Source organism: Lepisosteus platostomus, chromosome 12, assembly GCF_059453375.1.
Source record: "Lepisosteus platostomus isolate fLepPlt1 chromosome 12, fLepPlt1.hap1, whole genome shotgun sequence".
Classification (NCBI taxonomy): Eukaryota; Metazoa; Chordata; class Actinopteri; order Semionotiformes; family Lepisosteidae; genus Lepisosteus; species Lepisosteus platostomus.
The window spans coordinates 7,226,782-7,370,960 of NC_142622.1; the positions used below are offsets into that span (position 1 = coordinate 7,226,782).

The 144,179-nt window shown below is 37.3% G+C and overlaps 1 protein-coding gene and 1 long non-coding RNA gene across 11 annotated transcripts; both read right to left on the reverse strand.

Annotated features, from left to right (window-relative positions):
* Positions 1-4,628: 4,628 nt before the first annotated feature.
* On the reverse strand, positions 4,629-14,593 carry LOC148650970 (uncharacterized). Of its 2 annotated transcripts, none has more exons than XR_015925622.1 (3): positions 13,852-14,593; positions 7,798-7,885; positions 4,629-7,377 (listed from the first exon to the last, which is right to left on the reverse strand). It is a non-coding gene; the product is annotated as an uncharacterized LOC148650970 (long non-coding RNA). The 2 variants fall into 2 exon arrangements; XR_015925621.1 differs by lacking the exon at positions 13,852-14,593 and adding an exon at positions 9,712-13,834.
* Positions 14,594-38,005: 23,412 nt separating this feature from the next.
* On the reverse strand, positions 38,006-105,519 carry runx1t1 (RUNX1 partner transcriptional co-repressor 1). 9 transcript variants are annotated; one of them, XM_088600676.1, is made up of 11 exons: positions 105,162-105,519; positions 65,942-66,079; positions 64,543-64,784; positions 62,970-63,059; positions 59,927-60,108; positions 56,248-56,498; positions 54,434-54,528; positions 50,475-50,673; positions 49,501-49,569; positions 45,011-45,201; positions 38,006-42,391 (listed from the first exon to the last, which is right to left on the reverse strand). In XM_088600676.1, the coding sequence occupies exons 2-11, from the start codon at positions 66,054-66,056 to the stop codon at positions 42,113-42,115; spliced, it is 1,713 nt and encodes a 570-aa protein (XP_088456802.1). In that variant the 5' UTR covers positions 66,057-66,079; positions 105,162-105,519; the 3' UTR covers positions 38,006-42,112. The 9 variants fall into 9 exon arrangements, with proteins under 9 accessions (XP_088456802.1, XP_088456794.1, XP_088456801.1 ...); XM_088600668.1 differs by having other exon boundaries at positions 104,791-105,518; XM_088600675.1 differs by lacking the exon at positions 105,162-105,519 and adding an exon at positions 86,237-86,258.
* Between the last annotated feature and the right edge of the window lie 38,660 nt (positions 105,520-144,179).

The window sequence follows — 144,179 nt, forward strand, 5'->3', positions numbered from 1 at the left end:
CCCAGGACTTCCCTTCACGATCTCTCTGGCTTCCCTCTGCCTCCCTATCTATACCCTTGCAGCAGCTCCCTAGCTCATTCCTCGCAATAGTGAAGGGGGCTTGGGAAGCCTATCCACAGATCTACACCCAGAAGCTGATTATTAGAGGTTCCAGTATGCCAGGGGAGTTTTGGACATGCTCTGCATTGATTTCTTTAAACTAACTCCATCCATCTGATCAATTTATTGACCTACCCAGACACATCCTTGATCCTTCTAAATATCCAGCAATACAAATATAATATTGTCAGCATCAGCCTTCATACAGTAAGTCTGCTCCTGGATAATTAATTGCATTTTGCAGTCTTACAGATTATCTGCTTATGCATTAGTGTAAACCCATATCAAAGAAAATCAGTACAACATGTGGTGATTCTTACAAGCAGTCAAAACATTCTGCAACTTAACAGGTTTTGCCCTAACTGGAACTTTTCTGTGTAGCGTGTCAATGTTTTGACCACATTCTTTGTGCTATTTTGTCCTTTATTTTAGCTTGCAGACATTGAAAAGGATGAAGTTACCCGCACTATTTTTACTGGTCATCACGTAAGAAAAATATTGAAATGTGTTCTCAGCCTTATCAGTAGAACGCACCCTAAACAGTCTCATCTGGTGATTTTAAACCAATTATGGCCTGCGGCTATATTCCATGTTTAGCATGAGTGTATTCTTTACGCATTTAAGAGTGAGGAAATACCTGATGAAAGCAAGCAGAGAAAACACCCCTTGCTCGGTGCAACATTATTTTCCACTAGAACTAAGGGTTAAAAATATCTCCTGAATTCCGAAGCTGAAAACCTTCCGTTCACACCTTGACAGGGCTCTTCCATCTTACTTTAATCCCAGATTTCTTTTCTTCCAAGTGGGCTTTGGTTAATGACCCCAGAGAAGACACAGAGCTGTTCTAACATATTTGATTTAGATTCAAAAGGCGGAAGTGAAATTAAACTTCTCTGGAAAAAATAAGATGTATTTAGTGGCAGATGCTTAAAGAATTTATTTCTGAACCGGTTTAATTTTTGCCAGATGGAGAGCCTTACTCACCAAGAAAACTAGCACTCCCTCTAGAGGCTGTCTCTCATTGTCTTTCATTAGCACAGCACATTTTGAGATCAGAGCTTTCTTTGTTATTGTTATTTGGAAATTGATGTTCAATCAAGAAGAATTAACTGCATCTAACTCTTCAGATAATATAGAAACATTTTTAACACTGGCTTATATGGCTTATATGATGGTATGGACGTGTTAAATGCTTTGTTTTCCATGTTTACTCATTGATGCAAATAAAGCTAGTTTTTTTTCATTTTGTTGATATTTAGTTGCTTGCTGATTTGTGTTGCTTCTACAACAAGCCTTAGTCATATTAAAATGTTATGAATTTAATGGAATCAGAAATAACAGATAGTGTTGGTTTATATTATTATAATACAGTATATATAGTGAGAGGTATTCTGTTATGGTACTTTTTAAATTATTTTTATCATTTACTGTATATATACCTGTAATACATTTATATAATACATATATAATACATACTATGTAATACATAGTCCTTGAAAATACTTTAAAATGGAAATGGCGTAGGAAAGTTCCATGTAAACATGAATCATGGTGGCTATGTATTTTATATTAAATTTATTTTTATAAATAAGTTTTGGTGAATTGAGTTTGCTAGGTGCAGTTAAACAACACATAAAAATATATTTTCTTGTGAGATCACTAAAAGTAACAATTTCTACACCTGAGAATGATTTACAGATTTATTATCTTTGCTTTTTTTGCATGTGAGATAAAACCATGATTCTCACAAGTACATCTTGTCAAAAAGCTATGAAAATATTTTGTTCACATTTACATTTAATGTGGCTCACATTTTGAAAATGGAATTATTTACATAAAAGGACGTTAGTCACCTTTAAATGCAAATTTATGGTGTTTTGTATCAAGGGGATGACTAATTACACCTTCATCTTCTGCCATATCTCATGCAGTGACTATAGGAAAACCAAAAACAACAGATAGCCACAAGTCAGACTGTTGGCAGTAATTCACTCTCTTATTGTGCTGACTGCTATAAAGCATTTCAGGATACATCTCATACTGTATTATGTCAGCAGATTCCCTCCAGTGAATTATCTGACTCACAGATATGTTATTCAGTATTAATTTATTCATTTTCAGCTCAGAGTCAGGCAGAGTTTGAGAGGAAAGAGTTCCTCCACCCTCTTTAAAACCAAGCAACAGCCGAATGTCAGGTTTTCCTCATTTCAAATCTTTATGCATCTCTTAAACTGTGTTGTATGCAGTCACATTAATATCTTTTCAGTAGGCACTGTCTTTGAATCTGAGACACCTTATATAGCTCCAGCGGAACTCACAGTCTTCTCCCACTTCTGCTTCTTCCAATCTGCTGAGAGATTCTTATTAAAAAAAGGTTTTGGAAGACATATAGTATGTGTTCAAGAAGCAATTATTCCCATTTCTGCTCTACACCATATAACACATGTATTAAAAAAAGCAACATCAATGGGCAAAAAAAAGCTTTTTTGGAATTAATTTGGCTGATACTCATTGCCAGACCAAATTAAATTCATACCCATTTATGCAGCTGGGAGTTTAATTCAGCAATCTACAGTAAGTGAAGTACTTTGCTCAAGGATACAATAGCAGTTTCCCCAGGCTGGGATTTGAACCCACAACCATCCAATTAGGAGTCCTAAAAAGTCCTCTACATTGCTACCTTCCTTGGTGTGCAGTTAACTCACTGATCCGGTGACCGTTAGAGGTTCATTCTCCCTTTGTGCAATGAGCTGAAGAGAGCAGAAGTAAAACACACAGGGCACTAGTTTACCTTACAGCAGCAGGGAAGTGTAGATTTTAACCACAACCACTAGCGTTAACAGAATTTTCTCTTGCTTTTTGTGACATACTCTACTACCTATAAAGGAACAAGTAATAGGTTTATTCCATGCTGAAAAGAGAAGAAAGGCAACACAATGTTTTGGCTGTGGAGCCTTCTTTGGGTGTGTGCTTATAAAATATACCTATAAAAATGCCTTCAGCATAGTGGAGCTCAGGAATGTTTTAGGGTGCAAACAGTGCATGAGAACACAGTGAAACACATCCACTTCGATTTGCACGTGAAGACTTTCTTCTTTTTCATTTCCTCTCTGCCTGGCACTAGAGGTGGAGACTCACCTCTTTACACTTTGCCTTCCTCTCCCAACGCCACCTGGCATCTGGCTGCACGCACCCCCAGCCCTTGAGAGATGGATAGCTGATCTCTCTCTCTCGGGCTGCCTTCCAGGTGCAGCACAGCTGGGGAAGACCAGGGGAGACTGCGCAAGGGGCTAGAAATTGTGCAGCAACTCTGGGTACTTGAAATCAGCGCATCCCTGAGCCATTATTAATCATGCCCGGCAAGCGAGCAGATCTCAGGTGTGTCCTGTCACTCCATGCTCCATCATCTCCACTTATTCACATCCTCTCACTTCACTCCCTGCCCTCGCTAAATAACACATGGGAAGGAGAAAAAGCACGGAGAAAAAAGGATTGATTTATACCTGAGCATCAACAATTTTTTTGTCAAGTGGAAAATGCATCACAATGGTTGAGTGCTGCTTTTCTTAACAGTTCCCTGTATTGGTGTATTATCTGTATTATCTCTTCCTTGGGATATTTAGTATAATCATGTCAATACTATTAATAGTCTTGCATTATTAGGGTCATAAGGAAAGAAATACTTAATAAAAAGGAATGGAAAGTCTGGCATATATATAACAATATACTGTAAAACATATGCTAAATTACATTGTTAAAATAGGATTTTAAAGCTTTCTGCGGCAAGATTGAATTCTTGTTTTAAAGCACGATCATTGTACCTTTTACCAAAGTAATAATGCATAAATACCACAAAACATTTCCCACCAAAGGTCAAAATTTCACACTCTGGATGTATGACTTCTGACAGCTGAAGCAAGTGTTGTTTCGTCAATAATTGTTTTCATGAAGGTGCACTGGCGGCTCATGGAATTTCTGAATAGACCCAGAATCAAAACAATTTTGAAAGATGTGCTATGTACACTACTTGACAGCCAGCTACTCAAGGGTGAGTTGGAGGAGGGGGGCAATTGAATGAATAGCACTCATGCTTTTTATTAAAATTTTATACTGGCTATAACACTGGGGGATATAATCATATTTCAAGGGCATCCTGTTGCTGAAGCAGGAAGCATAAAAGAAACATTGAATCATCTAAACAGAGATGTAAATGTTATGGCAGATATTTGATTTAAAATGTCCTAACTAATTCAAGTTTTTTTTTCGTCTAATTCACATTCATAGACTGTTGATTTTGTATGTAGGTTTAAACCAGGAATTAATTTGTTCTCATCTGATGTTTGCTATGCTTTACCAAGTGACTTTTGTGATTGCAAGCAGGCTGAGAGTTATAGTAATACATGGCCCTGTGTTCTGAAGCGAAAGCATACTTCAGCGCCTCTGTTGCAGGAAAAATGTAGTGACTGAAGTAAATGTGCGTGTGTATTCAATTGCTGTGGATATGCAGTATACAGTGCCTTGCAAAAGTATTTTGTAATCATGGCCCATTTTATTGAATTTCAAATGATGAATACAACTTTTTTAACAGCATATATTTTTCATCCAAAACCTGAATGCTCAAACAGAAAGGTGAGCAGCTGAATGTCAGCAAAATCTGCAATGAAGAATCCAAAACTGAAAAAAAAACAAAGAACCAGCCAGAGTATGGAGTTTCTGTAGCTGAGGCTAAAAATATTAAATTATTAAAAAATTATTGATACTCAATAGCTTTTGGTGCAACTGATAGGCCAAGCTTATGAACTGGAAAGCTATTTGAGGCACAAGGACGTTTGTTTAAAGGCAGTCTGTGTTTGTCTTATTTTTTGGGTCCTGTGCCATTTCTTTCTTTTAGTGTTATTCATTAGTGTTATTAAATAAGTGTCTCACATTTTACCAGAAGGTTTTTCTGCTAAATCTATTAGTTTTTTATTTCCAGTTCTGCATCACACCTATGAAGTGCCATCATAGCATCAGACATAACCTCATAACAAGGTCTAATCCAATGAAGAGACTTGTTAATTGTCGTTTTATGTCCTTATTTGAAATGAAGTGCATTTTAAAATAAAATAAACACTATATTTTACTTTTTAATTGAATTATCCTGTTTTTACTGCTATGATAAGTCTTGTATTTCATAATTGGATTACACAGTCATTAAATTAACCATTTAGTGGCTTTCACATCAGACATACCTCTACCTTTTCACACTTCATACAATGATGGTAATTTGCTGACACAAACAAGTTAAGTTCTAGTTCTATTATATGATTTACAAATAATGATCCACTCATTAAAGTGCGGAAAAATGTCAGATAAGTTCAAGGTGCTTAACTTTTGGTCAAAATGTAACCTTGATAACTTATCTCCAGTACAAGTGACTTTGAGTACTTTGGTAAAATTCCAATATCAATTAAATGAACCAATGAATATAAAGGGATAACATTCTTAATATTTTGGCATTTGCTGGTTTGGCTGGAAAAATGACAGCCATGACTGACGATAAATGCTGTCACAACCCCCCTAACTAATGCAGAATGAACCAGGGAGGCAGCTGAAAGGGTGAAGTTGGGGTGGAGTGACAGGAGCAAGAAAAATGCATGCAGAGTTGTGGGTAGCCAGGTGGGTGACCTGGCACCCAAACCAAAATAACACCACTTTATTGACCATTTCAGGATTTTGCACTGCTCAGATCGTTTCACTTAATAAGAATCTATGAACATTGAAACTCTACTGTATATGCTTGCATGAGTTGCTTGTTGGACTCTGCACACAAAACAAAAACAAGAAAAAAACAATATATATTGTTAATTCTGCCTCATTCTCTTTCAACTGCAGAGTTGCGCATTTTCAAGTTATAAAAAAACAGAAACAGATTCACTTTCACGAAAGGGAAATCTAAGGTAGTTTTTTTGCTTTGTATCAGTAACAATCTGAGAGACAGACGGTTCTTGCCTCGGCTCAATTCCCATGCAAGCCTGGATATCGTTTTCCTGAAGGTAAATTTTGAATGTGATCAATCATTCTTTAAACACACAGTGGGTAATGTACACTTCATTCTTTTATTAACGTTCATTAGCCATTAATCAACACTGCGGGAGATTCTCTAAAAGTTGAACAATCCATAAGGTGTATTTACCTAAGTGATTTCTCACTGAAAAGTTATCAAGGTACGTACCCTTCCAAGCCCATCCAGAACTGTGTGATATTTAGCAGACTGTTATCCTTCAGACCACTATCCTTGTATTCAACTGTATAATCTAGTATACTCTTTTACAGGAGGTCTCCATGGATGTGTAATGATAAAAAAGCATTCCTATCAACGTGCGACACATGCTTTTAGAAATTAGTATATAGGGTAGCCCCATCAACATGCCTTTAAGTCTGTATAAGTTATTTCTATGGTTGAACTGATTGGATCATTACGCAAATCTGGAATATTTTGTCGGTACATTATGAAGGCCCTCTACAAGGCTTCATCAAGAAGGCTTCCCAACGACACTTTTCTAAAGGCAAACAAAGTGTGACAAGAAAGCACAGAGTGATTTACAAATCAGTTAAAGTACACACAATTCCCTTTATTTTTTATCAGCTTAAGTAAGCACCGATACTGAAACAAATTCTAAAAAAGAACTATTATTTCACCAGGGACTAGGGTCGACAACATTTAATGCTTTGTGAATTATTGGAATACTTGTTGAGAACAGTCTGGCTTAACCTGCTGGCCACAGGACACAGGAGGCCTGAACCCCATTCAGACTGAGTGAACCAAGGGGCAGCTGCAATGTGGAGATGGGGTGAAGGAGGGAGTCTTGAGATGAATGCGAGGGAAGGCATTCAGTTTATGTAGCTAGCTTGGTGATGATAGTGATTAGATATGGCTGTCTGGGATTGATTTGTTGCTGCTATCCCTCCTGAGCTTCAGGTAATGACTTCCATTTTTTTCGCATAAGTATTTTTAAATCAGGTATTTGGGATAGAGGTGGCAAAGTTTCATAACAGTTTACTAACTTCCGAAAGGTCTTGAAATACATGACCTATTTGTCTTTATATTAGAGCAGACAGCTGAAGGACAGGCATTTACCTGTAATTTCACAATATTTCTTAATGTGCCTCTACACAAAAAAAATCAGTCAGCGAGCTTTTTCAGTGATCAGATTCTGTTCTTCTACTATTTTCATTCTCAACGGTCGCTTAATAGGAACTTACAATTCATTGACGCCCCACTCTTCCAGTAGTTGTCTACAATAAAAAGAACATTTGAAAATAGCACAGCATGTAAAGCATTATGATGAATGATTAAGAATAAAGGGATTTTTCTTTTGGCATACTTTGCAGAAGATTCCAGAGGGAAAGCTTTACAGTAATCCCTCAACTATTTATATGCTTATAGTTGTCACAACACTAACAACAAAAAGAAAAACAATTAACAGGGTCATGAAATGCAGACAATCAAATATAAATACCTCTAGCATTATTACAGTAAAAGACTTTTACAATAATTTTGATTTCTACAATGGCACGCACAATCAGAGAGCACACTGTGCATCAGAGGGCTTTTCAGATGAATCCTCTATATTGGCTTTTAATTTTTTTTTTAAATGAGTATTAGTTGAGTTAGAAAGAAATTGAGAGTGAGATGTAATGTCCTGAAGGATTTACCTGAGCGTTATCTCTGCTGAGGTCTATCACACTTATCACTTTGCTCGAAGTCAGAAGTGTGGTAAACAGTAGGGAATACGAGTAGAGGCTGTGAAATAGGAAAAGACTAAATTCATGCTGAGAAGAATTGTTGCTCAGAAAAAGGAAACAGACACAGGTATCTACTGTTAGTGTGTCTTAATACACTTAAGGTATGGAGTAGTTTTTTCACTCAAGAAAAAAAAAAACACTTCAAAGCAATAAAGCCCCTTCCCCTTTTCTCTTTTGTAAGTTACAAATACATTATATTTTATTAAGGATTCATGATAATAGAGACATTCGAAGAAACGAAAAGGACTACATCCATTGTAAGAGCCCCTGTTCATTTTTACCGTTATTTCAGTCTGAGTGCAATATTCAAAATTCGTAGTTTACTGAAAGGTCTGTGTGTCTCACAGGCTATACATTAGCAATGCTGTATTTGCAACACAATGGTAAGATAACATTTCAGAATGGCAGATGAATCCTTCCTGTAATACGTTCTTTAGGATATGCAATACAAAGTTCCACAAGATCTAAGCTGTACTACTTAAGACTACAGGTTTCGATAATCTAGTTTTATAAAAATAAATGCAACTAGTTTTATTACATTTTCATTTGTGGTTTAAATCCAATGAGTGGAAGTGCACGGCATTCTATTATGTTACAGTGTAAAAAGGCACTCTTTAACATGTTCGCACACTTCTCTCTCTATGGCAGGGAATACCCCCAGCAATGCTGGTTCCCACACTGCTGGGTGTACTGGAGAAACAGGGCTAAAGTACCTCACTCAAATGTACAACAGCTTTGTCTGCAGCAGGGACTTGAACCCACAGTCTGACAATCATTAGTTTATATACTCCGTCGCACCCCAGTGTGTTTAGGGGTCCCGTACATAAAATAAAATTGCATATTCTTTGGACACTTGGAACCAATTGTATTGGACCTACAATTGGATTGGAGCTACCTATGGTGCAATGCCATTCCATAATATGCACAATGAAGTGTCTTTAACAATGTTAAGGTGAGTTAACTCTAATTTATTCTTCACAAAATACCTCTTATGAAGTAATCGTTTTCTCTTTTTTTACAGAACACAGATAGTTATTCTGTAATTTACCATGATTGGAACTGACTTTTAATTAGACACTTAGAAATAAGTAAAATGACTGGAATACAGAATTACTGGAACTATATTCTGTATGAGTGGAACACCTTTCTTATTTGAATCCTTCAACAGCTGCCACTAACACAGCAGGTCTAGTCCATCACAATTATTTGACCGCGTCTGTTCGTAAGATAGTGACAGCTTCTCAAGTCATGGTATACAAATGCTGTAATATATATTAGAAAGACATTAAAGTAAATACAGTATATGGCAGGTGAAGTGTGGTCTGTGCGTCACTCAAGAGAGTGGATAATATCATCTTTAAGTATACATAGTTAATTTAAGATTTATTATATCTATATCTCTGTAAGGAAGGGCCATAAGGAAGCATGGATCATCTGCTGGTCAAGAAAAATATCTGTAATATCAGGAAGGATTTGTGGACATACTAAACAGAAAAAAATGGTATCATAATGATAGACTTGAGAGGTGAACTGTTAGTCCTACAGTATATTTTTGTGGAGTCTATTATTATGCACTGTGGAAGCTTAATAACAAATATTCTGCTTTACAACTGAAGCAATTGTTCCATCGGATCAGTTATATTTTGTGTAAGGCTGGGTAACGCTTCTGTCTCTTTTTTTCCATAATCCACACCAGTATTTGTTTTGCTAACAACTGTGCTGGATTACGTGTTTTTGAAGCCGAGCCCGAGGGAGACATGAATTTGAGAAAATAACAGTAGAATTTCCGCAGCCCCTGAAGATAAAAGTACATTCTTTTTTTACCTTGACCATAGAGCTCTTCGAAGACCATTAGTCCACATTTAAGCAGTGCTTTTGTCCTTGACTGGCAGACTTTTTCTTTGAGCCTTGTAACTAGTCCTTCCTCACTTATGTCCTACATCACTTTCTAGCAGCATAGAAAATGTGCTGCACCCAGGATGATGGAAAACCAGCTTTATGCATCATTCAGCTTGCAAAAGATGTACAGCTTCAGTTCCTTAATAATGTCATTTTGGCTGAATGCTATTAACAGATTACCCCAGCCTAGGGCACTAGAGCATGTGCAAGGGAAAGATAACCTTGTGTTCGTAATTTAATATTAACTGTTTTCTTCATACTACCTCTTTCCACTACATTAACAACAAACCAATACAGCCCTGTCCCCTCCGGTCGTATTCTTCAGTGAAAAACGGATTACAAGATAGCAAGTTCTTCAAGATTTCCAACGAAGTATTACAAATCACTCAATGCCTGATCCAGAGAAGTGAAAAAAAAATAAACAGGCTTAGATTCAATCAAATTTAATTCCTCCAATTTGGCTTTACTGCACATCAAAGGGTGCGCTTATTAATGTCTCGGAGGACAAATTTAACAGCATTTTTTTTTTTGCTTCTTCTTTTTTTTTTTTTTTGAAAGCCCGCAGTTGCGCTTGACATAACTTGAGATCAAGCAAACATTCTGGCAGTGAAATTCTGTGACATAGTTTGATAAAAAAAAAGTGTAAGCCATTTAAAGAAAACTCTTTATGGAGTTTTATCCCGTTCCATCCCTTGGAGCTAAATTTATATCCTGCATTAGCTATCATAGCACTGGAGTATTAGTCTTCTCCCTTTGCAAGCGATTCAGGCAGACTGAGGCCCTATCACTCACTACCACTCACATATACAGGCATTATGAGTTTATCTCATCTCCTGCAGCAAGTGCTAGGCCCAATTCATTCCTTCAGGCTACTTTACTAATAACCTATTCCTTATCAGGGCCTCTCCACCTCAGCCTGTGATCAAAGACCCAATTAATGGAGTGGGGAAAGGTGAAGCATTCAAATAATGGAGACAGCTGTTTTTCTCTGTTTGAGAAAATCCATTTGTATTGTTATCGCAGTGCACAGTTCCCCAGCTCCTGTTTAATTCAGCATCCGTCTATTTCGACTGCTGATAAAAAAAGTCACAATGAACTTAGAAGAGAATGGCAGAAATATCTCAGCATTTCAACTCATCCTGGGTTTATCAACTAAAAAGTGGAAATACATGGAGATAAGGAGAGGAAGTGTACAACAAAAGGCTGCATAAAAACGTCTTTAGAGCAGACTTTTCTGGGTTGCCTTGTAATTTTTTTTTGAAGATGCTGATCCACGGTTTGAGTCAAGTGCCTGGGTAATTTGAGGTCAATTATAATTTAGTTCTGCAGCATCTAAATAACAAGTCTAAAGGCCTATTAAACATTTGAATATGATTGCATTACGGCTTGCTCTTGCTTTCCTGTCCCATCGCTGCATTTTACAGTAGATGTGGTGCTCTCTGACAAGAGGTTACAGGCTGCCCATGCTGAGACCATGACGCTAAGCACGGCAATTAAAGTAATAAAAAAAGAAATGGCAATGCAATGTGAGTGCTGTCATCAGTGCATTAACATTTTAAGTGTTAGGTAAGAATAAAATATAGAACACAAGGATTAAGTGGCACTTTAAATGTATGTCATCTGCTTTAATAGCTTTCTCAGAAGTAAGCATAGTGAAAGCTGAGTACTGTAGAGAAAATCTAAAGAAAATCTTTCAAGGTTCATTTAGAATGCTCTTGTATGAACAAGGTAAGTGAACCAATTTTGAATCTAGTAATGCCTTAAGTCAAAGCAGTTTTAAATGCTGTGCCTTAAAAGGGTCTTTTAAAAGAAGTTTTAGTGGGAGCCAGAAAGTGGCTCCCCAGACAGGAGAGAACACAATGAGGTGAGTACTGTATCTAATATTATCTGTAATCAACTCTGCTTGTTTGAAAATTGGTACTCTGTATTTATACATGGGGCTTTTCTCAAGGCTGTGACACGATAATATGAAATAAACATAAATAAAGGTGCAGCCTCATTTGTTTTAAAGCACTTCACAATCAGTTGTTGAACAGCAATTTCCACGCGATGTTATTAGAAATGTTTTTACAATAGTGTCCTAGTACCATTCTAGATATTTACTGTGTTTTGATTTTCTGTTTCAAAATAATTTGCGTTTGTACACTGGGTCACCACCTCCAAAAGCCAAATTTGACGGTGACAAATGCTCAATTCCATTACTCGTGAAAAACACTTTTTGCACTTTTAGTTCCTGAAATGTAAATAATTCTACATGTCTGAATGTTAAAAGGGCAAGGGTTAGGCCGAGACCTCAAATTTTGCTGTAAATCATATATAGTCTCTTTAAGAATATTGGAACATAAGACAGCTTACAAATGAGAAGAGGCCATCTGGCCAACATGTTAGTATTTGACTCACAGATCTGAGTATTGTGTGATCTGATTCAAATAAAAATCAATTTACTCTTTCATTCCTTATGAAGCTCAACATAACTCATCCCAACATACAGTAAGATAATCAATTTCACAAATTCTCTTTCATATCTTAATATATTACAATCTGGGGATATACTGTATGTATAGAGTCTGTTGAAAGACTAAGCTGCACCTCTAGTGCTACTGTATGTTTTTATACATTTGCAGAGTCTACCTTCAAAGATTCCACTTCTCCAGGAGTGCCTCTGTGGAGTTTGAGACCTTACCTCGTACTCGATTGATCCTTACTTCAAACCTGTGTCTCTGTGTTTGAAATGTTCTATTTAAATGCAAGTTTCTGCTATTCTTGCAAACTAGTCTTTAGACATAACTTTTAACCTCTGGGGTAATACTCAGAGGGAACCAGCCCTTGATAAAGTATGCAGTATCTACAGAACTACCAAAACAGACAAAGATTAAAAGATCTCTCAGTCTTTTCATTTTAATATTTAAAGGTTATGGAAATGTCATTTGTCTCCCTCACTCCTGCAAAATCAAGTTTTAAATAATAAATCTGTAAAACATTAAATATTTTGGTGGTACATTATTAATTAATGAAACTTAGTTGCCACATACTGAACATGACAAAAATGTCTCACACCTTGAGTACACACTTACACTTTACATTATTTACTTAGCAGTTACAATTGTACTTACATACAGTATAATTACATACAGTATGTAGTCAATGTGGAATATTTTACTGGTATATAAAAGCTCTCAATTGTCAGTTATTTTAAAGCAAATTCCAGAAAATAAAGCAGACATGAATTACTGTATATTGCAACTATGTTACTGCGATTACTACTGTATATACTGTATATACTCTGTAGTTAGATGACGTACATTTAAAGTGCCACTTAATGCAAAGTGTTGCCCCAAAGTGAATTAATGGAAATATAAATGTATAGTCCTGAACTGAGATCTTCATGACCTGGTCACAAATGTCAAATTAGGTAAATTATTTTTTGAAGTATTTGTGAATTTCATCTCCAATATGTGCTCTATTGCATGTTATATTTAACCAAAATAAGATAAATATGGCAACAAATTTTAGTATTTGTGCTACTTTTTGTAAACTGTATCACAAAATGAAAAGGTTCTGTCGCAAGTACTCTGAAAAGAAAAAAGCAGAATTATGTAAAGGAACCAAAGTGAAATAGCAATCTTTTATCTAGGCACAAAGGAGCCTGAAATGTTGGATTTACATTTTGGTAATAACTGAAATGGAGTCTGATTATCAAAAAAGTCGCCTGCTCTATTCTGAAGGAAAAATGAACACCCTAATTTATGTTTCAGTATTTTGTTTAAATTACAATAACGACAAAACGAGCTGATGAATATAAATGGATAGCATACAGTACATAATACTTTGGCATTAACTCCCATGGCTGAGAAGTTAATAGCGCAGGACAAAGATCTAAATAACAAGCAAGAGGAGAGCAAAAATGCAAGATCAGAATTGTCCCTCCTCCTGAACATCTATTAAGAAACACTAAAAATGAAATACCAGCAACGCGCAACACAGTAATTGTAACGGGAGCCGGTCCAGACTCCCGCGAAGCGTAGTTCAGAACCCTATAATCCGGAAGTAAGTGGACAAGGTCACCTGGGGGAGGAGACGGGGAGGATCGGGGGCGGGGCGACAGGCAGGGGGGCGTGACTACGGCGATCCTGTGCACGGGGGGCGTGGCGATGGCAAACAAGTTCAGGGAAGTCCGAAGTCCAGGAACCGCTGATCCATCCAAGACAAGACAGGGTTAAAAGCCGGAACGGGATCTGGAACAGGGACAGGGAACCAGGAGGATAAAAACAGTAAGGAGGCCAGGCGCTCCGAACACCAGACTCGGATGGTCAGGACGCCGTGATGAAGCCTATACCGCCGCGTCACATGACACATTTGCAGGTACTGCAGCACAACCATACTGCATGTAGAGGGCTATTTGTTATAATATATGTACAAAGGTTAAGTGTGATTTTCCGCATCAGATGGTCATAGAAATGAAAAACTAGACAAGAACTGTGGAGATGAATGAGGAACCTATAAGAAGTACCTTCTTTTTTGAGAAACGTCCTTGTATTTTGGCATGGGTATTTTGCATACACACAGTACTTCTGAGTCTTATTTTCACCTGATCACAGTATAATCTGCTAGATTTAGGCCTGATTGCAGCTCTTTAGGTGGACCTGTAGCAATGCGCTGCAGAATCTTAGGGTCTTTTAGAAATGGGAGCAGATATTTGATAAGGATTCCTGGAGGCAGCTGACATGGAATCTCTTTCTGTAGGGGTAAATAGTCAGTTCTAGGAGATTAAAAGATTGGCACATCTTAAATTTGGTCTCAGGTATTTCTAACTTTTAACCTTCGTTGCATGTTCAAAATTATCCTTTGCCCAATTAAACTTGAGTGTTCCAGGAGGGATTAGTTGATCCCATTTGGTCGATAACAGTTTGCCAAGGCTAGTTTGAACTGCCTATTTGGATTGCTGCTACCACTCAAGATCTCTTGCAAAGTAACATTTTAGAGAATCATGATGATGATATCTTGCCTTGGAAATATTTGTATGTTTCTTTTGAGAAAAAAATAATGATGCAGTGTTCCTTTAAAGTCTATTATACATTGTATAAGGATATTTCAATCTGTACACAACCAGAGGATACAGGATGAAAAGGAATTAAAGGAAAAAGAAAACAAACAATGGGAAAGAATAAAAATAAAAAGGAAAGGGAACTAATAATGAATGGATCCCTTTACACCTGCCGAAAGAATAATTCACACCTAGCAGACCAGCTGGTGGTAGAGCCATCCGTGGGGTGATCTAATCAGATAATTTGTCCCATATAAACAGCACGAAATAAAGAGATGATTGAGCTGCTGAAATTAATCTTGATCTCAGATTGTTTTCTCTGTAGAATTGTGGACAAAAGAAACCCTTGTCTCAAAAAAGAAATAAAGTTAAATAGGAATGAAGGGCTTTTCAAAAGAAAAGGCAGCCATAAAGGATGTGCTTATTACTGTATGTCATAATGAGAATTTTACAGGAAACTTCATTATTATCTGAAACGTAAGTGCTTTTTGAAAGATATTATTTCTAAAGAGGATCCAATACGAAAGAGGATGTTTGTTATTTACAAGAAGTAGCTAACATTATGTAAGAAAATGTAAATCATGAAAGGTGATTCCATTCTTTTTCAATTGCCTCATATCTGAACAAGTGCTCCAAGCATTTAGTAGCTAATTCTGATCTTATAAGGGCTCACTGATGCTGTGCACCTAATTTTTTACTGTGCAGTTGTTGCAATTTGCAATTTGTTGCAACTGATAGCTCCAGTCATTTTGGACTCAACACCTCCAAACTTAAAATGTGATGCCTCTGATTGTCTGGTAATGGACAGGTATCTAGGCACGTGTGTGTGCCTTTGAAAATGTGATGAATATACAGTATATTCATCAATTCAAAACATATAAATATTAGATATCAATATTGGCACATGTTATCTTGAATTGGATTTGTATGGATTGGATTAGAGAAGATGGATGGAAAACACAAACAGAAACTCATTATTTCTCCAAATATAGGACAACAAGTACCTTTCTTAAAGCCTTAAATTCCATTCTCATTGTGCTCAAATCACCAGGTTAGATCCTGATATCATGGTCTGTTAAAGGAGATATTCTCTCACAGCAGTTTCATCTCAAGATTCTCCTCTTCTCTCTTAATTCTTTGTGTCTGTTCTTTTTATCTTGTTTTCCCTTCATGATTTGACAGCAGGTGAAGCTAGTCTGAGGTGAAATTTACAACTGCAGTTTTGACCATCATTAATGCCCCAAGTGAGATGAGCAGATAAAAGAAAGCAAACACATTGAAGATGTCCATTGTTTCATCTTTTTAGAATGGAGCGCTTTTGATGGGATATTTAAACATTTGAGTATCCCCAACCTTCATTGAATACACCCCAATATATATAAATTAACCACCAATAGAAAGTCAGAACTTAAATATGACATTGTACAAATGTAAGAGTCTAATGAAAATAACCTGTTATGTCTTATGACAATCTGGTTTTGCAGTTTTAATATTAAAATAAGAGAGCTCTAGTACAGAAACAAAGTATGAGTCATACTTTGCAAAAATAAATAGTCTACAATATCTACAAAGAACTCTGCTAACAGTGAAACAGAAAGGAGAAACTCCAGGGTTAGCAACTGAAAGTCAATCAAAGTGAAACGTTTTTTAGACCATGCTTTAATGAAATGTAATGTTTGCTGATGCAAATGAACAGCAGTGTCCCTGCAGGCAAAAACTAATAGAAATAAATGTGGAATGGCTTCACCTGGTTGCATTATTTTCAGTAACTAACCTCGTGCAATTTATGCAGTCAATTCCTAGAGTATTATTGAGATACAGTAAGCGCATAATTTGACAAATATTTCCATGGTAACTGCGGAACAAAATTAAATTTCAGTGTTTAAGTGGCGCAGCTGGCCAGACATGAGGCACACCCAGGGAACCCCATTCAGAAGAGCAGATGTGAGAAGGTGCTGGTAGCTTTTATAATTAAAAAGCAGATCATTTACACAAGGAGAGACGGATTTGAATAGTGCATAGATGACTTCATGTTAAAGCAAGAAAAAAAGGTAAGCTTCAAAGGAGAGACGTCCTAATCTGACGGTGAATAATGAAACAGAAATTAATGAAAGACCGTTTTCTGAAAAAACAAACAAACGATAATATCAATAAAAATCTTTTGGTAAAACTGAAATGCTAGAAAAACTGTTGCTTTTGGGAGCTCACACAGAATTCTGTAACTAGTTTTCGCCTTGATTTGTTTTAAACCTGACATTTTTTACTGGTTTGCTGTAATGAATTGATAGATACTTCTCCTGTCCTTGGGTTCCTGAAGTGTTCCACTGCTTCTTCAGGGGTATTGCCAGGAGACATTATTAATTTCTACTAGACATTCTAAAACCTTAAACCGCTCAGTCCATGGGAATTGGGTGTCCTCAGTCTGGAAACTTCAAATCTTAGCAAATATCTTGCATTTTCTTTTCCAGGCAAGCTACAGAACTGTTAATCAGAGTCCAATGGCTCCTACAAGGTTAGTGGCTATTATAGTGTTTTTATATGGAGAACAGAATATAAAATTGTTTTTCCAAAAAAAATAATAATTTATTTTTCACACGTTTTGAGAATTGTTTTGATTTTAACAAAACACAATCCATAATATTTCACATGAAAGGACTATTCTGCATATCTGAATAAGATGTAATTGAATGTATCCAATTAATATGTGAACTCTCAAATATATCAAAATTCTAGTAAAAATGAATGTGTTTAAATGACACCTATTAGCATTATTATCCGATTCTAAATCAAAATCTGATTTCTTCCAGAGTTCTACAAAGGTATTGTTTGCCGAGTGACCTGGAACTGCTGGACTTTCCCTTGATGGAGTAGTAATGGACCATAATATATCTCAAGGGCAGCCCTGTGCTTTGTCAGTGATAAATGTGGTGATATTGTAATTCCCTAGAGTATTGGAACCCCTCTTCTATGGGATTTCTAAAGCTATTGATTGCGCCACATAATATGCTATATTTAAAGCTAATTAATGGAAGCTAATTGACACAAATTACTACCTGCTGAAGTTTTCACCTTCATCCTCTGATAATGTTCATTGAAATTAAATTTACTAAGCTTAGGCAGGTAGTTATTTTACTTTACCTATACTCTTGCTTTTCTCAGTGCTTGTAGTACTGCATGTGTCCCTCTTGCATCTGCTCTTGAAAGCTATCTGAAGCTGTAGTAAGGAGGGGATCATCACCAGAGCAGAATTTCTCCCCCAGAAATTACTTACAGTGCCTTGCGAAAGTATTCGGCCCCCTTGAACTTTTCAACCTTTTGCCACATTTCAGGCTTCAAACATAAAGATATAAATTTTTTATTTTATGTGAAGAATCACCAACAAGTGGGACACAATTGTGAAGTGGAACGAAATCTATTTGATTTTTGAAACTTTTTTAACTAATAAAAAAATGAAAAGTGGGGCGTGCAAAATTATTCGGCCCCCTTGCGTTAATACTTTGTAGAGCCACCTTTTGCTGCGATTACAGCTGCAAGTCGCTTGGGGTATGTCTCTATCAGTTCTGCACATCGAGAGACTGAAATTCTTGCCCATTCTTCCTTGCAAAACAGCTCGAGCTCAGTGAGGTTGGATGGAGAGCGTTTGTGAACAGCAGTTTTCAGCTCTTTCCACAGATTCTCGATTGGATTCAGGTCTGGACTTTGACTTGGCCATTCAAACACCTGGATACGTTTATTTGTGAACCATTCCTTTGTAGATTTTGCTGTATGTTTGGGATCATTGTCTTGTTGGAAGATAAATCTCCGTCCCAGTTTCAGGTCTTTTGCAGACTCCAACAGGTTTTCATCCAGAATGGTCCTGTATTTGGCTGCATCCATCTTCCCCTCAATTTTAACCATCTTCCCTGTCCCTGCTGAAGAAAAGCAGGCCCAAACCATGATGCTGCCACCACCATGTTTGACAGTGGGGATGGTGTGTTGAGGGTGATGAGCTGTGTTGCTTTTACGCCAAACATATCGTTTTGCATTGTGGGCAAAAAGTTCGATTTTGGTTTCATCTGACCAGAGCACCTTCTTCCACATGTTTGGGGTGTCTCCCAGGTGGCTTGTGGCAAACTTTAGACGAGACTTTTTATGGATATCTTTGAGAAATGGCTTTCTTCTTGCCACTCTTCCATAAAGGCCAGATTTGTGCAGTGTAAGACTGATTGTTGTCCTATGGACAGACTCTCCCACCTCAGCTGTAGTTCTCTGCAGTTCATCCAGAGTGATCATGGGCCTCTTGGCTGCATCTCTGATCAGTCTTCTCCTTGTCTGAGCTGAAAGTTTAGAGGGACGGCCAGGTCTTGGTAGATTTGCAGTGGTCTGATACTCCTTCCATTTCAAGATGATCGCTTGCACAGTGCTCCTTGGGATGTTTGAAGCTTGGGAAATCTTTTTGTATCCAAATCCGGCTTTAAACTTCTCCACAACAGTATTACGGACCTGCCTGGTGTGTTCCTTGGTCTTCATGATGCTCTCTGCGCTTTCAACAGAACCTTGAGACTATCACAGAGCAGGTGCATTTATACAGAGACTTGATTACACACAGGTGGATTCTATTTATCACCATCAGTCATTTAGGACAACATTGGATCATTCAGAGATCCTCGCTGAACTTCTGGAGTGAGTTTGCTGCACTGAAAGTAAAGGGGCCGAATAATTTTGCACGCCCCACTTTTCATTTTTTTATTAGTTAAAAAAGTTTCAAAAATCCAATAGATTTCGTTCCACTTCACAATTGTGTCCCACTTGTTGGTGATTCTTCACATAAAATAAAAAATTTATATCTTTATGTTTGAAGCCTGAAATGTGGCAAAAGGTTGAAAAGTTCAAGGGGGCCGAATACTTTCGCAAGGCACTGTATATCACAGCATCCGAATATCTAGATCTACCATCTTCCATGTCTCGTGGAGCTCATCAGTAATTTTGGTGTGTAGGCTTATTATTGTCCATAGATGCAGATTAGAACTGACTTCTCAAACGTAATGGCAAAACCAATCATTTTATCGTTATTATTTAACTGCATTAGATGTGCAAGATTGTTGGATTGCAATACTTACCTCAACTAATTACCCATTTAATTTTGGAATGTTTGTAACTGCAGGATTACTGACAGCTTTTAGAGGCTGCGGTCAATAAATCATTACAGGCCCCTTCTTTTTTTATCAGGTACAGCCGGTCTCATCCATTACACATTTTGTAGTATTTGGCCTCAAGCCTGAAAACTAAAAACCATGCTAATTGTTTAGCAGATGAGTTTCACTGAAAATATATGTATAGTACGATATCAGTGGCCAAACATAAAGAAAACAATATATTCCCCACAAAACAATTGTCTTTATAAAAGAAAATTAATGCATTTAAATAATATTGTACACAGAATGTGACATTTTGAAGAGCTGTTCAGGCTTCTAGTAGAATTAAAACCTTTTGATGAGTACATGACTTTAATGTTTGTTATAAACAGAGGTTTAAAAAACAGAATATGGCATCAGGTGAGACACCAGAGACTTTTTGAAACCGTTTAATTTAACCCGCAAACTAAAGACATTATAACTTTACCCTTTTCTGTATGCTGTTTGACTAGAACTAAATGTATCAACCTTTTATCTTGTGTGAAACGGTTCTACTATTTTCTTATTCTAGTGCAGCATGTTCACAAAGCTTTTTCATGTTCAGACGTGCTTTTTTGAAGACAATTTCTAGACTTCAAGCACCCATTGAAGTTATGAAAGATTGTGTACATTAAAAACATGACAGTCTTAATTTCCTGTGATACACTAATGAACCAGTCATAACATATGTTCAAGACCTACTGAAGAACATTTCCTGAATCACATTATGAAGCTACTAATGTCTCTTGGGCATTGTCACAGACCTTTCAAATTTCAGAAAACAAATGACACACCTTCAAAACCCAAAGATAGTCCACCCTTGATCTCACTTCTCTTTGGAATGCTTGTCCTGTCTCTCTTCCTTTACTTTCTAAAAAAACTCAAGTGGCCTGCACATCACCAACTCTCCACTGGCCTTTCATTTTTTGCTGCTTGACATCTTCTAGTCTGGCTTTCAATCAACAGACTCTTCTAAAACTGCTCTTCTCTTAATTACCATTGCCCTTCAATCAGCTTGTGAAGCTTCCGATTCCCCTTCAGCAGCTAATCCTCTGCTTTCCTCCCTGTGGTTAATCCTTTCTGACTTTGCTGCCTCTGGCCGTGTGGACACACTATCCTTCAGTCAGCACTGGCTGACCTGGGAATCTCTTACACCTGGTTCTCCTCCTACTTTCCTGATCACATTTAGAGGGTATCCTGGAACAGCTCACTTTCTGTTCCTCACTTACTTTCCACTGGTGTACCCCAAGGGTCTGTGCTAGGTTCCCTATAATCTCTTTACATCTGATCCCTTTTAACTACCAATCTCATATACATTTTCTTTATTTAGTCTTCACCTCTCCTTTGCCTCATACGTCTGCTCTACCTTCTATCATCAAGACTTTGCTTTTTTCTTTGTACTTTCCTGTGTGGAATTAGCATCTACATCTTTCCTTGCATCCTGCACACTGATGCAAATCCTGCTTCTAATATTAAAAATTTTATAAGCACACTATCACAACACAGTGATGTAATCTTCTTGTACTACAAAGGCTTTATTTTTACGTTCTGGCTTTTAAAAAACTAAACAATTTCTTTACATTTCCATAATACATATTTAAGAAATTTGTGATTATGAAACAAAGATTATATCTCATCAGGTCATACATTTCATAAGGTTTTTAACTTTAGAACAACCAACTGGAAAGAAACGAATAAAAAAACAAGATTCAAGTGCAGTATATTTCTGCTAATAACATTTTTGCTCTCTCAAGAATTCAGGAGTATCTTGTCCCTTTTTTTATAACATTAAATTTAAAAAAATTGAGTGGTACCAAAGACTAAAGCAAAGTTAAAAAGCACAGTCCATAACTTAAGAACAAAATCATTTGAGCATTTAGTATCCAGTCGTATATAGTTCTATTTTTCAAAATTGTGTCCCAGTTAAATTAAGTAATATTCAGCAGTGTCCCATACTTTACAGAAAAAATAAATTTGTGTGATTTGTAACCTGTTGCTGTGCAAACGCAGCTGAGCTCCACCTTTGCCTTGTCTTATTCCATAGCTCTGCATCATTTAAATTACTTTTCCACAGTACTTTCCTTAATCCTTTTCCTGAACAGCAGACCACATGAATGATGGTTTGCAAGTGCAAGTGGGACCTTTTCTCAAATATTTTATAACCGCTTATGGGGATAAAAGTATTTTCTTTTGACACAAAAGTTCATGGCTATTTGAGACGTAAGAGAATTTGCCTGAAAACTCTATTATTGCTCAAGCCCTCCAGAGCAATTCAAGGTCAAGAGCAATTCTTGAACTCCTCTTTGTAATAAGCAGAACACTCAGAAATGATAAAAATAATGGTTTCCATATGTATAATCTTGCTTCACTTTTGTCGAAAATTTATTACCATCTTTTGCCTTTTAATGTTGAATGACTTTATTTGCTTTCCTTATTTGGGATGGGACTCGCCATCAAATTGTCTGCATAGTTATGCAGAATTATATGATGCAGAAACAGCTACAAAAAGAAAAGTTTAAAGGGACACTAAGTACAGTGGGCATCTCAGTGACAACGTAGTGGCACATTGCTGCCTTGCTGCACTGAGGGGCCCTGGATTGAATACCTGGGGTGCTCTCTGTGTGGAATTTGTGTGTTCTCCCTGTGTTCATGTGGGTTTCTCCTGGGTACTCTGGTTTCCTCCCACAGTCCAAAGACATACTTAATTGGCTTCAAGGAAAACTGGCCCTAATGTGACTGTGTGCGTGTTTGGGTCTGTGTGTGCCCTGATATGGACTGGTCTCCCATCAAGGCTGTTTTCTTATCCTGCTTTGTGCCCATTGCATGCTGGGTTAGGCTCCGGCTGCCCTGTGACCCTCTGTTGGAGAAAGCGACTAGAAAATGGATGGATTAAGTACAGTGGGGTAAATGCTATCAATATTTTATTGGGGTGGAACAAGTAATAGGTTTATTCCATGCTGAAAAGAGAAGAAAGAAAACACAACATTTCGACCGTGGAGCCTTCTTCAGGTGTGAGCATGTATTTTTATGTTTTTCATTTTTTTATATAAAGTAACAGCAGCAACATTAAACATAATGGATTAAAAAACTGTATGTAAGTACAGTATATATGACAGTTTTCCGTGATCTTTAGGGCTGTGGAAGTATGGAACAAGCTACCCATCCATGTTGTTGATCCTGGTTTATTTAAAGAAACTGCTGGATGGAGATCAATTAACTACTAACTATCAAACAAGCTTAGATGGGCCGTTTTTTAGAATAGGTTCTTTGTAACCTCTCTAATGTTTGTTAGTAGCCCATTGTATTGAAAATCTGCCTTCAACATATCACCCACATTCTTAAAAATAGGTACTGTCATAATCTGTGACATTCAGTTTGAGTATAAGTGAATTAAATCACTTACTAATTTATACTAATTTAAAGTTAATTAAATTGAAACAGTTTAACCTCCAATATGCAATTCTGGACAGATCATTGGCCTAGTTATTGTATATTTTGTTTGATTGACTACAGATCAATAATACTGGAATCTACTTAGCATAGTGTTTACAGCGTGTTGTGGAGCTAGATGAGTTAGACGTTCTGTTGGTTTGTAAAATGTGAACCACATTTACAAAAGTAATCATTTTTAATACCTTGTGAACAACAGTGGCACGCAACTGTTGTATTTATACACAACCACTTTGCTTTAGATACACATACTATGCTGATGACCTGCAATTGAATATTGGTGTATGTCATGTTTCTGTACTGGAACATTAAGTAAGTAGGCAGGAATTGCATTGACACCAGTACTGAAGAAGAATGGACCATCGCAGATGACAAAATTAATCAGAGAAGGCCTAATGAGCAGTACGATCTTCAAATAAGAGTCTTTATCAGCCCTGTTCCTTATTCACACCAGTTTCTCTACAGTTCGGTTAGAAAAGCATGGCTGTAATCATATCATATTTCTATTGCAAAAGGATATGTTGTTAAAGGATTCTATCCCAATTGTAATGTTTTGTAGTGAATTATAAGAAATGCCCAAAAAATGTGTGTAGACAAAACACACCAAGCATAATACCGAGCTTGTAACATGGAAGTCTCCCTTTTGTTAAATTTTCACATATTTATGTTCGTTGGACAACATCAGGAAAAATAATTCTAATTATTGGCACTCCAAGTGAGTCATATGCAAAGGAAACGCTGACACAACTCAAACGATGACAATAAAATATATGGAAACAGTAAAGGCATTCTGCTTTCTGTGCTCGGAGATTTAATCGCTTGTACAGACACCATGTGAGATGATTCAATGCAATTACTCCTGTGAGTAAGGAGGGTTTGGTAAGCCCTATTTTTTTCCTCTCCTCTTTTGGTTTTAGTATGTGAATTAGAATATTCTTTTATATGTTATGGATTTGTGTTGTAAGATATCCTAAACTACTGGCCTGTTTAATTTTGTGTATAATGTAAGTTCCAAAATAAAGGTAAGTGTTGTCGATCTTTGGATCTGAACTTGAACTTTTAAGTGTGTTCACTGAAGCTGGAAAGCCCACACAACAGGTGACCTTATTATAATATTTGGCAGAATTTTCCACACCAGCTGCTCACCTACCATAAAAGGCCAGGAAATGGCAAGTCCTTAATAACAAACAATTTCCCCTGCTAGAAACCAGTGCTGCACTTATGAGACGGGCCTTCACACAACTGCAATGTAATTATTATTCAAAAAAGCAGAAAGCTTTGAGTTTCTTTGTGCATGTCAAATCATGCCATCCTTCTTCAGACATAGCTGTCAGAAGCATACATCACTCTGTACTAGAGGAGATATCAGACACCAGAACTGATGGGCTACATTTAACAGTTTTATTGGAATCATCATTCTGTCAGGATTAAAATGCAAATAGAAATTGGAGAGGAGCTGAATGAGGGCTCTGTGTCTGAATGCTTCAGATAAGATTTACCTATGCACATCAAAAATGAAAAACAATTGCAACTTTAAAAATGTAGAACACATTAAATTCTAAATGTAAAGGTACGGTTAAAACTAAAAGTAATAATAGCAGGGACTCCTGTGCACTATTATGAGTATTTGCATAAGAATAGGAAGGCTACAAACATATTAGGAAATGACGTACACAAGTTTAATTTAGTAAAGACTTTAGTCTAGCGTCTGTCCCTCTGTTTTCTTTTGAAGAGCCCTCTTGTTTATATCAGAATTGCATCTGCTCAGTTCATTGTGCACCTTTCAATTTCTTAAAACATTAAATTTAGGCTTCCTGGACAGTGCTGTCAGCCTATTACTCCACCATACCTTTGTAATTTAATATTATGTTTAGATCTGTATTATTCTTGGAAACCTTAAAGTGAAGGAGCATTAGGAAACTAACAAGTGTGCTTATCAAAAAAAGGGCAAGAAAAAAAAGTTCCCTGCATAGAAAGAGAAGTAAGCTGAATTGTGTTATTAGAAGAATACATTAGAATCTCATATGTTGAAATAAAACAAAAATAAAACACTATGCAGCCATGAGAGAAGCGGTCTCTCTGGTATAGCAGCAAAACAAAACACACTAGTACCATTTGTGCGATTTATTCTCCACTACAAGGCCTCAGAAGCATTCAAAGATCTCAGCGGGGCATCTTTACAGAACTCAAAAGCCTTTCCAGTGAAACCTCCATATCTTGTATGAAAGTAATACTTTATAAAATTGCACACAAGGACTCACCTGAGTCAAAACATCAGTCCTGTGCTGGATTGAGAGGGTATCTAGATTCTGCTCTATTACCAAAAATACACAGATGGCCACCAAAGCCTACATCTGCTAGTAAAAATAACATCAAGGCTTGTTTTGCTTAAGCGTTCAAATTCTCGTTCAGTTACTGTACATAACCAGCAGACACAACAACCTGAGACATGAGACTCATTTAAAGGGGTTCCCGGCTGTCAGCAGCAGTCTGTTTCCCAATTATAGGAATATAATAAAAAAAAATCACTCTTAAAATAACGGCAAATAGGGCCAAAGCAAAACGGCAAAGAATAAACTTAACTGCAAAAAAACAAAAAATAAAGAGATTCATACAGACATTCTGACAGACAGGACATGCCACATTCAAGGCTATCCAAATTAGAAAAAAAAGAAAGAGCAAGACAGAGCTGAATAAAGAAATGATACCGTGTCATGGAGCAAGGACGAGGGGAGAGACGGATACATTTTACCTAACATATTTGATCTGCTGTGTGAGTTCTACTTGATGAATAATATCAGTTTCCATGTTTCCAAAAAACAGCGTATTAACTTTTTAAACTGCTGTTTTAACTGCTGTTGGATTGTAAAATAAGAAGCATTTATACAGTACCTACAGTGTAATTCCCACTGTGCCAAAAATATATAAATGCTGGATTAAGGAGCTCACAAATATGAAAGCAATAAGACAGAAGGGAAATCGGTTAAGCAAAGACTGGCCATACCAAATGCCTGTACGTGTATATGTTCCAACCCACTTTACATAACTTTAAATTCATTCTGTTCCGGTTGAAATCAAAAGTATTTACACTATTTAGAAATGCTGTTTGCCAGGGATCAGCTCTGAACATAAAACACAGTCTCAGCAGGAAAAATGTGTTCTTCATAGCAAGCAATTCACTTTAAGCAAGAAACTCCAGAATTACATTGAGCACTGGCGCCACCATAAAGGACAGCTGTATTTTTGTTTTTTTGCAAGCGACATCACTCTTTAAAATGATGGAGCTCAACTCATTGAGCAAACAAGAAAACACATACAGATGAGTGCATACCGATAATGTGAAAAAAATAATCAAAGCAATTGCTTGTAACAGCAATCTCCAAAGGCCAACAATGCCTTCAATCCTTTATGTACATCATTTGTGTCCCCCATTAAAATATGTCTTTCCTCTGTCAATACAAGTTAGGCACTGGTGAATGGTGCCTTTTCAGGCTTGGTGTACTGTAGTTCAGTAAATTGTTTTACTGAATATATTAAAGGTGATTTGAAAGGGAGTTTTCCTTTCATTGTTTCCAGACTGTCAGAGCTTTGCCTTTCACTGGGAGAGCCAGGGGTGTCTGGGGTAAATGAACTTCCACAAGCGAAGCTTTCTAACGAGATGTTCTCCTCAGGCATCAGTCATGAGGTGTTGAGAATCCGTCATCAGAAGCATTCATTTTCAGAATCTTCCAGAAATGTCAAACATCTAACTTCATTACTGATTACTATCCCTTTTTTTCCCATTAGTTTTTGCTAAAGCTTAAGGAAGATGCAGAGCTCTTCCAAACAACATTGTAGTAATAAGGATCTCTAGCCACAGGCTCTAGCTGCAGTGCTTGCTTGATTGCCAGTCCCATTTGGCTCTGCTAGGTGCCAAATGTTTTGCCTTTGGCTACCACTCTCTTAGTACTGTTGCACTTCTTGAGGGTACAATGCCCAGAAAAAAAACCTCTTAGCAACCTTCCCGCATTCAGAATTAAAAATATTATTTTCTCATTAAGCTTAAGCAATTAGTCTTCAGAAATACACATTGTTTTTCTGTGTGTAATTTATCATTTGAAATGAAAAGGGTAATTGCATTTATTCATTTACTGATAACAAAAACTAGATTAAAAATTTGAAATGTGTGATGTTTTTCAATACTGTAATAAATGGAGAACCCAGAAGGAAAATGCAAAAATAACTAAGAACACCCAACATAAGAACCCCATTAGAGAAATCTTGACGACCCGTTAATCACAAAAGAGAGGTAGTGTAAAGGTTACAGCCTTTTATACATACTGTACAGAAGAGCACACTTGGCTCAGCTTGTCTTCTGTGACGGTAGATGATTTATCCCTGTGGCAGCTGCCCTTTGACCTGGCAGTGTGGTGATTGGAGGAGGATCAACACACATGAACCCCAGTTCTTAGGTACCTGCGCCCTGTTTTGCTGTAATCTGGGGAACTGTGTTAAAATGGGGCCAAGGCCGAACAAACCTCAGTCCCACCCCAATTAAAAAACCTTCCCGCCCTGATCGGGCAGTAGCCTACTTTGCCTCATGGACTTCCCTGTAAACCTAGTCTTTCATGTCAAGAGAGCAGTTCTGTGCTTCTGCCCTCACACCTTACCCATACAGGAAGGTGAACACTGCTTTCCCCTTTTAACCATTAAACGGAAATGAAAATATTTCCCCCTTTAACCTACAAGGGATTCAACCCACTTCTCCCTGCAAAGAAATGGACCATTTCCCTTCTCTGCCCGAAACCCTAAAACTAGTCTACCTTCACACCTCGCCGACCAGTGAACCTTTTGTTCAGTGGACTGGCATCCCATCCAGGGTGTATCCTGCCTTGCTCCTGTTGCTTGCTTGCTGAGATAGGCTCTGGCTCCTCCACAACCCTGAACTGGATAAGGTGGTTAGTAAATTGAAATAGGGATGGGAAATTGTTGGCATACTGTATGTACTACAAAGGGAATAGTAGATGTCAATTCCATGCTGTAAAGTAGAAGAAAATAACGCAACATTTCTGCTATGGAACATTTTTCTTGCGACGTTCTCCAGGATTGGCCTGTTGTCCACTTTCCTTGTACTTTTTAACCTTTGCTTTTCCCATACTAACTACAGCTTACATGTTATAAAGGAATGGTCGAGGAGGTCATGTTGTGCTTAACACCTGAGAAAATTAGATATATTTTACAAAGGGGTTCATCGGGGGGCTGTGTCAACTTGTGAGCAGGGAAGAAACAAGCAGAGGTTAGTCCCACACAGCCAAGTAGAAAGAAGAAAAATATGTTTCTGCCGTGGATCCTTCTTCAAATGTGAGTAAATGAAATCCAGAAATTCAGTTAATTTTGGCAGCTCTTCCTTATCTATTTTAACAGCCCTTCTCTCTATTTCCAAATTCAAATGCATCTTGTTTTTCACAACCAATGAATTACAGTGTTTCCAAAGAAATGATAATTGGCAAAAACATTTACAAACATTGAATACAATAACATAATACTTTCATTCAAGAAGCTCACTCTCAGAGCTGCTGGCTCTTTTGAGTTATTTCCCTCACACACCAGTAGGAATGATAGCTGTTCTGATTCCAATGGGTGTCATCTGACAGACTCCTTTTTTCTTTTTTTTTTCTGTTTGTTTCTGTTGATGCACATTGTCAACTGCACTGTTTCAGGTACTTTTTCAAAACCGTAATTGCAAATATCTTATACGTATGAACAATCCAAAAAATCAATTCAGAATCAGTTTAAGTCATGGGGATATTTAGAAATTCATTCGAGTTCTTTCAATGTGTAATTGTCTTTCTTTCATGCCTTTAGGCCTTGTTGTCAAAGTAATGGTGCTTTATAGCTTCATTCATTTCAGTTGACTCAAAGAGACATTTGTGTTCTTCTTGTTTCAAATACAGGTAAAAATAAAAAGCAGTTAGTTTGCTTCAATAATTTCAGAACTCAACCTGCATTGGATAACATACAGATTCACACCTGTAAGAGTTGTAGAAGAAATTAAAATACACCCATGAATGAAAGGTGTTAAAAACTAAATCCACAAACTAAACTAAGCATTTTGAAAGGCCGTTTTTTAAAATGCTACAGATCTTAAAAAGCAATGTGCACCTATATATTAAGAATGAATAATAATTCATTATATCATTATTAATTATTATTCATTATATATTTCCATTCAGGAGCCCTGAATGAAATTATTGTGTGCACCTAAAATGATTTAATGGCATTCCTCATGTTCTTTCTAATCTTCTTTGAATTGAGAAAATTTATGTGGGGTATTAGCAATAATAATATTTCAGGGAACTGCAAATAAGCAGCTGTTCACTTAACATATAATATATTTGTGAGACAATATGAAAATAATGTAAGGTTAAAAGCAGCTATATCACTAAATCATAATCTGTTATTCTTTGATGTCCTGTGCTCATAGTCCTATCTGTACATGTGTTTCTTTTAAATAAATCAGCATTATCCTTTAAAAGCCTCACATTAATAATAGTGTGGACCAATCATGATTTTGCTTGCAGCTGCGCTATCTAAAGCTGATCTTGACAGAAATACATTTTGGAATATTGATAAATGGATGTGCAAATAGTGAAAGCAAGCGTGCTTATGAACCTCATATATAACATCAAGCACTTGAGATGAGTGTTATTATCATTTCATTTATTTAAATTATGCTCAGTGTGATGGAAAATAATGGCTATCTGGTTACATTATTTCTCAAGAGGCTTTTGTTTAAACAAGTAGAAAAACGTACTTCAGCAGTCATGCCACTTTTGCTGTGTATGCAGAGCACAGTTCGACAAAGCTTCCTTTCAGCCCTCCAAAAGTGAAGAAGGCCAGATTCTGTTCTAGTGGAGTGGCTTGTTTCTGAAAAATAAAAGCACCCCTAAAAGAAAAGAAGAAAATGATTATATTTTAGGAACAGAATAAAATATTTACTTATACAAAACATGAGTACATGAATAACACTATACAGTACACAACTTGCTTCTGCAATATACTCCATAATACATTAATGATTAGAAAAAGTACTGGGGGCATGGTGGATAGCCTTATGGGTCTTGTGTCCTGAGTTTGTTTATGTACACCTTCTTTGTGCAGTTTGTGTATTCTCACCTTGTCCAAGTAACAAAGTAACAATTTCTAAAAACATATTTGTCCCTGGATAGACAACAAGATGGACCTTGAATATCAGTTACATGGAATGGAGTTTTAATGAAAGTTCAGAAAGAGGTCAAACCCTAACCTTACCCATTTCCACTGCTCTGCATATAAATGACTCATCTCCAGAGCCCCCCACTCACTCGATTCATCTCGCACCCCTCACTTCCACCTCCTCATCACCCTTGTGGCAGCTACCTGGCTCATTCCTTACAAAATGGGGGGGGGGTTGAGGTTATCAGCTACAGTACAACCATGTCAAGTTGCCATTCCCTCAGCCACAGTTATGCAAACTAAACAGCTAATCTTTATCACTCCTCTAGTTTGCATTAATTAGGGTTTACCTAAACTACTGAAATGTCAATTAAGTTTAATATATATAAACATATTAGATTAGATTAGATTAGATTAGAGTATTACTCAAAACACTGTAAGCACACACATGGTTAATTAGCAACCAAGGTCAATACTACACTGCCTGCCACAGTTATTCTGGTTAAGCACAAATACACTCAGCTCCAGTGGTGCTGAAAGCATGATCACTGTTAATAATATAAACCAGTAATAAACCAGTCAATACAGGCTCCCCTATTGATATAAGCAGTTCAGTCTGCTTAACTATTATTTTCTACAAGTCACTACTCTACTCCTTTAATCATTCTAGTAAAGCATGTTTTAGATCAAACATCTGTGTACTTTGAAATATATAAATTCTACAATCTCCCTTGAATACTCATCATTTGCACATAAATGCAGCTTACTTGGAAAGACTGCCGTAAATTCAAAAATGCAATTGTGCTCAAACATTTGGGATATGTGTTAATTTTATCTGTAGAGATGATCCTTTTTCCTGCATTTCATGTATTGTGCTCTGAAGTTGCATGAGGCAAAGCCGGTATTCTGACCAGAACTGAATGTGTTTGTTTACAGATAATAAAGCTTAGAGCAAGGATTAAGAAGGCAGAAGCAGAAGATACTCATATGAATTGCGATTAGAAATAGATGGGTTTGCACAATGAAAACGCTTATTCCTGTAAAGGAAAGAATGACATGAAGGCAAAGAAAGAAAACAATTTCACTCATCACTACTTAAAATAGTACTCTATTGAAAGGTCAACAGATGTAATCATGGGAAACTGCAGAACATATTGTGGCTAATATTTCAGCAATAATGTGCACCTGTTCATACATGGTGTTGGACTGAAGATAGCTAGAGGGGTGCTTGGAGCATGATTCTAAGGCAATTGCTTTAATCAACACCAGCTAAGCTGAAACACAACATAATGCTTGAACAGGTGCTCATTACTGCAAATCACTCATGCTTTTGAATGTTTTGACATTTGCTTTATATCATTATTACATTCTAATTATTATCATATATAGTTATATGTTTATTGTTTCTCTATATGTAAAATTATAATATATGCTATATAGTGTGTAGTGACTCCTGTAGGTTGTGTGTACAGCCTTCCAATCTGTGAACACTGTCCAAGGTTCTGTGATATCAGCTAGGACCTGAAATCTGTTTTATTTCTATAGTAAAAGAGTATTTATGAGATGTGCCTGATTATTATACTATATTATTGTATAGTGCATTTGTATCTCAAATGCAGTGAGAGATATTTTAAAATTAAAATTAAAATTAATTCTCCACTGGGAACTTTTAAAGTTCTCATACATTTACAGGTGCATGAAATGTATGTGATGATCATGCACAAAATAGGATCCTCTGGCTACATTTTGTCTGATGGAAAGGAATTGTGCTGTAAAAAGCAAGACCTGTGTTAATTTCATAGATGTGTCCAAGTGTGAATTCACCACTCTATAGCCAAAGCAAAAGATATATAAAATCATTTTTGTGTATCTAGTATCCACCAGAAGCATACCAATCAGAAGGCAAGTAATGTCACTAGGTGCTGCGCTAGTTTGGCAACAAGTTGAGCATCCACATCTGAGCACAGATGCGTAAACTGTGAAACTAAATCACTCACTAAATCTTACAGTGCTGTAAAACTGTGCTGTTATGGATCGTTTTCCTCTGATGTTTCTCCTGAGGTGGCCTGTCTTCTGTGTGGTATTTGCCAAAATATTTTGCATTTGCACATATCCTGCAGTACAATAACATGAAAGACTACAGTGTTCCTTGTCTTTTTAATTCATTTAGTACAAGATTTTCTCTAAAAAGGTTGCGGTTTTAAATCCCAGGTGAGACACTGCTGTTGTACCTTTCAGCCAAGTATCTGAATTGTTACAGTAAAACACTCAGCAGTATATTGTAAATGGGAGCAAATGTAAGGCACTTTGGATAAAAGCCTACAAAAACAATTATGGCTGTTTTAATACTGAAACTTACATAATCTGCATAGGAATACATAAAGATCATTAACAATATGTTCTGGGTGATATTCAGAGGAAATAATTTTACAGTAGTTCTCAGTTTATTTCAGTCTTTTTCCTTTCATGTCAGCTTCAAACATTAAAGTACTTAATACTGCAAAAGATGACTGCAGTGTATTACATCTACACACCTAGATGTGAACTTGTCCATTTTGATCAAAGCCCATTAACTACCTGGATTGTTTTATAGAACAGCAAGATTCACAACTAATCAAAACTACAGCATGACCCAAGTGTAGTACTCCATTCTTATATAGAGGATCCAGTGGCAGTTGTCTTTTATCCTTCTGACAGTAATAGCTAAAGCACTGCAAATGACGCTAATGCTTTTCTTCAAACACAAACATTAAAAATCACAAGACATAAAGGTCACTGATCAAAGGAGATCCATCACTAGATAGAACAAAATCGTGACTGAGAATTGAAAATGTTATGAGTAATACGATGCTCTCTAGAAGATTATACAGCAATTGAACAAAAACAAATAAACCACTAGCCAAAATACAACAAATGTTAACAGTATCTTTCTAAGAAATGTGTAGGACCAGGCATTTCATAGCTCGAATCGTAATTATAGGTCTCCATCCTTCACTAATTTAATGTTGTCTCATTCTACTGACAAAAGTATAGTATCTGGTCATTAAAATCTCACTTAAAACGTTGGTCTTGTAACAAACAGAAACAACCTGCTAGTTGCCTTAGAGCAGTGATCAGGAAACTGTTGTATAACAGATGTATAAATATAACCCCTTTTCTGCAAAAACAGAAAAAGTCAATGTTAAATTTAAGCAAAGCTATTTATCTTTAATGTAACACTTGCCATAACAACTCTGAGGAAATTATTTTATGTTTGCAGGATAACAGCCTCTCTCTGTAAAATTATTGATGTTGTACTGTATATTGTACACTGCAAATCTTTAATTTGGGGATTAAATTTTGGAGTTTTACTAAAACCCAATATATAAACCACAGGCTAGTGAAAAAAATATTATTTATATTAAGTTTTAGTCAATAAGTTTTACTGGCATAATTTTCTCCCCAAAAAGCCTAATCTCCATCCTTATCTGATGGAATACTCATTTATCTCTCGATCCAAAGGTTCCAGCCAGCTTTCAGGATCTGAACTACCTGAAGCAGAAGATTCATCAGAAATGGAGGACTGTCCAGTTTTATTCGCTGGTTAATCAGCTTCTTGACAGTTTTAAAGATGGAATGTCAGAACAGGGAAGAGACGGGATGTATGTTGTTGAGGATGGAAAATCTCCACCAGTTCCAAAAACACAATGAAATGGCATAGTGTGGTTTAATGTATTGGACAAACCACAGAAAACACTGAGTTGGTAAATATTCCACAGCTGGGGGTTATATTGCCACTTCATCACCCATGTTTATTCCTAATGGAAACCATGAAAATGAAATATTTGAAAAATGAGATAAAAGCATGCAGTTATGGTAAATAAGTACAACACAAAAAATACAATTTTCACTTAAACAATCACCTTAAAAATTCACCACTAGTTTTAGGAAACCTGTTGTCTTTCCAAGCTAATTTTCACAATTGTCTCTCCAGCTTAGTTACTGGCAAGTCAGGTACCTTAACCTAAATGAGGTTAAATAGTTCATAATGACCGTTATCTGCCATCTGTCTTTTTACCTGAGAGAACTTCTTTGAGGATACGTACAAAAAAAGCCAATGTGTCAAGGAGATCAAACTGTGATTAACAGAAAAATGGGTTGCTGTAAAAACATTTGTGGCTGAGAGTCAAGGAGAAGGTTCTAAGACAAGGCAGAATGATAGGACGCGAGTTTTAGAAATGATTGCAGCCTCTTCAAGTAGTCCATGAAGGTGGAGGTTTGGACTTTGCAAAAAAACACTGATTTCTTTGTTAGAAAATCAGGCAATACCCTTAGGAAGGCAACATATCTATAAAGGCTTAATCTTTCATTATGTTTACTGTATATTATATTTTTTTACTTTAAAAAAAGCATATGGATTCTTAAAAATACAGTATTTGTACACTGGCTTCCTCAGTGACCTGATCTTAAACCTAATGAAAATTATGAGAGACGCGTAACAGGACAAGAAAAGATATTTCTAATATGGAAAGAGAAAACTATAAAAAATACTCTGGAAGGAGATTACGATTATTCTAAGAAAAGTAGACGGTAAAATTAGATGGATGTGTGAAAAACATCCAGAATATGTGCACCTACAATTGACAGCATACTCTGCTCCATTTGCTGCAAATCACTCATTGCCAAATTCCTCCACTTTGTTCTATTTCAGTAACATTTAAACGTTTTTTTTAGAAAATTATTTTTTTGCAGAAAACTCTAACCAGTCTATTTCCTTCCTGACACTAAACCGGGAAATCACCTTTTCTGTTCACGAGCATGTTTACGAACTTCACATACCACAGAAAACATTTACAGCATTTGTTGTCTTAAAGCTAACTGATCAATCTCAACGCAACTTCTAACGCTATCATAAAATAAAACATATTTAGTTTGCAGTGCTATAATACAATAAAGATGGAAATGGTGCCCACCTCCTTGGCATCTACAGTAATTGAGAGTCTTTGGTCTACTAATCACTGGTAATATCTGAAAACCAAGTTACTTTTTTGTTTTAATTGAAAACAAATTTAGAACCTTAAGGGATTTGATGTGCCTGCAGATTAAACTTGTCTTGATGTGATGAAAGTTCCCAGTATATTAAACATTACACTGTAGAATACACCCATTTTCATGCACAGATTGTCTGGGACATTGGAATAAAATGATAAAAGGGGTGATTGCTGGAACTGTTGAGAAATGTTTGACTTTAATAAAAACATCAAATGAATTGTGAATGATCAAATGGGATACAGAATGCAGAACACTGTCTGTGTATCAATGTGATCACAGGCTTGTAGTTCATTATATTTCCTGGTCCTGTCATTATCTGTCCTAGCCTATCATAGCAAAGTTTTACCTTGAACATTTTTCTGTAATTTTTTGTTGCTGCCTTGAAAAAGTAAAAGTGTTGCTTTTTTTGTGGTGTGGTGACATTAACGTAATCAAGGATGTATGTGATGTAACTGTTATTCTTATTTCGTATGTGTTCCTTTACTTCTGTTGTAAGATCGACATGGAATGAAATATGCCTAGTCTTAAATGTCTTTAATCTGGTTGTTTTTTTCCAAGGGTAGCTCTAAAGATTTGTGGGCAGTTACATTATTAGTTTTCTGGGATTTGGGTTGTATGATTCTTGTTTCAATTGATTGATATCACTATTTCACAGGACTTTGTGTGTATAAATAATATGTGATATATATTACTTCTTTTTTAAACTGCACTCTTGGGTAATCAACACAGAAGGAAAAGACTTCACATCTGTGGTAAATAATCACATCTGGTATAATATTCAAGGACCACTGGTGCTGCACGCCTTTTTTTATAGATGGCAAACTGATAGCTGGAAGATTTTTTTTTAAAACTGCAGACAACTTTTGAAAAAAACAAAAAAATTAAATACCTGTTAAAAAAATGCTTTGCGGCACGTGTGATATGCACATATGATACATACAGGATTTTTTTTTACACTGCTGTGCTGTGTTAATATGTTATCTATCCAAGGCTGAAACAGAAATTTCAGTTTTAATGTAAAGAGGAAGGGGAATAAGCAGGCATAATAGATAAGCCTAGAGCAACAAAAGCTTCAAGCTTAATTAAACCTTTATTTATGAACAGTTAATATATGAGTGAAGATCTGGTGGCCCGATGAAGTCAGCCTCGTCATTCAGCTACCTCTGTGCTGAAATATTTTGCAAACGCTCTAATGTCTTTGCCCTTAGTGTTTTTGTTCAGTAAGACACAGTTAACATGGGAATTCTCTTATCACTCTCCAACAGGCTACACTGACGAACTCGGAGTAAAAAGGCCTTTATAGAAAATGTCGTCTTTTCAGCTTTTATGAAATGCCTTACATAGACCCTAATTTCATTTTATTTCTTTTTTCTTTGTGGTTCATTGAAATGATCAATTTTCTCAGTTTTCCAGGCTCCGTTTTCCTCTTTGCATTTTCCATCTCACCCATTTGATCACCTTGTGTTTTTTGGCGATTCTACTGTAGACATGTAGTTTTGGCTCACAAAAGGCCTTTTTTTTGTAGGTTTTATAAAGGAGGCTTGACCAGTGGAAATTTTTGTGATCCTCCAAACCCATGTCATACAGTATGAGAAATATAAAATGAAACCAATTTAGAAAATGTAAATATCAGTTTGACAGGGACAACATACTGGAAATTATTCCATTATCTTTATCAGAAGTCCTACATTCCCTGGCCAGAGCACAAAACTGAAGCACATATTGACTACATGTTACATGTTCCAGACTTGTTCATTATAGTTTTACTATCATTCTTTAACATTTTGTGTGCAAGGGGTACGCCGTATTAAAAACACAATACTCCAGTGGTACTTTCACTTGAAAACATCCCTGATATTCACAGAACACTGGAAGATTCTTTTTCTTCTCCACCATTAGTGCTCCAATTGACAGATATCAGGCTGATTTCTTTTGACTAATCAATGCAGAGATTTCAAATATAAGGGATCATAAAGCATTTTTCTGAAACAGTTGGGATAAAAAAAAAGCATTAGCCATAATTCTATCAATTAAAAAAAAGTAAGAAATAACTTTGGTGGAGAAGATGGGTACAACTATAAAGACTATTTAAAGTAGGTTCAGGGTCAACAGCAAGAGATGGTTTATCAAGGCAAAGAACTAATGTAAATCTAATGTTTTTGATCAAATGCACTAGCCAGCCAGCAGGTGATCATAAAAATATCAGCCATCGGTGTTTGAAAAAATAATGACTGGTGTTATTTTTCAATGTTATGATCGGCGTTGTATCACATGTAGTAGCCAGTAGAGCAGCTCTAGAAATGATGTCCACCAGGCAACATGGTAACAAAACACAGGTTTCAGTGGATACAGATATTAACATATTTATTACACAGTAAGGAGTACAACAATACCTGAATCATACTTTAAAGATTCACAGGTTGACAGACCATACATTACAGTCCAACTAAAGAAAAATCAAAGAATAAACAAGAAACCACAGTTCCGACATAGTAGACTTAAAAGCTCAAGAGTATGCTGACAAAAGCATGATGTGCTGACCCCCCAGTGTTAGTCTACCATTAACTTGTGGTACATGTCTGAATTAAGTATTGCACAACAACTTCAATTCCTTTTCGTTTTTCACAATAAAACTTTCAGAATCCGACTCGTTTTCTTCAGTCTGCATTTCGACAGTCTCCAGCTTGTATCCCTTCTAGATATGTCTATGTTTGTACTGTATATATATTTTTCTTTTCTCAAACTGGAAAATGCAGTCACTCTCCCCACCCCCCACCCCCTTTCAACGCATTTGAGACACAGGCATGCTTTAAACAACCAGCCTTTATGGTTTTCATTTTAAATAACGTCCTTTTTTTTTTACAAATTAATCCCCATGACATGCACCTAAACAACATAGACAGGCGGCCCTGTCACAAGCACGTCTCACGACAGATAAAGAGAGAGAAAGAGAGAGAGAGATGGAGAGATAGAGGACGCCCTATTTCTTATCAGCGACCGCTGTTTTGATTATATTAAATGGAGCTGATTTTCTTTTTTTAAATTACTGTTGTATTTCTTTGATGTGTTATACCTACAAATTATACTTTTCACATGATCTGTATATAAGTGACAGGCATAAAGGAAAGTAACAAAAGTTTTTTTTTTTTCATTAGGTTTATGAGGTCTGCATTGTTACCAAGTAGTGATATGGTTTTGCAGCTGTATGAGCTTTTACTTTTGGTATCCTGTTCTCTTGTGCCCATTTGGTTTGACTAGACCAGTATGTTTAACTACTGGTGCACTATACATGCTGTCAGAGGTAGAGTGAAACTTTTTGCCACTGAGGAGGTTGTAGCAAAACAGGAGGAGAAGATAGGAGGAGATAGAGCTCAGTAAGTCAGGTTTTAGTTTTATTTTTTTTTGTTTTACCCAGGGTGCCCTGAAATGAAGTAACATGATGCACTAATCTTTTTAAATACAATACACTAGTGTTAAAACAGCTTTGCTGTTTTACATAAAATCACAGCTTCTGAGACATAAATGGGTGTCAGACACCTTTTTGGATTACTTAACCCTTTACAGTCTAGAACATAGGCTCAGGAAGGAGGAAAGTGAGAGGATCCCGCAAATCAGACTGCCCAAAGCCAACGTCAGGCCACTTCAGTGAGGTTAAAGACTAGTCTGTTAGCACCATGGTTTTTAGGAGACCATAAGGAAAACCTTTCTGTGTGCTTCAAATTAAGTGCTCATTTCCCTCTTCTTAGGTACTGCGATCAAATTTTCAGTCTTTAAAAAAAGTCAATATTCACACGTCAGAGGATAAAAGCAGGAGATATTGCCTGAGTATTAGGCCATACTGTTTAAACGTTACATTTGGAAGATTACACACAATATACTGTACATACATTTTGAGTTGTGCTAAAAAAACTAGAGTTGATGATGAAAACAAAGCCAGCTTCTAATCACTATATTCATCTAGGAAAAAAAAAAGAGAGAAGCTTCTGTTGGCATTTAAAAATGAAAGTAGGAGATGCATGAAAATTCAAAATCTATCAAAAATTAATACTTCAGTGCAACTACAATACAGGAATTGTGGTTTGTCTCAAAGCATGGTGACACTAAACCAGTCAATATCACCATTGTTATTTGAAAGTAACCAATTAACTCCCATGAAGTACTGTACTCAAAATTTGTATTGATCAAAATTCATAATCCAAAATAAATTTTTGCTAAAAAAACTAATTTACATCAGGAAAATTTGACTATTTTAGAGGGTTTTGGTATTCCTTTAGTGTAGGGTTTTTACTGGTTGCTTATAACCAGTTAGAAGTTAGAAATTATTGCTCGTTTTTAGAATGCTTCCTATTTCTAAAAAGAGTGGAAAGGCTGCTGGAAATGTGCACAGCACTTTTGTCGGTACTGCTATCCAAGCTGTTGAGCAGTTCTGGTCTGGGTTCTGGACAGTAAAGGGTTAATTATTTTTTATGAAAACATTGCTGAAACGGCTTCACCTGATGATCATTTCGGAAACAAATCAAATAAAAAAATCTCGTGCTTTTGTGTGTATTTTTTTAAAACTTTAATAAAATCAGATTTTGGTCCTTCGGATCTGTCTTTGGCTGACTTCCATGTTATATTCTTTTGTAATACTGTCTAACCTGGCATTCAGCAGTGTTAAAGCTGTCAATCTACACCTCTGCATTTGGAACGTTAGTTTCTTCTTTTTTTTTCTTTTTTTCTTTTTTTTGTAAAAACAGCAATACTTAACCTTTCAGTGATAGGCATGCACTGTCCTTCATTTTTGAAATCATGAAGTCTTGTTACATGTTTATAAAACATCACTAACAATAGTGAGTTTTTATTTTCTTTTTGCTGAAAAAAATGAAATCCACAGCTACTCTACAACTACAGAGAAAATCGGTGAAAATGGCTCTAGAATACTTAATAAAGAGTTTGCCAAAAGAAGCATGCCCAGGGAGTCTTTGTTACAGTGCAAAATACATTTATGTACATCCCTTGTACAAAACATCTATGTTAGCATTCCGTGAAGCATGCTAGTTCTCAGAAAAGATCCAAACAGAGTGAAGTAGCAGCTCTGAGAGATAGCTTGTTTCTTTTCATGAGGACGACCAAAAAAAAAAGTTGGTTTTTCTTTTTTTTTTTTCCGGAACTACGAGAGAAATATCACTAGTACATACAAATATAAAAGCAGCTTAGAAAGTTACAGTTTTTTTTTTGTTTTGCACCAACAAGGGGTATAGAGCCTAAAGAGGTGGGGTAAGGTTAAACTACAATGCATCTTCACACTTGTCCAACACATATACAAGAAATCACCATTGAGAACTTCACAGGACAGGAGTGTTTTACACCAAGAGAAATACTTCAAAAGTAAAAAATAATCTTAAAAATAAAAAGGGCATGAAAGGCAGGGGAAACATGAAAGAGCCAGAACTGTAGCCAAGGTGGTTTTACTTTAACTTTGCCTTTGTTTTGCTCATATGTTGCTTTTTATTCAGATGCTGTCGAAATGACCAGGAACCAACCTGATAGTCTGGCCATGAGGGCCTCTGTGATCGTGACGCAGAGCTCTGGAGTGAAAAGGGGCAGCTGGCTGGCATGAAAGCTGGAGAAAATGCTAATCAACTGCAGGCTGTGTTCCTTATTTTATTATATATATATGGATATACAGTTGAAAAGAAAGCCTCTTTTACTTTAATTATGGCGTTTTTTTTCCCCCTGTGCTGCTTCTGCTCCTCTTAAAAATCCCGCCGCAAAACAGCTTTCATTTTTCAATCCGTTGACCTGGATATTATTATATTTCTTTCAGAAGTTAAAAAAAAGGACGAACATCTGTGTTTCCTTCCAATCTGCCGCACATCTGTGCATTTCGCAGAGGGTCTTCAAAGTTCAGTCAGTAACCCACGGACGCCATTCATCTTCCCAGTAAAATGTCTACACTCTATCCAACGTTCATGCCCTGGAGGGGTTTTTCCTTCTTTCTTCTTTTTTTTTTCCATATTGTTCAAAAGAACAATGTGTCCCTTTATTATATTTGAATATTAGCATTTTTGCTTTCAACAGCAATTAGCAATCCCTTGGTTTGCTGTTTGGTAAAGCATCTGTTAATGAGGTCATCTAGTTTAAAATCCCAGCTACTGGAAAAATAACAGAGGGGAGGAGGTCAAATCTAGTTGTCTGTAATTCTCTGCTGTCTTTTCAGTTCTTCTTTTTCTATGTACACGAAAATGAAACAAAACAAAAAAAGAAACAATAATTAAAATAATAAAAAATAAAAAAAACAAAGAATATCTTTGTGTCTTTAATAATGGTAAGTCAATATGACCCGTTATTGGCCTTCTGCTTATAAGTACTACTTCAAGACAAGTTCTTTCTTTCTGGTAGTATTAGAGTTTATCATCTTTGAGCAAATGAGGAAATGTTTTTGTTGCGAGTTTGTTGGCTGCCTGGTTGCCTAGCGAGGGGTGGCCTCTATGGCGGAGGGGGTGCCTGGGGTCGTCGACCGGGGCGTGGCTACTGGAGGGGTGTCCACGGGACTGCCTGCGCCGCTGCTCGGCGTGGCAGAGGAGCTGACGGTTGCCGGCGTTTCTCCCTGCTGTTGGGCCTGAAGCGTCTGTCCGCACACGTGGTGGTGCTTTTCCCAGTCTTTATGCTGACAGAAAGAGCCACAGTAACGAGCTGTGTTACAGCCGCTACACGTCTCGCTGGCTTTGCGCCCACAGTTCCAACAACTCTGCAGAGACACGGGGGGAAAAAAAAAGGAAAAGATAGAACTCAATTGCAGGGAACAATAATGATAAAATAGCCAACGATTTAAATTTCCATTCATCACCCAGAATAATTGTGGAGTAAAGGTCCTGCCATTAATAAAAACCTGATTTTACAGCAACATTTTTCTCATTTCTTTTTGTACACATTTCTGATTTCCCACAGAAAACCTTTTATTCCTTTCTCTTCTTACATGGCAGAATGGCAGCAATGGACGTGTATAACGCGCAGATGCTGATGCTAAGAATTTAAAAACGTGAACGTGTTTTTCTGTTTTTAAATGTAATTTACTCAAATAAAATATAATAAGACGAAGTCTAAAAAAGATTAAGGAGGCTATATGCATGCATTAAAATTCATCTCAGGGTCTGAAACAATGTCCACATTAACCTTTTTCAGGTATTAAAGACCTGCATAAAAGTGCACAAAACCAAACTTGTAAAATTTTTCAAATGAGTTCCCTGATACTTGTTTGATTTTAAGTCTGACCGTTTCTTTCCTTCTTACAATATGCCTAAGGGACAGAAAATGTAAAGCCTAAAAAGAAGTAGAGAAAATAGCACTTACAGCTACTGCAGCACTGTCTGAGGTTCTTGCATAATGTTAAAAAACTTAGCAAAATGGCAAGGCCAGAAACCAGTCAAATAAACAATGCCTCTGTGCGATTAAAGTCAGATGTAAGTAGAATTTGCTGCAAACTGATTAAACACACAGGCTTGTGGGAATGATTATGAGTGAATGCCTTTGTCCCAATTTTCCCATTTCCTTTAAATTGCTACCACCTTTACAAACTTAAATGAGCAATCTAGAAGGAAAAAACAGCGGATAAACTTTTAGTGGTAACGGATTTCATGTCTCATAACACATGCTATATACACATTACATATGATGTGGGGTTAAAAACGACTGGAGGCAATATATAAATAGCTGTGCGAGCAATCATGTTGTGCGACTGGATTTTCTATTATTATTTTATAAAGAGAAACTAAGTGAAGATGCTCGGTGTTTCACTGTTTTCATGAATGAAATTCATTAAACTTTAAAGACTTCAAGACTTCAACTTGGAGTGTACAACACTACAACATATTTAATCATTAAATTCATTGGTAAGAGAACACCATAAACAAATTGTATAACAAAATATACATTCTCAAATGTGTGGCAAATATAAGAGAAATTGCTTTCCAAAAGTTAATTTTTTCATGTTCACTTTTTTTTTAAGAAGATTTCTTCGTAGAATGTTTCCCTACTGCTGAATGTCTTGAGACACATAGGGTTTAACTTCTCATGCACTGTTTTAAAGTTATTTTCATGCAACAAAATTGGTCAAACTTGACATTTAAGGGATCTTAAGTTTTTTCTCTCTTTTTACCTTTTCTTTCCCAGCTTTGAAACTTACAAGACGTTTTCCACAGAGCTCTTAAATGGGCTAGGTGCCAATAATTTTAAGTGTTTTACATACATTGTAGTAGAACTCTTACACAAAATAAAAGTCAGATTTTCCAAATTGAGTCAAAACTACATGACTCATCTGTGCTTGTGTGAGTAATGCAAAATTACTTTTCAGAAATGACAGAATCTCGATTATATTATTCAGAAGCACAAGGTAACACACATATATACAGTATCTATATACACACACACATATTGGTGTTGAAGTTTGACTGCATAAAGATGATAAAATGCTAATTTACACAGCACACACGGATTAGATAATGTACTGCAGTCCTTTAAGGTATTAAATGAAGAATGTTTGTCTCTTAGCCAGCATGCAGCATATTACTTGGATTTCAGCTATAGCACAAGCAAAAATCCTAAGATAAAACAACTCTAATGCACAATTTATTTTAAACATAAGGATTGTACATAATAGTCCATTACCGAGTGATGGTAAATGCCTTGTCTCCCACTGATGCGTTTAGAAAATTAACATTGCATGAACAATTTTTAAATGAGTATGTATGATGGTGTTAAACGTTTAGGACCTTGTTCACTAAAAATAATTTTGCTTGGTGGCAACGAAAAGATTGATCTGACTAATTTTCTCATGACCAAATTCTAATTATTCACCAAAGCAATATGTATTATTTCCGGCATGCAAATTATTCTAATGGAAAGCAAGAGTGCTCTGTTTAAATGAGGTGAAATATGCATTTTTGTCACTGTTAAGTGAAAAGGCTGGAAACTGTCTCTTTAGCAGATGAAAAATATTCCAACTGGGGAAAGACTTTGTTACCAGCTTCACAATGGGAGAATCTGCAATCCAAACGGAGCCAAGCCATGTTAAAAATAATTAAATGAAAATAGTAAATATGTTTTAGAAGCACCACCATTGCTGACGTGTGATGAAAAGCCTAAGCAGCATCTTCTAGTGGTAACAGGCCTTCTAGGTAAAGCCTCTAAGAAGAGTCTTCGCCACCCAAGATCTAAGATCTTTTTAGAAGCGAGTCCTGCTGTAAACCTAAGCTAGGAAGCTCAAAGAGCCATCACTCCGAGTTCAAGCTCGGAGGAGCGTGACTCAAGAGGCCGAGGAAGAGCGATAAACGGAGAGCGGACGAAGTGCGGTGAGCGCTGGGACACCCACCTCGCTGGAGTCCTCCTGCTGGTTGATGACGGACAAGGCGTCCTCCGTGGCCTGCCGCTTGGCCTCCGCCACCGTGCGCTCCATCTTGGCTCTCTCCGAGCTGATCATCTCGTGGGCCTTCCTCTCCGCCTCCGACACGGCCTTCTGGAGCTCCGACATGGCCTGGCGCTTCACTTCGTTCACCGCCTCTTCTGCAAAAAACCGGCGGAAAAACAAAACCCTTAAGGGCCACTCCGAAGACCTCATCTCTTCACGCGGTTGCTTACAGCACTGGGAGGCGAGGAAGTGCCGCCAGGAGCACTCCCATTTCATTTAGCGCGTTTCAGCTTCCATTTTTTTAAATTCACATCGAGTCAATTTTGCATCATATCTAGTCCTTGAGAACCACATTTAACATCATGCACAGTAAGACCCTGCACTATTAAACACAAGCTCAAAACATCACCAGCAACAAAAAACAAAACTCAACTTTTATGATGCAAGTATGTTTTATGTTGTGATCCTACAAAATATCCATCTTTTGCCCATTACTGTTGTACCTTGCTGCACTTAAACTGAATTCCTTAACACAACTCTGTATTTTCTGCACTATGTGAACTTTTCAGCAATTTTGAATTAATGTTGCTCTAGGTTAAGGTATGGGTTAAGCTTGTATTTGAAGTGACTGGATGTCCTATTAATCATCATTACACAAGATGCAGAAGTAGATGCATATACAGTACATTCCTTCAGAGAAAACAATTTTATAAAGCTTTTGCAAATCTAGCATCTATTGAAATACAAACAAAACATCAGCACATGATCTTACATCGGCAGAACATAACAGGTTTGTGGACATCAGAAGCATCTGCAAGACTCAAAGTTCAACCATTGTTTATTCTGTATACTGACAAATAAAAACGACCGTTTCCAGAAGTCAAGCAGCTCATATACACGAGGAAAGCTTCTGCTCCTGAATTAGTTTATCCATCATCATTTCCTCTTTTATTCAGAGTAAAATGACAATGATTAATTGAAAACGAAATAAGCGGTAATTATTAACTTGGCAAATCCAGCACCAATTAACACCCTATTAAAACTAATTGCAGCATGTTTCATTGAAGTGTTTGAACTTAATTGTTTAATCCACTTAAAAAGTATCTTAATTAAATTTTCTGTTTAATTAAAAACATGCATTTGTAATTAAAAAAAATTAATGGAGATCAATAACTACCCTTGTTATAGCCATCCAAACAGGCAAATCAATGCATATGAAATATAGTGTCTTTCTTCCTTCTATCTGTTACATTGGCTCTACAAGCCCTGATGCTGGATATGGGTAAAACATTCATTAAACAGCGATTTGTATTTCAGTTTTCCTTTCTTCCATGAAAATGTCTCTGAAAGAAAAATGTATCAAAGCAACAATTCATCAATTTATTTCTGCCAAAGGAACTTTATATCGTGGAAATGTGCGACTGAGATTGAATTTACTTTGAATATTCAAGGTGAATTAAAATTCCATCTAAGTGGCAACACAGGACAATAATTTTTTGCTTACGATCAAAGCTGCAGCTTGACTAATTGTATATGTAAATCAGGCAATTTATATTTAAATTATGCATTTCTATTCTGGTCCCAAGGGCACATGCAGATCAGTAAAGAGAATTGGTAGGACATTTTGCAAGGGGCTTGAATATTTATTACCAACTGCAAACATTCTCCAATCTATAAATTTAATTACTATTTTTTTAATTAAAAAAAGCAAAGACAGATATGTTAAAACTTATTTTATCACTGCCTTTATGAAACTAAAACCAAGTCAAGGTTTTTCTCCATTTTGCATGAATAGGACATTCATTGGACCAGCACAACCATGTTATTGCCTGATCTCATTAGACCTCAGTACCTTGGCAGTACTGGTATGATAGACTTCTAAGGAAAACCTGTGTGGGTGGAACACTTTACTCTGAACTACAATTCACAAAACCAGTTCTCAGTGCAAACCAGTGTGTTAATCAGGGACATAACCATAAGAGCTGTCCCATTCTTTGGATGAGATACTAAACCTGACCACTTGATCATTTAAAATCCAGTGGCACTGTTTGTTAAGAGTAGGCATGCTAACCTTACTGTCCTGGCTAATTTCCTTCCTGGGCTTGCAAAGTGTAAAAATGCCCAAAATGTTTCCTTAAGTTGAAGTAGTTTTTCCTCTCTCTCGATATGCTAGTAATGAGTATGTTGGTACTGTACATGTTCTACAAGCTGCTTTGGGTCACCCGTGTGGGGGGAGTGCTTAAGTAATGCATGAGGTGGTTCCCCTCCTAAAGGTATATGCAAAGCATTTTGGAATACTTTGGAATGGAACAATGATAATGGTTAGTAATATTAAGATATGACCTGGCTAGTTGAGACAGCAGTAGGAACAGACTAGAGTTCTGAATGGAACACTGATTTATACAGGCAACAATAAGGAAAGCACAGCAAAAGAACAGTGTAAGTGACAAAAACAGACAAGGCAAGGTACAGAATTCTGGGTGTACTGAATAGTTTTAGCATGGAGGCTGGTCAAGAGGTATCTAAGTAGGACAGCACCAGCGCTTGGATTAAGAATCACATTAATGGAGTTTTTAATGAAATGAAAGGAATGAAGGGAGGAATGAAAGCAGCCGAGCTCATTCGACACAGCTGCCGCAATTCCCACTAATCCTGACGTAAGCAACCGGTCTCCATATATATCAAACGTCACCCTCTCCTCTTCCTCGTTCGTTTTCTGCATCCCTCCTCCACCCCCTCTCCACCTTTGCAGCTACCCCATTGGTCGCATGGGGGTCCTATCCTCCCCGTCCAACGGCCGGGAGGTCGGCCCTCGGCCAAGCGAGTTACGCCAAATCTCCACATCACAATAAACGATTCTAATTTCTCCCAAGCTTTCGGCTGCCGTCATTCCTCGTGAAAATACATAGTAGAGAAGAGGTAGATTCTATCACGGCTGCTAAAGAAGAAAGAGAAGGCAGAAATGTGTTGGAGACAGGCAAGGAAGTGATGCCAGGGATCTTGGCTGGGGAAGAGGGAAAGAGAGTGGAGGGATTAGGAGAACTGGAAAAGAGCTCCTCTCCCTTTCAGCAGTTGAATTTAAAATGGTGGGAATGGATCTAGGAGGAGATAGCTGTAAGAAGGCAGAAATGTGGGAAGAAATCTGAGGCAGAAGGGGGGAAAACAGAGGATTGGAGCGTAATCACCATGAACGTAATATGAAAAGCAGTGCGAAGAGATGGGAGGACCAGGGAGTGGGTGTAAAGACAGAACGCAGTAAGGCCCAGGATGGAGCCCTGAGGAAATGCAGCAGAGAGAAAGTGAGAGGCAGATAGCATATCCTTGCCAGAAGACCTGGTATGAGCATGCCTCACCTGCGAGTGATGAGAGGGGGAAAAAAAAACAGGTAAGAGCAGCACCAGGAATTTTGAGATTAGCAAGGAGACTAAAGTGATCCATTGTGTTGCACCCAGTGTCAGTGCAATCAGTTGAATGGTTTGTTTAAAAAGAGAGAGAGAACAGCACGAGAGCATAGTGGTGTTACTCAGGGTAGGGAGATGGTGAATGAGGAGATGAAGTGATGAACAGCCTTTATTACTATTATATTATTACAAATTTTAATATGTTTTTGTGAACCTGGCTTCTTATTTAGACATTGCATGCCTTTTGGACTGGAAAGAAGATGAAGAAAACCCAGCAGTTCCTTACAATATCCAGATGGCAATTTACCATGTCAGAGAAACAAAACAGCCATATATTACATGTGCTCTGTATGTACAATTGTATCACTGGCTTTCAGGAACTTTTTCAGAAATACAATGCTGCCATTATGTAGTACAATATATGATGTTTTAGAGTAAGGACGCTTTCTGTTGTTCTGAGCTAAGTAATTAAATACCTTTACCAAATTAAAGACAAAGGGATTTTGGATGCGGTATGACTAAATTCTGCTGTGCCAAGCACGGTGTTGGGGAAATGGCAAAGTGTTCCTGAGGATGTGCTTTTAATGTGAATTGATATGAGGAGGAAACACTGAATGGAACTGAAGTAAAACCTGTAGTACAAAGAGTAATGCTTGCGGTGTCCAATTTCATGTAATAACAGACAGTTTTCCTCAGCCATCGACCAGTTTTCAGTCACAGAAGGAGGTAAAAAGGGCAAGATTTCTCTAGCTATCTGTAGTGCATTTAAAAATGTGTTCTATTTTTCTGTAAAAGCATTATACCTGTAAAATAATATTTAGCATCTACGTACAGTACACCCAAATTACATTTTTTCTTTAACACCTCTTCCTAAAAGCTACCCTTTCATTTAGTCTGAACACGGATAATCTCCATCTCCATTATTCAATAAAATACTTTTAAGAAGCATGCAGAAATATGCTGCATATCTGTGATGTCAAAAACCTGATTTCTTTGTTGATAAAACACACTGTCTGACCAAATGCACACACAATTACCAAAGGCAGTTCTTACCAGCTTTTTTCCAGATCTCTTCAGGCACATATCCAGAAGCCGGTCGGTGAAGGAACTCCCGGTGAATTTCTAACAAAGGGAAGAGACAAATGTGCACCTTGATGAGTAAGCAAAATAGGGCCGGGCTCAAACAAGAAATATTAGCAAGAAACACTAAGTATAAGTCAGACACAGAGGACATTATGAGCTCAATGAGGACAGACCCATCCTCATTCACCCTTCAATTATGAAAAAGTCATTTTTTCTACAACAGGGTTGCAGCTACCTCTAACTTATTCTGAAATTATAAAGGCAATTCTGAAATTATAAAGACAGGAAACACTGTCTTTGGAAGGTGAGAGGAAACCAGAATATTCAGAGGAAACCTACAAAGCCTTAGGACGACCATGCAAACTCCAAACTTCAACTGAACCCAGGCCATGAACCGTGAGGCAAAACTAAGGTGATGCCTCTTCTAAATTCAAATCCACAAAATTAAAAAGTACAAAAAGTAAAACATGCTTTTAAAAATAAATGCTCCTTTAGTGAAGGCTCCAGGCATTCCTTTTTCTTTGCTAAAAAAACTCTATTTTTAGTCCTTTTTATCTCCAGTTCCCTAGAAAATTCGCAAGTGTGCCACAGTGCTCATTCTGAGGCAGTATCTGAGAGCACATATCTAGATGATGGAGAACTTGGGAAGGTAAAGCACTTGGGAGTTTTAGTTAAAGACCCGTGTGTTTGCAGGGACCAATAAAATTGATTCAGCGGTAGCTGGAGAATAAGTTTAAAAATATGTAAGCATTAAAAAGTGCAGGAAAGGATGCAAGAAACTAATACCTACACGTACTGCAGCAGGCTGTGGTTTGGAAATGTGGTGAAAGTCTCAAAAAGTGTTTTTTTTTGCTTATGTTTGCAAGTGGTAACTATTTATTAGCCTGACAGGAAACATTACACATTTTCTCCAGAAGCTGAGCTGCGGAGCCCCTGTGCTGTACCTGTGGTGGTGGAATCCTGGCTGACAGGGCTCTGCTGTCTGGACTGGCTGGTGCTGCTGCTTCCTTTCTTAAGGTCCTCAGCATCACTGTAGCGTCTAATCCAGTAGTTGAGCTCTTCACGGTCGGCCTCCTGACACCGCCTGAGCACAGTGAGCGAGCGCCGCGTCTTCTCCACCATGTCCATGATGCAGTTCAACAGCTAGGAGGGGGGAACACACAGGGCGCTGAGCACATGGACTGGCACAATTTAATGTATTTTACGGAAGGGGCAGGCCAAAAACTAACGCTTACAGCTTCAAGATATTACCAAACTAGTGATGACAATGGTGTAACTGACAAAGATGAACAGGGACAATGCCATGGTGCAAACTATAAGAAATTGTCTCTTACAAACATGACTTAATAGGAAAAAGGGATTTTATATACTGTATATACACTACACTGTTTATTCTGAAGCACAGTGGAAATAAAATGCATATAATGCTATTCATAGTTTAAATAATGAGCAGATAGGTGTATTGATGGAGCCGTGTTTTTCCCTTGGAGAACAAAACATTGAGCTCAAAGTCATGTGATTTCATAACTCGCAATGATTACTATTTGTATACAAGTTGAGTTAGAATTGGAGAAAGGGGCCGATTAAGAATATGTATAACTTACAGTATCATTCAAAAAGACCTTTTAAATTGAACGCAGGATCAATGAAAGTTTTATATCTATCCGAGAGAACCTTACACAACAGGTGCTAATTTTCTGTCAGTATTTGTGTACATGCATGTGCTCCAAGTAGCATGATGTAGCATTTTAACAGAGTTTCCATTTATCTCGGCAGGTCAGTGACTGCTTTTTCAGTAATGAACCCGCATTTTAAACAGAGAAACATCCCAGGTGATTCAGACACTCGCTCCAGGCCATTAAGATACTTGGTTCCCCATCACCATCTTATTTCTCCCAGCAGGAGGTGCTGCACTGAAAAGGGTCATATAGTGGGAGCACAAGTCTAAAATTGAAAGAAACTGCTCTGTAAACATACAGCGCATGCTGGGTCAACAACATAGCATGAAGCTGACAACTTGTTGTGCTTTAATATTCTGGCAAATGGTAACTTCCATCAGCACATAAGAGGCTGTTGACAATAAAATGCCCCAATTTAAAGAAGCTATAAATACATCCTTGAGAAGGGGCTCATTTGGGAATGCAAAGTATATCTGAAAAGATACAGATTATACTTACTCAATCTTTGCTTTTTTAACACCTAACTCTACCACTATACTTTTCTGAGAATCATTTCACCCCATCATCAATTGTGTTAATTACAAAGCTTATCTCTTCCAAGCCTGCAATTAAAAAAAAAGTAATTTACTAATTCAGGGGTACTGGCAAGAACAGACTCCAAATTATTAAAACTGTGTTCATCCATACATTAGGGGGTTTCAATCAATTAATGACTAGCTGGGCCTGTAGGCAAAACCTTGTAAATCTAATTATGAAAGAAAGCTGCACAAAAAATAAATCGTGAAGAGTGTTGGAGATTATGAATAAAGAAGCAAAGACAACTATAAGATAAACTATTTTATACGATGCATTATTTCACTTCAAAATGAAGAAAACCCCAGCTTGGATTAACTCATCTGTACTTTGCTTTGACAGTATTACTAGAGTTTAATTTACTATCTTATTCACAAGTAATATTTCATTTTCATTTTTTTTCTTTCTGTATCATAGGAAATGGCTACATAGTGATTTCCTTATTTTACTTAAATAGAAATTGAAATAAATTGAATTTCTCTTCACCTGACAAAAACTAAGTCGATGTTGTTAACCTTACTGACAAAACAAGCTGTACTAGTGACAAGGTTTAAAACTGAGAAAGGACTGAAAAGAAAGGACTTTCCAGGTGTTGAAATTTCAATTTCTTTTTGTATCTTTATTTTACACAGCCAAACAACATTAATCAATTAATTAATTTTTTAAAAAGTTAAAGAAACATACATTTTCCAGACCACAGAAAACAGTCTCTCCCACTACCCTTCTTTCTTACTTGTCTCCGCCCTTCCAAAGAAACATTCAGATGAAAAGCTATAAACACTCCCAGTACAGAAACTTCAGCCATCTAAATACCAAGATATGACTCAGAAGGGCTAACTTTCACATCAGCAAATATTTTCGAACTGCCAAAATAAATGCATGTATATTTAACAAATAGTACGGTTATGAAACATTTTTAGTAAACCGAAATGTTATTCCTGCTCGTTCTAATCGTATTTCTGTTTTAGTGATTTCCTTTCACCAAGATGTAGACTATTACCGTAGATGCATAGAGATACATGTAGTTATGGCATGATAAAGACAAAATGATCACCAACAAAATGTCAAGATTATTAACCCTCAATATGTGTAAAAAAAGAAAAATAGAGAATGATACATAGCCTTGGATTGGTTATGTGGGATGAGTCCAGTACACAAATAATTTTTACATTTTTTTATGGAAAATGTTGTAGGTCTTCCATCTTCCCTAATTACCACTAACACCCTTTATGTTGTGACAGTTGCATGTTTCAAACCTCATTAAAAAATCTGAGGGCAGAAATAGAGAAAATTCTCACAGTCCGAAGAACACTTTCCTGATGCTTTGAATTAGAACTGATGTACAGTATATGTATTTGTGAGACTGGTGAGGCCAACTGAGAACCGTTTTCTGGTTTTATCTGCTAGCACATACAGTACTAAAGGTGTCAACAGCGTGGAGTGTTGGCACATTTAAAAGGCACATCTGCAGACAATTGGATTTCAGAATGAATTTCTTGTCATTTTTGCTCCCACAAAGTTTGTGTTAGTTTCAGAAGTCATTCAAAACTGAAACAAAAGGCAATGTGCCCGCAACTTACAGATCCACACCCTGCCAAATTCAACATGTACAAATAGTAGAAGATTCAAAAACCTACTGTAAAAAAAAGGATTAAGCACTTTGAGGAAATGCTATTATATAAATTCTTTACAGCAGGTATTTGATAGAACATTGACCTACATCTTTAATAACTTTTAGTCCCACACTTTGTTCAGTAAAGGATCAGTGATCCTTTACTTCCTTTAAAAGGACCAGTGACCCTTTATTTCCTTTAAGTTCATTTACACTTGGTTCTCCAGTTTTCCACCCCCACCTCCCAGAAACACGCGACTAGACTAACGGGGTGTTTGTGTCCTCGTGTATATGCCATGCAACGGACATGAACCTCGTTCAGCCTCAAACCCTGCATTTCTGGGATGGGCCCTGGGTAGCCAAGACCCTCACATGTAATACTTTGGACTTTGGATGCATGAAAAGACAGTTTTGCATTGCTCCTGCAGTCTACTAGAGATCTTCTTTAGCTGTCCCTTAAGGAGAGGAGTTTTAAATGTCTGTCTTCATGAGCGGCCGTGAGTTTTTTTTTCCCCCCCATCATTGCAACGTTTGTTTGTGTGGGGATTTGGTATTGCAAGACGGCACAGACTGCACATCCTACGTATATCTTTCGTTTTTCAATTACAGCTTGGGTCCTCCCCTGAGAAGAGAAAAGCTGTATATGAGCTCTTGCTCTTTGGTTAATTCCCCCAGTTTTTCCTTGTATTTGAGAATTGCAAAACAATAAAGCTGGAACTGAAAAATACTGTATACGTTATGTATCAGCATTTATCATGAGTCGCATGAAAGGGCTTGAAAAACACCTAAAGATACCATGGCTGAAATACATTTTGTCCCAGAGGGCTTTAGTGGTAATTACAGCAGATGGAAGGACCAACAAAACATTAGCCGGAATCTTATTTTTTAATTCACATATTCACTCTCATCCAAGATTGCTGGTGAATTCTATACTCAGCGTGCAATACGCCACTTTTGAACTGGGCTCCTAGTATTGTTGAAGAACGACTGTACATGCACAGACATACATTTTATTTTTAGTAATAAAAAATGTTATTACTTTTCTTACATGGTCAAGGTGCTTCCACTCCTCTGCCCATTCCCTGTCCGTAAGCCGATGATCAATCACTTCCTCCTGACGTGTGCCATGCATCCCTGCCAAGAGGGGAAAACGATTTCACTCACTCTGAGCCATTCTACTGGAAAACCTTTCTTCTTCCCCCATTATCCATCAGGTGAGTCGTGATCGTCTCTGCTTTTCTCATCACTAACACAAAACCCCGACACCTCCATTCCTCAAAAAGTTCCCCTACTTTCCAACGGTGTCTGCGGGCGAGTCGCAGCCCATTACACTTACAAAGGGGTCTGTCAAGTAATAATAAACATACATCCTTGAGAAAATACATTCTGCCTTCATCTTTTTTTTTTTCCCCAGTATCGTAATAGGCCGTCCATTATGAACTGCACAAACGCCTCTCTGCAGGCACCCCTGATCTTGAACAGGAAACAAGTAGGCAGCAACAGGGCTTGCTGAGGCTTTTTATTACCTGTGTGGAAGACGAAAGAGGAACTTCATCTGATATCACCAGAGGTCTGTGTGGTACTTTTAAGCCTACTGCTCTACGGCTTTGGAGAGTGGTATTATTGCATCTCCTCTATGTGAAACTCTTCCATCCTTAAGAGATTACCAGGAATAAACTACAATGAGCTTGTTATTTTTTTCTCTACTTTCTTGTTTTTTTGGGAAATTAAAAGCAGTTACCCCTATATATATCCAAATCTTCATTGGGCCTTTGACTGATTGACTTTTGGCAAAGTGCCTTTTTCACCCTACACTGACAGGCTGAAGAAAATGAACCTTTTTTTTCTTCTCTTAAGCAGAGAAGACCATGAGGAGACCTGATCCAATAATTCAAAATCCTCAAAGCAATTGCCAAAGTCAAATCAGTGAGCTTTTTCAGAATGAAAAGTGAAAAACACTAACCAGAGGGTACAAGTCAAAACTTTGAGAACGTGCCTTTAAAACAAATGAGACTAGGAGAACAAGCTACCCAGCCATGTGGTTGAACCCGATGCCTTGATTTCCTTCAAGAAAAAACTGAATGAGTTCCTCGTATCTAACTACCAAACTGCCCAAGTGGTCTCCTTTCTTTTGTAACTGGTTTTATGTTCAAAATAAAATTGCCAATGGGCAGGGGCAGGCAGGATGTGATGAGCTGTGAGAAAATCTTCAGAGAGGCTTTCAGATGTATTAGTAAAGTCTAATTCAGTAAAAGAAGGTTGCAGTGTTTTATATTTCAGTTTGGAGTGGATTAATCACCCATGTACCAGGCAGGCGGTTCAGAATCTGCTAATATCCAGTAGACAAAATTTTCCCGGGAAGATCCATTTGCCAATAGACTTCCCATCCAATCCTGTTTTACTTTGATTACAAGCATCAAACATTCAATTATTTTCGAGCATTACATCCAAACTGTCTCGCACTGAAAAATATACATATAAATTTGGTTTGGTACTACTGATGCGAAAGCTTATTGTTTTCTGCTGTCACAATGTTCTGAACTCAGTGTTGAATCTGATTATGTGCTTTAAATATCAAGCAGTCTGCACAAAGGCTGAATTATCTTGTTGCTGCACTGGCGAGACGTACCCCATTTTCTAACTGTGGCAATGACAAAAAGATAACCTAAAAGGCAGCACGGGAGGTGGGATTATCAGAGGGATGTGCTGACTGCTAACTGTCCATTTGCAGAAAGAAGGTACAATAGAGTCACAGCAGAAAAACCATGACCTGGTGAGCCCTTCAGAAACCAACACTCCCACTCATGTGAGGCCAGCTGGTTCTCCTTAGCCGCGCAGGCCTGAGATCCTTACCCAGAGGTCTGGCTCTGTCCCTGAGGTCCCTGTGGTTGGGGTGCCTGTACGAGTCCCTGTAGTGGTGGGCAATAGCCATGTCGTCCAGACGGTAGTGCTGAGGTGGAGGCGGTGTGGGGTGAGGCAGACCGTTGGGCTGGTAAGACAGGCCGTTATTTGGACTGTACCGCTGACCAGGGCTGATAGTGCAGGGCCTCTTGCTTGGGTGGTCTGAGTGCAAAGGCTCTCGATCAAAGCCATTCTCTTTGGTTCTGCAGGAGAGAAAAGTGAAAGTGAATTGCAGTAAACTGCAGGGTGAATCAGAGGTTCACTGCATGTTTCTTGTTTCCCACCTCCATGCATGTAAAAGTAAAGCACATTCTGCTAGACATTTTTTTCCCTCCCGATACAATTTTCTCAAACACTCATGGGTGATACAACATGTTGATTTTAGGGGCTTCCGAGTGCCTTATTAGGGAAAGGCTTAATGAAGTGCAAGTTCATCTCTCTGATCTAGGTGTCGTGGGTTCGAGCCTGTGTCATGCTACTGGCATACAGGGATGGGGACATAATTGGTTGAGCTATGTAGTGGGATTAGTCATCCAGGTTACTCGTCGTAACACAGCGTCCCCTTCAGCTTCCTGGGACTGCCAGGCTTGTGGTGCTGTAAGGTGCGGGACGCCCCTCTCTTCCAATTGGCACTGAAGACCGTACGTGTAAGGTGTTAAAAGACGAGGTCGGCGCATTGGAAGGGTCTGACTACACTTCCTCATTCTCCCCCGTGTGCGCCTGCGGAGTTTGTAGTCATGAAATGAGACATGATGGGTATATAACAAAAATAATTGGCGATTCTACAAATAATAAATTCTGTCTTCATCGAATTTTTTATTTAATGGCCTGGTTATTTTGTTTGTCTAATGCCAGTGATCCCAGTGACGCAAAAGCTGAATGGCTTACCCAGTTCTGTGCTATAATATTGTATTTACAGTCACTTGAAGCTGAAGTAGCTGATATGTTGTACATCAATAGAAATTTTGTACCAAGTTGAAATGGAGTAGGTACCTTTGTTGCTTTTTTTTCTAAAAGTCCCCTATACCAATACAAACATGTAACATCACAGCCATGACCAAAGATGGAGCTTAAACCTTGGAGGACAATCATGCATCCATTGGTTTTTGCAGTGTAAGGTGTTTTTGAATTATTGTAGTATGAAGTATTAAAATGAATTACATGTAGTAGTTATAGCAAACCACTGCAGTGCACATGCATTTTTATTCATGGACTTGAAAACAGAAGCTGCATGGTTCCTCTGTTTTGCAGCGTTCATCATCTTTGCTGTGTTCCAGTGAAAGCTGAGCCAGTCCTGCTGACATACTGTATCTAGAAATGGGAACCGGTACCAACAGCCACAAAGATTTCCAAAGGCAGCTGCAAACTACGACTCCATTCCAATGTCAAGTTTGGCGCTGGTTTAATGACGGATAGATCCCAATGTTATTACAGAAACAGATTGAACTTTTTAATGAGCCATTTTAATAGACTTCAAATCTCACTGTGACTGCTCATCCATGACAAGCCATATGTACCAAAACACCCCCCAACACACACACGCTACAGAGAATCTTTTTTCTCTCCTCCTCAAAGCAGCATTTTCACATTTACGTTTTTGCTCTTCATAACGGCTGCCTTAAGAGACATGGCTGTAATTTGCAAAGCCTTTTGTAGTAAACCGAGTTCTCTGAAATGAGAGAAAAGGTGTAATTTTGCTGTCTTTAATGTGAGTACAGTATATCCTGCTATTATTCCTTAAAACTAATAAACAGTAAATAAAAAACACAAGGAGTCAGGAAAGAAAATATGTATTGCCTTTTGAACTCACTATGTGAATCATAATAATATCACAACCTCTTATTAGAATTTGTATTGTTTAAATAAAACATTCCAATTCTGCCTTTAACAAAGCAAAGCTAAGCAGAAAAAGAATAGCTTAGCAAGCCCGTTTGGCCAGACAGCTCATCTGTATTTGTTATCATCTGTGTCCCAAGGCTCCATCTATATGTTTTATAGATTTTAGAATTATGCAAGAATTACAATAAGGAAAAAGCACACAAAAGTATTAACGAAAACCAGAAAGAGCTAATATGACAACTACTAACATTGATTTTTCTATACAGTGCATAAAACATTTTTTCCAGTTGGTGCTATACCTTTTCTGTTCTTACAACTATTTACAATTTCTGTGAACATTAAAATGCTGCTTATTTAGGAAAGAATTTATCATCCAAACCTTTTTTATTACAGAGTGATTGTAATGAAGATGTGCTCAAACAATTTTAAGAGAAAAGGTTTTGCAGATGCTCTTCTGAGAACTCAGCCTTCCCAGAGGATCAAAAAATCAAAAAATCTAATTTTTCTTGATTTAAATTTCTGCCTTCTGGGTCTGAACTTTATTGACTCTGGCTTTAAACCACTATATAAATAGATCCAAAAAGAACCAGGGATTGCTAGTGATTCACCTGCCTTTTACAAGCCCATCTGAAGAAGTGAAACATGACTGGTAATGCAAAATGAGTAATGATTTCATCACAGCTCAACATGAACAACATTAGAGGACCTGGTGCTTCTCTGTAGAGAGCACATCACAAGCAATCCATAACATGGTCAGCACCACCAGAGCACCTTTGCAATTCTGAAACATAACAAAAAGACTTTCAAACGATGCTGATTTAAAGCATAATTGCATTGAAGACACATAAAATGAAAAACACATTCGCTTTTAATAAAAGCAATGCTTCCTTATAAAAAAAAATCTTCATACACAAATACTTATACACATTCTGGTCAAACCTCCTACTTTAAATTAATAAACTCGGATTTTCCTGGGCTGTTAAATGTTTCCAACAAACACCATTTGTACTGACCAGGCTGTACTGATCGAAAAGTTTCCCACATTAATGATCAAATGCAACAATGTATTCAAGTTAAGAAATAAATGGCAATCCTTTAACAAACACTGACACCTTGGGGACCTGATCCAAGTATTCAAACATCTCAAAGTCCTTGACAAAGGCAGGCCAGTGGACTTTTTCAGAACAAATAGCGAAACATGAACCAGGGAACACACATGAAAACTATGTGGAAGTGAGAATAGTAAAGCTCAAGGTTAAGCCATGCCTTTGAACCTGCTATCCCATTTTCTTCTTCTCTAGAACAGTTGAATGAGATCCTTGGATTAATTACTAACTACCGACCTGGCTAAATGGGCAAAATGGTCTCTCCTCATTTGTATCCTTTCTCATCACAGAAATGTTAATGATGAAAATCAAGTCTGGCGGAAAGTCACAGAGGCGGCACGCTGGCGTAGTGGGGCCCTGGGTTCAGCTCCTGGAGTGCTATGTGTGGGGAGCTTGCATGTTCTAGCCTTAGTCACGTGGGTTTATTCCAACAGTCCAAAGACATACCGTGTTAACTGGCTTCTGGCAAAAATGGCCCCGGTGTGAGTGTCTGTATTGTCCCTGTGTGTGCTGTGATGGACTGGGGTTCTGTCCAGGGTACGGAATAGTCTGCCTTTCAGGGACAGGCTCCGGGTCCCCCCCCCCCACCCTGCAACCCCGAATGGGATACAGTGGTAAGAAAATGGGTGGATGGGAGGATGATAAGAGCCACGGTTGGCAACAGGTTGCCTGCGGCCAGGCCTCACCTGTCTGGGGTCCTCCTCTTGCCGTTCTCGTTGACGTCCAGCAGCAGGTCGGAGGAGTCGATGGGTGAGGTGGTGCTGGTGTCCAGGAGCAGCTGCTCGTGCTGAGCGAGGTACTGGGCCGGGTTCTGCTTGGCCAGCCGCGCACAGTGCAAGAGCTCGCGCTGGAGCAGCGGCAGGTTAGCCTGGCGAGGGGGAGAGAGGAGGAAGCGGTCAGGCTCGGCCCCTCCAAAGCACCCGCCTTTTACAGAACACGGGGGAAGGCCCTCCTGCTCTTGGCCCGATCCCGACTCTGTTTTCCTGCACATATTCGAGATATCTTGCGTCTTATTTTTTATGATCATTAGGCTTTCTTTTATTATTCAAAATCAGGTATAAATATAGAAGCCAACTGAAAAGAAAAACAGCTTTACTTAAATGGTTCATTTCACTAAATGCTTTAAATGAGCTGAACACTGACAAGTTGAAAAGGAATTCAACATAGCATCTTTACTGTGGGTAAAAATATGATTTTGTTTTGCTTTAAGTAGTTCAGACAGTTATTACAATCAATTTAACCTGATGCTTGGTGACGGGGATGTTGAAACGATTGCATTCCCATAGCAGTAGACCGTACAGCAGTTTTAGAAAAGGTCCTTATAGACAACATCTTGGAAATTAAAAATGGGGCTGATCTATGTTAAGAGATTACTATAATTAAAGAACTTGGATTTTCCTTAATTACAGACATGCTGTAGGCATCTGTGATGCACTTCTTGGCTAATTATGATGTGTGTGAGGCTCTAACATTTCTTTTCTGAGTTAAAAATGTCCTTCTAGTTTAAACAGTAAAAAAAAAAAAAAAAATAGAATGAAAACAGTTAGTGAAAAATACTCATTCACCAATAGTTCTGATGTGTCACTAATAGTTAATGATGATCAGTACAGCAAACCTTAGTGTCTCATTTACCACAGGACCTTTAATTGGAAGACCTAAAAGAACATGTTTGGTCTATGATCAATTGTGCAAAACTGGAATAAAAAACCCAACTACCCCGTGTAAAAGTTAATCTTAAAAACAAAAAGTTAAAGATTTACCCCTCTGCCCAAATTTCGAAAGTACATTTGCCAATCATTTTAAATTTCATTCATAATCTATTCAAAAATAGATTGTATTGCATGTAAATTGTCGGAAACAGATTCCACACAGCCACCCCAGAGCAAAGCATTCCTGAAGTGATAATTAGTGGGACGTCACCAGGCGGTATGCATCTTGTGGGCAGATGTTTTTGGCACAGCTCAACATGATCACATCCAGTCTCGTTAGACTTCACTTTTGTTACTCAATTCACGGTTGAGTCAAACTATTTAAAAAAAAAATACTCCTTGCACCGAGAAACTGGGCTTTACTAGTTGATGTGCAGAATGTTCTTCCGTGATAAAAAAAACATCACCTTCAGCATTTTGTGTAGCTGATTTTTCTTTCTGCAGTTTGAAAAGATGCTGGAGTTTAAAAATGTCAAACTGCAGCTGGAGATAACATTCAGCCATTACTGATATTCTAATCTGGCTTCCAAGCAGTCCAAGACGAAAGGAAAAAAAAAACACCATGACAGTGCTCACAAAAGCAAAACAATACAAACAAGATAATTTTTTTGTCACAAATCTGTAGTTCTCTTCTTAAGTGTGTGCCTTTTCCTAGAGGATGTCTTGCAGCCAGACTTTCATGTATTAACAATACAAAATGAGAAGCTTTCAGTAAAATCTGTTTAATTGACTCTACAAACAGACTTTTCAAATTCAAAAAATATGGCAATACAAAGCAATTTTGTTTACTCTAATTTTGGTGCCAGATTAGGTAATTAGAATGGTGTCTAATATCCTTCCAGTAAATGTTTCTCCATAAACGCAAAATAGAAGAGTGGGTCTGTGGGTTACATTAGCCTAATGAAAACAAGACTTTAATGCATATTGTTACAGCTGCGTTTGAATGCACTTATTAAGGCCCATGTTCCCACAACCATATGGTATTTGTCATTAAAGGCTCCTTTGAGGAAAAGCACTAAAATTAGAAACAAAGTTACATCTTTGATTCCAACTATCCCAACTAAATGATATGGTAACCATATGGCATTCAGCAGTGAGAGAAGGATCTCCAAGTGTCCTTGTCTGATTCTTCACCTCTGTGAGCTGAAAACTTGACCCTAATGGGAACAATTTTCGCAACAGTGAAAGACCCGGGAGTTAGAAAACTAATTTGATGATGAAATCTTTTAAAACTTCCCTCTGTGAGTGATAACGTGCCAGCAATGCCAGCAAAAAGCTTTGAGGACATACAGAATGTATCTGTTTGCAAATGACTTGTATGTTAAGCAAACAATCTTCCTTAAAACGTTTGGAACGGTTACCAAATATTTTAAAATCAAAATGAGCACTATTGAAGTTTTTGTCCTGTGGTAAAATGTCGTCATGTACAAAATGGAATGCAATTCTTACAGTTTCAAATATGAAAATTAACTGCTCATCTTATATCTTATGTTGTGAAACAGGTACAAAAAATGCATTTACCACACAACTCCAAACAACAATTTTCTTTTTTTTTCCATGGTAAATAGGATTTTGGATGACACTATTGCTTTTCAAAACTCTATAAGTGAACAACATACTTTAAATAAAAAGTATGAATGTTTTGGTCCTAAAACTATAACTATAATAATATACGTATATATATAGTCGTACATAGTGTATACTTGGTAAAAGGAATTTAACCCATAGCTAAATTTATAGGTAACAAGCCTTTGCTTGCCTTTAAGGTTATGGAGATTCAAAATATAGCTCAGGGAAGAAAATCTGCCTGCAAAACAAAATCCTAGAGGACAAGAAACTCAATGCCTCTTGGCCCACTGGAATCCCTGTATCCATTTAAGAGCTAAGAGGGAAGACGCTACAGTTCAGCTTTCTTTCTTTCTTCTAAACACTCTTAAAAAAAATCAAAAGAAATATGCACATCTGTGACTTATCTACAGCAGTGTTTAAATAGTTTCCAGACCACTGAGTTGTGCAATACCTTCAGAAATGGGATGACAAAAGGTCGCAGTGGGAAATTCGTAGCTTCTTGCAGTTTGGAGTGAAATTCTTCAATGGTTAAGGTAGAGTTCTATAGGAAAAAAAAATACACATATAAATACATATGAAAAACATTATGCGGTGATATTACTGATTGGAAGCAAAATCATATCCTGTAGAAGATTGAATGATTGAGGATGTAGAGCCTTAATAGGGAACACATGGTAAACAACAGAACAGCTCATTGGTAGCTCATTTCTCTTGGTTCTGAACTTGTTTAAATTCATTCAGAAAGGCCACCAAGTGAATGAAGTGAATTTTAATCATATCATTTTATATGATTAAAATATTTCAGTGAAGTAATGTGTATATACTGTATATATTGTTTAAAAATGATCTTTTCCAAATGCACAAGCTGTCACAGATGGAAAATTCGCAGAGGGAAATGTGAAGAAATGTTTTCTGTAATGCTTCTTGAGTATACAGCGTGTCATTTTGTTAGTATATTTATCCCAACTGGTATGTCATTGAGCGGCCTTTTCCCTTCACTCTATTTAATCTTTAAAACACAATTTTCCATCTGCACCATGACTGTGTATCTGTTTAAACATACAGATAGTATTGTAAGTCTATTTGAAAATAATTATAAAAAACATAGCATACTCCTTTTTTCCCAGGTCTAAATTTTGTTACATTACACTTACATCTGTTTGCACAGATTGCAGAAGCTTATTTTGACAGCCAGAAATTCTCCTGAGCTTTTACTTAGCATTCCAAGCGCTAATTAAGTGTGTCATGCTTTTCAATAAAGGAAGGGAAAGTGAGAACTCAGGAGAGTGGAGGAAACTAGACAGACAACAGAGGAAATCAGGAGGACAAACTAAAGCCACACTTGGAGGTACTCAGAGAAAAACAAACAAAAGAAACAGCCAATATATCTAAACTATTTAGTCAGATTATTTGTCATCATGCATGTGGGTTTCACCGCTAAACTGCTAAACTGATGATATCCGTTTTCCATCTGTGTAACACTTCTCGGTTAAGACCCTTGCTCCATTTGCTGCTTAAATATGATTTTATTTGATAAACATGATTTTATTTAATCCAGATTTGACACATTAACACCTGTCTTAACACCTGGTATCCCCTAAGTTACTAAATAAGACAGAATGGACATACTGCATCATGTATGATCACTAAAACTACTCTGCATCAGCTTATACCTCCCAACCTACTGTATGTAAATCACATTAATACAGCTCTTAAGGATCATTTTATGGCAGAGGTGTCCAGTATTGTTCTTGGACAGCAAGTGTCTAAGCACGTTTTAATTCAAACTCAGATCTTAATGAGCTAAACCAGCTCACTTTTGTCTCAAATGGACCAATTTAACAACTCCTCAATTATTCGGGTTCAGAGGCTTTAGAAAACCCACACAACCTGCAGACACAATAGCTCTCCGGGAACTATTTCTGAACTATTTTGCATTAGTACAGCCCAGCCATAATCTGACATCTGATTATTAAAGACTGGGCACATGCTTACCAGGTACCATATCTGCGGCTCAGACTTACCACAAGCCCTAGCACGAGTGTGCGCACCCGCTCGCCGATCTCAGGTGAGATGTCGTTGCCAAACTGCTGCAGGGTGGTGAGGAAACGCTTCAGCTTGCTGAGCTGCCGGGCTCCGCAGGCGGGTGGCAACTGCTGATTGGCTAGCGAAGAGGAGGAGGATGAGGAAGGTCCGTTACTAAAGCCGTTAGGCGGAGAGGGGGCTCCATTTAATGCTGTGGGAGAATGGCTGGTGCCATTTGTTACTGCATAAAAAAGAATAAAAAAGTAACTTATCACAACAGAAACAAGGAAAACTCTTTATCTGGTTAACTCCACCTTACGTACAACTGGTTGTGTAAGCACTAAGAGGTTTATTGTTTCACCTTTTAGTTCCGTTAAGTAAATACCACTCCAGGAAAGTGGAAGGTGTTTGTATATCCAATTTGGCATCAGCATCATTGGGTTAAGTGGGACAGAATGTTGAATAATCACTAAAACATTCCCGTATTGAAGATTGTGCTTTTTTTAAAAAAGGAATTTTACCCCAATGTGGAAATACTTTTTCTTCGCAAACCGCAAACCGAAACATCGCCATTAACGAGGAGCTGCATGCCTATATTTTAACCAATGACGGATTTCTCCACACAAAACTCAAGACAAGGATGCTGATGAGCTCTTGAAACGAAGCGTTCAAACGTCTAAGGCAAGCAGCACAAAATCTGAATTGTTAATGAGAACATGCTGCATATTTTGCTCCTGCTGAACACTGAACACTTTCACAACACTGCAGCAAAAAAAAAAAATTCTCAGCCCCCATCTGTTAACAATTAAATAGAGGAAAATCAAAGTAGTTGCTTTGTAAAGCAGTCAGAGTCTATAATTGGTGGTTGATCCCTAACCTGTTGCCCATCCTATCACACCACAAATACTGTAGAGGAAAGACGCTTTCTACAGTGAAACAATGTTAAAATTATCTATCTTTATAAGAGGAAGATAAAGATTTTCAACTCCTGTGAACTGAACATTGAAACTGAAAACTGTACCTATGTTCTCATCCAACAGAGCTATTTTTGTGCCATTTCTTTTCTGTTTAAAGTTCACACTCTCCTATATTAGCATGCTTCCTACAGCACACTGGCTCAGTGCTGAGAGTGAAAAGAAACAAAACAAATAAAGCCGACTGGTTTATTAAAAAACAGACACGGTATATTCATATTAGGGAAATAAGGTGCATTACAATCACAAGGTATAAAGGGCACAAAAAACATATGCGTTGATAAGCAACTAGACGAGCTTGCACACAAGGATGTGCAGGTTTCTTTTTCACTGCCGATAATCGATGGGGTGGAGGGAACTCATGTGAAAACAGAAAAAAAAACACTGAGGAGAAAAGAAAAGAAGAGCGGCGATTGACATTTACGTGTGGTCGGGGTGAAGGAGCTGGTCCTTGGGACTCCTTGCGTGGTGGGAGGAGGTGGCATCGTTGGTGGTGTCAACCTGGACTGCGCCTTCACATCAGCAGGTGAGTCTGGCATTGTGGAGTGCTTCTCAGTGCGATCTGGAGCGAGGGAGACAAGCCGCGGCGGTGAGCGCCCTGTGCAGAGCAGACCATCCCCTTCGCAGAACAAAAGACATCGCCAGGCTCCAAAACAAAACACTTGAGGCAGAAACATAACAAGTGTCCTGAGCCGCATTACATCTCCGAATTTCACCCCCCCCCAATCAAAGCGCTGCTGAAAGGTGAGCCTCAGATGTTACTGCCTCATTAGTCGAGCTCAAAGATGATCACCACGTTTCTGCTGCGTGGCAAGCAGATGCTTCCCTTTGGTAATGACAGCCCCACCCCCACTTCCCCAAATCACAGTGGCACGTTTAAATGCCTCGATATTTCAGCAGAACAATAATAACCAAAAATGTGAGAGAGGCTGCAGTAAATCCCCGGGTGACTGCAAACCTGATGCTCTGTTGTGCAAGTGAGATCCAGGGCCCGTGTTATGTTAGCTGACAACGACTGGTATCATCTCTGATACACAACGACACCTGCGGCTAACTGAGTCTTTTGTTTAAGCTGTGGTGTTTCATGAATTGCACTTTGTATATAAACAACACATTTATTCTTTGGGGAGCTTATTTTTCAGCTGGAGATATTTTTTTATTAAAAACGAGTGGTTCCATCAGATTTTAGATGAGACCCATCACTTTGCAGATTATGCTCTGTAAGTTTAGCATGGTCACAGAATAAACCAGTGGAATATTTTCCTGAAAAGTAACCGCTGCTTTCAGAATTCTTCATTTTGCTTTTTTGCAATGTATTGTTGCTGAATGGAAGTGTGGGCCTTCACCACACACAGACTCTTTTTTTGACCTGGAACACAAATTGACTGTAATCAAGCCAAGGGCCATAAATGTTCCAGGCAGACGGTATCCAGTCTGATAAACAGTTCTCCGAGTCTCTCTCTGGAAGATCTCTGCCACACCTCCAATGGTGTAAAGAAGGACTTATGAAAGAACAGCTGTCCAGTGCTGGTTTTCAATGAACAATGGAAATTGTAAGCTTCATGATGGTTAACATAAATATTTAAGCACAGCGGAAATTGATAACTTAAGCTCCTTAAATAAGTAGATGCTTTTAAAATGTGCTAAACAAGTATGCTGTGACAATGATTTTATTTACAGCACCGTCTAAGTGAGTGGGCAGACATTATTCAGCTACGAGCCAGTGGCTGCCTCGCATTTCCATTGTCATAATGCATTTCATTGTCCTAGTATTAAGCTTATTTACTCCACATTTAATTAAGGGGGAAAAAAATGATTCCTGATTTAATGTGGCAATCCACTCCATGCACACTAAATAAAATCCTATGACTTTGCTCTCTTATGACTACCCAGCAAAAGTGGCGACTTTAAAGATTCCTGGATACAGTTCAAGCAATTATTATTATGCTGACACAGGAGCAAAGTGGGGATGAAAGTGTAGGCAGTAATGCTGAAGGGGGATTCTACAGCGAGGGTCTGAGAAAAGGTTACATTTACATGAAAGGAGCTGCACTTTTTAGCACAGCCCAGGACCTGACCGAGTGACATACAAACGTACCCACCAGTGAGGATGGTAATTAGCCCTGGGTGGTGAGTTTGTTTTGTAGCTCTGCCCTCTCAATCTGATGTGCATGAAATGTAAACAGCTTACCGCATGCTGTAATAGCATTAATTCCTTGCCATTAATCTAAGATTGGATACACACAGATGCATATTCCATTCAGCTAAGAGGAGATATGCAGCAGACTGGGGCTGAAATTAATTTATCTGTCTCAAACCCCAGCACTCGCCCTGTACGATTACTTCACGTGACGACTTCTTAATTAGGTTACACCTTGAAGCCGGAGAGCTCTTCTATTATCAAGACATCAACCCACGCCGATATAAAAGAATTTCTTTCTACTCTAGGATTTTCATGCTTTGTTTGGGTACTGTAACTGTAACAAAACCAGGGACCACAAATTTTTAAGGTCAGTGGAACGAAAGTCGAGACAAAAACTTTTCTCTCCATCGCTCTTCAGTCACTTCAGCCATATTGGAGCCCTGGCACACAAACTGCCAATGGTAACGCATTCACATGCTAAATGGGGTAATTGAGCAATAGATACACATGCAAAAAAGGAATGAATGCACAATAAATCATTTAACAAGCATAATAACAACACTCATTCCATGCCTAACTACTGTATGCTATTTGTCCTCACCTATAAGTTTGCTTTTATATTCAAAAATATACTACTACTCTGGAATCCCATGAAAATGGGAAAGACTTCCGATCAGTAACCATTTATGGTAAACTGAACACTAACTGGAGAACTAGAGTACTGACCAGGCATTGACGTCACAGAGAATCAGAATCTCTCCACTTGACAGCTGTGTTTAGAAAGACAAGAACTCAAGTCTCCTGGTATTGTTGTGCAAGAAAAAACCCTTGAGTATGCAGTATGCTTTTTGAGCACCTGAAAAACAAGCCAGATGCATTTTGTTTTCTCCAGCTTCCGTTTAATGCTGCATTTCTTGGTACTATCTTTTTAATTCCTACACATGAAAGGAAATCGAAACCGTCTCTCCGAATCGCATCCCTATATGCATTTCCCCCACTTAATATGCCGCCAGACTTCGCTTCACCGGTCTGTTAGATGTGCCACACAGCTAGCACAACACCCTTCCCAAATAAAGGAAAGCCTCTCCGAGGCGGTACGGCAGGAAAGAGGCCTGCCAGTGCTAGCTGCGAGATAACGACTGGGAATTTCTCATCCATCTGGTTCCCATTCCCCCAACACTTGTGCTGAACTGTTACAGAAGGACGGCAACGCACCAGATCCAAAACACATGGGAGAGGGCTGACAGATACTGCAGTCATAATCTGCTGTGCGCACATCAAGCCACTTCCCTTGCCCTAGTTCTGCTTCCACAGATACCTATGCTTTCAAGGAACAGATAGGCGGCGCCAGGACGGCAAAGCAAAACAATCCCTACCACTCAACCACACCACAGGATTTCAGTATGGGCTACAGTGGCAGAGGAGAAACTTAATTTCCCGGGGCCAGATCCAGCACTCAAAATCCTCCTTATACTGTACAATAGGATTCCCTGGTTTTCAAAGCGCTGAGTAGTCTCAGAGCAAATACGTTTCTTCAGCTGGGCGTGTCAGGAGTTTGGTTCACGTGTCTAAAGTCAGACCAGGACAAGGAACCTAAGCGCAGAAACCTTTGAAAATGACAATAAACTAGACCATCTGTAACTCATTGAGTGCCTCTTTCTACAACCGCTTCATGATGGAGATGGATGATGAAACAATGACTTAGTCTTAATTCACGCACATACTGAAAAAATCTCTCACAGGAAATGGGATTTGAGCTAAATTCAGAAAATGTGGCTTAGATATACAGTTGTCACTTCCATGTTTTGGGTGCTTTGTAAAACCCTTTCAAACATGGATATTAAACTTATTCGTCCCCATTTACCTGAGACACAGTCATTTACATTTCCAACAGCTCTCAATCCTAACATGGATATTCAAGTACCACGTAACAGATTTACTTCAGTACACTTGTCTATTTTTATTCTCAAACCTGCTTTCTAAATTTTAAGCAATCACTTCTGTAAAGAAGGTGTGCTGAGTTTTGGTGGTTAAATTTTGTATTTGCGTAATGCAATAAAGCTTTCAACCGCAAATGCCTTCAAAATTATTTTGTTTACTTCATCTTCATCAAAGTCACCATCAGAAAAAAATAAAACTACACAATTTGGGGCTCTATTCTGCTACCTTACAAACCATGTATTTAATAGCACTTTGATTTAGTACATTAAATTCTATTTTTAACATGCCTAAAATAAGAAAATACAGGTATATATACACATTACAAGTGGTTTCAGACACTAGGTTAATTTCTTTGCCTTTTTCCAAGCTACAGTACATGTACTTCACCTTTGGGAAAGGACACTGTCTGAAGAAAGCATACTGGATTTAAATGCAGTCTAGAACCAAATGTAGAATAAATAAATATTTAATTGGCAACATTAAGACAGATATTGAAATAGTAAGTGATTTAGTGTAGAATTGCAAAGTGCTTTCAATTACGCATGCAGAGAATTTTTTAAATACATTTAGAACCACTGCATAGGCAATTTAGACAGCCATTAACAGAGGCCATTCAGTGCACTAAAGACTTTAACTTCACATGCTGCTAATGTTTTTCATTACTTAAGAGCAACATTACAGATCAGCTTGTTATAGGATTAAAGTAAGTTTTATGTATTGATCTCGTAGTCCCAGTTCTTGTAATGCCCGTCTTGAGGTAACTATTAACATTTATTTTCAGATTACTTTTATGGGTTTGCTACCTTTCCATGGTGATATTCTTGGATGACACACTGATAGATTAAATAATTTTAACAGGAGGAAAGACTATAACTACCACAAGGCTATACCAACCTAATGTCTGGGATGCTCCATTGGATGGTACAATCTAAAAAAATAAGCACAAGGGTAATGAAACGGCTCACGACTCATTGTGCCCATAAGGCTTTGGATTTGCCTACACAACCTCCAACACATTCCTGTGCAGTAACATCACACTAGTTAATTTAAGTTACCTAAGCAATGAGCTGTGCAGTTGCAAATGAATAAACATCAGAACTTTAATGCTGAGAGATCGAGACGTGTTTTTTTCCCCGAATTAAACAAAGAACTGCGGCTATGAACGCCTTCCTTGTGATCGATGTAACTCTGAACTGCCTGTGTATATATTCTTCTCATACCAATTTAACCTTATTTACACTAAAATCTTGGCTCTTGTACTGCCTGTTAGAGTGAGGAGAGGAATCTTTCTTGAGCTGTTCGAAGCAGTTGAGCAAATGTCTGCACTTCAGCTCCAGTCCCTCGACTCCTGCTGTTTTATAGTAATTAGCTTTGTAATTAGTTGGGAGATTTGAGATTCCATGATTCAAAACTATGCACTGGAAAGTCTAGATGTCATTTAACTTTAGCACTGGATTGAAGGAATAAGTAAGTAAATTAAATTAAATTCAGCAAGATCTCAGCCAAATTTGTATAGTATCAGAGCGTTTGGTATAAAGCCAACACTTCACACTAATGTGTGTATTCTTTCATTAGGAGGTTTCTGGAAAATATAAATATCACTATAATGGGCAACATGCCTTCTCAAAGAGGATAGAATAATTTTTTTATACAGTAGATACACATGAAAAACCAAAATTATGTAAGGGTAGATTGCCTTTTATTTTTTATTCTCTCATTAATTCTTCCTACTATGAATGTGATTCTTAAAAAATCATATTGATTGCTGCGTGAATGAAATGAACTAATATTTTTTTTTTGCTTTTGCATGAACATGTCTACACGACCACAATGAAAAGCAAAAACTGGAAAAGCCTTTTGTTTATGGTCAACAACTCACAGTTTACAATTTTACTATTTGAATTGTGTAGAATGGGATCCACATCTATTGCACATTGCAATTATTTAAAATACCCGTAAACAACATATGTACAGACACAAAAATGTACATAACCAATTCCAAAAATAGCTTGGAACTTTCAGCAGTATACAGATATGCTCAGTATTAGGTTCACACTGTGTGGAGCATTGGTCAGATCTGAATACCACAGTGGGCTTGAAAACTTGAAAACTGATTGTCCGATTGAAAACATTCACACAACAACTGCAGAAAGCGTGAGATTTTATTCGGATTTTATACCTGCATTATCTAATTATATCAGCCAAGCTCTTTTTCTATGAAAGTGTTGGTTTTTTTTACAGAAGTGGAAACTCCAAAAACAAATCTCTGGTGGACTGGTGACCCACCCAGTCGCACTCTTTCCCTGCACTTCTTGCTTCTGGGACCGGCTGTAGGTCACTGCAATACTTACTAGCGATAAATGCCTTTCAGATAAAGCATGAGTAGATTGAGACAACCATAACAGAACAAAAAAGAATACTGCATCCTGGCTCTGTATAGATACAAAGACCTCCAAAATTACTGAGACAGCAAAGTAAAAACTTATCTTTGCTTTATAGTCAGGCAATTAGCATTTGTTCTCATATGTATGAATCTTAAGTAGAATACAATACACATTTTATTTTTTAGTAAATTGCAAAACCATTTGATAATCTTGAACAAATTCATACTTTGTTGTCAACTTAGTAATGTCAAGTATCCATAACTACTGGAGTAACGCTGTAACAGTCACCATTTCCATATCTCACAGTTATCTCATCTCTTTGAGGTAAAAACTCCATGAATCTGTCAGCCACTGAGGTCACCACAAACTGTGTAATTATTCTAGATGCTTTGCTGCAGCCACTTTGAGTTCTTGTCCATCTTGTTTTAAGAATAACAATTGCTTACACTTACTGTATATAGTGCTTTTAAGACACTCCACTCAAAGCGCTTTACAGGTAATGGGGATCCCCTCCACCATCACCAATGTGCAGCCCCACCTGGATGATGTGACAGCAGCCATGGTGCGCCAGAACGCTCACCACACATCAGCTATCAGTGGGGAGGAGAGCAGAGTAATGAAGCCAATTCATAGATGGGGATTATTAGGAGGCCATGATTGGTAAGGGCCAATTGGAAATTTGGCCAGGACGCCAGGGTTACACCCCTACTCTTTGAGAAATGTCCTGGGATTTTAAATGACCACAGAGAGTCAGGACCTCAGTTTTACATCACTATACTGGGGCATTAGGACCAACATAGACCACAGGGTGAGCACTCCCCGTAGGCCCCACTAACACCTCTTCCAGCAGCAACCTTAGTTTTTCCCAGGAGGTCTCCATCCAGGTACTGGCCAGGCTCACACGTGCTTAGCTTCAGAGGGCTGCCAGTTCTGACTTGCAGGGATATATGGCTGCTGGCTGTTTGGACTCTAGTTTTTCTTTTAGCATGTAAACTCCATGGTCATTTCGATTTAAATCTGGAGAACAATTTGGGCACCACTGCCTTCAACGTATTTTAGAACTTGCTCAGAAGTAAAAAATATGAACCAGGAAGAGCTTTGGAACCATATTTTTATGGACAAATGAGACCAAGATGAACCTTCGTCGTAGTGATAGAAATGTTACACTGTTGAAAAAAAGAGCCACTGCAGATGTCCCAGAGAATACTACCTCATCTGTAAATCCTGGTGAAGGTAATGTCATGGCCACCCTCTGGAACTGATCCTTCTTTACTAAGAATGTAACCAATGATAGCAGCAGGGGAATGGATTCTGAAGTTTACAGAAACATTCTGTCTGCTTCCATATTCTTTCATATTTATTGGGCGGTGCTTTACCATGGAGCATTACAATGACACTAAACATCCAGCTAATTCCACCAAGGAGTTCACAGGGGGAAAAAAGTGGAAAATCTTATAGAGCCCAAGTCAAGGCCTAGATGTCAGTCCAAATGAGCATGCATTCACATGGCAAAGAAGAAACTGAGGCTAGAGCACACGAAGAATAGGCAAGAATTCAAAGTTTTAGCAAAACATCTCAAATAATTATAAGGGTTTGGCAAGTTCAACGGATTTAACTCAGTGGGTCAGCAGCTGAGTTCATGCAGTTATTGCCTCAAAGGAAAATGCAACCAAACACAGACTTTTACACTCAATTTTACAATTTACTTAATTTCAATACAATCCAATGAAGTCTTGGTTTAACACACAAAGTATGTTTTTGTTTTGTGATCAGGTGTAGGCAAGGAATTACCAAAAAATAAAACCTTATATTGCACTTAGCATTCATATGAATAATTACAAATACAAATAGCTTAACTATGAAGCAAGATTAATAGATTTGTCTTTGTTGCCTCAGTACTTTTGCGGTTACTGAATGCAACGCATCAAACAAGAAGAGGAACCAAGACCAAAGTGTCAAAAGTTTTTAAACTTACTCTTCAAGTTTTAAAACAGTTAGTGGTAATTGTAAAACCAAGAACTTTCATTATTATACACAGTATTTAAAACACAAAGTTCTGAATTGAGCCAAATGTGTTCCTCAATATCCTTCAAGATCACCGTATTACCAAAAATTTAGGACAGGCAAAACAAACTTCACACTGTAACTCTACTTCTTACAATACAGCTTAATTCCTTAAGCTTATAACAGACTAAAGTATTTGTGATACAATACCAGGAGGCCTTTAATACAAAAAAAACCCAAAATAATATTTTTTCTTAGATGGACAAGGTTGTGTTCTTCACAAAAAATCAATTTAAGCAAAATGCTTCCTTAACACTACCATAGACTTCAAAATGTGTTCAAGCCTGTTAAGACCCAAAAGTATTTTTGCATGCAATTCTAAATCAACACAACAAACACAATATGCAGACAAAGCCATGTACAGGACATAAACATTTGTGTCCAAGTCAGTATTTGCATCGACGGGATCCAATTCAGACATGTTTCAATCAATCAATAAAGCAGGAGAGAAGAGAGGAGTCATTTATTTTGATAGGGCTGCTCTTCAGAACTACTGTACATCAATATGAAACAAAAGCCTGGCAAAAGCGGACCAAGAAATCCGTTGACCTCCAAGTCATATTCCTGACCAGAAAGTCTTCTTTCTTATCACAAGAAAAAAAAAAAAAAGAACCAAAATATCAAATCATGACAGATTAAAAATAGTCAAGACAGGCAAGTATGAGCACAACAAAGGGGAGGAGACTGGGAGGGAGGGAGAGAGAGAGAGCGAACGAGCCGGAGAGCAGATGATTAAAATTCTGAAGCAGTTCAGAGAGATGGGGCGGCTCAATTGGTATGCAAGTGACGTTTCTCACCCTGAATGCGTTATGAACTTGCGGCACTCTAATACGCCATGCAATCATAAGCACCAGATGGAACAGTAGGCCGTACATGTCCCATCAAACCCCAGCTTGTCAGGAAGATGTATTAATGTACCCTCTACGTTTTTTTTTTCCACACAATCCTCACTGCCGTCCCTTCGGACTTCCACATTTCTGAGCAGTCGGTTCCCTCCCTGCTCCCCGAGCACAGCTCCTCCAGGGCTGCCTCATATGCGCCAGGTGGTGCAAAGAGTCATTTCATTCCATCCTATCAAATAAGGTGAGGGCAGTGGGACTGCGGCAGACTGTGCTCACTCAAGGGTTACCAGATGCAGCAGCTAACAACCTGTGCAGTTTAATATTTAAAGAGACCGCGCTCTTTTCTCCTGTATATATATTTTTTTTCTTCAGAAGTTTGAATTCTAGAAAAGCAGAAATCGAATGAGTTTCCAGCCACTTATGCAACACACACAAAAAAATCAGTACAGCCTGCATTTAAGAATGTTCTTCCACAGTCAAGTTCAAAATGCATAGACTTTTAAACAAAACTGAAAGCTAAATATAATTACCATATGAGGTTTTTTTTCCCAGACCCCCTCGTCTCACTTTCTCTTTCGGCCGAGAGAGAGATTTATTGCAGAATCAGTCAGAACCGGCTGTTGAAATAACCCCCAACTGACATTCAGAGCACAGAAAGGCCAGAAAAGACCGTCCCGCAGAAACTCTGCACAGCTCTAGAACAATAAGAGTTACCACTACCACTATTATTATAGGCTATAAAAATAGTGAAAAGTTTTAGATTTTAGGTTAAATCGGCAGCCGAAAACCTAAAAAGAACCCCTGTTCTTCTGCTTGATATGCAATCAAGGGGAAAAAAGAGCCACCATTAAAATGAATTGATCTTAAATTAAAGAGATCCCGAAACTAAGTCAATATATCTCTTAAAATTACAAACATACTGCTGGTAGCGACAAAGAGAATCGGCCAGCATCACATTAAAGACATGAACAACTCAACTTTCTTAGCATTGGACTCTTATCTAAACCAACAAATCTTTTTTATAATAATGGTACTTTCAGTGCCTCCCCCTTCAAAGCTCCCCAGCAGTACCATGTGTGTCTCGGTGTAATAAGCAGCACTTTAGCGATGGCGTACTACAGCAGGAAAGGCTCTTGTACAACAGATGATGGGCCTGGACACACAGCTTGACATCAATAGGCCTCCCAGTTTGTGTGGAGATATGGTCACATTCTAGCCAAGAAGGCTGGGAAACTGTCCAGTGAAAACACTTCAATTAAATCAGCATGTTCTTTGTAATTTAATTCACGTTTGAGGCACCCCCAACCCCCGACACCTCTTATACCCATGGTGCTTACCATATCTGCGATTACAGACGTCCTTTCCTCAGCTTTGACACAAGCATTAAAACTGCAAATTGCAGTCTGCTATCTAAAACATTAACTGCTATATGTCACTGGTAATTTTGTTACTCTCTCCTGCAACAATCACGCACATATGAGCTCCAATGTTAAAAGGAGTCAAGTACACCACAGCTATAAATGCCAAATCAATTTTCAACAGATAATAAAGAGGTTCATGTTTTACATCAGTGAAATGCTATTTTACTACACCAAAATGTGAGCTAATAATATATTACCCTGCTAAATGGAAACACAGATATGCTGTTAAAGTGTGGGGGGGGACGATCTGGCGGCAGAATGACGGTTTATTTCTGCTGGGACCCCGTCTGCAAGTGTTTTGAAAATATCACATGACAGGGGCCATGTGTTAAAAATTATAGCCAGTTAAGTTCTCTGCTAAGAAAAATATGTAGACAATTTATGAAATGCACTCCAGGATGGAGATGTACTAAGTAGAACCAGATTTGGAAAACAACCTCTTTTTTTCTTTTCTTCTTTCCCTAAAACCTTTTAAAAAAGCATTTGCAGTCACATCTGGCAAGCAGGAGCTCTTGGAAAGGGTGGTCTGACCTAATGCAAGGGCATTTCAAATAAGAACAATATCATTGGTGTGCGGCAGTGGCCACAGTCACTAATGGCTCTTTCAATGGAACAGACTAGGGCACTGCTCAAGGCAACAATAAGACATTTACTAGCTGACATTGGGAGCCATGCACATTAATTACAACATGTGCTTTGTTGTAGCACCTTTAATGATCGAACTAAAAAACAAAGCAAATGTTACTTTATAAGAATGTACTGTATAACAAATTATAAGCATACACCTATTTTCCCTTTTTTTGGTATGCACCCATTTCACTCCTGCCAAGAATTGACTCAACACCTGTCTCTCCTGAATTCAGGGAATAAAACGCTCATCTACTGTTGTTTTGGTGGCACAATAATTTGAAATTTGGGGTATGTAAGCATGTCTATGAAATGAAGTCTGTATAAAGTTGAAGCAGAAATGTAGTGGCTTGAATAATCAAAGGCAAACACATGACAGTCTAGCTATATACTCCAGAAGAAATAATGTGTCTGTAGATAATCGTTTAAATTTAACCGCAAACACCACATTATTCATCCCTGTGCTTTCCACTCTGAGCAACAATGTCTGAAAACTATCAACAACAAGCATAATAATAAGGGAAATATCATACATTTAACATACCACGTCTAAATCTAACCACAGATGGACAACAGTTTCTTTATAACAATTACAAGAACTGAACAGATTGTCAGGCAGTTCATTCTAAATAAGAGTAAAAAAGTGCAGATGGGTGTCAGAAATAGCCAAGTGTCAGTTCTGCTCAAGTATCCCCAAGCTAACACATGCTCATGGTCACAGCTGTTAGGTGCATTCACAGTATTACAGTACAATGGTTTCTTAGCACCAAAGACTGACCACACATACACAACTCCATACTTCTTAAAACCCTGCACAATTGAAAAATCACAACCGACACAGAGTTCCGCAATGTTGTTTAAAATTGTTCTTACCTATAGAGCTGGGCCTTAATACTTCTATATTATGATACTTAATAATAATAATACTTTAGAATACTTAATACATTAAAAATAACTCACAGACAGGAATTCCAAATGACATTGAAATAAAAAGAAAATGTTGATGAACCCTTTTTCCCCTGTCACTGTTATAACACCCAAGCAACACCACACAAGTCCAAGAGCAAACCGTCACCAGCTCAAATTCGTTTTTGCTTTTCGCGTTACAACTAAACCAATTTATCCAAATGATAAGTAACACAAAAAAAACAAACAAACCCTATGGGAAAACAACTGAAAAATACACAGTGATGCAAATACAATGCCTTGTTTCTATTTTCTAAGAGAGTGAACTAAGCAAAAATACCTTCACTATTCCACCTTTTATTTTACCTTCTAAATATCCAGCTCATAGACACTCAGCAAGTATATAAAAAAAAAACTGCACCCAAGAAGAGTTACTTTCAACCCCTGCAGTACCTCCATGGATATTTCATACGATTTTCATTTGATCATCTTTCAGCTTTGTCATTAATCCTCTTAGCATCCTAGTCTGTCAAGCCCCAGCTCTCGCCACGCCGCTGTCCACAGGAACAACAAACCTGCTATTTGCAGAGTACAGATCGCACATTACTCACGACAGCCCCTCGGACTCAGAAAGCAAAGAAAAAAAAACCGGTCGCCACAACGACGAGCAGCAGGACTACGTACTTGCAAGCAGAGCAGCAAGTTAAGCCAAAACACCATCTGCAAGGTGAACGGGCTGTGCAGTCTCTTCAGCTTGTCCTCCTCCAGTAATCCCCATTAGCAGCCAGCTGCAAGCTTTCTTCCTGCCTGTGTTATCTAGAGACTGGGTGTTTTTATCAGCCACATGACCACGTCCAATCCTCACAGAAACTGCCAACACAATCCAGCAGCCAGAGCAGTCTGCTAACGAAACACAGCAGCACATCGCTATCTTGCTCGCATTGCCTCCTCAATCTGGAAGAATTTAGTCCATTTTCAATTTGACGCCTGCTTAAGAACGTGCCTGTGTTTCTCTGCTTGCACAGGGTCAGATGTGGAATTATGCAGGCACGGCCAACGGGCCACTACTGTTTTCATTCATAATTTTTAAAGGGCAAAAGAGATGATAGGGCACTACTTAATACCTACCCTGTACAACATCCCCCTTCTTTTTTATGAAGTTCCATCCAAATAACCAAATTGCTGATAAATGAGTTATAAGTGCAGTCTGCCAATTTAATTATACAACGGAATTGCAGACCACAAAGTAAGAATCAGCACCAGCTGGCTTTTGAAAAAAGAAAATATACCAAGAGGCACAACAAATGAGTATTGAAACCAAAAGCATGCTACGTTTTTAATACTTCTCAGTATACTTACAACCCCAAAGAAAGCATCCACCAAGTGCCAACAACATTGAAGTAACATTGTTCTGCCACTGAATGGTAACTTCATCAAAATTAAAACTCCCACCTCCCCTCTGAAAAAAAAATAAATACTAACGAGCTTCTTTCACAAAAACTGCGAGAATGTAAAACGGAGGAAAAGCACTGTCCAATTTAACCTCACCACAGCGCTAAAATCTGGGCTCACCTGGCATCCCGTAACGAGACCCGAAGCTCACGACAAGACTCCCCTCCCACACACACACACAGACTTTTGTCGGCGTGTATCTCAAGGCAAGTGGACTCCGAGCTCTCTGCCCCCTGCTACGGAATTATCACAGAAGAAGGCACGAGGGGCCATCGGGGCTGGCGGCAGCAGCCTAGCTGGAGGGAAGAGACCGGGCGTTTTTGCCAGGCAAAGACAGATGGAGAGCTGACACTCCGTATCGCACTTGGAGCAGAAATGTGAATGATGACAGGAGCACATGTGGCCTTGAACTGAGCCCAGTCTCTTCAGGCAGAACAATGACAGGGATGCATGCGCAAATTATCTCAGCCCGAGCCCCCATCTCAGCTGACTTGCCGGAACCATACATTTCATGGCAAAGCGTGAGAGGGGGGTGTGTGAGAGAGAGAGAGAGAAGAAAGCAAGAAGTGGAGGGAGAGTGAGAGAGAGAAGCAGAAAGGAATGTGGAATGCAGATCAAAGAACAATTTCCTGAAACACGCCACCTTTGTATACATTTTCGGTGCTCCATAATGTTTCTTTGTCATCTGTTTACCATTTAAGGTTTTGCTACAAAACATATTCTAGGAAGTATCAGTTTCAGTATTGATTGCACACGCTTGGCTAAAACATCTACTGCTATAACATTCCAAAATTAATTTCTTTAGAAGGTGTGCCTGTAATTTAATATACCTAAGTGTATTGTAATTAAATACAGCAGCAAAACATTTACTGTGTAAAACCCATGTATTACTAAGCACCTTACTGAAAGACAGCCCTTAGTACAATTCTTTTATTTTCTCACTTTAAAAATGGTGAACAAGGTTTTTTAACAAGCCAAAGCTTCTTATGTTAATATTTCTTTTTTTTAAATTGTATTACTGCTTCTGAGTTCAAAACACTTTAATCGGAAACAGCTGGGAATTTCCAAGACAGACGACTGCAAGTTATTCAAGCTACAAACACTAATTTTCACATTGCAAGACCATCTAATATTACTTTAAATACTATTACAAAATTACACAACCATGTTTAAACAACGTTTAATCAAAGAATCTAGTGGGGACACCACAGTTATTTTAATGACAACATTATGAATTTCATTTTGCTTTCACCTTGGGAACACATACTGTCTCGCAAAAGCCTTGTTTAAAAAAAAATCAATTTTGTGCCTCATAACAAAGGATTAATATCTCCTTCTGCTCTTCTGTTTTAACTCTCTGGAGTGGGGCAGCCCCTCCTCTCCTTACTCCCAACCCTGGTTTCTTTTCGTCTCGAGCTGCCTTCACTGCATCTGATTAACATATGTCTGGGTTCTCATTCCCTGTCAGCTTGAATGCATTTCTTCGTGTAGCCACCTTAAACTGCTGATGAATTCCATGTGGGAAAACGGGGGGGAAAAAAAAACTGACCATTTTTTTTCCTTTAATAATATGCCCTCTCCTTGCTGATGGAACAGCCTGTGGCTTCTTGACAAATGGTGTCAGTTAGTAAACATTTCAACAGTGATGTAGCCTGCAAGCCTCACCTAATGCAACAGAGCTCTTAAAATTCCCCTATTGTCAGAAGAGCTGAGAGCTCAAGAATAGCAATGATTGTGACAGTCTTCTGACAAACGGCAGCAATCATTCTTCCTACGAGGATTCATCCTTAACAGCCCAGACATCCTGCGAGAGTACCCTGCGATTTTATTTCCTTTTGTCTCTTACAACATTAGACATTTATCCAACCAAAAGCTACAACTGAGTATGATTTAAATTTTACAGAAAACCAATACATAATTATGTAAATAGTTCAGAAAAAACACACTAAGAATCACAATCACAATTTCAATGCACCATTTTTTACTGACATTAAGAAAAGTCACAGAAATTAAAGGTTTAATAGAATTTTATTTAAAAGTTTCTATTCCTGTGTGAAAAGCAACAGGATGCAGATATTTCAGTTGTTTCATTTAAGCAGAAACACAATACTTTATTGTACCTATTTTTTAAACAAAAATTGTTTGAAAAAGGGTAAAAAATAAGACAAGGGAAATTAAGTTTCCTTTGCTTATGGACTCACCAACCCTACTCCAAAGTTACAGTATCTACTCACATCTGATATTATAAACTGTAGATATTTCAAATGTTTGCTCCTAAAACAGGTAGGTTTAATAAGAAGCTAACTGCAATTAAATAAAGAAAATGTATAGAAACACAGACAATAAAACGGCAACACAGAACCTAATGTACTGTATTAAACATTTTTCTAAAAAGTTTGTACTTAAATTTAATTTTTAATTTTAGTACTTAAAGCATTTATCTTCTTGAATACTATTAAGTGACAAGAACATCATAACCTTTTAAAAAGAATTATTCTAAAACCCAAGCTCGAAAGCATGCTAAATCAGGCGATTTTTCAGCTCTCCTCTGGCTGTAGCAATCTTTGCGTTAAACTGCTGCATGTCAGCATGGCCCCTGGAGATTCTCACCTACAAGTCTGTCGGAGGAACGAGCTGACAGAAATGTCCTGTATCCCACACTACACCATTTCAACACTTCCACACTTCACGCAATGTCCTACACCTGCACCAGAACGTCCTCTCATTAGATTGAAAAATTCACAAGTCTCACAGCAGTCCATCATTATTCTCTGCCTAAAGACCCTTCCATTCATGGTTCTTATCTGTACTGCATAAAAAGGTTGTAACATCTCTCCCTACATTGAACTGCCTCTACTGCAAAAAAAAAAGAAATCAAACAATTCACTTGCGGCAGCAATTTAAATCTCATCTGATTATTTAGCCTCTGCTGTTCTGCACAGATGATGCAATCCTATTATACACAGGAATGGCAAAAAAAAAAAAAGAGTGCCCGTTTGAAAATATTTTTAGAGTCCAGACAGACGAGTACATAACATATTTATAAGTAACAGCCGCACACACTTAAACTATCAAATCATCACTTACCATTAGACAACTGAAAGTAGGAGAAATGCATTTGCTTCAGTTAAGCATCTGCAAAATAGAGAAGTTGCAGTGTCTGAATTAAGCCTTTTCTCTGGGTCTCTCCAGTTTTCTCCTCTACTTATAGCCCCTCTTAGGTTGATACAATGTGAATTCATGACTCTGCTCCTTGGGTATTAAGTGAGTTAATTTAAAAGAGCTGCGACCTCATTGATTCCATTTGAATGCAATGCACCAAACCAAATAGTCTTCTCCTGCCCCCATCTGCCTGCCACCCTCTTTTGAATGCACTGGGAATTAATAGTAAGATATATTCAAACCAGCCAAATAAAAGCCACTCATTTAAGCCCGGGCTGCATTAACAGAGTGAAAGAGTAATAAAAAGACAAAAAGACAAAAAACAAAAACGTGGGCAAAGGAGATTCGAATAGAGCATTTTACTCCAAGAGCTAGCTTTAACAAAGCTGAATGGAGCTCATTCTGACTTTTTTTTGTGCAAGACTTGATAAACTGAATGCCGTAGCACTCCATGATGAGCCAATGAGTTATTGATGAATGGTCACCACAGCCTCCCCCTCTCATGGTGGGTCTCTTGGCTGGGGTGGCGCACCAGCTTGGAGGGGCGGATTCACTAATGTCCGAATTTCCACACTTGCTTGTTCCTCTTTTTTCTCTCGGACCACTGGCCTCCAATCAAGGCCTACGGGGGAAAGCAAGCCTTTGTGGTCCAGTGGTAGGGAACAAAATGGACGAATTAGCTGTGCTTTCATTCGCCCCTCTTTTTTTTGCTAGACCCCAAAGGGCCTGATTTTCCACACAGCTGGAAGCTGTTAGTGTTTTCTCAAAGAATCCCACTGGCAAGAAAGACCCACCGAAAGTGAGCTCTGTCAGGGAGAGAATGGCTCATGTGTTACTGTATCTAGAACTAACCAAGGGAGCCTAACTATATTTTTTTAACAAACAGAGTCTAACTGCCAATTAAGTCAGTACAAGAGTGTGATAAATGTATAGAGGCAACAGAGACAATGGATCATTGCTGATATCTTGAAATACAAAGAACTACAAAGCACAAAAACAGTGATGAAGAAATAATGACAAAGACACCTCTCTCTCTTTAAGCAAAACATTTTTTCCTCAGGCAATACCAATACTGAAAAATATCAGTCATAATGACTCTAAAGAACATTACAGTTTTAAAACTATTTAGGAAAATCATTGTGCAATGTGCATGGAATCAACTTGTATAAACATTTATCATATTTGTTTTAAATGTAGTCATGCAGTCTCTTAATTTGTGATTTTCCATCCACACAGGGCCAGTTTAATAAACACTGGACCTATATAAGTTTTTATACACCGATTAATCATTCTTTTCAAAGCCACTATTAATTACCTGTAAAAACCTTTTTTTTTCTGGCATGTGTAGAGGTAACATCCTCACTTCATTCTGCACACAGTTAACACAGAATTTAAAATTAGACTCTTCCATTGATGTCTGCAAAAAGCTCAATTTCTTACTTTCTTACCTGCGCTATTAATTCTTATGGTCAAAACTGACAGCACGGATACTTGAAATTTTATTTTTGTCAGCAGGATTGTGGACCATGTCTGACCCTTTAACTATAAGCTACTGCAGTATTATTATTATTCCAAGATCATTTGCAAGATTTCATATCCTTATAAAAGGGTATAAACATATCGTGCAATCAACTGCAGCAACTGACCAAACTGTAGGGGGCTATTTACACTCTCTGAAGTTGTGAAAATAAGATGCAATCCGAGCACAATTCTCTAAGCCTGAACTGGAGCATGTCTCCGATACTGTAAAGAGCTTTCATAGATTTAACAGGTATTGTGTTGGAGATAAAATGCTTTGTCACACTCACATCTCCCCTCGCTGACTGATGAAGAGTTGGTTCTGTTGAAATGCAAGGGCCATAGTGTATGCTCCAGTGAACTTTCCCACCTCCCAGCAGCAGAGACAAAAACCCGTAGCTCTGCTTCTGTGCAGGCTGCCATCTGGACAGCTTTCTCTTAATGCTTGCCCTGCACCACACTGCAGGCAAAATTTCAAGGCTCTATAGTTCTGTGGAGCTATTCATGACATACCAATTTCACATTTTCTGCTTGTACGCTCACAACAATAAATGCTAATGAGGTCAACAAACGACTTTCTGTTAAGAATTACCCTCTACACACACACACAAGCATATAAACAAACACATGCAGACACACTGCTTATGTCACTCATGTTAAATAAAAAATGTCACTTGAATATTTTTTACCGCTAGAAAGTATAATTTAAAAATGCACCATGCAGTTATTGTTTTTGCATTCGTATTGCATGTTCGGCAATGGAATTATTTAGATTAAACAATCTCAAAGACTGCTTAGCATTTTGTGTATCTAATACCGTAACTCTGCTGTTGTGTTTAATAGGATTTTTGGCTCAGACAGTTCCCTGACCACTCACCGACATTTGAACAGAGGCCAAACACTCATGATAACATACTATAAACAGTCACTTTCCAGAAAATTCTGATGAAATACTATAGTCCTGTGGTATTAAGGGCAGGAAACAATTTCATTTATTTTAAAGAACTTGGATTTTTCATATTAAAACCAAGCAGCAGCCTTCACTATTTTACTTCCCAGCACTGGTAAATGTATACTCCTGAAAAACAGCTCTGCCATACTGCACACAACCTGCGCCTTACTGACAATGGGATTCTGTCATTCACTAGGTGGAGCTAGAAGTACACAGCACTGTGACATCCTCAGTTCATCATTATTTACTCTATCAAGCAGTGGAAAGCAAGGAATAATCATAATTAGCAGCTAGTCCTCCCTGCATGCATAAACTGTCTACATTTTCTAGTCAAACTAACAAAACACGAACTACTTTCAAATGTCTCACTGCTGCAGTATCAGCCAGTGCCTGGCTGCTTTTAACCCTTCTTTGTGTAAAGTACTGCTTATCACAGATAGACGCCACACGCAAGTGTCCAACATTCCTTTGATTTTAATACACTTGATCATTGATTATCTGGCACCCTAGGGCAGTAAGGGATTGCTATATGTTCTGGAATTTACTACAGGCTTTAAGAACAGCTTATTTTTGCACATTTTATAACAGTGCTTTTTTGCGTTTTGTATGTGTTTTTCAGTGTTTTGAATCGTTCTAAATAAAGGATGAAGTGCTTTAAAACACAAACAAAATACATACATTTAAAGTATATAGTGTTGTAGAAACAATTCTACTTAGTATATAACCATTACTTCAGCTTATTTAGAGCCAAGTACAAAGCATTAAATGTAGCATAATATTTAACATAATGTAATATTTAAGGAGAAATACAATAGTCTGTAAACACTTCTGTCAGATAAACATTTGTGAGAACAGTCTGTAACTGCCAGAAAATGGAAACCAGACTATTGATGATCTACTTTACTTATCAAATACATTTTGCAAAGAAAATCCTCAGTGGTAGCTAACCTCTCCTTAGTGTTTACTCAGCGTACAGTATGTCAAAACATAATAATGTAGACAAATAAGATCTTTAAATTGGTAGGACTTAGAAATAATTCATTTTCTAATTAAGTCCCATTTTCTTCACTTTGCTGCGAACTAGAGTAGTCCAGACCATTTGAAAAGTTAAATTAAAATCAGGAAGCCTATTCCATTTAGTGATACAAATACCAGGGCCTGTATCCCATCAGTTTTCCATTAGTCCCTTCGTTAATTATTTTGTTTTAGATGGTATAAAGTAAAACCAAAATAAAAAGGAAAATAACTTCAGAACAAAGCAATACATATTTAAATCATGTCTTCCCTTCATGATGAAAATTCCCCACCTCACTGCAGAGAAATCCTTGCATGTTGCCAGACTGCCTTTCTCTCCAGGTCTCGATGTGCCAGCCTCTGGTTCCTAGCAATACCGAGGCAGTCACATGCTCCACTATTCCCATACTATTTTTGACAGAAACAAACAAGCACATCTGTCAATTAAACTGAAGATTGGACAGCAAGAAATTCAGCGCTGGCAGGAACTGCTGGCCACTGTATTGCCGATAAAATTGAAGGATTTCCACTAAGATTTCTTTTTTTGTTCTAGGTTCTTAAAAAAGAAAACAACAACAACAAAAAGAAGAAAAAAAACAGACAAATCTGTCAGCGTAGCTGGGGTTAGTGCTCAAGAGGGCAAAACTGACAGGAACCTCAAATTCCTGACCCAGCCCTCTTCCACACAATGGCTCCTGAATGGAAGGAACCTGACCCAGGCAGAGATAGCCCGCTGTCAGGAACAGGCCCTGACGCTGCTGGGCCGACAGGGCCTGCCTTGCAGGATGTCAGAGCAACAGACTGGTGCCCCGAGATATTAGATTTTCACACACTCAGTGCCTGGATGTTTTGCTCTTCAGGTAATTAAACACGGAAGCCAGGATGGTGTGTACGAGTCTGACCCCGTTTCTGCGGCTCCACGGCTCGGCATATCTGCTTCCGCAAGAGCTGCCTGGAGCATCAACAATTCTTCGGATTTCACACACTCCCACTGCCCAGAAACACCCCCCCCCAAAAAAAATGATGCTGTCTAAAGGTTTAAAAGTTTTTTTCAATTAAAAAATGTAAAGTCAGCAACCTCGCTCAATGCTATGCGAGTTTTCAAACCAATTTTTAAAAGTTTGCTGCCATGATATTCTGAGCACTGTTTCCTCCTTTTTTCCCCAAGCCTAACAACACATAAAGGACCATGACTAGTGTTTAACCTGATACACCTTAAACAAATACTCCATCCATCCATTTTCTCACCGCTTTGTCCAATAAAGTCGAGGGGGAGCTGGAGCATATCCTGGTAATCAGCGGGCGCAAGGCAGGATACACCCTGCACACACACAGACGCAAACACACTCACACCAGGGTCAGTTTTCCCACAGTTTTCCAATTAACTTATCAGCATGTCTTTGGACTGTGGAAGGACACCACAGCTCCTGGAGGAAATCCCACGCAAACACTGGGAGAACATGCAAACTCCACACAGACAGTATCCCCAGGAACTGAACCCAGGGCCCCGGAACTGTGAGGCTGCAATGCTCACTTCTACAGATATTGTTTTACTGAATTATTAAAAGACAATGAAAGTGCACTAAAACTGGATTACATTTTTTTCTTTTCCATTTTGGAGCTCTCGAGGGTAACTTTCGCAAATACATATGTGAGTGGTGTATCTGTTTTTTTTTTGTTTTGTTTTTTTACACAGAGTCCTCCGTCTCTCTCTGAAATATCTTCACCTCCAAGAGAAAACTATTCATCGGTCTCACTCTGGTGTCAAGAGATCGAAGCTGTAATGAGGATCCCTATTGATCTTAATTCGTATCAGTTTTATGATTGATGTATTTAATCTCCCTGATATTAAGGTAATACTTTGATCTTAATATTTCTATTTTAGCGATAAAGTACAGTGCTAAAGAACAATCACTATTACATACTGTTTATTAAATGACATTTATGCATTAGAGAATCATGGGTTCTGTGCTTTAAACTGTAGGACTGCTACACCAGCATTTATGTACAGCAGGTACAGTTCTAACAATGTTTGTTAAAAGATCTATAGATTAAATTAAATTGTGCATTTTAGTCTTAAATATGCTAAACAACTAACCATTTCTTATACAATAAAGACCTCTACAGGAAATGTAGAAGAACACAACAAAGGAGTGTGAAACATCCTCAAAACAGAGAAACACTGGAAAAACAGCCAGTATATGGAGGCTTTAAAAATAGGGTCACACCTTTCTGATGGTGTAAACCTAAATAACTGAAAATGGCATCACTCTACCTCCTTCACCTTGTTGAACTTTAAATAACTAACTAGAAAAGAATGACAAACATTTACACAGTTACAGTGAGATCGGGGAAATTTCTTCACAACATCCATTTATATCGTAGGGCACATTCTGCAGCACAGTACCTGGTATGATTACATAGCCTAGTCAATGGCATCCCACTAGATTCTGGGCCTAAGCCCAAGCTGCCCTGATGGAAGATGAGCAGGAAGACCTTGAGCCATGCCATTGCTTACTGCCTTACCTCAGGGGACCTTGAGGCACTCTGTAAAGATGTTAGGCCTAGCTGTCAACCTGCTGTGGTTTCCATGCCAACTAATAATGCAGATGTGATTCGCTGTCTCCAGCAATCCAAAATACAAGTTATGGAGGGCTTATTCTGACTGCATAATGCGCCATACAAAGTTACGGTCATTACTGGAAAATCTTTAAAAAATGGATTACCATAAACGATGAATGCGAACATTCGGTGGCATGATGTTTTGTTAAATCTTCGAACCAGATCAGAAATAAAATACCACCTCAAAACATGTGCGGTTATGTTTGACTAAAGTAGCGACAGACATTTGAGTTAACTATTTAATTGAGTAAATACAATCTAGGATTCATATCAAACAGGATCTACAAAAATCCCACTCTGGGATACCACTGCACTGGATTCAGAATATATAACTAATCTACTGGTGTTAAAACCATCATCTATTCAACAGATTAAAAAAAAGTAAAATGAGAATATGAGAGGAAAATGTGACATGTCTAAATGTTCTCCAGTTCTTGATGGCTTAATGCATAAGCAAAACCCTTCAAGCACTGAATAAATAATTTTGATTTTTCAAAATAAATAAATACATTTGATTTTTCAACTTAAACTACACAACAGACTAAAGAAATGAGTCTGTATGTTTACCTCACAGACATACGGCGTTGGAATAATGCATTCTACTTAAGTACACATCTTATGAAACCGCAGCAACAGGAGCTCTAAATAAGATTCATGAGGACTACGCAGTATAGGAGCATATTGTTTCTCAGTGTCCAACACAAAGAACATTAAATGAAAACAACTGGCGCTCATCCAAATTCCTATAGAGAGAAAGAGTTTCAAATAAATTGATTTCACGCAGCAGACTGACCTGGGATCAGTGCAGCGTAATGATATACACTGAGCTCTGTGTGGGGTAAATCCACCACAGCTACTCAGATCCTAACTTTAACAGTATCCGCTGAGGACAAATGTACTTCCACGTAAAAAAATAAATATATAATACGAATTTCTACCAGGGGCTTAATTTTGACATCTGGCATATTATTACATGATACATATGCATTCATACAATAACTAATCTAGCAATGAATTTCAATGTATGTGAACAGACTTGAAGGACTTATAGAAGATAAACCGAGAGGCACTAAATACATGACAAATGAGCAGTGCAACCAATGGCATTTTAAATTAATACTCGACTCGTAATTGAAACTTTCTTCGCTCGAGTCTTGAGATGAATGGCACTGTAGTACAATGGAGATTTTCCAGAACGTAATATGCATCAACACAACAAAATATTTCAGTAGCATTTACTGAAGTAACGAAATTCCGATATTTCCACATTTGAAGTACATGGGTTAACAATGAAGGAACCCTGGCACTCTACAGTGAGCAGACATTCCTAAAGGATTTAAAGCTCAGCTATATGAGTTATGTCTTCCTCCCTTTTCATAATTAGCAATACCAGAAATTTTAAAATCAGTGTATTCTTGTGGTTTTGCGAGTTTCAGCATTTTCTTTTTTATGGGCTAAAACTCTACATATCGGTGTATTCACTGCAGAGATCTACAGCCAAGCCCATCTGAAAAAACTATAACGCAACTCAAGTCTGCCAAGCAGGCTGAAAACATTTGTCTTTAAAGCCATTCACGTAGTATTCTTTATTTAAAAAGGCCGCTTTGGCACAAAATAAAAAGGAGTACATTCAAATTCCATTGCACTACTAAAGAATGTGTCATGAATTGTATTTCAAAATACTAATTAATTTCTGACAATATATAAATACCTCAGCCTATCATTAATTCCTTTGATTTTTTTGCCACCTTTACAGAGCTTATGTACACATAAAGGTTTTATTATACTCTGATTTCCAATTTGTGTGGAGGATGATGTGAAGAAATATAAATAATGCATTGCTCAATACATAACCCAAAGGGTAGAATATAACAAAAAATGTTGTGGAGTATGAACAATGCAGTGATATGTAATCTGACAGATTCCATACTGCATAAACGGCACTGCATTGTGGGATATGACATCCTACTCAATATATACAGTACATTTCAGAGCATTGTACAATTAATGCAGTTAAAAAAAGTGAAAGTATGCTTTGAAAGTGGGAATAGTTAAAAAAATATAATTCAAACACTAAAGTGACATATGTCATAATAATTATAACACCATTTTCATAAAGAAAGGGAGCCACATTTTAAAGGGATTTAATAGTGGCTGGTGTTTGTTCCTTTTCAAGTCTACTCCGTCCCCCTTTTTTGTTTTCACTGGCCTTTCCTACTTGACTTGAGGCACAGAAACTGTGTTCCTGTTCTACAGATACCATTCTCTGCCAATTCCTCTGCTAATTTCCTCTGTCCTCTTCTGGCTGGTACCAATATTGTTTTGGCCTGCAGCCCTGAGATCAATCTTTTTCCCTGACAACAGCAGAAAGCAAACTCCCCACCTCTCAGCTTGAGGATGAGAAGCCCCACCCTCTCATCTGTGTTTTAAAAGAAAGGGCATTCTTGTCTTGCTTTTTCAGGAATGGAATGTCAGCCATTAGGATAACCTACAGTATCTTGACTGGACAGGTTTCTAAGAATTCCCCATTCTCACTCCCTCCCTACGGAAAGTACTTTGAATTTCCAACATTCCAACTGCAAGTTAGTTTTTCTGTTATGATTTTTTATATTTTGTAAAAACAAAGAGCAAACATCTTAACCCCATAAAAGACTGACTAACGCTTGCCATTTAACTCTTAAATGCCTTTCAAAGCACTTAGATAATTGAACATGAGTGTTGTGATTTGTTCAGCTCTTAGCTCCCTTTCATATGGAAATGTAAAATAAATAGTTATTTTGAATAAATCTGTTCTTTATGTCTCCAGACCAACAATGAGCAGAATATGACAAACATCTAATGAGTTTATTCCAAGTACAGTATTCCAGTTTGGCTTTATACAGTAGTTTACTGATAGGAAACAGGTCAGGCAACACATTCTTGCAAATGTGAACATACAATAGAACTATTTAAAATACATGCATAAGATCTTTTCCTATAATAGGTCAGGTGTACATCAGAAAAGTGTACAACGTGTGTACAAAGAAACTTATTTATGAACATTTCTAAAAAATGCAACAAACATTTGAAAAGTAATGCATTTTATTAAACTAAAAAAAGCAGCTAGTTTTCATACGCTCCAGGTTAAATTAAAAAAAAAGCTTTTTTAATTCCATTAATTAAAATTCTGTTATGTTAGTGAAATTAAAAGAAATCACAAAAACATCTTTAAAAAATCCAAGTTAAAGGTGTGTAGGGAAGTTGAATGTAACATTAACTTAACCCTTTTTTAACCCCATTGTGAACATATGTCTTGCAACTTTATGAACCGAAATACAAAAATCCAGAATTTTTTAGCTCCTTTAATAATAAAAGAAAACTAAAAAGAAATAAACAAAAGTAACAAACCGTTAATCATAATATAATCATAATAAAATATATTTCCTGTCTTGATCACAACTTATTCAAAAGTTCATAAAGACACAATGGCTCATTAGCTCAAGATTAGCTATAGTCTTAGGCTTGTTTACCTACAATAACATTAGGCAGACCAAGATTAGTACTAAGTACAAGTTCTTTAAGTAAGCATTTTAAATCAAACAGTTGGTTTGACTGAGTTACATAATGAGCTATATCCCAGTTAAAGCCTAGTGTCCCCATTCAGGTCAATTTTCAATACGCCTTTTTTTGAGGACACTAATTTCTATTAAGTAAAAGTGATAACAATACTAGAGAAATATTTAATATTAGGTATATTTAATATTTAATGATAGCTATACAGTAGGTATACAGGTAGCTATACAGGTAAAGCCTACCAATAACAGTGAACTCACTGAAGTATGATTGGACGCATAATTCATTTTATATTTGAACATATTCAGTATGCCTCCAAGGTATTACATCCATAGAGTACTCATTGAATGGAATAATTTACCTCACATGCTACAAGTTTCTAGGCCACAATATACTGTTCTAAGGTGCTAAGCTAAAGCCTTATACTTTTAAACAGTCAAGGAGTGTTCACATTAGGTTAACAAACATCTTTAGCATGCTTTTATGCCTTCAAATCATGAAAGGCGTTCCCTATTCTCACAATTACAGATAAAGAGTTGCATGCGTCTTTGGATCCTCCATATGATCCAAATGCTAAATTCTAAAACAACATAAAATAATCCGATCTAATGATGATATTTTCTAATCTAACGAGAGAGAGGATTTGGTAGTTGACAGCAACTAAAAATAATTACCAGAAAAAAAAGAGATTTTGAACAGCTGCAAACAATAGGATTTTATAGTATTAATTTCCCAAGAAATAACGTCGCTTCACGCTTGGAAAAAATTCAGAGACAGCAAATGGCAGGAATTTAAAGGATTTATGCACCTAATGAAAGTATCTGCTGATTTATCTATGGAAGGTTTGTTTCAAACTAAAATACAATGAACTTGTCAGAAACTGTCACCTTAAAGGACCACAAATTCATTACTTCAAATAATGGATCCTTGAAACACAGCTGTTTAGAACTGGACCTATTGAAGAAATATTTTATACAAAAACTATAGGCTCAATTCTACTCTCGTTTGTGCTGCAATAGATACACCTGATGTAAAAAACCTATTAGCTGTAACCATGGTTAAAGACAGTCACTTAAAAAATACTTAAACATAAATACAGTATAAAGCACAATAAGCTTTTCAACAGAGCTTGCTTGGGCTAAATTTTCAATTATCAATGTTTCCAAAATGTACAAAAGGAAATAAAGTACAGTTTATGCCATGTTTAACTTAAATTCAGAAACATAAAACTCCAGCTGCACCATAATAAGAGATCCCTCTGCAGCTGTGAATTATTATGTGGACAATTTAATACTGCCAAAGAGGAAATAGCAGATTAAGATCATATCTTTGCTAAACTGCCAAACCGAGCACGTTCTTGGGAGAAATACAACATCATTTAAGCATCAGAATGTTTGCATCACATCTTCTTTTAAAATGTCATCTAAACCTACAGAAAAAAAGGCTTTTTTTGGACATGCAAACAACCGAAAGCACTACACTTTTGTAGTGTATTTATAAAATAGGGCTTTTTCAAAATTACATCTCTTAAAATGATCGAAAGGCAATAATTTGTTCTGCCATTGGGGCAAAATTAAAATGAGACACAACATTCTTTACAGTCATGGAAAAAGTGAAAAACACACTTTCCCAAAATGTTATTACATTTTGTGAATGGTATGAAGTAACGAGAAGCACATGTGTAACTTAGTACTCCAAGCAGTAGTCAAGGCTAACCTAATTGTAAGAACAGAACTTGAACTCTTGTCATATAAAGGATTTTTGTTGCTAAAATATATCACATAAAAAAACAGATGTTGATTGAGAGGCATAATCACAGATGGGAAAGATATTACTGGCACACTCAAAAGAATCTTTAAATATTTCCAACTGAACGGGGCTAAATAAATTTATTTGCTCTAGTTTTTTATTACTTTGCAAAGCTCCTTACATACGGTATATCACATACTGTATGACCATATCCCTTACCATTTCTGAATCACTGTAATTAGTAAGAATATGCAGTCTTCTCCAGCCATCAACACACTAAAATCCAGAGTAAGATGTATACTGTAAAGAATAAATGTATATGAACATTTGGAAATAAAACGTATGCTGATGCACAATTAAAAGTATTATAATCAAAAACATATAATTTCATATATTTTAAGAACGAGCTGATAGAAGTGTTGATTAGTGTTCCTTGAGATAACTAAATATTAAGCCCAAGTCATGAGATTTCAACATGCGTATGTGTTTCGTATTGGAGATTAGTTAAGAAGATAGTGGAGATAGTTAGATAGTTAGAATCTATATGAATAGCGATTCAAAAAGAGATTCAACATGATAATTAATACAAAACAAGAAACCATACTACCCTTGAGAAATGAAACTCATCCAGTTATCTGCACGATTCAAAGTGCCATTCTGAGAAATTATCTGAAGAACAAGAAAATCTCCTTTAACAAGCAGAATACTGGTGCAAAGAAGCTAGAAGAAACAGATTGGGTGCTGGAAGCCACCACAGTAACTACAATGTTCATCTGATCCATCCTTCTAAAGGTTTTCAGACTGCAGTGGCTACACATTTAAGAAATTCCAGGAAGAAATCACCTGTACATTAGCAGAATGACTAATTTGGCATGCCCAGAAGCATTTCATGAGTAACGTCAACAGCCAAGAGGAAATTTGCCATTTCCAGTGGGCCACAGAACCTCTGAGGTGGCAGCAGAGAGGTGAAGCGTTTGGAAGAATACCATTTTGGCTGTGACAGACCTAAAGACAACATATAGAAACACTGTGGTAATAATTTTGCAGAGTGTTGCATTGCTTAAGGACCCGATCTGTTTATGATCAGACCATAGAATGGCCCGTCCCAATTGTACAGCCTCACACTGATGACAGCCCATTCAATAGTCTGATTGCAAGCTCCATCAGTTGGTTTAAGCCAAGCAGTGGGACAGTCAAGGTATGATGATGTGGGAAGCAATCTCCTCTAAGACTAAAAGGCCTCTGGTGAAGACTGAGGGCAATCCTACAGCTCAGTCACACATTGACAAAGTCCTTGAGCCAGGTTTCTGCTCCTGCAAACCCATACCGAAGCGTCAATGTTCAAGCAGGACAATGCAAGAGCACACATGAGCAAGGATTACAATGGCACAACTCTGAGAAAACAATGCAACAGTACAACTTGCTGTGGCCAGCTTTATATGCAATACAGCTTGCCAATGCTATCAACAGGGGGAAACTGTGACCATGCAAATTTTTCCAACTGGTTGCAATTGCACAGAGCGTTTGGAAGAACATGCCACAGTTCTCTGTACAAAGGCTGATCAGGTTTGTGTGTCAATGTATAGATTGTAGTAAAAACCTAATACTGGACACAGAAAAAACAGCATCCTCCAACAGTTATTTACTTCTATCAACATAAACAGAATCTAGTACTGTTAATCACAACATTAGAAATCCAATTGAAATAATATAAAAAACCCATCTGCTGTTTTCACATCAAAAACGCTTCGCATTCTCAAACAGAAAAATACACAAGTGAAAACATCCAGTCCGCAAACTACAAACATAATGATTGTAGCTACAGACCGCGTTTTCACGTAAGAAATACATTTAAAACACCTGCGTTTTGTGGCCTGCCTTTGGAAGTATGTTCAGCACCTCTACTACTCAAATAGACTCTCCAAGTCAAGACTATTCAACAGGAAATAAAGCAAAGCGTCATTAGCTCTTGGAGAACGATCTCTGAACTAGTCTCTTTGTAGAGGAGGCTTGAAAGGGCCTGCTTCTTGTGAATGTCTCCCCCCTAATCTGATTTCACCTGTGAGAAGGTCCCCTGAGAAGCAGGGAGAAACAGAACTTTGAAGGCATCTGTGTTTATGGTTCATAGTCAAACAGCTTGGGCTTCCCTGTTTTTGCCCAGCTGCAAACATGCTTTTCTTTTATTCCCCCCCTTTTAATTATATCAGCTGAGCTCAAGACAGAAGTAAAGCCCTAGGCAGCTGTTTTACACTTAAAAGGTTAATGATACTCTAATCCGCTCACTTTAAAGAATTTGCACGGATTCCGATAATTCTTCCAACTCCTCCCACCCCCCCGTCCCTCTCTTTCCTTAAATAAATAAATGAAGCAAAAACAAGCATCAACAACAAAAACAACTGACTGGGATGACTCCAAGGGAGGTGTGATGAAGCACAAACAAGCACAGAGCTTGGACAGTCAGATTCTTTACCAAGATAAGAAAAGCCTTCATTAATGCCAGATGCATTCAGGACTTAAGCATGCACTGGGTTCTTTATGCTGTCAGGCAGCCTCTCAGATATTGAACAGAGACGAGCAGAGGATCATGAAGACAAACGCTGTGGATGGCAGAGGTGCTCTTTTCAGCAAATGCCACCCCACAGTCATTCTGCAGGATAAACACGAATCCAGTTGGGTACAGAAAACCAAATGGTTTCAACATTTTGAAAAGCTCCTTTCTAGTGCTATTGTAATACAGCCTAACATCCGTACTGAAATATTTTAAATAATTTATCTCTGTTCTACCTTTCCATTCACAGATAATACGATACTGGTGTTACCTTGCCACTGAAAAGGGGGAAAATGTTTTATTATAGTACAGTACTACAATTCTATTACATCTGCAGGTCATTTGAAAAGTGTCTTTTGTTCCCAAATAAGAAATAAAGATCTCTTCTAGGACCACAAGCTGAGGAGTCTGTCTGTGTTTATACACTCCTACAAAAGCAAAGCTGGATAGACGCGCAATTATATGAGTCACTGGGTTTCTGTAATCCTCTCCTTGATAAACCACATCTCAGTAAAAAATGGTGAGCCTATTTTGCTACTCTCTTCAATCATTATATGCTACTGGCGAGCTAGGACAGAAATTACCCTCAATTACTAGTGTAAGGAAACCAGAAATGTCCATCTGATCGGAAATATGTGTATCACAAGTGAAGGCTGGATAGCAACTGTCTCAGCAACAGTGTTTACATTTCAGTCTGCTGCTTCAAATTTGCTGAGCATTCTGATGACAAATATAACATCAAAGGCTGTTTCAGCTGCTGGTCTTCTCAGAGTAATTTAACTTCCTATCAGTTTCCACATGTTTGCATCAATACTTTAAGGCTCTATTCTGTGAATGTATTAAGCACCATTGTGCAAAATGTAACATGCACAAACAAGCATAATTATCTAACGTCCTTCTAAAATAAAATATCACTCCACATCACAATGGACAAATTTATTAAAAATGTACAATCATGTTAAAAAAAAATAAGATCAAGGTTGCTGGTTCCACAAAAGAATACAAATACTACTAACTAAAGGCTTCTGAATAAAAACAGAAGAAAAGAAAATGGAAAGCATCCACATTTTTGCCTCTACATATTAAAAAGACTGAAAAAGACTGGTTTTAATGAAATGTACACATTATACACTGAAAGCAGAAATTATAAAAAAAAAACAAAAGTATTACCTCATTTCTTGCTGAGGGTCAAAGAAAATGAATTTCACACTTTTGCCTCTTTCCTTTTTTACAGTAAGGCTTATCTGAGAAGAGAGAGTGTGTTTAGAGGAGGCTTAGAGTGTAATGTTAACTGATTCAAAATGGCCTTCTTGCATTAACAAAAGATTATGATGGTTTCCAAATTACAGGGTGTTATTTTTAGTTGAACTAGTTCAATATTCATAATGGAGCAGATGTAGCAGTTTAACAAAATAGCTCTTTAAATTGAACCCATATTGAAAACAGGAATCTGTCTCGCACTCTCTCCTTCGCTTTCCATTTTTATGAATTGACACACGCTGCCCTCAGAATAATTTACACGGTGCATTCATCTCTAGAGCACCTGCTGATCACTCAGGAACACAACATTTTCCTGAAACAGGCATGGGGCTCCTATTCTCCTTTTACAATATCTCTTTCACTGGTAGCCAAAAGTAATACAAACACTTGCATGAGGTGGCCAATTAAAAACAATTCGATGGGGGAATACTCTAAATCAGAGAATACATGGAGTAGTTAAAGAATAATTAAGCATGTAAGTTCATTTCATTTTTTTCCACCAGCATTTTCTGTGTGCGTAAAAGGACTGAATACTACTGAACTGACATTTTACCTAAAGTCTGTGGATTCTTAAAAATCAAAATTCAGATACAAGACCTTTTACTTTACACTGTATTTTGTATGAGGTTTTAATAACTCAAGTAAAAATATTTAGAATTACTCGTTAAAAAAATTATAAATGCCAAAAGTAGAACACAGAAGAAATAGGATTTGTAATGTAGTACAGTATGTATCATTTTTGCATTTTGCAGTACTTTTAAAGCAGTTTGCATAGGTCCAATCAGCCATTGACTTCTTTATACTGTATGTTTTACTCGTTTGTTAATTATGTTTTGAGCACTGTACTTGATGTAATAACTGAGTCCAGTATACTTCCTTTTTAAGTGTTTGTTGGAAGAAGAATTAAAAATTCAGTCAATCCATTAAAAGCAGTCTGGCTGAAAGGTGGATATGGACAGTATACTGTATTCTGGGTCTTTCTTGGTCCAGCTGGCTGGTGATATTCAGTATTTCATCATGTTCACTAAAGCAGTAACAAACCAACAAAGTCAATATGTTCAGTCAAAGGAGGTAAAATATAAGGGACTATTGTCTCTCTCCATTGATCCAAAGCACTCAAAAGAGGTACAGCAGCAAACCAGTTTTAATTAGACTTCTACCTATTTTGTTCCTGTAGGTTCAATGCTTCGAAAAACACTGACAGTGTAATGAGAGGTTGCAAAAAATCCATAAGTGTTCAAATATTGGGGGGCAGGATTCTGATGGCCTTTCCCAAACAACAGTTAGAACGGTGAAATGTTGCAGAATAAAGAAAGGAATGTTTCTGTTATGCACTGAAGGTTAATTCAGAAAAGAATGGCAAACACTACAGCAAACATCTACTGTATGAAGGAAAAAAAGTTAAGCAAAAGCAAGTTAAGAAAGAAATTAACAATGTTCATCCATTAATAAAAGCACGTGAAGGGGAAATGCATAAGCATGTGCGAAAGAAAAGAGGATAACAAAGAGCTAAAGGTTTCAGTGCTCAGTCCTTGCAATATTTGCCATTCCTCCCTGACCATTAGAAACCAAATAAAACAACCTGCTGGTTTTATTGAGGGGTTTTATAGATTTTCTGTGAATGGGGAAGTCCATCCTTTAGCAATTGTCACCTCATAAAAAAAAACTAATCAAGCCATTACAAAGCTCATATTCTCCATCAATCAAGTGGGTATACAGATATGTCTATAAATAATGCTTGTCACCCTCTATCATCACCTTTTTTTTTGTTCAGGCTGCCCAAAACCCACAAACAAAAGCCAATTACAGATAACGATGTTGGTAATCTCACTTTCCAAAGTCCCTGTCTGAATAGCCTGGGTGATGAAAGATAGCAGCAAGGCCAAAACTAAAGTCTAGCCTGCACAGACTTCTTTCTTTTCCCATGTCAGGCAAACCCCCTACCATCTCCTTCCCTTGACACCACAAACTATGCCTCCCCCCCCCAAACAACTCCTTTACCCTTTCACAGCTAATCTTTAAATGTAAATTCTCTGACAGCAAAATAGAGAAGCAGCAGATAACAGGTTACATCTTCACTCCTGGTCTGTTATCGAGTTCTGCATCACTGAAAAGCACCTATTCAATGAGATTACCTTCTGGCAGAGTGCACTGCGACACACAACGGCTTTGTATTCATTAAACACACATCCCCGGCTTATCTGAAATAAAAAGGCTTGTCAGGATGGCACATTGTATGTGTGTGTGTGTGTGTGAGGGGAAGGCAATGTGCATTAGGGTGATTACAATATCAGCTCAGCCCAGATGGATGCAGGAAAATAAACAGAGAGGGGGTGTGTGTGTGAAGTTAATTGGTAACTCAAAGGGAAAACAGAGATGGGATTAAAAGGAAAGAGGAGGGAGGGAGGGAGAGAAAAAGAGGGAGAAATGGAGAAAGAGAGAACTGCAGGCCAACTGCAGGCAGCTAGGACACCTGTCACCTGGAACAGAAGGCTGCTCAGCAAGCTTGGACTGAGAGCTGTGTGCCTTTCCATCACTGTCAAGTTGTGTGGTAAAAGGTAAAAGACAGGAGTGATGCCAGTGTGTCTGTATGTGGAGGAGACAAACATCCTATTAGACAGGAGGGTTAAACATTGGCTGTTCTGTACAGGTCTGGCTAAAATGACACAAATGAAAAAATCGCTAATACGCCTCATTCGGTATAAATACTTCATGATACGCAAACAGAATAAAAACAACAACAAGATATAAAAAGTCTCATATGTCACTCGATCTATGTGATAGCAGAATGCTGTGCTCAGTCCTCTAATTCTGATAAAAAACAATTACCAACACTTGCAGTAACATTCTGCATACATTCTATTATTTGCTTGGCAGAAGCTCTTAACCGTGTGGAAGTGGTCAAATCAATGCAATAAGTGGATTAAGATGGATAACATCATAAAAGAAAATACTGTATTTTCATGGTAAATTTGAATAAAACTAACCCATTTACAAATGATATTTAGGAAAGCATGTCTGTCATTAGAGGTAGCAAAGTTTCAGCAAATCAGCCTAGAATATTTTGATCAAGTTTGTTTTTATGAATTTGTGGAGTTTGGAAAAATGTGTGAATTTTGAGAATTTGACTATCACAGAGCACCATGTAACAGTAAGAAAGCATGACTCTTCATTACACGGCACACCAACCAAATTTGCCACAACAACATAAAAATTAATTAAAAGCATCACAGAACATGATATTAAGCTATAATGCATCTACAATTCCTGTATCACACATAGCACCCACTGCTGGATTGAAATGCACACAGACATGCAGAAATCCTCTTTAGATCTAGCCTTTTCAGAATAATGAGTTACCTCCTATCACATATAATGCAGAGGCTCCATCTGCTTCAGACATTGTTGTGTACAAGACAACCCCACCCCCCAAAAAGAAACAAAAATAAAGAGTATCACTTATCACAAAGGGTAGCAGGCACGGCTACATTTTACAGCACGCACTACAGTTTTAGCAGGATTAAAATACATCATCACATTTTCTGACAAGACAAAAGACTTTGAACCAAAAAAAGAGATCACAAAATGCAAATGAGAGTATGTCTCAAATATGTACCATTTCTTACTTCATATGATTCATTTTTCATAATTACTCATTATAAAATACTATACCTAAAAGAACTACTTCCTTTTAAGAAAATGTAGTCTACACTTTAGATTGTGGAGAATGTAAAGAAGGATTGTATACAAATTTGTTAAGAACATTAATATATTATATATTAATAGCAAAATAAGGCAGCAGGATAAACATTTTAAAAATAGGAGTATTGCACATATACTGTATATGACTGTTTTTTTGTTCAAGTGATTTAATATACATCGGTAACAAATATGTACAGTATATATTTAATACTACTATCAAGGAAGAGAAACACAAGAACACACGACAAAATGAATACTAAAGTCAAATTCATTATACATAGATTTCTTGTCAACAAATAAGCAATTTTATGAATTTGCTCATCATATCTTTGACAATAAAGGATAAACTAAACTAAGATATATTTAAGCTCAGAAAATTTTCACTTTCTCAGTTTAGCATTTCACACCACCGAAATTAATAGCACAAATGTTGCCCTGTGAATTTTGGCACAGTATGTGGAACAGAAAATTTAATACAGTGCAGTAAAATAAAGCTGTGCCCTTAAGGATGTTTTTAAAATGTGTTAATGCCAATTGCAATATCTTTTGAAATGCCACCTTTTTCATTAGCAGGAAAACTTCTCAAATTTCATGTCTTTGACCCCAGCCTATAATTACTGTGGACAGACAGGTGCAAGGCTTCTGCATGTACAGATGGCTACTGAAAATGTTGCAGAGTGGCTCCTTCTGTTTAAACAGCACACAGAGATAACCCACACAGCACTTATCACTTACAATTACCTCCAGCAAACTGAACTAATGTTTGCTTTAATTAAATGCCCACCTCCATGTTATCGTTGTCTCTGGATTTTGTACCAATGGCAAAAAGATGAGGAGGAAAGTAAAATAATGGTAAGTTAATGGGCTGTATGTAGATTAGAGGCTGAGCATGAATTCTAAAAGCATCTACCCAGCAATAACGATTCTGGACCCATCAGCAGTTTCCATAGAAGCAAAGCATAGCAAAAACATATGACAACGAGCCAGATCTTTGCATGTGCACTGTGACACACTATGTACTACTCGTCTAACCATGGAATCTTTCTTACTCTCCCAGCTCGGTGCATAATTATTACATAAGATCTGATGAACATATGCAGGTAGGTAGATGACTACTTCTGGTAACAACATACTATGACAACTGCCCACTCAAAAAAAAAATTTCAATATGCAGGGTATAAGGATCCTTTCCAAAAGTGAAAACGAAAGGGTCAAAACATAACATATGGTACACACACTACAGATGTCTCAAAAGTCTATTTGGCAGAGAGACTAGATTATCAAGGTCTAATTCAGGACGATGCCCTTTCGTCTCTCACATATTTTGGACTGATTAAAACACACTACTTCAATTCTGCACTAAAGGTTGTAATGCTTCTGACATCATTTAAAAAGCAAACGCTACTTGCAAAACAAAACCTAAATACAAAGACAGAAGACGGTTTTCGAGTTAGGGAAATATTGAATAATTCTGAATGTCTGATATTGAGCGTTTTTCCCAGATAGATTTAAAAAATCCAAATCAAAGAGTTACAATAAACCCCAACAGGAAGACATTTTTCACAATGTTCACATACCGAGCCCTCGCTCAAAGCCGTGAGAACCAGGATCTACAGTAGAACCCAGCCTCCTAAGTCCCCTCTTTTTCTTCGATGAAAAGGCATGTTGATCACAGCACAGAACAAGTTCCCACAGAAAAAAAGAGCGACCCTTTAATTTAAATCTGAAGTCCCTAACATTCTATTAATGCCACTTTTCAAGATTTGTCACGAGCGACTCACAAGAGAGAAAACCATCAAGGTGGATCGCAAAGATGAAACTGACAAATGTGAGTGGTTTAGGGTTTTCAAATGCAAAGTCTCCAGATGCCAACTTTTGAAGAGTACCCAACTCGAGAGAATGAAATGTGCTAAGATCCTCAATGAAATGGGCTTTACATTGAGTGGCTGTCAGCTGATGTTCATCTTTAATAGAAGGGGGAAAATGAGACTTGACAGAGGGGAGTTGGGAAAAGGAGAGAGAGTTGACTTGCCAGTGATGAACTTCATCACAGCATTCCAACTCTTTTCAGGGGTTTATGTAAAAGACTATTGTGCTATAAATTAATATATTTCTTACACTCACCCTGACGGCAAGCGTGTAAATTACCATTCATTGGATTATTACAGCACACATTTAATTATTGATAATTCAATTTTTTTTTCAAATAAAGAAGTGTCCACATTTCTGCAAGCTTATTATTTCCCCTCGTATTTCTAAATCAGAACAAGACCTTCAGGCAATCCCTATGTTCTTAGGGATTCAGAAGTTTCTTTTAGCTTTTATTTTCCTGGGCTTCAATTCATCTAAACACTTGCAATCTTAAAGAAGAGTAAAATGTGTTGCAACTTATTTCAATGTAACAAAAAAAAAAAAACAAGTTTCTTATAAATATCTACGCCTAGCAATTTCCTGTTCATTAAAAATTAATACTGCACAGTGGATTGTTAATCGGCATCAGGATTTTAAATAGCAATATAAAAGAAAAAAAAACGGAGATGTTATAAAACAAGGACAGATGTTATGTCTCCAGAATAACAGGATTAAGAGACACAGGAGTCAGACTACCTCTATAACGCTACAGTAATGAGTAATAAAATGTTTTGAAACAATCGCTCAAAACCTCTTGCCTATTAGAAATACACAGGACACTCGGGCAATTTTAAGACCCTAATCCGACAGAAAATACTCACATTCTAGCGCAATGAAAGCCATCCACACATCATTAAAGGTGTTGTCACCATATCAATAAAAACTCTTTACAATACACTAAAAATTCCGGATCTAACACTTAAATCCAACCGTAAATCCCCCCCAAAAATATTCATTATATATATAGGGGTACCTTAAATAACCCCATCTAGAAATCTGTAGTTCTCAAGTCACTTTTCTGCTAACCGTCTTCTTAACTGTCTTCCCAGCGCCTTTACACTTATCAGTTTGGATTACAGTATCAATTAAAAAATTCCGCAAGACATAAATGTAGTCGATCTATAATGCTGCTATACAGTTTCACGCACAGTAACCGAGGTGTCTATTATACTGCATATATATATATAATGCATAGAAAAACAAATGTTACAGTAATACAGAAATGTTCATGCCAAACAGAATGATGGGTCCATATCTCCCTATATGTCAGCAGATATTCTAAATTTTTCTCAACAGGAAATGGCTTTTAAACTCCATTTTTAAGAATATAGACACATTTGCACACATATATTCCATAGAAGTCTTAAAGACGTTTTTACATGTCAAGCAAGCAGTCCTACAGTACATTTACCTTTGCATGACACAGACCAGTGTATTTCCAGTGTTAGGTACAGACAGACCCGAGAGATAGAGAAAATAATTATTTAAAAAAACAGCACTTACACTGAAAAGGGACAGAAATTCCCACCATTCGTTATTTAATTGTGGACACAAATTAAGTTCCAGTCCCCGACACTGATGGAAATTTAAAGATAAGGAATGTTTTATGCTTGTTTTCAGTTTCGCAGTCCAGGTAACGCACTTTTCCCCCAAAAGTCGAAACTAAGGAGCTCCAAGCAGTGCAGCACAGACGCTAACCGGTCTTCCAAATTCGACTGCAGACAGCAATAACAAGGTATCGTTGAGAAAGGGAAAAAAAAAAGATATTTAAGAGGGTATGGAACACGAGAAGATCCTGTACTGCAGGCAATCACTACAGCAGCGCCATAAAATGGTCCTTTTTGTCGGCGCGCCTTTAGCCTCGAGAAACCTACAGCAGGTCTGCTTTCACTGCCTCTGGGTTGGAGTCAAAACGAAGAGTCTTCCACGGAAACCAAAGTCTGTGGCTCTCGCTTACTGTAGTTGCTTATGGAGTCAAGCAGCACTCTACCGCCAGCCTGCCTATCCTCCCTAACCCAGGTGCCGAGTAGGCGGGGTCGAAGCGGTGGGAGGTGGCAGAGGTAGCAGACATCTGTGTCGTCCACAGGTTGGAGGGGTCAAGTATATGTTAACAATGGGCAGGCCCAGTTGATTATGGGCAGCTGGCTGCCTTTCGGGTTTTTTTTTTACCCCTACTGTTTCTGCTACTGCTGCCGCACTCTCGGTGTGTGCCCGCCTATGTCTGTGTGTGTGGCGTCGGATAGCCTGCCTTTCTTGCGTTTCCAAAAGCGCAGACTGTCCTGTAGTAACCCAAGACAAACACTTTCATATGACCATCTGGAGAGCTGCTGGGTCCTTGCTGTATCTCATCACAATCCGAGAAGGCAGAAGCTCCTCCAAATATCATAACCACTCTCCCAGATCCATTTTCCAGACTAATACCCTTCTGTTAACTGAATGAGATTGTGTGTGTGTTTGTTTTTCCTTACATAAGAAGTTTTTGTTTTTAATCAAGCAAAAACAAATACATTGTATTTAGCCAAAGTGTCCTATTTCATGCTGTTGTAGCGTGACACCCATCTACTGTATGTCCAGACTGGCATACACCTCAAACAGAATTTGGATTTTAAAACTGCAGAGGAACGTTTCTGGTGATCTTAAAATTAAAGAAGAAAAAATCAATTATTTTCATGCCTACAGTTAACACTTATACTGTATATTCAAATGTTAAACGTTAATATTGATTAAAACACTGCAAAACCATTTTAAAACTGATATGAGAACATACATATGCATATCAAATATGTAATAATCATGAATAATTAATAAAATAAAATTATTCTTAAATAATAATGATATTAAATAATAATAAAAGTAGTGTACTTCAAAGTTTCAAACTATTTAAAAAACTACAATTACTATTGAAATTACTATTTGTCTTTCATCTTAAATTCCTGATTTACAGTTTAATTATTTGTTAAAATAAATTAACGTCCTTTTACATGAACAAAAATAGCAATACTACTCTTGAAAAGACATCGGCAAATCTTAATTCTTATAAATTGCAAATGTGTTTTCAAAGGTTACTACAGAATTTATAAGAGTAAATAAATCAACATTACTGTTATTATTAATAGCATCCACTGTGTGTGCTACATACTTTTTCAAAGAGTTTAAAACGTACTTGAATTTTCTTGGAAATCATACTTATTGTATAATCAGCAACGTTGCTTAATGAAGCAGTTCAACATGCAGAAAGTATCAAAAAAATTGGATGTGACTGTAAAACAAAATTTCTCTGTTCTATATATTTTTAAAGCTTTTCGCGATAATCAAGCAAAAACATCTTGATGGAGAGGCACAAAATAGCTCTTAAGGAAATGTGATGAGGGAAATGGCCTGATCATTTCTAATGTCCGCTGATAACGGTGTAAAAGAACAGGAAACACTCTGTGCTGTTTTGCTGTTGAGGTTCCTGGAAGCTGCCTGTACTGTACGAACCACGATTCACACACAGGATACCTCGCCTAGCAGGGAAAACCGTTACCCTGACACACACAGACTTGCACACTTCCTTATCCTCCCCACCCGCTGGGAAGCCACCTGCGATAAACAAAGGCTGTCCCATTATCTAGGCGCTCAGAAACAATAATAAAATAACATCCAAACACAAGGCTGTTTACTTAAATAAGCGGTTAGAAAATAAACTGAGGCAGTGCAAACTACAGTAGTTACCACATACAGTATGCCCAGCACTTAAGGTACAGGACAGTTGAAAACTTTCGTGACAGCCTACTGAGCACAATAATGACATCTTTACACCAGTAATGCTGAATATGCATGTGGCCACGTGTTTCTGTCAAACTTCAGTAAGTATTTCAACGACCAAATCTGATTCCTCTATCCTTTACCACAATACTGAAATGTGGTTTAAAAAAATATATATCCCTTTTTTTTAGCAGAACATTAATACATTAAACAAAAACATACATTTTTGTATGCACTATAAAAGCAACTTGACTTTAGTCACTGGGTATGGAACAAATAACTTTGGGTATTCAGTTACATGATGAGGTTGAACTGGAAATTCATACAGATTATTTATTTATCATTTAAAAGGGCAAGCTGTCTTGGTTGTCAACAGCCATCAATCACTTTGTAATCAATATTAGCATGTGTTTTCCAATAATGGTCCAAAGGCATTAGGCAGTGACTTAAGGCATTTAAATAAAGTAAAAATGACATACTACTGTACATTACAGATGTAATGTAAAGATGACATTACAGGAGAATTTGTTTCTTGAAATACAAGTGTTGGGATAGGTTAGAAACAACTAAGCCTTTTGTGCAATAAATCTGATACATACAGTATATATTTGTTAAATATTACAAGGGCTTACTTTTATTCTGCTTTTTTTCAAAAGTGAGCATCTGAACCCTTTGGCTAGGAGACTATCCTGTTCAAAAACGAAGGAGTTACAGGCTAGCAACGAGAACCATCCTACTCAAGATGAGTGCTAACCTTTCAGAACCATAGGCTTTAGAACAGCACTTAGAGTTGTTTTCATCAGAGCACTGATAAACGCACTATGAAAAAGATCAGATACTAACACAACGGTTTCAGGTAAAAGGCAGAAAACCTGACTGTTTGATAGTGTAACTCAAGACATTACTGTACAGTGAACACAAAAGAAAAGCATTTTAGTGTGAAATTGAACATGAACCAGAAAAGCACCAACCTCAATTGAAAAGAGATAGTAGAAAAAACTCTATTATGTGTAATTTCCCATTTAAATTTCATTTTCTTTACTATTTTCATTTTCTTCACTGTTTCCTCTAACAGTAAAAATCTCTGTATAGCATACTGTATGTATACACAATAACAAAGAGATAAAATAATTTCCCAATTGCCTTTTTTATTGTTTTTCTTATACGAAAATAAAACCTACTGTGGATGTACTATCTCATATTTTAACACCTGGGTATTTTTTATTCATCTGTTTATTTGTTCATGCTGATATTTTCTAAAGATGACAACACAGCTGCTTTCCTACAAAAGGAATCTCAGAGCCTCTACAGTGCAATAAACATGGCAGAAGCACGTTTTAGCAATTTAGCAAAGCTTGAGGTCTTGCTCCATTGCATGTCTAGTCCTAGAAAATATTAAATGATGAAAGATATAGGAACTGTACTTGTTTGATTATTACTGGATCTACCAAAATAAAATAAAATGATATATTTTCTCCTCTTTCCTTTATGGAACAGATCTAGTGTCATGAGTCCCTTGCCAGATTATTTTCACAATGAAAGTGTTTCTGTTTACTATTGGCACTGTCTCTTCACACATTTGCACAAATGCATTAACAAGTCAAACAGTAAATATAAAAACAACCGTACACAGCACCAGGAGAAAAAAATGGAAATGGGTCATTCACCCTAAGCAAAGCTAAGACAACATATGGACAAGGATAATTGGAGCACAGGACATATGTGAGGCTGATAAATCAACATAAACACAATGCTAGATGGGGAAAAACAATTACTGAATAAATTTAAAGATTGCAACATTTTTTGCAACATTTGTCCCAATTTTCTCTAATTACACATAATGTCGAGTTGATGTAGAAATGTTCTTTTCTCCTGCAGGATTTACTGTACACATTTAGACTTTTACATCTTGCCTTCAGTCAATAGGGCAGCAAAGGGAATATCACCATGTAAGTTTGCAGCACCAGCAGTTTGGATTCCTCAAATGCTTGTCATTTGTCTCGTCAATCAAAACAAATCAAATGAGAATAAAACCATAGATATCATTCTCTAGGTGTTGAAAAGTCACGAGAAGTAATGTATGAGTTTCTTGTAAGAGCATAAAGGAGTCTATACCATGCTACCCCTATGCTTTTATCCACTGAGTGAGTGGAATTCCTTGTTTCATTATTTATTATTGTTAATTTTTGTAGCAGGTGATTTTATCTGAGGCAACATGCATTACACACTCACAATTAATGCTATATGATGGAGCATTAGAACCTATGTAAGAAGAAGAACCTATTATTTATTTCATATGAAACTAAGCAGTGCAGTGCAACAATTATAAAATATAAGCTAAAGTTACAGCATAGCATAATTCTGTAAGAAATATAATGCAGAACAGAATGAGAAAAGCTTGATAATATAATTTAGAGAAAAGGAAAATATTCAAAATCACATCTTCAGAATTCACAGTAAAACAATGAAGATGTTTCTACAATAAGATTCTCACTCATGATGTTAATCCTATTCCTAGTTTGTGAGGTTAAAGTTGGGTAAAACCAGCCATCAACAGACTAGTCCAGAGAAGCTAAGCTGGACAGGCCATGTCCAAGGTCAGCACTTGGGGTTATCCTATCCATCTGATTCATATTCAGAATTTCTTTCAGGCTGCCTACAGCACAAGAAATTTCAGGAAAAAAATAATCTGGCACATCAGCAGAATGACTGCAGCTCACCATCTACAGAGTGATCTATCTGAGTGATCAGAAATTTCAGTGGTACGATGGACAGCTGAGAGACCAAGTGACCACGATCTGTGGGCCAGCTGGTGCCAAAGAAAGTAGCAGAGAATTTTAATTCACCACATTGTGCTTTGTCTTTAGAGACCATGTGGGAAGCATTATGCTGACTGTTGCCTTGTTCAAGCTAACTGGTGGAACAGTTAAAAGTCTTTGGAGTGCAACCTTACTCTTTTGTCAGTCCAAAAGCCAACCGTTTTTCCATTCCTTCAAGTCGGTCCAGAAGTGTAGATTTTCGATGCAATGAACAGAGTTCTAGAATTAAATGCACTCAGATTTGAGAAAACAACCCCAATCTGCAAATATCTGGAGCACAGGAAGAGTGGAGGAACATCCCACAGCAGTCTGTCCAGAGGCTGATCGGGTTTTATGCGTAAGTGCTGCCGGGGCTGTGTTAATACTCAGAGATGTCGTACTGATCTTACTGATCTATACTGAAATTCGCACTGTTTTCATCTTCACAGAGCGTCATGTTTCATACTGACGGTTTGGTTTTTGATTGGTATTTTTGTTCACATTTTCAGTAATAATGTTTGTTATTCATGTTTAAAATATTTGATTATTAGATTTATTTGTTCTGGGAATCAATATATATATATACACTGTAGAAAGCTTTAACACAATTAAAGACTCTAAAAGTTATTTGTGGATTGATATGTGAATGTGATGATACAATTCAAAATTGTAATATTGACTAAATGAGCCAATGTATATAAAGCCTACTTAATACTATATGATTATACATACTATATAAGATGAAAGAAACCAACAAAAAACAGCAAACTCCAACCTAAACAAGCCTGAGACTGCCTTGTGTACAAATGCAGTTAATTCTATACTTATTTACACATGTAAAAACAGGTTCATCAGACAAAATTAACGCTATCTTTGGGTCTGCAATGGATGCAGCCAAAAAAGTGTAAGAAATTTAGTTTTAAGTTACATTAACATACGGCCTCGATAATTGCACAATGAATATGGCTGGCACATCAGTGGCTATAGAACACAAAGGGACACAAAGGGTTGTGGTGGTTTTTATCAAATTAATGTGACACGCTCCCTGATGGAACTGGCACCCATTAGGAGGGAAACAGAAGGATTTATGGCACACAGGCCTCAGAAAAGAAGATTCGGTAAGACTGCAGAAGAGCTTTGGGAACATTAATTATTGTGCTGGCATTCAAACTGTTTGAGTCTGAATGTCACAACACTCCATTTTTCATAGTCATGTCAAGCAAAAACACTGTATACACTGTACATTCATATATATTAAGACAGCAGTGTGTAGGAGTGGCTAGGGCTCTGGACTCAGAAATGGAAGTTTTAGGGCTCAAATTCCAAGTGGAGCACTGGAGTTATCCCCTTGAGCAAAGTATGTATCTCAGATTTCATTGGTTAAATGCTTAGCTGTATAAATGTGAATACAAGCAATTTGCTTTGAGTAAAAGTGTCAGTCAATTAAATGAATAAAAGTAACATAAGGGGTTTAATGCAGAGGGTTCACATGACTACATTTCTCCTATTTCTGCCACAGGAGGTCAACATTATTGCTACTTTGAAGAGCAGGTACAGCATATTGTCTACAGACACCGAAGCCTTTAATCATTATTTCGTTGTTTTACTGTATATAGTGTCTTTCATGACATACCATCTGAAGATGCAACAAAGCCAAATCTAAAATATTAAAAATGAACAAATAATGCAATAATATAAACAAGATACCTAGAGTAAGAAACAAGTCTCTAGGACAGAATTTAAAAGCACTGGTTGAATTCCAAGATCTAAAATCTGAGATCAATCTACAACCAAAGAGTCCAAAAATATGTAGGTGTGTAGGGAGATCATACAGTATGGTATTTAGTCAGTAGCAAATCCATTCATTCAAGCCTTAAAGGTGAGTATTATTTTTCATTTTATTTTAAATTTACAGGGCGCCAGTGAAAGAAATTAAAACAGTTGATATACAGTATGCACATGAAGTTTAATTTTAAGTTTCAAGCAAATGCAACTTCTTAAGAATGTTTAGATATGCCAGCAATCACCGCATGATAGCAAGCCTGAAAACAACAGTAGCTTCCTTGCAATGCACTGGGAGAGATGTAAGGGGGCACAAGCTATTTTACAAAGTTAAAAAAATGAGAAACACACAATGAAACTGAATGACCCCGAGAACTTTGAAAGGAAGTACTATATAGCTGGAATGGTGGCAGAGCCAGAGGGAAATTCACAAGGCACTGAATAGTCTGTTTTCTGGATGAAGATAAAGCCATCAGTCCAGGCACTTTGTAGTGTAAACAGGAGTTTGGAACTGGGATTTATACATTTCCACAAGCCACTCCCCGCAAAGTCAGTCATCAGCTGCTGCTGTCAGAACAGCCCCTCACACACCCACCTGCCTTGAGGAGGACTGTGGTTTTTTAGATACAGTACATCCTGTCTCAGGAATGGGCTGCAATCCTGATGACCACGTTTGATCCACCTACAGTACGCAATGAGCTAGCAAAGTGCTTTGTTGCTTAAAGCATGGGCCAGCTCTTCAATTTGTGTTTTGCCATTTGATTTGTGTTTTGCTTGGCTCGGGTGTTTATTTACCTGTGCGAACATGGATCTTTCATACTAGCTCTTCTGGTCAGCTTACAGTGGTCTCGATTTGCAACAGCAAAGCCGAAGTAACACAAAGGATGAAATCATCTGGTCTGTTATTAAAAATACATAATTACCCATGAAAAAGATTCTACTTGTTCTTGAAGTATGATCAAATTTAAATGGCCTGAAGATGTGTTCCTTCCTTTCTTAAATAACCTTAAAATATAATGTATTAATCTTAAGTGTACTGTATGCTTTGTTATCAAAGAAATGTACTGGTGTTACATTAACAAAAAACACCTGCACTGTCTTAACATGTATGAACAACATAGGTATAGGCTGTATAGGTTAGCTAACAGATGCATTAATATTAGTACTCTACAGTACGTATGTTAAAAATACAAGCATGTGAGGATTTCTGTGTGACAGATTTGGTCAAACTGCATGTTCACATTTTATATTCACAAAATAATGTTCTACAGGCACAGTCTGGAAAGCATTCATGCAAATGCAATATTAAAGCAGTCACCTTGACTTTTCTGCTTATAGAAACCAGTGAACATTTCCTTTCTCCATGGTTTCCTTTCATGGGCTTGAGGGAACTCTAATGATTTACTGTCTCTTCTAGTTAGTTATGGTATATGTGTCTATCTGCTGTTCACCTACTGAGTTCGGGAGCTCTTGCTTGACCTTTTGCAGTTGATTCACTAAGTATTTGCACAGAGGTCTCAAAATCAATACACACTTTTAATTTATCTCTACAACAACCCTTAATATGAATTGTAACAATAATGTAATGTATTGCACAGTGTGTAGTGCGCCATCTGCAGTTATAGTCTACAGTGTGAAGTGTACAATTAGCAGTTATAGTCACTAGTAACCAGTGTACAGTACACTCCCACTAATTATGGTCACCAGTGTGCAGTGCTTCATCGCCAGTTATAGACACCAGTGTGGACTGTACCATCTGCAGTTATGGTCACCAGTATGCAGTGTTCTGCATCGTCAGCTCAAGACTGTCCCTAGCTGTCTATTCTTCAAATAAGCATTTGTTTCTGTCTTACAGTGGTTATTTACATTCCTTCATTCATTTAAAAACAATCTTTATTGATTGCATCGGCACAGAGTAACGAAACATAAATCTTTTGAAGAACAAATTTTACTTCACAAAGCCTAAACTCATATTATAGGTATTATGCACCTACATAAAAAAACTGCGCTGACAGCTTCACACTATAACATCATTATTTGAATGGATGGATGCTGTGGCTCCAATTGAAAATAAAATACCTACTGATATCATTACTGTGGCTACTACTTCTTCCTTGCTGAACAAGAAAATAAATAACATCTCAAGCTTGAATGAGCACGTTTCATGTTCCATTTATTTATATGCTAGTTTCATAACTTTTCAATTTTTACCGCTGTAGCTTTTACGTACTGTAGGTCACTCATTTATATCTTCAATATTTAGGCAAGACACATTTTGAATGATCATTATTATTAAAACGTCATGACGTTCATGTTCAAGTGCATTCTGTTTCATCAGAGGAACTTTTCCTGAGTGATATATATATATATGAAAACAGTTCTATTTTATTTGTGTTATCTTATTAACCACCAGTGCAGAAGATGTTCCCTCTTCATGTCGTAGCTAGATTGGCTAGAATCCCTCACGGTGTACTTGTAGCAGCCACTCCAGGGACTAAAAGCTAAGAACAAAGATGACTGCTTTCCAAAAAGGATTCCTTGATTTAAGTGACCACATTATCAGCTGCTTTTCTGCATCATTTTCAGTGTCAATAAAATGGCAAGCACCCCTGAGACAAGGCACCCGTCGTCAGTTACTGCAGATGTAAGAGCAGGGTGCTGGTGGAGAAGATGAGTGAAATTCTATGAGTGAATTCATTTTATTGCCTCCTGTACATACAGTACAGGGCTATGCAAACTTGCTTTAAAAACAGATGATTATTTTTTATTAATATCAATAAATAATCAATATTAATAAAGCTTTTTTTGTATTGCAATTTATCACTGGTAATATTGTGACTGAAAAAAATTAAATTTATTTATATAAGGGGTTGCAATAGATGTGTAATCTTTTGCCCATTTGACAGCTTGTCAGACAATACTGACATAATGTGTTTGCTTTCCTTCTTGATATTACAGCATTCGTTTTATGTCACAAAAGTGTGTTATTGAATACTGCACTTTTCTCCCACTGTCAGCACTCACGTTTAATTCTAGCAGTGCTCCCACCACATTTGTGTTATTTCAGAGCCTTGCGTGAAACACACCAGGTTTCATGTAAGTGAATAGTCACGTTAGAAGTTTTGACCTCGCTTTTGATTGAATGCAGCTGGTTGAGGATAGACTCACTGGAACCCACCATGCAATCTAAAAGCATAATCTGGTTTGAACTCAGCAACAACAGGTAGGAGAAGCACTTCCAGTAAAAGAAAATGTGTTTGAACTTCTGTATTTGGCATAGCCCCAGGATTATGCAAAATGTACTGTACATTTTTTTTCTTTTACAGAAAAACCTGGAAAGTGACCTTTTATGTAATGGTGTGTTGAGAATATAATCTAGATTTCAAAAGTTTGTGAATTTATTTTAAGCCCTGCTTTTCTTATAAAGAATTGTCTTGTTGGAAAGCCTTTACGGAAATGACAAATTGCTTACACAGCAAAATAAAAAAATAAAAAAAAACATTTTTGGAGGACACGGGTATTTTCCCTATTGTAAGAAAACACCTGTCAAGGAAGGCAGTTAAAAAATTGCCTGACACCTGAAGAAGGCTCCGCGGCCGAAACGTTGTGTTTTCTCTCTTCTTTTTTTCAGCATGGAATAAACCTATTACTTGTTCCTTTGCAGCCTACACATGCTGACGCAGCTACCCACCTGATTTAAAAAAATCGGCATTCTGAAAGAATCATTTTTTGATGTACATTTTTTTTAAATAGTATTTTTTTCCGAGTCAATAATAAGATCCATTCCATGCCGGACACTTTGTAGTTATGACAGAAGGAGGGAAACCAGGTCTAATAGCCTTGTCGCTGTGGTGAAGTCCCCACTCTCAGAACAGCATCAACAGAAGTTGTTTAGCTTGGTGGCCATGCATCCTTCCTGATTTCCATATTGCATGTGCACTTATCCGTGCCCTGCTTTGTGTTGCAAACGGCTGTTTTTCCGTGTGCAGATGGCATTTGTAGGTTTTAGTAAATTAATAAAAAATTGAATTTAGCAGACACCTGAGCTAGGTTATGGGAGTTGACTGAGAAAAGTGCTTTTTAATTATTCTGGGAATAAATAGGCTCGGAAATGCTTTCCAAGGGATTGATGTGCTTCTTCAATTATCTAAATGTATTGGACACCTTACTGATTAAACTCCTTTGCTGAGTGCAATACATTGTTGTTTTTTTTTATATGCAGATAAATTAACAGCAGGTCTTTACTTTAGACAGCATTCACTTTTTGTTTTTGCTGTTGAGATATTATTCTTACCCTAAAATATGTTGTGCACAACAGACTGTCTATCTACATGATATCTGTGTACAGTAGGTCCGCAAACTGCTTATACTGAGGGTAACAGGAATGAGCCACTTTCAAAGGGGCATTTTGATAAGGGTCTTTACTTAAAATAGTGGGAATTACTTTTACAACAGCTGTAACATGCCAAATTACAGCTGTTGTAAAAGCAAATTACCAAATGACTTTTTGGAAATACAGCTGTTGTAATACCAAATTACATCTTATGAACAGTATGTTTTTTATTAAAACATTTTTGTGCAAAACATACTGTAAAACCTCATATTCACCCTCATTTGTTTTAGATTGTTTCCGGTGTCAGAATGTTTCGGTTCACTAGTCTTCGCAAACAAATAGAAACAAACCATGGGATAATCAAACACTGGAATCAGTGTTTAGATAGACAGAATAAATTCATGTTTTTTGAAAGAATTATTTAAAAAAGAAAACAGAAGAAAAAAGAAGACAGATCCTACAGACCCCTTTAAAGGTAAAAGTTCCAACATCTCAATGTTGTCTCTGCATTCTTCTGCTGAGTGTTTAAGGTATTTGGAATCTCTTGTTTAAATGGAGAGTCAGCTTTCCAAAAAAAGCACAGGTGTCTGTCTTTTAAGGGTTGGCAAAGTGCTTTGGAAAAACATATAACAGTACAAGTAAAACAAAAAATTAAAAGAATCTGTTCATAAAAACAGCTTTTTTGGGGGGAAAATTTGTGCAATGTAGACAATTGAACGCACTTCCTATCGACCTTGGTAATAAAAACTACATCTTTGTTGATTACTATTCTTGGAATGTTTAACTTAAAATTGTTTTTGCGTTTTGAGCTAGGAAACAGTAAGGAAAATAAATCTGTCACTTACTTGTGCAAAGATACAGTGAAAATTGTAGGCCTATAAGTGACTTGAATTGGTTTAATTAGGATAGTTTAAAATTCAGACTTAAATGTGCTTATTAATTCCATTTTGCACATTTCAAATGACTGACTGCACTTAATTAAATCAGATTGATTAGACCTTTTTCCAGACATCTCCCGCAACCACATAATTATGACAAATAGAGTACTTGATATAAAATCTACATCTGAAGAGTTTTCTTTCTGCCGCATGCTTAAAAAAGATTTAAAGGTGCAGAACAGCCCTCCTTTTGTGCAAAAGTGCCAAACAAAATGTTTATTTACTACTGACAAACTTAAGATCCTAGTGCTAAATTAACACGACTCGCAGACATTTATATTCAAACAACAACACATATTTTAGACGTATGTGTGTGTCTGAAGTTCTCAGGACTCTGTTTAAGCAAAATAACTGTTTGCTTAATTCATATCAAAGCCAAAAATTAATATTAGGAGGCAATGACTGGTAAAGGCCAGAAGGAAATTTGGCCAGGACACCGGGGTTACACCCCTACTCGAGAAACCTTTTTTCCAATATAGTGTCCCCATCCCTGCACTGGGGCATTAGAATCCACAAAGACTTCAAGGTGAGTGCTCCCTCCTGGTCCCTCTAACACCTTTTCCTGCAGATGAAGCTTCATATTATACCGTGAATGGGTGTCACATACAGTAGACCTCGGGTTCACTAACCAAAGGGGAAATTAAGTGAAATATATGAAATTTGGTATATTAATTCAGGGTCTCTTTACCTATACATGCTAGCTCCTTTTTGATCTTTTGCTTGTTAGCAGCCCAATAAGTTGCAGCTGCACAGATGCATCGTCTGTTCCAGACACCCTAAACTAATTTTGATTATTTTCATTCCTGAACTTTAGAAGAACAGGTGAACAGGAGATTGATAAAAATGACAAAGTATTTGCATATATCATGAAAACAGAAAAGAAAGAGATTTATGTTGATAGCTTAACATAACATTGGAGCTGTGTTGAAGCTCAAATTCATATTGTCTTTTCGTATGATTGTGAAGGTTTACCACTCTCTATATTTCCAATTTTATCCGTACAAAATATTATTCATTTCATTTATTTTATTAATTAAACCAAAACCAATATTTGATCATGTTTTTTTTACAGTGGGTGATGTAATGGTCCTTTCACTATAAAAGTGAAATGAGTTATCAGTGTCCATAATAAAATTAGTCAAATGTGATAAAGACTGAGTGTTTAAAGAAAGTTTTATTAGACTTGATATTTATAAACTTCAAAATATCTTGTGATGTGGGTAATATTATGCCCTCATAAAATTAATCTTAATGTGGTAGTCTTTGGACTGTTTTATGTACCCAGATAATGTTGAAGGAAAGGTAAAGTATAAATTATATTTTCCACTTTACTCCATTGTGGCAAATGGACTACACGTCTTTTTTGGAGATGTAGAGCTGAAAATTTGATGTCAGGGAACTGATAATAAACAAGCCTCATCAATGCAGAGCTTTTAGACTGGTTAAGTTAATGAAGGTTATGCCTTCTGAAGTGCTCCACCAACTTTGATGAAGCTTTGCTGGTGCAATTATCCCATTAGGCTTTCCCACATGCTGTGAATAATGTTCATTATGACCTGCCTGTTTCTTTGCTTTGTTTTTTTTTTCTTCTTAGCTTTTATATGCTTCCAGTTGATTGCATGAGGTGCTGACGAATATCAGGGTAATTTTCAATGAACATCTGCCAGAAAATAACATTATAAGTCAGTAGTTACAAAACTGTTGTTCCTGTAATTTCAGTAGTTTACGCTTTATCCCAAAACTACAACAGAATCCTATCTTCTAGTCACATGCGTTTGTTATTCTGGTGGGTTGCTTTTCACGATAAACAGCACAGTCGAAATCAATGTCTGCTTTCCAAGAACAAAAGCTGACAGTACTGGTAGTTCACTAGTTTGCTTTGCACCTGCATGAAAAGAAAATACATTTTGCTTTTACAAACATTTCTGAAGGCAAACTAATCCCCACAAAAATTCAATGCAGCATTTTAATGGGATCTTTATAACCCCCACCCCCCCTTATTAATATATATATATATATGTGTGTGTGTGTGGGCATATTTATCTGTAGTTTTAAATTGTTGAAACAGGGCATGAAAACTAAAACTCTGGAAAAACAAGACAAGACAGAAAAGGCAAACTACCCCCTGTCAGATTTTGGGGATTTCGATCATCCACACCTGCCACTGATTTAAAACAATGGCAAGACACAAGGAACACTTCAGTAATGGTAAAATGTATGATCATATTTTCAAACCAGAAAGATTTATAGTTTTTTTTATAAGGACAGTTTAGGCCACCGTGTTGTCCCATGGGTGCACATAATGCTCAGTGGGGTGGCAGTGTGGAGCAGTGGTCAGAGTTCTGGATTCCTAGAAGGTTGTGTTAAAACCCAGGTGGGATGCTGCTGTTATGGCCTTGAGCAGGACACTTCACTCCAATTCTCCTGTAAATTGCCCAGCTGAATAAGTGGGTACTCTCCAGGTCGTCGTTGTAAAAGAAGAATTTGTTCTCAATTGACTTATCGGGTGAAATGATGTGTTAAAAAAAATGGTCATGTAGAACACAGTCCTGTGGGTTTCTGTAGTCCATCACCTGTTAATGGTCTGGGAAGGGTGACCAATTATGGCCAATGATGTAAATAATGAGTTACTTAAGCAATTAAGAATGAAACCAAAACCAGAAATCACAGAAGAACAGATTTCAGGCATCTTGGAACTTCACCCGGCCTTGAAAGATTAAACCAATTCTACATCTCCCTCCTTTTTCCCACAATATTTTCAACTTTACATGACCCATTTTATGGCATAATATACTGTAGATATAAATAACTAAAACACACACAGCGCATAAAAACAAAGCATATCCTACGAATACTAAATATACTCTTGGCTAACATACAAATTCTTTCAAGTGTATTAAATGATCATTTTTTAATGATCAGTTAGTTTATAGAGACTCATTCATTTTATGCTTTAATATATCTTTATATTCTATTTTACACCTAATATATCTATTAATATTAGCCTTGTCCTTTCGTAATATAAAGTAATTAATTTGATCAATATCACCAAAGTCTTCAGCATTAATGTCATAACATTAATATGAGAACATAAATTATTTCTACATGAACTTGTGGTTTAGATGAAGACAGCATTTAACAAAAATAACTGAAGACTAATTATGGAATTTGTTCATGAAGATTACAAATGCTATGCAATGGTAAGGAGTACTACTATATGGTAGTCACTCAACCAACCACGCTGAGACTTTTCGCAGTAGACCTCTCTTGATCATAAATATGAGTCAGCAGATTGAATTTATCGTTGTCCTTTTTGTTCAATAAAATGCCAGAACACCTGCTCAAAAAAGATTTTGTCATTTTACAGATAGTGACTTTCTTCTTCTTTTGATACTCACTCTGTAATAACAAAACCAAAAACCAATACATTACTCTCTCCTTCCTCAAATACATATGAAATGCTAACTAACAGTTGGAGCCTACAGCATCGTTAAACTACAGGTATTACAGGTATTTCAGCACGAGAACAGCAACTGTGTTCGGCTCAAATAAAAAATGTAAAACTAGTACAAAAAATGGAAAAAGTCTATACACATAGACTGTATGTATATACTGTACATAGTTCAGGTGGGTAGCTGCGTCAGCATGCGTAGGCTGCAAAGGAACAAGTAACAGGTTTATTCCATGCTGAAAAAAAGAAGAAAGAAAACACAACGATGACACCTGAAGAAGGCTCCACGGTCGAAACGTTGTGTTTTCTTTCTTCTTTTTTCAGCATGGAATAAACCTATTACTTGTTCCTATACTGTACATATATGTGAATATATATATACGTTCTACATATTTTGTTTAAAAGAAGGAACTGTGTACAATTAGACAAAATAGGTTTTAAAGTAACCATAATGAAAATAATTTGAAAATAAAAGCAGAGCTGTCATAGCTTAGATCTGTTCAAAAGAGAGAATCTGGATGAAAACCAAGAGCGTTTCATACCGTACCACTAAAAAGCACTGCAATAAAGTGAAATTACCATGTAGCATTGCAACAATCCATGTTAAGCACAGAACAACATTAATTTATGATTCAGCAGTCTTGGCATATATATTATGAATCAAGACTTTGTGTATTTATTCATGTGTTATTTAAGTGACAAGTCCAATTTGAAAAGATAACCACTATTACAATTTTCTCTTCCTCAAACGGACAAGAGAAAAGAAGAGCAATCTGAAGTATATTTTAATTGCTTGTAATTACTTAAAGCACTTCCATATTCTGACATCTAAATTTACATAAAATTAGGGCTTGTTACTTGTTAATGCTTTCCTGCTGTTAAAACAGTTCAAACCTGGAGAATTACCTGTGTCATATTTAATCAGAGGAGCTACAGGGAACTTGATGCTAGTTGTGTGTGTGCATTTCTTTACATTTCCATTTGAAAAAATAAGCTGGGGATTTTACTATTGATCTACAAAAAAAATGTATTACAAATATCCTTTCCTACAGAATGTGCTGATAAAGATTAAAGTAAAAAAAGCAGAAGCAGAAACAAAAGAAAAAAATGAAAACTTTACACCTTTCAAATAATGAAAATACTGTGATGCTATCAAAGATTAGCATAAAATGTGTAATTTGTCTGAAACAGTGACAAGGTAATGACTGTGATCCGATTTTATAAAACAGTAGGATGTGTACATTGTCTTTTTTGGCAGAGCTTTATTAAAGACAATGAAATAGCTTCCTCTTCTGACTTTCAGCTCAGCTTTCCAATGTGCCTTGCATTTAATGAGAAGAGTTAGTTGTGACAGTAAGGGTATAAAATTATTCACTCTTAATTATTATTGCCGTAATAGTTGTTAAATGTTAAGGGGTGGTTGTCTGACTCTTGATCAACCAGAGAGACTTGATTAATATATGCATATATTGGCCTCTTTATTAATGACAAACAAATGCTTCAATTTCTAGTCATATTTTGCATGATCCTCTTTTTTGCTGTTATTATTTGTTTTCAGAATTAGAATGGGAATTTAAAGTACCAGACAACCCCTCTGTTTGTCTCTACTCAGTGGACACATATACACCTCACACAATCACGCCTACACTCCCACACACATCCTTTTTTTTTCTGAAATAATTTGACAATGACTCCATGATTTCCTGTGCAAATTACTCTTTGAAAGTGGCACGGGCACTTGGCAATGATCTTCACTTAATTACTGAGTGGATTATTAGCATAAAGCACTTTTTCCTTTCATTTCATTATGTCTCCTGGATCCCTCTGACATTTCCTTTTCACACATTGTCGTACCTCTTGGAATACTAAACGTTTTGCAGTTGTGCTGCACTGTGGAGCTGGACCACTATGGGTCCCCTTTTCACACTAATCATCTGGCTGAGAATGATGGACCTTGACAATAAATCAGTCCATCTTGATTAAATAAAAGGCCTTTAGCTTGGTGGGCACCATCAAGAGCTCAGAAACAAAGTGAGTTTTAACAGCGCATAGTAAAAATGCAGTCGATGAGTTGCAACTAATTATAGAAAGCACTTTCAAACGTTCATTTTTATAAGGCGGTAAAGACTTCACAGAGCACATATATGGTTGAAGAACTTGTTGGTCTTGCCTAGGGTCATTTGCACATTTGACACAAATGCCTTGATGGTGACTTCCTCTCTGCCAGACGATTTCTTTAAGGTGTACGTTGCTCTTAGAAGTGTCTTGGGTTCAATAATCAACTGTGGGAACCAAGTCGTGTAACATACTGCAACTGGCAGAGTGCCACCAGGGGTACAGTTCGGTCTAGAAAGCCATGGCCATGGTCTTGCATTTGGGTCAGACAATAGCTCCTGTGACTTCCCAGGCTCCAGCAGGCCTGCTGTGTTGTCCAGTTGGCCCTAGCCCTCTTGTAAGGCACCAGGGAGCTTGCAGTGTGTGAAAGATGAATGGCTCAGTGGGTGACAGCATAAGAAGAGCAAATCTGCTCATCCTCATTCTCCTGTGCAGCACAGCAGCTTGTTTGCTGCAAGCTAAGAGGATCATGCGATTGGTGATTGAAACTTAATGATAACTCCTTACGCCTATATAGGTCTTTTCTGGACACTCCACTCAAGTGCTTTAAAGGTAATGGGGACTCTCCTCCAACACCACTGTGTATCCCCGACTTGGAGGAAGTGACAGAAACCATAGTGCCCCAGTACGCACACCACATATCAGCTATCAGTGAGGAGGAGAACAGAGTGATGGAGCCAGTTCATAGATGGGGATAATTGGGCAAGGCCAAGGGGAAATTTGGCCATGACACCGAGGTAACACCCCTAATCATTTCAAGAAACGCCCTGGGATTTTAAATGACCACAGATAGTCAGGAGCTCGGTTTTATATCTCATCCAAAGGACAGTGCCTTTTTTTACAGCATAGTGTGAAAACTGGGTGGGCGTAACATGACAAAGACACACAAATCTTGGAAGACAGCTTTGGAAGGGAAAAAAGTGCAGCACCAAGAAAGCCATGGTAAGTGGGTTACTGCGAATGTCACACAAAAACTCTCAGCTGGATGGGTCCTTTTTCTGTATCTTCAACCTTCACATAACTCCCTCTCTCTCCACTGGCAAAGGGGGCATTTTGCCACCCACACACCTTAAATGCACAACACAGGGGAACATCTCAGCACAAGGTAGCGTTATTAGGAGATGCAACTTCAGTTCTTGCCAGAAGCGAGAAATTAAACTTGAACTTGTGGAGCAGTGGTTCCACACAGGTAGTGCTCTTTTTTAAGCAGGAGTTACAGTTTCACAAAAAAAAAATCAGATTTGCAATGAACAGTCTTTTCTAGCACCTCCACAATCACACACAGTACATCATCTTCTCCAGCCACACCAGGTTCTCGGGCAGCCCCTCTTAATGCACCCTTAGTCCTCACATAATGGTTAAAAAAACAACCAACCAGTGAACCATGTGGAGCCAAGAATTCTGATATATGAGAGTGGTACACAATTTCCATGGAGGTCTCCTCACAAACAAATAAAAAAAATATGATTGAGAATCAAGAGTGTAAAGAAAAAAAAACACACAGTACAAGGGAAAACTAATTACAATAACACATTGAAATAAGCAAAAATATCAGTGATACAAGAAAAGAAAAAGAAACAAGAATCCTGAACTGTACATGATCTCTTGTGACATTTGGAATTTGAGAGAGGTGGAAAGGTCACCTTAAAAAATTGGAATGTTTTGCACATACTTTAATTAATAATGGTTTAAATTTACTCTGAGTTCAAACTGCTGTTACAGAACTGGTACTGAACATTCCCAAGAGCCTGATCAGCACAACCCCAATGAGTGCTAATCTCAGTACCAAAAAGACTGTTTCCCTAGTACTTAAATATGCACAAATTTAGTGATACATAATTCTGTTAAAAATCGTGTTTTTAATAATACCAGATCTCTTATTTACTAGCCAATGTAGGCATTAGAAAGACTTGGATTTGCTGCTGGAAATATATTTGTTTTGGCTTTGGCCATTTTACAGTATTTTACTCATTTCCTTGGTTTTTAAGAAGTGTATATTGTGGCAAGCTACAGTATGTGATTGATGCCATTTCTTTCTAGTTGCAGGAGAAAGCATCAATCACATCGGAATTACTCTTTAAAGGTGAAAACCTACACAAGCAGAGCATTCAAGACCTAGCAAGAAGTCTGGATACAGTAACAGTGGGCTTTTATGAGGAGCAGAGAGCAAGAAGGCCTACTGCTGTGCTACAGTATATCTAACCTTTCCACAGAAATGTAGACTGCAGCTAAGTGCTGTGAGAGCAGGCAACCAAAAAACACATTACAGCTTATGCCTATAATTAAAGTTATCCCTGTACAATCCCCTTTAACTCAGTTAAGTAGTTCAGAACAGAATTCAACTGTTGCAGAACTCCAACAACAGGCTGGAGGACCATCAGAGCCCTCTGGGTGAATGGTGAATCAATATTATCAATATGGTGAAAACCAAAGGATACTCATGTACTGTAGCTGATTCATAACATGAAAGACTTTAAGTGCCAAGAACATCTGTTTGCAAATGCTGCAGACAGATTTATCCCCTCTTTTTATTAGATGCTGGCTTAATCAGTTACAGTATGTTCAAGGTTGTATTTTCAATGGTGTTGCCTCTTTACACATTCACAATTCAACTGCATGACTTGCAAAACACAACTAACACTGTTTCATTATTTCCTGGAGAAGAAAAAAAGGAAAATGTTGGCATTCCTGACTGTGAAAAAGGGATTGCAAACATGAATTTGAAAGTTTAACATATTGAAGCTAACATAAATAAAGCATTCATATGAATTTTGAAGAATCATTAGTAAATGTGATAGATCCAGAATCTTCATAGAGAAAACATTACCATGAGTAAATGGAATCTATCAATTAATCGTTTATAGTATTTTTTGAATGTGCCTCTGAGTTCTGTATAGTTTACTGCTAGCATATCTTATAAAGTGTAATGTTAGCAAACTAGAGGCACTTCTTCCACCTTGCCTTGCCTTATTTTGATAGTGTAACCTATAGTGCTAATTATTCACCTTTAAGTTACATCAAAAGAATATTTTTATTGTTCATATTAAAAATTCTTAGCTCTTAATTTTAACAGATTAAGTGTATATAGTACTTCCCTTTGTCCAATGTTACTTGATACCAAAAACCTACTGGGAACACTATTGTAGTATAACAACCAAAACTAGTCATAATACTTCCAAAAATTATCACAAATATTTCTTCTGAATGAAAAAGATAATTCATGGTTGTTGTGGTTCACAGAAGGCCTGCTAAAGGAGATTCAAAGGAATTAGATGAATTAGAAGACCATAAAATATCATTAGAAAGCTTTGAATTCCTCATTTATGGGCCATTTGTCTGCCTTTTTCCCCCTTTCAGATGCTATTCTGTTTTAATAGACTGTATTCTTTATCTCAAAGATCTGCAATCCATAAAAAGAAGGAACTTGTTACATTGTTAATGTTGGCCCTTACACCATGGAAAATGTAAAACTGTGGGAACGGCTTTTGTGCTTCAGTCAGACTTGCATTCAGCCAAAATAGCAGGATAAGAGGTCATTATATCCGTCCATCTCCGAGTGTCACAGTCTCAGACAAGGAAGGTCTTCAAGCCAGGTTAACCCTTTCTGTCTGAGAGCATACAGTTTCTGCTGCTGAAAAAAAACTATACAACCATGGAGCTGCATTTCAAGAGCATCAGACAGTTTGCTGCATAGAACTAGGGTAGAAGGGCTTTGTAGATTAGACGGATTTTTATAACCGTGAGAACGGATGGACTGCATCCTCACTAACAGCTAACACTTAGACACGTCTTTAATCATGCCTTACAGAGTGTGATTTCTAGCAGACTGTTGAGGTGATCATCTATGAGCTCCATAGATTGAGTTTTCATCACCTCTGTGGATGGTCTTGTGTCAATGGTCATGTAAGCCTATATTAACATTTTGAAGTGGAATGTAGTATATGTCTGCAGTACCATGCACATTTTATTCATTGCATTTTACGTGCAAAATCAGCACGGTGGGCCCAAAGGGATTTATTGTTATTTTACTTTATGCGTCATTTTTCTATTGGCAATTGGCCACATCTGGTGCCTTCAAGGTTTTGTATTCAATGGTATCATTTTTCTAAATGTTCAAAATTGAACAGTTTAATAATACTTCCAGGGTGTTTGATGGTGTGGAATGCCATCTTTTCTTCTTGGGTGGTAGAATGTGCTCAGGGGATCTATTGCAATGAAATAAAAAGAATAATTTGTTGTGCTTTATAGATGAGCAGAAGAATTGTGTTTTTGTATCATCTACAGTATATGAATTATACAGTATATTTGCAGCTCCAAATGGGTGTGTTTAAAATCTGAGTTGGTCAAAATTAACCCTTTAAACATGGGAAAAATGAAACTATGTTACATACAGTAACAAGTAAGTGAGCACAGCTGGGAATCTGTGATTACTTACTGTATGTTACTCTTAGTGCTTGCACTGGTATGACTATCAATAATATTAACTGGTAAGTAAAAAATCATTTTGTGAATCCCATTAATTTTTTAAAATAATTTTGTTGTTAGTCATATTGCAAGTTTTCATTATGTCTGTGTTTTACAGATAAACTATTGAGAAAAAAAGATCATTGCTTTTGTCAGGCCTTCTTGGCACTGTAGACATGTTTCTCAGTTGAAACCCCATTTTTATGTGGGCAGGAAAAAATGCAGACTTTAAATAAAGCCTCCCTTTTTTGGAAGGTTACCATGAAAGACAGAATTATAAATGAAGGCTTGGGACAGAATAGAGATGGTAGACCAGAAAAGTCTGGATTTCAAAAGGTTAAGCAATGATCCATGACAAAGGAGCTCTTTTCCCAGTAGTTAATGCCTGATCTGTCGGTTAATGGGGAAACAACGACTGGGAACGAACTGCCTTAGAGGGGATTATTGAAATTATGAACAGAAAATCACTTTTTATTGTAATTGAGGGCTTAGAAAATTGAACACTGAGCGTAAGAACAATTAGATGAATAAGACCTTAGGATTTTGCTTAACAGCAGGAACACAAGAAGACAGGCTGAATTTCACTGGTTGGCTGAAAAATGCATTCTATCGTACCTTCTTGGAAACAAATATGCTAACAAATAACACCGTGTCTGTTAATTGAAATGATTTCCATTTTTGTTTTGTGGCACGTTTAGTTCTATCTTGAAAGATGACATGAGGGATGTTTCTGGACAGAGCTGGATTTTAAAGCTCCACCCAATTCACCCTCCAGACCCTAGTGTGTCTGAGTTCTCAATGTCTAGTCTGTGAGCACAGTCCTAACAACACATATGAACTGATATTAATGGTTGGTATTGTGCAGAGATCAGATGAATGAACTTAAGGGGGAAAGAAAGGGCTCATAGAGATTAATTTATAGGAGAAACTGAAACACATTAGCCCCACAAGCTGCAGTGACCAATTCTCAGCAGGGTGCAAAGGTTTGACATTGAACAATTCAAAGAAGAAACTCTCCTCTCCATCAGGCTCGCCTGCAGTGCAGTCAAGGGTACAGAAATTGAGGTTATTGTGATGGTGTAACCATTTTTGACTAGTTTGGCCCAAAGAAAAATAACTATAGCTGCAGGAACAGTTCTATTAGATGTTTTAAAAATATTTACTGTGTTTAATAACAAACATATTTTTATTGTACTGAGGTATGCTACATTAAGGCATTACATTATCCATCAGGAAGTGACCCCGTTCCTCTTCATCTCACTTTGCTGTTCATAGCAATAAAAAAAGAGTCATTTAAATGTATGTATAAACTATGTTTTAGGAGTTTTAGATGTCATTTTGTAATTATTAAACTAGACAAACCCACCAGAGGGAACTGAACTTTCTGCCAGGGAAGAGCCATGCACTCTGCTTGCTTGGTGCCCTAAGTTGCCTAAAGCGGATCTGGCTTCACCACAACCCTCACTAAGATGAAGTACAGGTAACTGTCTTTTGCATCTACTGAACCATTTGTCCCCAAGATTATTAACAAGATAGACTCCAGTAAGAAGTTGCTGTATGAAGTAAGGTCAGCAATATACAGTAGTCATTGCTAATTGTATCAGCCATTTTTGAGAAATGTGATGTTGTTTTCCATTGTTTTTTTTGGTTTGCACTTCAGTGTTCATATTTAAGCAGGTCTATGTCACATCAAGTCAGGGTCTGGTCCAGCATCCAAACTTGGTCTGAGGTAGTGTTTGCACTTTGTGTTGTAATCCGACCTGCTGGGTATAGGACGTCAGAGCTGAAATGTTGTAAATCTTGTAATTACAGAACACTTGCCTCTTTTATGAATGGATGAAATGTTTCATTACAGAGCAAGCCTATAAAGAAACAAAATAACATGAAACAAAAAGATGAATTAGGCCTCCTCCTTTGTCCAGACTTCAAAAAGCGCTGCATCCTCTCCCTGTGCTGTAATATGGCAGCTGTTTGTCCATCCCACTTGAGACAGTGAGGCAGTCATGAAAAGCCACACTGAGCTTTACGACTTGGCTCTGGTGGCGATCTCTTGTTTTTGACACCACACGAAGGCCGTTAGCAAAGGCAGGAAGAGATGTAATGTTGCCTCTGTGACCTTTGCACAGTGTCACTTTTAGTCAAGTGACCCGCCTCCCCTCATTAAAACTAATGTAATGGATCATTCCCTCCTAATTGTTTTCTCCGACAAATTAGAAATCACATTTCTGTGGCACTGCAGCAGACACAGAGCGCACTGGGTGCAGCTAATGAGAAGTCTGAGTCTCTCTGTTTGACTGTGAGTGTGTGTGAGGGGAGCCTGTGATTCAGCACTTCAGAAAACATAAGCACTTCATTCTGCACATTCTCACTTTCAGAAGGTACAGAATGTTTATTTTTCATCCTCATCTTGAATATTTATAGATATTTTTCTCTTTCTATATATACATCCTATATATTTCACAAAACACTAATTTGTTGCATTTTAAATGCCTCTCAGAAAGACTGTACGTATACTGAATGTGTATCTACTCAATTTGTACATACAGTAGTTATGTATACATTCTTTATAATCAGTTGATATACGTTTATTTAAAATGAGAAGTGAATTATTTTCTTCTGTTTAAATGATTTAGGCTAGAAAACAGTCATCTTACAGATACTCATTTAAAACAACAGACATTTTAGAGTATTTCCCCTGTCATGACAACAGAGAAATAAGAAAATAGTTTAATGATAAACATAATAAACAGAAATGCTTCAAAAGTTGCAACATAGAGATTAATTAGTCATTTTAAGGCTTTCTATTTTGCATCACTATTGAGGAAATTAGAATTTGTGGAACATTTTTGGGAGAACTTTTTCACTTCCTGTGACAGTGAGTATAATACGACAAAACATATAATATAAATGAAACTAATGAAAGGGAGCCACAAAAAATACCTTTAATAAGATATGCAGTAAGTAAGAATGTAAACAAAGGGGCAATTCAGAAGACACAAATTTTATCTTTAAGGATCATTCTTTGAAGAAAATGATCAAACAGTAGATGAAAATTCCCTGGAAGTGCTGTATTCTGCCATGTATGTAGTCCACCTTCTCTGGGGTCTCCAACCATCTCATTCAAGAATGTTTGACCTCATTGCCTTATGCTTAACTGCCCACTTGAAAGTAGCGTGTCTGTGCTCTAATTAAATAGTTTCAAGGGAATTATAGAGAAAAGCTGTCTGACAGGTGATAAAGAATTGTTAATCAAACATTTCCCATCACAGACTAAAAATAATTGGATTAACCTACTGTATATGGTGGGATCTGCTTCACAAATTATATGTATATATATTTTTTTTTCATACTGTAGGTAAATTTCTATTGCAATGCCCACATCACTTAATCTTTTTGGATTAAAGCATAGCTGCCACTTCATATTGTGGAAATGACACACATTAGCATCCCAATCTGAACTGTCACATTAAGATTTATTATAGGACTAGGTATTTTAAGGACTTAAGTCAATACTCTTAAGTTTCTAGTAAGGATTCTTACCATGTAAAATTCCTTCTGATATATTTTGCCATAAAGACAAAACATGCAACTTTCATTTAAAAAAACAGAAAGCATGCCTGAAATTACTTTGCATTTTTACCACCCCAAAATCTAGTTGAAACATCTTGTTATTATCATGATACTTCTGGTACTACTGTACTACTGCTGCTAATACTGATGGTAGTATTTTTACAAGAAAACAATCTTCTTACGAAAAACATTCAAAGCTATATAATTAAGCTACACTTATTAAAAAAAATTGGCCCAACCATTTTGTTTTACCTTCTGTTATACAAAATTGAAGCACGCTGACTGAACGGTTCTGCTTTGAATGTATAAAACCTCGTTTCACAATAAGAACAGATTGGAAACAAAAAAGTATTAGCCTGCAAAATACATTAAATGCCAAGTGTACCGGTATTATGTGACTTTAAAAGAAATCTGTGCCTGCTCTTGAATTATTCTCCGAATTGGATCTGGAAATGACTTGGGCTCTCAAGGTTGTCCTATCATTGGTATTCCAGTGAAGTGGCAAGCGTGCGCTATAATCCCCGCAACACATGGTAATTTTTTCATTCTCTCTCAGCCTCCACCTGTTCCATGGTCCAGTGGAGGGCTGCAAATCCTATCAGGGGACTGCAGTGCTGCAGAGCCTGCTGCCCTGGCTCTAGTCCATCACATGTGCAGTCAGGCTGTGGGAGCGCCAGAGCCAGCTGCAGCCCAAGGATCGTGTTATCAGATGACGGATGGCTTCATATCAGGTGTTTAAAGTGACGAGCCATCCCATCTGGTAAATGATTTGGGAAGTCTGGCCTTGCTTGATGAATGGGGAAAAGTGACAATGCCAATCAGCGTGACCTCCGCAACCCCCTCCCCTCTCCTCTTCCTCTGTCTCTCCCTCCCTTTTTCTCTCCCTGGAATCCTCTAGTATTCCCTCTCGTGCTTTCTCATTTACTGTATGCCTGCGGAGGCTCACAAAGATCATTGCGAAGAGTTTGTTCTTGAATGCTAGAAATGTGCGAAGTTCATCCCAAGTAGCACAACTTTGAAAGAAAAGCAAAAATGAAAGATATATACTGTAATTCTTGGGCTGCGCTTGGATAATTCCATGTTGCTGTGCAATGGCTTGCAATGTGGGATACAGTAAATGTGGACCAGTGTGAATCTCTGTGTGTGGCTCTGTCAGTGTACTGTAAGTGTCCATATATGTACATGTGGGCACTTACATGAATTGCAAAGAACTGTCTTGCATCGACAGATTTATTTATACTGTTCTCTAACAAATGCAGTTCCTGACCTATATATCTTAATAATACAAAATATGTGAATGTGCATGGTGCCCTTCGGGCAAAATATTGTTGCCTTACAATAACATAAGTCAAAACATAGAATTAACAGTGTCATTTGAGAGTGCACAGGACCTTTGCTGGGCTAAATGTTTTTGTTTCCACAAGCGTTTTAAATTATTTGAATTTTTAAATGGATTAATATTTTTGGCTAGAGTAACAGAAGTGAGAGAGGCTTGACTATTAAAGAGTTGATGGCACTTTTATGAGAATAAATTCCACCCTGTGCTCGGACCTACCTTAAGTCACCACTGATGTCTAACTTTACCAACTCATCTGTTGCACACAGATATCACCCTTATCACCCTGCAGCCACAGCTGGCAGCCCATTCAAGTATGGGTGCGAGCCTGGTCCGTACCTGGATGGGAGATCTCCTGGGAAAAACTAAGGTTGCTGCCGGAAGAGGTGTTAGTGGGGTCAGTAGGGGGTGCTCACCCTGCGGTCTGTGTTTGTCCTAATGCCCCAGTATAGCGACGGGGACACTGTACTGTAAAAAGCAACCATCATTCGGATGAGATGTAAAACTAAGGTCTTTACTGTCTGTGGTCATTAAAGGGCTGTTACCCCAGTCCTGGTCAAATTTCCCATCGGCCTTTAACCAATCATTGCCTCCAAATAATCCCCACTTATGAATTTGTTTCATCTCTCTGTTCTGCTCCCCACTGACAGCTAGTGTGTGGTGAGCATACTGGCACACTATACTGTAGCTGATGTATTATTATTATGATTACTGTTTACACAATTGTAATTGTGAAACATGCAAAGATTATGACTTGTGCTGAAGTGCAGTCTTCAATGGAAATTGTTTTTATTTGGTATAAGATGTTACAGAACATTATTTTTATTTATCCTTTTGTTCATTTATTCACATCATGGAGGTTTTCCTTTGAAAAGCTGAGAAATGGAATGTTTCTCTTTTAAAGGTAATAAGAAAACAAAACAAGAAAATAAGCATATTGGAGAAAAATGTCACCAAAGAGAGCTCTCATTGAGATCAATGTCACTCCCAATGGAAAATAACTTTTCAGTTCACATTCAATAACTCCTTACAGTTAGTGTCTTGTTGTGTTTATATAATGTAATTTGTAGGCACTTTATAATTTATTGTTCCTGTAAAACTTTATGACAGTAAAAGACAAGGCAATTCAATGGTGCTTCTATGAAGTTTTTAATAACGGTATTAAAAAAGATTAAGTATTGCAGTCCTGATGGCTAATATTTTTACAGTATGTGTGTATGATTTCTCTATCTGGTTCAGAGAAAGCAAAGTGCTCTAAGAACAAATGTGAACATGATAACATTTTAAACAGTGGTTTGTATTCCATGTACTTGACTTTTGAGCCAAGAATAAACACAGAGAAATAAACACAAAAAAGAAACCCGAGACCTGGCAAATTTGTTTTAAGAATTTGCACTGCTTTGTGTAGGTCAGGAATATTATTCAAAGACATGAGTCTTGGTATTATTATTAAGACTTTGCCACTATACTATTAAATTTGAAAACTATATTCCTGTACTGTATGTAAATAGTTTCAAGTCTAATTATTGTATCTTGCATATTGTTGGTGTGATCTGAAGCAAGAAAAAAAAATCACCTTGACCTCAGCTTTTATTTAACCTCAGTAGCAATATATAATATAGAAGTGGGTGTTAATTTTAATCTATTTTCTGCTATTAACTACGTCTTAACCCTCTTCAGGACGTGATTTACTAATCACTTACAAATCATTCTCCAATTATACATGAAATAGCCATTATTCACAAATATCTAACTGCATCTGATTCTATTTTCATCGGTGTGCTTGTTAAACAAAGCTAAATGGGAAAATATTTTCATAAGTTAAAATTAGCTTGGAAGACTGAGTCCTCTAGAAAATCGAGTGCATTTTCATATACAATACTAGATTAATCTGCTTTATTCCCCTGTCTGCACAAAGAGATGAGATGGGGAATCAGATTTAATATATTATTTTTAAATGATAGGCATACATAACAGAGATATATGAATGACTCCTCCATGATTTATTGATACATGTCAAGACATCATTACTTTTCAAAGTGTGAAAAATGATCATATATTTATGACCTGCCGACAGAAGCTGTTTTGTGAATTAACAAAAGCTCTGGAGAGGTGAGGCCTAATTGCATTATCATAGAATCAGGGATGGTTGTCAATTTTCTCCCACTTAGCTTTTCTCCTTTAGTCTGTTAAGACGAAGGTGCCATACGCTGTTTGAATTCAATAATACCCCAATGAATGATGCATTTTCCCAGCAGACCTGCTACCAGTATAAAGAGTGAATTAGAGATGATAGCCCATCAATCATATCTTTTTCAAACAGATCTCTGTCCAGAGATCATTTGTAATGTACTCCACCACTCTAAAAAGAGTTCATGTAAATCTATATATTTTTCTCACTTTAGATAGAATGTGTTGACTTCAGTGGATTATTTATTTCTGTGTGCAGTGTTATTGGACATATGTTTGGTTTTGGAAATGAAACTCCCTCAGCTCCTGTAACTGGTACCATGTATCCACAGTCTTATGACGTTGGCCACAAACTCAAGTGTTTATCTTAGCTCACACAGATTCTAATAAGATGCTCCATTCATGTAAATACTGCATATTTTTAAAGCAAATCAATAAGTCTTATCACTATAATTGTCTCTTGTTTCCTTGGTGTGAAAATACAGTGTAAGTGTATACAGTATTATTTTTGCTCTCTGCAATGATATTCAGTGATTTACCTTGTTCTTTTCATATTTCATAATCTTGTTTTATTATCATATGTATTTAATCTTTCAATATCTTATACAGTATATTGGGGAAGGAGATGTACATGTTCAGTAAGTGTAAGTGTAAATGTAAGGGAATGTAAGGCTTCATTTACTCTTGAAATTATACAGCAGTGTGATGAGGCATGGACTGCTTATCTCAGAATGGTATTTGATAGATGCCATTCAAAACATAGACAGTTATATTCACATTAAAATTTTTAGGAATAACATTCATAAGACATCTTAAAATTGGATAACTATGCCTCTTATACAGTACATTGCAACTAATTTTGTTTTTCAAAACTGAGTTTTAATAGAAGCAGATTTGTCTTTATTCTTTGCTTTCATGTGTATGACTGTGTGTAGTTATGTTTAAAACAAGGGCAAGGTTACTAATGAAATATATGAACTACTATAAATATATAGTCGAAACCAAAGGAATCACATCCTTTGAGAAAACTTTCATGTCCCTTTTAACTCATGGGAAACTGTATACTCATTCTCCACCTTAAATTTTAATTATAATACCTATATAGTGTATATAGTGTATATTGTAATGTACAGTACATCGTTTATTGGTGTCAAAACAGCACATTAAGTGGATACATTAAGTCTCTCTGACATGTGTTGTCAATCACTGTCATTGATCCAAGACCAAAACTATGTATAAGAAGATTATACTCCTTTGTTAACAATGACAGCTGTGCACCATCCGCCAATTCAGAAAAAAAGGTTTCTAACAAGGCATTCCTCTTGGTGTTCAATGCTGCTTCATATATCTGAACTCTGGATATCAACAGTACTGATCCCCTGTCAAACGTTTGCACAATCTTATCCCCCAAATAGCTGTAGTGTTTAGATATGGGATAAGAGAACACAAGTTTCTTGTTTACACACAGGTCTCTTCCAGGCATGCTTGGGTGAGCCTTGGACTGTTTACTCTGCAATACTGAAATAAGGCAATATTCTTCCCAAATAGTGGCATAATTGTGGGTCACTGAGCTACATAAATTGTAGAGTTTGGCTGTGTATCATCTACCACATCCTTACCCATAATTTGGAAAGACAACTAGCAGTACAAAACATATTCAAGATATGCCACCCCACAACATTCATTCTCCTTTATTTTCTCTTTCTATGACACCGGAATCATTGACATCATTGACTCTTAGCATCATTAAACTTGCTTAAAACCATAAAATTACAAATTAAAAATAATAACAAAGGTTACAAGGGAGAAGGGACTGATCGGCCAATGTAGGTTATTTGGTTGCTAGTAGCTAATAGATTTGGGATATCAGCTTCTGCAATGTTGCTGGATAGCTTGTTCCAGACTCCCCAGACCCCTTTGTGAAAAGGTATACTTGCTGTTCTCACTCTTAAATGCGAAGCTGGTTATCTTCCATTTGTGTTCTCTTTCCACACTGTAAATCCTTAGCAAGTGCATTGCAACGACCACCTCTTTGTCAGTCCTCTCCAAACAGAAACAGTTCTATTGTCTGTTAATCGTAGCTGCATGTAGACAGTCCCTTCTGGAGTTGTCTACTGTTTGTTAATGATGACAAATCATGTGATAAACTGCGGAATTATCATGCTTATTCAGAAGGCAGACTCAGTTCTGGAGGCCAGATGTTCGGAACCGAATTAAGTTTCATTTGGGCGACGACTAGAATTTCCAAAAAGGCAATGTACTGTACACCCGGCTGACATTGTGTTAAGATTTCCATGACTTTTCATGCACACCTGTTACCTGCCAGGCAACTGCTTTATACCTCTTCAATATTGCAGAGATGTTTGAATGAGGCACTGCGCCAAACAGTGCTGACTCTCCTGTGATGCACTGTGAAGCTTGTAGTACATACTGTATACTGTACAGGTCCCTATTCTTCCTATGTGGTCCAGGATTTTATAGGAGTTGATAAGCGTACAGGGGATCCTTAATAGGCTAACATGAAATACAAACCAATTTTGGATTCAAAATTTAGAAGTAACATTAAAAACCTGAAGAATGAAGAGTTCTATATATCTTTAGTGCAAGTTTGCTTGCTTCTATTCTCCCAAAGGTTTTTTGGTGGCTAGCAGAAACAGTAGGATTCGCATTAAATTGTGAGTACACTATGTACAAAATATCTGTCCTTCTAAGTGCTGTACATAAAGATCAGTTCACTGCAAAATGTACATGCCTCAGTTTTATCAGTGTTGCAAACTGAAACTTTATGTCTATCTTTTGGAATTGAGTATAGTTTTCTTTCAAATATTCTTCATCACATAGAGCAGTGACAAAAGGTGTCATAAAAAAATATCCCAGAAACTTCCTAACAAGTATCCATCCATCCATTTTCTAACCACTTCATTCGAGTCGGGGTCACAGATCAGCTGGAGCCTATCCTGGCAAGCAACGGGCACAGGGCAGGGTACACCTTGGATGGGATGCCAATCCGTCACAGAGCACACGCAGATACAGAAATGCACACACTTATGCCAGAGTCAATTTTTCCAGAAGCCTCTTAACGTATCGGTATGTTTTTGGACCGCAGAAAGAAACCAGAGCTTCCAGAGAAAGCCCATATAAACACTTGGATAACAAACACACTTCAGGCAGATAGAGCCACATGCCAGGAACTGAGCCTAGGGCCACAGTCCTGCAAGGCAGCAATGCTAACCACATTGCCACAGTGCTGCCCAATGAGAAATACTGAATATTAATTCATAATATCAACATCATTTATCACTGCTGTTGTAACAGATATATACTAATAACTATGAGATATCATTCAATTTATTCGTGATATTTAATAGCTAGTGCATAACTTTCATTAAAAAATTTAATGAAGCACTTAAGAGCTGAAACCTTCCATGCAGCATAACTCTAAAAACTATGTGTGAAATATTTTTTCTTATTTGCAAAATACTGAATTGTAAGACCTTGAAATAAACCTAAATACCCAAATACTTTATGGTGATTTTCAGTTGAATACAAACCTTCCATCACACATAGAGTAGGGCTTGAAGCCTGCATTAGACAGTTTGATCATAGTTTTGCAATTCGGGTTGTACATCAAAAAAATTTCATATTACAGTCTTTTTACTTTCATATTTGAAAATAATCTTTTAACGTACAGTATAGCATGTCTCTACAGTGCACTATGCTGTTCAGCAAACTAGAGTGTGCGCTCGCTTGATTGGTTTATGAAAGAGACGGAGAGTTTGTGAATCTCACAGGACTAAACTCAATAATATGAGAACCCACTCATACTTCTGGGTGGACTGGAATGAATGGGGTTAAAGAATGTTGTTCAAGGGCAAAATACACAGAGGGGACTTAAATCCACAGCCATCCGGTTAGGTGTAAATAGACCTAAACTACTCTAGACTATCGCTGTATCATTATTTAACCATTATTTACCTATATAATTTAGTAATCGTTACTGGGAGGAGGCTTACTGTAGAAACGTTTACCACGACTGATACAGTATGGGTTGTCACAGTAGTAGTCCTGCTTCCTCACATCTCTTGGTTCTTGGGTTTGATTCTACAGTGGGGAAGCTTATGTGTGGAGCTTGTTTCCTCTCCCATGTTTGCATCTGAATTCGCCAGGTGCACCATTTTCTTCTCACCCTGAAAAACATGCTTGGTAGGTTAATTGATGCATAAATTGTCCTTCAGTGTTTGTGTGTACCCTGTAATTGACTGGCGTCCTGTCCACTGAGAAGTCATCTCTTGCTCCCTGTGCTTCAGATATAAGCTCTAAGGTTGCTGGAACATTAATCAGAAACAAGCAGTTTATTCTGCACTTCATTATTGCTGCTGTTGGCAACCTGCTCCTTCAGTCTGTGTCTCTTAGTCTGTCTCCATTTTCCATCAGCAATAGCCTTCAGGATCTCTTAACAGTAGTGAAAATTTGTTTTGGAAACTAAATTGCAGACTTAAGATTTAATTTCATTTTAATTGAGAACATAATACACAAGCTGCTCTTATGAGCAAGGTGACATATTTATACATCCTCCATGTTTTCTGAAAGCTACTAGCATCAAAATATTTAAATGCATAGAATGATTGCATTAAGCAACTGAACATTATACTGACAATTCTTTGATGATCTACCTGTAAATACTGTAAGTTACATTTAAGGTTATTCAGGGCACTAAAAGAAATTCCTCATTGACTTGATCAGATCAGCTCCATTTATCATCAATTGTTCCACAGAAAGATAGCTTGCTGTGAAATTGCATCTTCCTGTCCCAGGACTAAACGAGGCTTTAGAAGTTAGAATAACAGAGGTACAGTACATCTGTGGCAGTGGAAAATCTCCTTACTGCAGTGCAGCATCTGAATTGTGGTCTCAGGAGTGAAATCGTTACCTAGATCTCTTCCATGTTTTTAATATGCATGGAGGAGTTCAGCTGCTAAGTTACCAATCACACAGGAGAAAAAGAATGAATTGTAGTACAATGAAACCTCAGTCCAATTTCTATCTCAAAAGCTATTCATAATTATAATTTAAGGGTAGCTGAGGCTATTTAAAATATTTTTATGCTTAGATAATTTGTATAGAAATTTCCCTGTTACACTATGGTATGCAACAAAAACACAAATCTCATGAGACCTCCAAGATTTTTTGTTAATTGAATTTTTTTAACTACAGTGGATGTACTATTGTCAGTTTTTATAAAGCAGTTTTGAAAATAATGACAAACTGAATGAATAAATTTGTGATTTTTAGGAAAAATAAAACTCTAGGAATTTTCTTTTTCTGAACTAAAGTAAGATTCATAAATATTTTAGTTAAGGTCACCTGGCCACATCAAGAGCTTTGTCTTCTTTTCTTGAAGTCATGCCATTGTATTCTTGGCATACTGAATGGAGTTTTCTATTGCTGTGCTGGAAAATCAACATTGCTGTTTTGCCTTGCAGGAATGGAAAAATATTTGGCTCAATGTATCGTACCGTATTGCTGTGTTGCATTGCTTTTTTTTTTAGTAGCATGGTTGCCTTCAATATGCACCAAAGAGTTTCTTGTGTTAAAGGAGAGTCTTCATCAGATTCATATGACAGTTCTAGGCCATTGTGGTATTTTGTTATTATTCCCAAGGAACAATACTATGCAAGCGATGAACAAAACCAATATGCTTTTGAAAAGTAAACAAAATTATGTACAGTAGGTGTACAGATGAACTATTGATGTTAAACTTAGGCTGTTTTGTTTTAATTGTGCATGTTTATAGATTTGCTACTGTCTATTATATGTTCTGCTGTTATCCAACACAGTAGTTGTGACTTGAAAGTCTGAATCAAGCTCTTTTTGTATTGATTCAAAATTTTACAAAATTTTTTGTAAATTTTGTATTGCTCCATGCTGGTTAATAACTCAGAGACACAAGATGCATGGCTACTTCAGTAAAACCATTGAATGAAACCCGCTATAAAAACTAATTCTTCATAAACTGAATGACCAATTTACTATTTTTTACCTGTTCTGCACTGCCATTCCGACCTCATTGTCATCACTGAAGTCCTGACATCAGAGAGATTCATACTCTCAATATACTCAGGCAGGATTCTGTTTTTCTCATTTCATTCCTCTTTCATAAAGAAAGAAGAGTAAGGAATTACCCAGGAATCACCTCATGCATTCGACTGGAGTTCTCATTCCATGCACTGTAGTACTTGGCATCAGTATGCTCTTAATTGACAGTAATTGTATCTTGTTGACTAAAGTCGTTTTACTTTTCATCAGAAACACAAATGATTTCATGAGAAATATTTAGTTTTTTCTCTCCCAGGCAAGCTGTTAACCTATGCCAATGCAAACTGATCCACATAAGGGCTCCAGGTGGCTAGTACATTGAGCCCTGAGGCTGGAAAAAGGAAAGAATAGCATGCAAGCTTTGAAACTGATTTTATAGCCTCTCTGGAATACAACTGCTCACACTTTATTACAGTTTTTTAATCAATCAAAGGTGATCCCTGTAAAAACAATGCAAGACCTCATGAGTTTGCTACACCTTTCATGTTACTTCCATTTTTTATTCTGTCATGCACGTGTCGCCTTCGTGCAAACATTATATGATGATTCAAAGGGGATCTGTAGTATGCAAGTATTAAAAATCATGAAAGGCACAAAACATAAGAAAGGTTACAAACAAGAGAAGGCCATTCAGCCCATCAAGCCTGCTTGGTTGCTACAGCAGTAGTTAACTAATCCAAGGATCTCATCCAGCTGTTTCCTGAAAGAAGTCAGGGTATCAGCTTCAGAAAACTGTCTGGGTAGCTTGTTCCAGGCTCTCACAGGTGTTTCGACAAAGTAAGCTTAATGGACTACCTCAGCATTAAGAGTGCAACACAGACCAGTGGACAGCAATTGCGATGTGCATTTAAAATTAGGAAGAGGAGATGCCATTTTACATTTAGGTTTTGTGAGCGTGAAACAACCCAACCCACCATGTAATTGAAATTGTAACTTTTTTAAAGAAATAACTAGATGTGCCCCCCAGATTAATCAGCTTCTAGTAACTAAATGGCTTCATCTTGATTGTAACTTTTTTATGTCTTGTGATAAACAGCCTAAATATGACTCCCTGAATTATTTTTGTTACTTTAATTAACATCTTCAATTTTAAAATATGCAAATGGTATTTTAACCACTTTGGATGTTCCAATACATCTTATCCTGAAATGACTTTCAAGGCCGTTAATTTATTTCCCCCTCTTAATTGACAAGAATCTGATAAATAGCAATAAATATGGTTACAGCAAAAATTCCATTCACAATACAGAAAGACCTACAGTATGTAGTGCAGCTCCCATTTCCCTTGCAGAAACGACTTGAATTGTATTCTCAGACTACCTTGGAGGCAAAAAGAGAATAAAATAGCTGTGAAAAATATTGTGAAATATTTTACAAGACAATTGCTTAAACAGTCAAAATACCCAAGACATACAGTAACCTATTCCCAGTTGAACTGAAAGCCTTTTGCAAGATATAAATTGCATTGTCTATACTGAATAAATATATGCTTCCAGTTCAGAGACATAAGGCGTTTAAAAAGATAGCATCTCTTTCTTAATGATTTCATATCCTAGCACTCCAGATGCCAATTCTTACACCCTGAATTATTCAGTACTCTCTGATTGTGCCAAGGTTTTAGTCAACAATACCATTCCTGCCAAAGAGCTAATGCCATTTTTTAAAATCAACACTTTGTGACAATTATCAGAGCCTGAAGCCCACTAAGAGAGTTGGACTCATTTGGGGAGGAAATTCAAATGATATGCATCATTATAAATGATCCTGTTATACACACCATTAATCAACCAAAACATTTCCTTTAAATGTCCAATAAACCAAACTGCTGCTTTACCCCCAAATACTTGGCCAAAGCTCTCCAGAGTAGCAAATGTGCATGCGGTAGCCTGTTTGATAATCAGCCTAGATCAAACTGGATAATTACCCTTAAAGTGCTGTAACAGAGATCTAGCCCCTTATCCTGCCTATTAATCATAGGTATAACCTCCCAGCTAAATCAAGTAGAATGTTATTGTTCCCCTGAGAAGCCGGCTGGGTTAACCCCCTGGTGACCTCCCTGATGTAGTGGTGCAGATGGGACTGAGTGTGCCTGTAAGGACCAGCTGACAGCTGCCACCTCGCTCCCTCACACAGACAGAGAACAAGCCAAACAGAACCAAGTACACCATTTGTGAAAATGGCCACCAATCAATAACCATTGCCTTTAAATGCAAGGGGGATGTACTGTATAATGAAGCAGCTATAGAATCTACTACTGCCCAGAGGACTGCTATGAATGTGATAGCAGCTCTGTGCCTATTTAAGGTCTTTGTCAGTTTTTGCAATGAATATTTCAGTCCATAAACACTGTCAGTGTAGCTGATGCTTAATGTTATATATTAGCAATATATGATGAGAATAATTGAGGCATTTATTTAGATACAGCTTTATGGAAAATATATAATATATTGTGTTAATCAAGGTGATAATTTTCCCCAGCAAGTGGAGCTAAATCTTTTAATTAAGCTTTAGGAAGACATTTTTGTGACGACAAAAATGCTTGCAATATTATAAGGCTGTTTGGTATGCTTCCCATAAAGGAAACAGATATTTGAATCAAACCAAATAGAAATGCCTGATTCAAATTCAAGCTGTTTTGTTCTGGATTATAAAAGCATTATGAACATTTCCTTTTGTGACTGGTACATACAATTTATGTTGTGGAAAGTATGTATATTTTGTTCTTATGTCTACTGTCTGTGCTATATTTATTCATTGGGCAAAGGTATGCTCAAATTTACACCTTGAGTTGCAAAGAGTAATTATCAATAAGGTGAGGCTCACGTCTACTCCTTGTGAATAAAGGGAACATCTATTTGTTATTGCAACTTCTATTTTTAAATTTGGAGAAAACACTACAGTAACATTGGTAATACAGTACTTGGTAGTAACATGCTAGTATCTTTATTCCATGTTAATTTATATTTAAAGTCTCAAAGTTAAATGTGTATTGTTGCAGCAGAAGTTGCTGTTACAGAATACAAGCACAATAGAATTCAAGATGGTGCTTCCCTTTTTCATCTGCAGACAACAGGCTCAGAAGACAATTCAAATTGATCTGTTTAAGTGACAATACCCTAACCCCCTGCTGATCTTCAATGAAGTTAAATCCAGCCAACTGGTCCCTGGCACGAAGAGGCATTTAATGCTTGCTAATTAAATGTACAGCACAATTATCATTCAAATGTTCTGGAACTGATTTTAGACAGAACTCAAATTTTATATCTCTACTTAAAGCCTTTAGCTGTAAACTTGAAAAGGACTGCTGACAGAAGGCAACAGATATAATTATTTTTCCCAGCTAAAATAGATCAAGTGGAAAAAAAGGTATGAAAAAAGCTTTCATATGACTTGAAATCGATATATTTGTGGTGCCCAGAAAAAAAGAAAAAGATAAAAAAATCTTCCTTCACAACTTTGTATTGTGGGTGTTAAAAATTCCCTATATGAGAATTGGTGTAAACAATTTTAATACTGACATCAAATGACATCAAGCCCATGTTTAACAATAAGCTCTTATGTTACTTTTGTTGTTGTTTTTTTTTAGTTTGTACTTTTTCCAGCTTTTGAATATTGTTAGAATAAGTTCTCACTTTTTTATTGCAAGATGCTGCAATAACTGCAATAACTAACCTATGAAGGAGTATGAGTAAACACTGAAGTGTACACAATGGCCTTTGAAAGGATGTAACATTAATTCATTTGCAAAGCAACACATTTCCTTTTCTGGAGATGATATAGAAAGGAAAGCAGGGTCATAAATTTGATAAAAAATTGATGGATCTGGACTGATTAAACAATGTAGTAATAGTAACATAGTTCCTCTGTAAATCAACAATGTGTTTACTGACAAATAGCATTTTTTTTGTATGCTTCAGTTTGTTTTTCTTCGCGCCGAAAAAAGCTTAAAACTATACGAGTGCACAACAAGAAATGATTATAGAGTTCAATGCAGTGAACATCAGGAGTAACAAAAACCTGCATTGTCATGTGAGATTGCTTCATTCAGCTCTAACATAGTCCCTTGAATGTT

What these genes read in the sequence shown, in the direction of transcription:
- runx1t1 (XM_088600668.1), bottom strand. Translation starts at nt 104,818, where the DNA reads ATGGTGGGAATTTCTGTCCCTTTTCAGT. An exon ending in GGACAGAGCCAGACCTCTGG is followed by an intron (nt 54,529 to 56,247) that starts GTAAGGATCTCA and finishes CCCTCTTGGCAG; the next exon opens with GGATGCATGGCACACGTCAG. An exon ending in AGCAGGAGGACTCCAGCGAG is followed by an intron (nt 42,392 to 45,010) that starts GTGGGTGTCCCA and finishes GTGTCTCTGCAG; the next exon opens with AGTTGTTGGAACTGTGGGCG.